Source organism: Hemicordylus capensis, chromosome 3 (genome assembly GCF_027244095.1).
Source record: "Hemicordylus capensis ecotype Gifberg chromosome 3, rHemCap1.1.pri, whole genome shotgun sequence".
NCBI classification, from domain to species: domain Eukaryota; kingdom Metazoa; phylum Chordata; class Lepidosauria; order Squamata; family Cordylidae; genus Hemicordylus; species Hemicordylus capensis.
Genome location: NC_069659.1, coordinates 312,165,404 through 312,309,582, shown reverse-complemented (window position 1 = coordinate 312,309,582; position 144,179 = coordinate 312,165,404). Strand labels below are relative to the sequence as shown.

Sequence of the window (144,179 nt, the reverse complement as noted above, 5' to 3'; positions counted from 1 at the left end):
AGGAAGATACTGGAAGGCATCATCTCACACTGTTCAGGAGATGGCAATGGTAAATGCATCTACCAAAGACAACCACAGGGCTCTGTGGTCGCTAGGAGTCGACACCAACTCAACTTGTGGTTCCAGGGTTTACTAACTTGTGTAAAGCTACTGTAAATTGCTCTCTAAATGCAAGGCAGAGCAAGGCAAGGTGCAACTATACCCACTAGGTTGCATCCACCTGCTTGGGAGCATGTAGATTAAGGTTGAGTGGTGAGCCTACATGGTGGAGGAGGATTGATGAGTGAGGTTCCTCCGCTCTGCTCTGGGGAGCTGTGGCTTGTACATGGCCATTTCCTCCTGTCTCCCTAGTCTTGCCCTTCACTTCAGAGTAGCCCAAGCATGAGTGTGGCTGAACTGCACCCCCTTGCACGGTGCCCTTCTTTTTTGTGAGGGGAGGGGGAGAGTGTGGGGGTGGCATGTTTCTGAACATATGCCCAGACCCCCTTAGCTACAAGGGTCCTGGTCAGGGGTGGTGTGCAGCAGGGGGAAAAAACCCATTGTTTTAGCGGGGGCCTTGCATGCTGACAGTTTCAGGGCTGAACCAGAGGGCCCTTCTGCTTGCTCGAAACCTGGTGTGTCTGGTGCAGAGGGGTTCGGGCAGGGGCCATGGGCACCATACACCCAGGGGTGCTGGCTTGCTGCCCAGACACATCCTCTGGGCTGACTCCTGATGGCACTGCATGTGGAATCACAGGGGGAGGTCCAAAGGGTGTATCAGGTGTGGGTGGCAAACGCCCATCCTGTGGGTCCCTGAAGGTCCCTTGTGGTGGGTCAGGGGGCTTTTGAGCCTGTGGGTGCTCCTGGAGGGGAGCAAAAGATTGCCACGGTGCTCCTTGAGAGTCCAGAGTGACTTGGGAATGGCCCGCAGGTGTGGGCAGGTAGGGCCCTGGCATCAACAACTGAGGTTGGTAGAGCAGCTGCTGAGGGGCAAAGGGTGGCATCAGGCTAGTGCTTCTAGAAATAGAATTGGCCATGCGTTTGAGGTAGTCAGTGTATCGCTCAAAGCTCCTCTCAGGTGCCATGTCAGACTGCTCCATGGCACCTACCACTTCCTTCACAGTTTGGTCTGAGACCTCTTTGTAGGCCCGCACTGTGCACTCAGAAACCTGTTCATAGGCCTGCACCGTCTGAGCTGTGGCTTCTTGGAAGACCCACCAGTCTCCCCTCTTGCACCTTCCCCTACCTTTTAGGTCCATTTCACTCAGTAGATCACAGGTGGCCTGTGAGCTCCCAGCATGTTGCATGACAAGGTCCTTTGGGAGCTGGAGGCAGTCCACACATCTCCTGTTGTGTATCTGGGCCACGTGCTCCACTTTGGTCATTGGCCTGCATGAATTTAGGGACAATAAAATTATTGCATTATGTTTCTGCCTATCCCCATCAGAGTTCAATTCATGCAGTGTTGCCCAGAATTATTTCTTGGGATCAAAACATGAGCTTACCTCTGAGGAGGTACAAAGTAGATTTCCTTCACCAAAGAGTAGCTCACATACTACATAACAAACCCCAGGTGGGATGTGGGCTCACGCTGGGGCGGGAACTATAATAGGGCAAGGGGAGACAGTTGTCTGGGGGCCCACTGCCTTGGGCCCCCCCCAAGGCAAGTCACATGACTGACTCCCCCAGCCGCACACATGCCCAGGCTTCCTTCAGTGGTATTCATCCTCCGAAATTCATGTGAGTGGCCCCATTTTAAAATCTTGTCTCTGGGCCCACTCCAACCTTGCTAAGCCCCTGGGCTCACTGCTTGCAGGGCACTTCCCAGTCTGTCACTGCTCCTACCACAAGTGGGGGAGGCTCTGTGCTAATGACCCTGTGACGCTGCACCCAACTCTCAGCATTCCCAATGGCAGTTAGACTCAGCTCTTCTGACACACAGTGCTGTTAATACACAGCCTCCCATGCCTGCATTAGAAGTGGGGACAGGCTGTTCAGTGCCTTGCAAGCCACAAACCCACATCCCACTTTGGTGCATGTCTCGCTGCACATTTTGTAAGCCAGTATTTGAAATATTCCAAATTAAGAAAGTACCTAAACTCTGAAAGAAAAGGTGCCTGGGCTTCTGCCATCTTAAATGTTCTTCAGAGAAGAAATTCTTAGAGAATTTTAGAAATTATATCCTATGGACAGCCAGGAAAACAAACAAATAGATCATGGAACAAATCTATCCAAAATTTTCACTTGAAGCACAAATGACTAGGCTCAAACTATCATGCTTCGGACACATTATGTGAAAACCCAAACTCCCTTGAAAAGTCCATAATTCTGGGAAAAGTTGAAGGAAAGAGAAGAAGAGGGTGGCCAGCAGCAAGATGGGTGGACTTGATTATGACAGCAATGAATGCACCTCTGAGAGACCTTAAAGGCCAAGTTGAAGACAGATCATCCTGGAGAGAATCTATCTATGTGGTCATTAAAAGTTGACACTGACTTGATGGCACTTATTTATTTTATTTATTATTTATTTAAAATATTTATATACCACCCAAAAGTGCGTCTCTGGGGGTTGACAATTAAAATAATTTTAAACATCAAATCACTTAATTAAAATCATTTAATACATTAAACATTTAAAAACATTTAAAACCCAGTATTAATTTTTTTTAGAACCATAGATCTACAGTAATTAAAAGCCAAAGTGAATAAATGTGTCTTCAGTGACTTTTTAAAAGTTGCCAGAGATGGGGAGGCTCTTATCTCAACAGGGAGCACATTCAGAAGTCCAGAGGCAGCGACGGAGAAGGCCCATTCCCGAGAAGCTGCCAGATGAGTTGGCAGCATCCACAGATGAACCTCTCCAGATGATCTTAACAGGCAGTGGGGCTCATTTCAAAGAAGACGTTCTCTAAAATACCCAGGACCTAAGCTGTTTAGAGCTTTATAGGTAATAACCAGCACCTTGTATTTTGCCTCGAAACGTTTTGGCAGCCAGTGTAGTTCTTTCAACACAGGAATAATATGGTCTCTCCTAGATGACCCAGATTCCAACCTGGCCATCGCGTTCTGAACCAATTGCAGTTTCCGGACTACATGCAAAGGCAGCCCCACATAGAGTGCATTACCGTAATCCAGCCTAGAGGTTACTAGCATATGTACTACTGTTTTGAGGCTGTTCATCTCATGGACGCAGTTGGTGTATCTGGCCACTGCCTCAACCTGGGATACTAGGGAGAGGTTCAGAACCAGAAGCACCCCCAGACTATGTACTTGTTCCTTCCAGGTGGGAGTGACCCCATCCAGAACCAGCAGATCAAAATTGTCTCCCAAGTTCTGACCTTGCACAATAAGTACCTCCGACTTATCTGGAATCAACCTCAGTTTGTTATCCCTCATCCAGCCCATTACTACCTCCAGGCAGGCATTTAGGGAGGTTATGCCTTCTCCCGATGATGTTGACATGGAGAAATAGATTTGGGTATCATCAGCATACTGATAACAGCCTGCATCAAATCTCCTGATGATCTCTCCCAGCAGTTTCATGTAGATGTTAAACAACATCAAAGACAATATGGAGCCTGAGAGACACCATAGGAAAGTTCAGATTTTGAAGAACAACAGTCTCCAAGAGACACCAGCTGGAATCTGCCTGTGAAGTAGGAGCAGAACCACTGCAAAGCAGTGCCTCCCACCCTCAGTCCTCTCAGACATTCCAGAAGGATTCTATAGTCACTTAATCAATCAATAATCAATAACAAGGTAAAGGTAAAGTGTGCTATCGAGTCAGTGCCGACTCCTGACAACCACAGAGCCCTGTGGTTGTCTTTGGTAGAATACAGGAGGGCTTTACCATTGTCATCTCCTGCGCAGTATGAGATGATGCCTTTCAGCATCTTCCTTTATCACTGCTGCCCAATATAGGTATTTCCCATAGTCTGGGAAACATACCAGTGGGGATTCAAACCAGCAACCTCTGGTTTGCTTGTCAAGTTATTTTCATAATACTTATTTAGGCTGAGTGTACCTGATTTTTTTATGTTCTTCTGTCACAGCGGTTTGCAAACATTTGTTATATTATTCTTTGGCAAGTCCTCCTCTCCATATATGAAAGAATGGAATCGCTTTTCTGGGTATGGATATTCTTCTTGATGTTTCTCTAAAATTCTACATGTCTTCCCTGATGTGTAGCTTTCATCAGGAAGAGAGAAGACAGTTTGCTTATTTATTTAAAGATGTCTGTGAATTGCCTTTCTACTAAAAGCATTCAAGGCAATATAATTGATTAAATTAAAATAAGTCATACAATAAAACAGCAATAGCAATTAAAACAGAAGGAAGCAATGCAGATTAAAATAATTTTGTGTGTGTTCCTTTGTGCCTGAACACTTGAGAGGACTCCCTCGGAAGCTGATTTCGAAGCTACGGCATGAAGAATGCTTTCCTAGACTCTACAGGATCCCCACTTGTTTATAATGTAGTGCTGGTGCCAATAAGGAAAACAAAATTAATTTGCAATATAATGTAAAATATTTCTTCTTATGCTTAAGTGCACATGAAGGTCTGGTGATGTTTATTTTGGAGCAACTGTTTAATTACTAAGTCCTAAGACATGGATCATAATTCATCTTTCAGATGAGTTATTTTCATTGTCTACTTCTAGGAGTTTCTGTTAGGTGTGTGAACATGTTTTCATGTCCTATTCTGTTTTGTCCCTCCAAAAGCAGCTCCTCTACAAACTCCTTTTAAGCTTTTCCTAAGGTTTTAAAAATAGCATGTGAGGTGGTAAAGAGAAGGTGGGATGGGGTTTGCTACTGTGTTTCTTCTCCTCTCTCGTGATTAAAAAGGGACATGCTGAGAGCACACTCACTGTGGTGTCCGTGATGTCCCAGTGCCCTCCATGCACTCTGACTTTATTGCCTGGGATGGGGTTGGCGATGGAACTGTCCATCATCCAAATGGCCTCTTTACACATGTTTCAGTATTTGGAATGCTTGTAGAGGGGCCATTCAGATAAACATTCACCCCTAAGTAATAAAGAGACATACATAAGCTGCTATAGACCTAGTCACTTGCTTGCCTCGATTTACTCACTAAAAGGTTTGTTTTCCTAGGTTTAGACAAGTTTCTAAAAACAAAGGAATAATTCACTTATTTTGAGAATCCTAATCAGTGCAGTACTCAGGGCAATGATAATAAAAGGATTAATAGCAGTGGTTACCAAATGGCTAATGAATGAGGCTGCCTATCGCAATCGTGGGAAAGAGAAAGAGAGGTTGAATGCTTAATCTCTGTCCTAATGCTCCCCTTGTAATTTTCATTACAGTTTTCATTACAAAAGCACATTCTGTAAGGACATAAATGACTGAGTCTCGCATTCAAAATGAACACACCTCAGCCATCTGAAGTGACTGTTGACACGTCAAGCTGGGTTTAGTGATATTGCACCATTCCTGCCCCCCACCAGCCTACACTTCAGTTATGCAGGGTAATGACCAGCTGTAGTACTATCTCACCCTTTTGCACAAGCTCCCTTAGGGTAACAGAATACATTTTTGCAAATGTGGCACAATTCTTATATCTATATCCGAAAAAGCTGGAAATGTTACTTACGAGGCTTATGGGCAGAGAACCGGGGTGCCTGCAGGCAAGTGGGAGGTACCAGCAGACTCAGAGTGGCCTGCAGGTATGTTGGTTTCACAAAAATCTGAAGGCAAATCCTAATGGGGTCAACCCTCCCAACTGCCCCCATGTTAGTCCCAGAATTCAGACAGGTGGGTGGAGCTAATGGAACTCAGTGGCTAGGAGCAGAGGAAGGAGGGCTTAAGTAAAAAGATTGGGGAATTTTCAGCTCGACCAATACTCCCTCAAGATAATCATCACTTCTGCTTCTGAGGGGGAAATCTGTTTCTGAAGGGGAAAGAGTGAAATGGCTAATCTCTTGGTATTATGAAGGAGTATCCTCCCAGGTGCTGATAGGCAATTTGAGGGACTTTCTTCACAGCTCCCCAGCTTTATGGGAATGTTGTGGAGTTTCAGCTAACCACAATAAGACTTAATAGAATAAGTGTGCCTTAAGCCACTGTCATAGCTTTCGTTAGGGATGTGCAAACAGGTTTGACATCGAACGTGTTCGACATTGAACCGGTTCAGTTTGACTGTTCAAGGTCAAATCGAACCATTCCCTGTTTGGTCCAACCCCAGACTGAACACTGTTTGGGGGGTTTATGGACATGTTTTGGTTTTTGAATGGGCTGAAGAGCCAGCCGGATGGCCAGTATGGGCATCAAGGGAGGCCGGCGGTGGGAAGGGGAACCTCCACAGGCCCCCACATTGCCTCCAACAACTCCCCCAGAGGGGGTAAGTAAAAAAGAATTGTTTTTTTATTTTTTAAAAAATGTTTGCGAACCCCTCCGGACCAAACCAAACTGCAGGGGGGGAGGTTTGAGGTGGTGCCGGACTGAACTGGCCAAGTCCTGTTTGGGTCCGGTCCAGACTTGAACCCAACCAGACCAGCCGATTCCGTGCACACCCCTAGGTCTCACCAGAGCTGAAGGGTGGGGGAGTTCACTGGGGATTCAAAGCAGGCTGCCACCATCCACTTTATTTTAATGTGGGACAAATCACTCTTTCCACATAAGATTCCGGGGGTAGCAGCAGCAAAATGCTCCCTAGAGGGGCTGAGCAGTCCTAGGCCTCCAAAGGCGTGTGACTAAAGCAGACCCAAAATGAAGAGTAGCGCACTTCAGCAACAAGGATTAATTATTAGATTAAAAGAAAAAGGTATACAATAAGAACAATTGTCTTTTCATAAAACAGATTGTGTGTGTGAGAGAGTTTTCATTAACCTGGCAACTCAGATTCAAGCAATACAGTAAAGGAAAATAATTTCCCTCACGAGTCTAACTGAACTGGTCCCCATCCCATTATCACAGGCAACGATCTTGGCTTCCCATTTCCTCAGCGGCTTCTCAGTTGGCTGCTTCTCAGCTCAGGGCACTCCTGGGACAGAACAAACTAAGAAGAAACCTTTCTCTTATCTTGCTTGTGGCTGTGAGTGTAGTTCCCACCCAGTCCTCTGGACTGGTCCTTCTGTTTTGATTTTCCCAGGCTTTCCCCCTTATTAGGAAAGGCCCACCCTCCCAGCAGTTACTCTGAGGCCTAGTACTCCCTCAAAGCCTTCCCTCACTACACCCACTCTATGGCATTTACACAAAACTGAAGTGCCCTGCTTCTTAACATTAACTATTGAAGCTTTAGGGCTGGATGAAAAGGATATATATAAATAAATAAAATTTGCACATGAAGTTAGCATATGATTTGCACATGAAAATGTGCACCCAAGTTAGAGGAGGGACTCCTATCTTTCTTGCTAATTTATTTTGTCACCATGGTCAGCCTCAGCCTCATGCACAGCAAGGATATAGTGCATAGTTGCTGGTCCATATCTGTAAAGACCTAAAAGAAAGAAGCTAGGGGAAAGCTATTTCAGTGGTAGAACACATGCTTTGCATGCAGTAGGTCCCAGGCTCAATCCCTGCTATCTCACAGAAGGAGGTCTGAAATTCTGGAGAGTTGTTGCCAGTCAATCTACCTAGTAGATGGACTACTAGTCCATCTACTGTAGATGGACTACTACTACTACTACCTAGTAGATGGACTGATGCAATATAAGGCAGCTTCATTCATTTAACCAGCTAAAACAGAGTCCTAATTCTGGCATAGCCTGCTTTGCCAGAATTAGGACTCGGTTTCAGTTACAACAGCACAGACAAAAGCAAATCTATAGCACACTGGGTTGCCTACAGTACACGCTTGAAGATGTATTGTTGAACTAGAATACAACTGTAATATCAGCCTTGCTGACATCAGCTGCAGCTCAGCATATGGAGTAGAGGTTACAAGAAGGGTCTTCTAGAACATGATACAGATATTTTCTCTTTGACCCTAGTTTAATTGATAGCCTTCTTTTAACATTACATTTCTGGTCATACTGTTTAGTTTGGGGTTATTGGTTGTTGTTTTTAAACTTTAACTTTAATAGGTTATCTGTTTCACATTTTATATTTTCAATAGTTGTGTGGAAGGTTTTACACATACATGGTATTGATGACAAGAGAATGATGTCACTCATCTGATATGATGATTTCACTTACTTGCTGTCCAATACAGGCCCAGAGTCTTTAACATGTGTCTGTTGTCTTGTGAGTTCAGATAGCAGTGCTGGTCACTATTCTCATCACATTATACTTTAAAACCACTTTTGCCCTGTTCACTTTATGAGAAATTTCTCTCTGCTTTTCTGTTGCCTTCACAGTCCCAGAAACACTTAATGAATATTTTATTTTATTTAAAGAGGAAGCCCATACACCTGTATAGCTTGAAATAAAAATAAATGAGACATGACATTAATTTTATAAGATTTTTCTCTTGCGCGTTCTTGTAAGGTGAGCAGTAAAGAGATTTATCATCTCCCAGGCTAGCACCACTATTTTATAGCAACAAGGGATTAATTTTTATCCTATACCAGTCTATCCCCAAATGAGAAGTTCAATTTATATTCTATTGGCTCATAATTTGAATCCATGGACTTTGGGCATTTCACGATTCCCCATCATTTTAAAGGGGCATACACTTTGCATTCATTCGATTCTATTCGATTCATTCATTCGATTGTGATGCCAATTCATGTTGTATATTATTAATTATTATTTTATCCAATTCTTTCACCAACAGATTCAAGCTGTCATGCATGTTTCTTTCCCTACATTTATCCTCACAACAACTCTGTGAAGTAGATTAAGTTGAGAGAAAGTCAATGCCCAAATTTGCCCAGTGAATTTCATGGCGGAGGGCCAGTCTAAATGTGGTGGCATTGTTTGCCCCTGTCTGTTTGGTTTTTAACAATATAAATAGCACCTGCAGAGTTACTGATCCAGACTGACACATTTTGGAGCAAGCAAAGCCTGTACAAAAGGGACGGGCTGCACTTGAACCAAGATGGAACCAGACTGCTGGCGCTTAATATCAAAAAGGTTGCAGAGCAGCTTTTAAAATGATGCCTGGGGAATAGGAGCTTGGCCATATTTGGTTTGACAGATGCCATCCCTTAAGGTGTGAGGGTGCAAAAGATTGAGATAAAACAGAAGGGGGTAGAGTAGAACCACATAAAGAGCAGACAGAAGGCTGTGCTAGCTGGTCAAAGAGATCAAAGGGCCAAAAGAAAGATAGCATACATCAAGTCAGAGATTCAGCATATGGGTGCTTATATGCCAATGCCAAAAGCCTCTGAGCCAAGATGGGGGAGTTGGAGTCATTGGCTAATGAAGAAATAGATATCGTGAGCATAACAAAAGCATGGTGGAACAGTGAGAACCAGTGGGGCGCTGTTATCCCTGGATTTAAACTCTATAGAAAGGACAGGGAGGGGTGCCTTGGAGGTGGAGTAGCACTGTATGTTAAAGAAGGGATAGAATCTAACAAGCTAGAAAACCTAGGTGGACCGGAGTCCTTCACAGAAACTCTGTGGGTGACAATACAAGGCCTGAAAGGAAATGTGCTACTGGGGATGTGCTATTGCCCTCCGGTTCAAAACGCATACAGTGACAGGGAGTTGTAGAAGGAAATCAGGGAGGCATCAAGGAGAGGCAGGGCAATAATAATGGGTGACTTTGATTACCCACACATAGATTGGGTAAATTCACAGACAGGTAATGACAAAGAGGTCAAAGAGGTCAGATACGCTGAATGACTGTGCCCTAAAACAGTTTGGTTATGGAACTACCCAGAGAGAAGGCAACCTTGGACTGAATCCTGAGTGGGCTAGATGGGCCTTGGGCCTGGTCCAGCTGGGCTGTTCTTATGTTCTTAGTGCTTTATCCCTTTTTCTGTATCAGGATACCAATCCAAATGAGACCCTTCTTTAACTGCTATATGCTCCAGGAAGGAAGCTCCCCTTGTGCTAATAGCAGCTTTTCCTCCCAACACAGATGGCAGCTGTGGGACCCAAAGTTCCCCAATATTAGGAACATAGCAGGGAAAAACATTAAAGTTCCCTCTACATCCTTATTTGCATTAGGCTCTTTGAGATTGCTATTTATATTTTAAAATGTATGTCGAAATTAGTAGTACTACTACTACTACTATTTATATCATATTTGTACAATAGGATTAATGTTTTACTAATCCCCAGTTTGGTTTTCAATGGACATTTGACTATGGATCTTAATAGTCGATATCTGACATTCTAGCACTGGAACATTTTGTTCACTCAGAACACTTTGCTGTCATGAACAGCTTCTTTTCTTCTGTCTCTTTGCCTACCTACTGACCACCCATCCAATGGAGAAGCCAGAGTAGAGGTTCTCCTTCAGTGGCAGGTTAAAGAGCCATGTGATGCAGGAACATGGATAGGTCAGTGAGAAGTTAGCAGTCAGCTAACTAACCTTACTCAGTTAGCAGCTACCACTGCTGACTGAGTAAAAAGGTACCTTTTAAAGTGGTGAATCTCTTCTATTTATCATGGGAAGAGCAACTAGCCCTATCCAACCCCTAGCACACTATCTCTTCCGTGGCTGATGCTGGTGTTACTCTGAATTTCTTTTTAGATTGTGAGTCCTTTGGGGACAGCGGGGCATCTTATTATTATTTATTATTTGGAAACCACTGTGAAGCCTTCTGTTGAAACATGGTGTCTATAAATGTTTGTAATTGTAGAGAAGAACAGCAAACGAATGGGAAACCATGCATGTACTACTGTGCCAGCATGCAAAGTGGTTGGCTTGGCAGCTAGTTGGCTGCCCTGACTCAAGCCAAGAGGTGAAGTTGCTGGCCTGGCTGCACAGAGCAGGTTGGGTGACCCATGGGGGAGGAAGACAGTGTGTGTGGTAAACCTAACCAGGAGATGAATTCACAATTAAAAAGCAGAGGCCTTGAGAACTCTGCATCTAGACAGTAGACTGAGCAGGTATCAGCTCACCAGGTCATCAGCTTTACAGTGGTGACCTGTACTCTCAAATTATCCAGTTTTTATCAAACTACAGTATGCATATATAATACCAACATATGCAAATTTTATGCAAAGTGCAGATTTTTTGTGTGTGCCACCAAGCAACAAATGTTACTCATGGGTAACAGTCACTGATAGTTTTAAGCCACTCAGAGCTTGCAGCAGAATTGTTGGGACTCCAGAAACCCCCTCCAGCACAGAAATAATGTCAGAGGGTTTAAAATAGTTGCAAATCTGGGGTAAATGTCCACATCTGGGAACCCTAACAGTGATTAAAGCAGCATTCAAGAGCTGGCCTGGATCAAGGAATGAATTAGCCCGAAACACCACACTGTATAACGTGGAAGAGCAGAAGCTAGACCGGTACCTTGGCTGAAGGAGTTCTCTCTTTACATTTTGTGTTCTCTCACCTTCAATGGAGGTGTTACATGTTTGTTACATTTCCGCAATTGTTCCTGTCCTAAAATAGTCTTAGGGTGGTTTGGATGATATTTGCTTACCTGAAGAACCAGCCTGAAGAGCCTGAAGAACCATTAAGGAGGGGGATATGCGAAGTGTGCACCCATCTGGACGTCTCTACTGGACGTGTTGATGTTCTGCTGTGTTCCTTTATTGTGTGGAGATGTAGCTTGTCCACACTTAGCATATGTAAGCACATCCAGGGAAGAACCAGGATGGATGCACTCTTGGTGCACCCCACACTTCTTAATAAGTTCCAGGGGCGGCCGGGAGTATCCAGATCAGGCCTAAGAGATGAAGAGAGAATGTAACTGAGCCAGTCTTCTAATTTTTATTTCTTTTTCTCAGAGATTGCTATATGGCAGCAGCCTGGGAGAAAACTCTAGTCTTTTTTTTTTTTTTTAAAGACTTATTTATGACTTATGAGAGAGCTTATGAGAAAGCCCCTCCCCTTTTGTTTGTTTGTTACAAAGATAGTTTTTATTTTATTTTATTGGCAGGCCAAAATCGCATTTCTTGGAAAGTGACATTTCCAGTAAAGCACCTTAAAATTCCACAAAAACCACGATCTATTATTGTTCTCTGAGTGCTAGCTGCACTTTTAAGTTTTAGAATGGTTCCCCAGGACATCCATTTGTGTTCTTTTTAGTCTTTCCTAAAAGCAAGTGAAGACACTTTTATTCCTGCCGGGCGTCATTTTGAAGTTAGTTGGAGATCTTTTACTGCTTGTTGTATAATGTCATAATTGAATGAGTGTGTGTGTGTTGGAAAATGTTGAAATTTTTTGGGAAATGTTTTAAGAACCAAGCACTTGGAAAGAAATCGATAACTTACCTGTAACTGAAGCACAAAACTGGAAGGAAGCTGCAAAAGAAGTGGAATCATTGCACAAAAATAACACATGGACACTCACCGAGCTAGCTGAGGGAAGAAAGACTGTGGGATGCAAGTGGATTTTTTAAAATTGAGCAAAATGCAGAAGGAGATGTCCAGCATTATAAAGTGAAACTGGTGGCAAAGGGATTCTTGCAAATATATGGAGAGGATTATGATAAGACATTTTATCTAACAATTTTATTTGATTGTTAGATAAAATAAACCAAGTTGGGCAAGGATCAAGAGAGCAGGTGGTAGTTCAAAACACACCTTGTTCAAAATAACAGTTTGAAACAGTTTGTCCATATCCTCAGGAGTAACAAACGGAAAGTGATCCAGTCTGACTACATAAGAGGAGTTGCTGGGTACCTCGATAACAGACTCTGCCCAAATTGTAGAATTGATTTTGGCCTGAATATGAGAGATTTTGTCTGCAAAAAAAAAAAAATCATTAAAAGCATCACAGTGGGTAACCAATGTTTCCAAATTTGTTTTTAAGGGAGAGGGTGCTCATACTAGCCCTCTCACAACCCTGCTCCACTGGATGTGAACTTGTGGATGCAATGCAAGAATTGCATCTTTGCCATGCATATTGCCAGAGCATAGATCTTCAGATGTGCTCTATGTGGTAACCTGTCAGATTCGAGTTGAGTCTTTCTCCATTTGCACTCTAGTCATCTACCTCACTGCTTCAGCTTCCATATTTTTTTCAAATATCATGGGGCTAATTTTGAAGCGGGTCAGAGAGGACGCTTAGGAACGATTGTGTCCACTGCTCTAGTGAATTCGTTATTCCAATTTTGCACCAGAGCACCAACAGAATCATTGGCAGAGCCAACTGAAAACCCTCCCAAGACTTCATGGGATTCTATTGGATCCAATAATCATCTCGAGTGGACAAACCTTATGGGTCTTAACCCCTGCAGAGGTGGGTTGTGGTTGCAAGTCCTACCTTAACCAGATGGTGGTTCATCAATGACAATGGGGAAATAACAGAAGTCCGTGTGACCATGGAACATCCATGTGACCATGGAACATCACCCTGATCAGAGTAAAAGACCAGATCAAGTGTGTGACCAGCAACATGGTCAGTCCAGAGACCAATTGGGATAGGCCCATAGTCATCGTGGTCACTATGAACTCCTAAGCTGCTCCTGACAACCCATCCCAAAATGAACATTGAAGTCTCCCACCACCAGTAGTCTGGGTGACTCCAGTACCAACCCTGCAACCAGGTCCATCAGCTCAGTTAGAGACTCCATTGAAAAATTGGGTGATCTGTACACCAACAGTAGTCCCAATCTATCCTTGGTTCCTAGGCTTAGATATAGACACTTGATATGGGCTAATTCCATGACAGGGATCCTGGTAAGGGAAACAGTGCTCTTTTAGGCCACAACCACACCACCCACATTCTCTCACCTTCTCCACCACAGAGTATCCTGCCAGGAGAAGCTGGAACCAGACTGGACCACTAGCCTTCCCTAACCAGGTCTCTGCAGTGCATAGCAGGTGAGCTCCTTCATTCAAAATCAGATCATGGGTGATCTCCGGTTTGTTTTGGACTGACCTGGCATTACAAAGTAGCAAGGTGAGGCTCTGTGGAAGATTGTCACTGCTCTCCATGGTCAAAGACCTGCTAGGCCAGCAGGACATTCCTGATTTCCATTCTCCTGTAATGGCCTGCTAACCTACCAATGCAATGTCTTTGTTGATCCCCCGCCACCACTGGAAAGGCCAACCCAGAGCCACCACCCCCATCTCCGGACTATCCAAGACACATACTTGTACCAGACATAAGGCAACAATACACTGCTATCAGGAGGTTCTGCCCCAGCCCTCAGTACCACCACCAAAGGCCTCCACCAAAGGTTGGCCATCTTTGGCAGTTGCCTGGAGGCGGCCCACCTACCAGCAAGCTGCACCAGAGGCTGTGCTGGAGGCTGCACCCACAGTGCTGCTCTCCTTTATAAGGGCCAAAGGTTGTGGGGGGCGGGCAGACCCCACCGAGTTACTCTCACTCACCCTATAAGGCAGACTTGGCCCATGTGCTCAATGTTAGAGCAATTAGAAAGAGCAGAGCAACTGATAAGCAGCCAGGAGGGAGGCTGGGAGAGACCACAGCCGCAGCTCAGACTGTTCTCCCAACCCAGAAGAGAGGAGGGGCAGGGAAGCTTGATAGAGTAAACTCCTACCTCTCAGCTTCAAGTTGCCTTCAATTAGTCTTGAGAAAGCTCTACATGCTTAACTCTTCGTAAAAAGTTTGAAAACTGATACATAGATAAGATTAGTTTAATATTTGTAAATGATAGTTCAAGTTCTATCTGTAGGTTACAAAAACATTAATTATAGTCTGTGTCTGCAAATCTATTGACCTTTCTTAAAAGAGTGGTTTGAAGAACTGTGTACAGAGACAAAATGGTCATTCAAAAGCTTGTCTTTCTAAGGTAGTTCTTGCCTGTAAACAAAAAGCAAGATTTCCTTCTGGAACGTCAGTTTAGCCAGTATGTTCAAAGCTGCAGTGAATGAACCTATTGGATTATGTCGTAATTCTCCACTGCATGTATGAAAGATGTGTTTACAGTATGTAAATGAACAAAACATTCCATTCTTCTAGAGGCCCCTTCAAACACATACTTGAGTTCAACTATCTGGCATATAAAAAGAAGCTTTTTTCAGCAGAATCAAAAAGACAAAAGATATTGTTTTCAACTGGTTATTTTTCAGCAGGCACTTCCAACGTTTTGTTATTGATACTGTTTGGATGGCAGCTAGTGAGGAAATCTCATATATTTAATCATATGCAATTAAACAGAAATTGAAGCAATTTCTTCTTCTTCCACATTGTCACAATGTGGATTCCAAAAGCACTTATCACTTCATAGAGCTCTAAACTTTCACTAGATTTTTACACTGATTTATGGTATGTTAACACCATTATTATGGAGTTATGTCATTATGTCAACTCCATTATTTGAGCTGATCCCTATTATTTTAATTTGTGAGTCATTCTTTTGAATCAACCTGATCTGATGGAAGTATCTTGAAGGCCCAGTGAAAACTAGAGTTCTATTCACATTGAATTATTACCATGCAAAAAGAAATGTGACTTTGTGATGACATTATTCTGTAAAAACATCTGATATGATTAGTTTATTACCACATCCTGATGAAATGAGCTGTATTCCATGAAAGGTTATGTTACAATAAATTTGTTAGTCTTTTAAGGGCCACTAGCTTCAGTGGCTGACATCCAGAGCAGTCTTCTGGTAGTGTGAAAGGAAGATGTGCTGATCCAAGGGAGAACTTCCCCCCACTACCACTCTGACCGTGCAGCCTCAGGCATGCAGCAGGGGAGAACAAATGTTGTTGAGTTGCTCTGGCTCCAGGAATGCCCAGTGTCACCCAAAAATATGTAACTGAGGGCTGCGTGGCTCTCAGGGACACATTTGCAGGTGGCACAGGACACTCCAGGAACCAGAGTGGATTGCTAAAATTCTTTCCTCTTCTGCTGTGCTGCTCCCAAGGCTGTGTAACCCCAGCTAGCTAGAATATCTGTACTTTGTGCTGCCACATCTTCTTTTCCCACTGCCAGAAGGTTGCTCTGGGTGACAGCCACTGGTTTTTTTGCTGTAGACAAAAGCAGCTATTCCTCTGGAAGTGTTTAGTCCTTAAAATGTTAATATCAACAGTGGACCTATATGCGGTTGTTTTATTATCTCCATTGATAGTGTTCAGAGTGCTATGTTTCAAAGACAAGCAGAATTGCAAACTTTTAAATGACACTTGTCCATGTTAATACAAGTTATTCTAGTAAGAACTAATCAGTCTACTTTCCTTTCACTGTCTCTACAAATGGACTAAATTTGGTTCAAATCAAGGTCTACAAGTTAGATCTCTTGCACCTCAAATGTTCATGTGTCCGCCATCTTGGATCAGGGTGGATAACATCATTACAAACTACACGATTGAGGTGTCCCTGTGTGTCACTCGCTACAACTGTACCCAATTTGGTTCAAATCGGTTAGAGGGTCCTCAGGTTAGTTCACACATCCACCATCATGGATTGGGGTGGATGACATCATCACAAACTACACTGTTGAGGTGTCCCTATATGTCCCTACAGCTGTAGCAAATTTGCTTCAAATTGGTTAAGCGGTATTTCTTTCTCTCGCCTACACAGCAATCATTCTTATTAAATCTCAACTATATTTCTAAGTATATATGCTTTGCCTATGCAATTAATATTCTGATGTACTCGCCTATCTACTGAGTACCTAATTCTTTGTTTAGTTTGTTTTGATTTCATTTGGAGAAGCCTGAAAACACCTCAAGCTACCAGAAGGGTAAACATGATTGCTGTTAGGGGTATAGGTCAAGGGGTTTAGATCCACTTAGTATAGAAAAGGGTGAGGGGACATTGGGGTGGATTTTATTATTCACAACATCACTCTTAATAGTAGCTTCAAATGCCAAACATTTTATGCTTTTTAGTATTTTATAGTTTGCTTATGCTTATATTTTTATGTACCTCTTGCCACACATTTACCATTTTATGTACAGTATCGTTTGCTATACATTTACCTTTCCATATGCCTCAAGTCTGCATCAGATTTTTATGCTTTAAAAGGTGTGGTCAGTGGGTTTGGGGTTTGATCATACAAAAATCCTACTGAGGCAAATAAAGAACCAATTTTTAACTGATCATTCATATGGCTGTGCATGCACTTGAAGGAGGGGTCACCTGAAGAAGGTGGGATTGGGTGGCACTGTTCTACTGTGGTTCTGTTCCTACCTCTCTGGCAGATTCCCGATGATGTCACTTGGAGATGGTTATTCTGCAAAGCGTGAGCTAAAGTGTGGAATTCCACAAGTCTTCATACTGTCTCAACTGCAATGCTTTTTAAGATCCAAATGAAACCGTTGGGAGAGATCATCAGGAGGTTTGGTCTAGGGTGTTATCAATATGCTGATGACACCCAGATCTATTTCTCCATACCAACTTCATCAGGAAATGGTATAACCCCCCTAAATGTCTGCCTGGAGACGGTAATGGGCTGGATGAGGGATAACAAGCTGAAGATGAATCCAAATAATATGGAGGTACAGTCTGTAGGGGGTCGGGACCCAAGATATGGTTTAGATCTGCCTGTTCTTGATGGGGCTACACTCCCCCCTGAAAGATCGGGTATGTAGCTTGGGAGTGCTCCTGGATTCCAAACTCTCCCTGGTTTCTCAAGTTGATGCAATGGCCAGGAGTGCTTTTTATCAGCTTCAGCTGATAGGCCAGATACATCCATTTCTGGAGGTATATGACCTTAAAACAGTGGTACATATGCTGGTAACCTCTAGGCCTGACAACTGTAATGTGCTCTCTGTGTGGCTGCCTTTGTACATAGCCTGGAAACTACAATTGGTACAGAATGTGGCAGCCAGATTGGTCTCTGGGTCAACCCGAAGGGAGCATATAATAATTCTTTTTAAAGAATTGCACTGGCTGCCGATAGGTTGCTGAACAAAATACAAAGTGCTGCTTATTACCTACTGTATAAAGCCCTCAATGGCTTGGGTCCAGGGTATTTAAGAGAGTGCCCTCTCTGTCATGAACCCTGTCACTTGTTAAGATCTTCTGGAGAGGTCCAGTTATGGTTGCCGCCGGCTTGTTTGGTGGCAACTCAGGACTGGGCCTTCTCTGCTACTGCCCCGGGCTCTGGAATTTGCTCCCTACTGAAATAAAAGCACCTGCTTCTCTCTTTGCTTTAAGGAAGACCCTCAAGACGTTCCTATTTTCCCAGTCTTTTAACTGAAATTTTAATTTTAATGTTTTTTACTCACGGAGATTGTTTAAAGTCCCCCCTGGACCTTAGAGGCCACAGACCAGGGCCCCAAGGTCCAGAGGTAAGAGTGCCTCTGCCTGCTCTCTAGGGATAGACCTGAGAAAGCAGTTTAGTCTTCAGGGCTATGCACCTAAAAATATGCCTGAGAAAGTCTGGGAAGCGAACAGTCATTTCACCCAATCCTATACATGTTGTGACTATTGCAAAGGTTGAGGTATAAATTGAAAACATAAATATTTTTCTTCTTTAGAAGTAAGCCAAACAAATTTCAATGAGTTTTAGTCCCCAGTAAGTGTGCACAGGATGCAGTCTAAGACTTAATATAGCATCGGAAGTCTTTTCATGTAAGTCCAAGTCACTTGACCATCTTACCATAAGTTCTCTTTCCAAACCTACAAAAGCCAAAACTATTTGTCCTTGTGGATATTAACTATAAGACACACACAGAGGCTATGATCAATACCTTTCCTATGGAATGCAATAAACAGCTGGCTAATACACACAGCCATATTAAGGCAGATGGACCAAAACCACATAGCCCACAGCAGGAATATGAACTAAGTACTCACCCACCAACTTGGGCAAAAATCCAGAAGGTTCTGAAGGCTGGGAAACATCTTATCTTGTTTGCTTTTCCAGCAACAGCAGCAGCAGCAGTGCTTGAAATACTACTACTCTTCACAGTGGCCAAATCTCACCAGCAACCATTTTCCCTTCGGTATGCATTGGGGATTATGCAATGTCATCACATTGCATAACTCTTTCTTTAAAATATTTATTTATTTATTTATTCATTTATTTATATATCATTTTTCAAACAAGGTCCCCAAAGCGGTTTACAGATATAAATAATTTTTTTAAAACGGCTCCCTGTCCCTCAAAGGGTTCACAATCTTAAAAAAATAAATAAACATAAGATAGACACCATCAACAGCCACTGGAGGGATGCTGTGCTGGGGATGGATAGGGCCAGTTGCTCTTCTCCTGCTAAATAAAGAGAATCACCACTTTTAAAAGGTACCTCTTTGCTCTTTTAGCAGGAATGTAACACCTGGTGCATTCCAGGAAAAAAAATGTGGTCCCCTTCACAGTTAACATGCATATGTTTGTGCAGTTAGGTGAATTGTGATTCCCAGTTGCTATACTGAGTAAGACCCAAACTACATGTTCTGAAGAACAACCTATATCTTCAAACCATGGCTTCAAAGAAAAATAAGGTGCATGATCTGATATCATCATGCTCCAAGTTTCCTTGCTCTACTTCACTGATGGCCACTTACTGGAAGGAGGGAAATCTGTAATGATATGATGTCATACCAGCTCTAAATTTTATGAGGCAGATATGGGAGAATTAGGGGTGTACACCAGAGGCGTAACTAGGGAAAATGGCGCCCGGGGCAAGCATTGAAATGGCGCCCCCCGCGCCCCCAACATACTACATTATACTTAGGTTTTTCCTCACAAGCGCCCGCCGCCGCCAAGCCAGGCCACTGACTGGCCACCAGGCGCCAGCAAAGCAATGGGGGGGCCACGGGCAGCATGGAAGGGACTGCTCATGGGGGAGGGGGCGCCAACACGCTCCCTTGACTGCTGCAGCGCTGCTGCACTGAGCAGGAAATATTTGTATTAACAAAAAAATTAAAAAAAATTAAAAAAATTTTTTTTGTCATGGCGGCGCCCCCCATGTGACCAAAAAAGATGGCGCCCGGGGCACGTGCCCCCCCTGCCCCCCCTATAGTTACGCCTCTGGTGTACACAAAACCAGGTTGCCCAGTTCGGTTTGAGTGCAGATTGGACTCGAACTGGATCGGGCATTTTCGTGTTGGCACCCCTCAACCCCCTGGTTCGATTCAGGGGGTTGTGATTTTTTAAAAATGCTCGCCCTGGCCACCCCAGGGATCCAGCCATGCAGAGGCCCATTGGGCATGTGTGGTGGCCTCCAAAATGGCCACCGCAATGGAGGGCAAGCCCCAAATGGGCCAAAGACAACCCAAACTGGGCAATTTGGGCATAAACGGAAGCCAGTGGGGGGAGGGGGTACCTCCAGAGATCCACACACACCCTGAGACTGTGGCTGTGCCCCCCCCAGAGGGGGTGAGTAAATTCTTTTACATTTTTCTTACTTAGAAACCCCCCCCCACACACACACACAAAACAGGCCGGGTAGTTCGGTCTGATATCAAAATAAACCGGAGTGGGGTGGGGTTCGGTCCAATATTGAAACATCAAACGGTTCAATTTCAAACAGGTTCACACATCCCTAAGGAGAATCCTTGGACTGGTTGCTGTTGTGGGTGCCTTCCAGTGTATCATTAGGGTCTATTGCAATTTTTATATTGCTGAAAGCTTTTGGGCCAAACCGAATACTAAACAAGATGCATGTAACAGTTTCTCAATATGTTTTTTTTAAAATGAAAAATAGCTGTGGGAGGCTAAGTGGAGGAATAGCAGGCAGAGAAGCTACTTAACAATTTCCCCTGCAACTATTTTTCAGGTCAAAGTTGCCCCCTTCAGCGGCTTTGCGGGGTTAATATTTCAGTCGAAAAATACCTGGAGTGATTTTATGCTGCCAGAGAGCGAGAGAGAGAGTGAGACAGTGAGAGAGCACTGGAGGGAGAAAGGTTAATAGCTTTTCTCCCTGCCATTCCTCTGCTCAAATTCGCAGCCTCCCCTAGCTGTTTTGCATTAAAGAAAAAAACGATGAAGAGTCTGTTACTCATGTCATGCAATATCTAGTTTGGCTCTTTCTTTTGGTAAGAAGTGTGCATATATTCCTAACACCTCTGAGCATGTTATTACAAACAAGTAGAGTTATGTTTGCAAATAACCTCCAGTTGGCAGGCTACAGTTAAGATGATGAATAGAATGTATATTGGCTATAAGATGACACAATCACAAGCATATGTATTCAGTAGTGAGCCCTGTTGAGATCGGTGACACTTACATTGGAGTAAACACATGCTGTATTGTGACTGCAGCATTTTTTTTCTTTTTGCTTCTACTGGCAAAGAGAGTATCAGGGTTAGTCTCCTTGAAGATAAGGAAATATAGCACCCCAGGAATAAAACAAGTTGCTTTTGTGATTTTTCTCTCTCTTTAGAAAATGTGTTGTTTCATCTGTTATAATGAGTTGCTGTGATCTTTCTGTGAAAAATCGTCTGTCTGACTTCCTAAAGGGCTGGCATGAAAATGGAGGTTTATCCATACAATACACAGGTAATTAAATGCATAATAAGTAGCATTATGGAATCTTAGCACATTTATAAAGCTCTCACTCAGCTATTTTGCATTTATATTACAAGAGAGCAGGAGAATACACAATAGGAACTAGCCTGCTTAAATCTTAGAATGGTTATTTAGTTTGGACCCTCCATCTTAAATAAAAAAACTCTTTCTGCCAATAAGGCGCAGAGAATTTTATACCCTAAACTCCTCTTGCTATGTCTGAGAACAATACATGATTGGAAAACACAAGTCTAGAACCACGTATTCAATCTGTATTTTCAACCTGAATATTTGAATGCCCTTACGTCTTATAAACAAAGGTTTGTGCAAGGTTCTGCCCTCTCCAGCTGGCTTCCAAGCCTTGCTCTGTGTTTATCATTCTACCTCTACACTATCTATATTTTCTTCTATTAGTCCTAGAATATGGAATTTATTACTCTTGGCTCTGCTAGTGAATACTTCTGAATCCCACATGTTCTATTTGAGAATCTTGTGTGTAATTTAAACTGCATCTGGGCCTTTAACTTTCATGGACTACATATAGATGAGTTATCCTGGAATAACACTGAATACTGTGATGCTATCTGAAGTTGATTTGGAGCATTTGCCTAAAATATTTTCATCTACAATTTTTAAAAATTGAGAAGTTTTTCTCTTTTCTGACCCACTCAAATGCACTTAATCTCTTAGTAATGAATGAGTATGTAAGAGCATACATTTCTTTACCATACAACATGAACAGCTACATGTGGAGCCCCAGAAGGTAACATGCTGCCTCCCTGGTACATTATGAATGATAAATCCCCCCAACTGCAGCATTCATGTGAACATATAAAGCTGCCTTATAATGAACTAGTTTAGAGGAACTAGTCCATTGTGTGGAGTGGAACACAGGATTCCTTCCCTCTTTGCCCACCAGCATATTAACCAAGGCTCTATTTTCTACACAGGCACAATTCCTGGAAGAGATCATCAGGAGATCTGGTGTAGGGTGTTATCAATATGCTGATGACACCCAAATCTTTTTCTCCATGTCAACATCATCAGGAGAAGGCATAACCAAGATGGAGGTACTTATTGTGCAGGGTCAGAACTCGAGAGATGATTTGGATCTGCCAGTTCTGGATGGGGTCACACTTCCCCAGAAGGAACAGGTATGCAGTCTGGGGGTGCTTCTGGACATAAAACTCTCCCTGGTCCCCCAGGTTGAGACAGTGGCCGGTGGTGCCTTTTATCAGCTTCGACTGGTATGCCAGCTGCATCCGTTTCTTGAGACAAATGATCTCAGAACAGTAGTACATCTGCAGGTCACCTCCAGACTTGACTACTGCAATGCACTCTATGTGGGGCTGCCTTTGTATGTAGTCCGGAAACTGCAGTTGGTCTCTCGGTCATCTCAGAAAGACCATATCACTCCTATCTTAAAAGATCTACACTGGCTGCTGATAAGTTTCTGGGCAGTGTACAAGGTGTTGGTTATAACCTATAAAGCCCTAAACAGCTTGGGCCCTGGGTATTTAAGAGAACATCTTCTTTGCTATGAACCACACCGCTCATTGAGATCATCTGGATAAGTCTGTCTGCAGTTGCCACCAGCTTGTCTGCTGGCTACTCGGGGATGGGCCTTCTCCATTGCTGCCCCGAGGCTTTGGAACACACTTCCTGCTGAAATAAGAGCCTCCCCATCTCTTACAACTTTTTAAAAGGCAGTCAAGATGCATTTGTTCACCCCGTCTTTTAATTAGATATTGTTTTAATTGTGTTTTAATAGTTTTAACGTTTTAAATTTTAATAGTTGAAATGTTTTAATCTTTTTATTGGTTGTTTTTATTGTTTTCTTGTAAACCGCCCAGAGAATTTGCATTTTGGGTGGTATAAAATGTGTTAAATAAATAAAATAGAATAAATAAAATTGGTTATCAAGTGAGAGCACTGGCCAACATAAATATATGCATAGCCAGATTCATGCGGTTGATTACCAGATTTTTCTTGGGTGGGGAGGTACTCAATAATTTAATTCTGGCCTATGCCAACTCCGGATGATGAAGGTGGGGCTGGCGTACCAGATGAGTGGGAGGTGAGCAGGCTGGTTCAGAGGATGGGTATCATCTGAATTGACGCATGGAGTCAGTCTAGTCAGTCTTGAGCTCTCCAAGGATTCAGGCAGAGTTCTTTCCTAGCCCTGTTGTTCTTTTTTATACCAGGGGCTGAACCAGGGACCTTTATGAGCTATAGCCCCTATCATACTTTCTCAACGGAAATTAAAACTCTGAATGAATGTGGCTTTACAGACCCTTTTGATTATGTCCATCATGCTTGTTAGAATAAACTATAAAAATCTAGTCATTGTGGCATTGTAAACCTTTTGATAACACTCAGCCTTACAGGGGGTTTTTGCCTGGTAAAGCTGAATTTCATTAAAGATAAAGTAGTGGATGTTGGAGAAATCTAATCCTACTTTCTCCTAGTTTCTTATGTTAGAAAGAGATCCGGTGCTGGCTGAAGTGTCTCTTTCCCTCTGTAGTTTTCCTAGTTTTCTGTTACTGTTACTAGTTTAATATTTTGTTTTATATATTTTAACATGTTAGAACTTCAGATGTGGGAAGCACATGGGGAGAAAAAGCACCACACCAACAGAAACAAGTACGGTGCATTGGCAGTTTATTAAAAGGTAGGTCCTGGCGTGTTTTGAGTGGAACTCTTCTTCAGGGGACAAGATTCATAAAGCACGATGCACAACCTCTCCGCAGCTACTAGCTAGTAGTTCCTGTTTTCTTCCTTTGGAAATTCAGATGGGTCAGCATACTTGTTGAGTGAATTCAAGTTTTTAAAATGTATATTGCCACCAAATCATAGTAGTGGAGGTAACCATCCACTGAAATGTTTTCAGATGTAAGACATTATTAGTGATCGGGCTTAGTTAGCAACACAGCAGAGCCAAAAGAAATGTGTAACTCTCCAATAATATGTATGACTGAAAAATCCACACCCAGCCAGCAACATGCTTGGAGATTTCCTGTTGTAAAGCCCCACTTAGTCTTTGCTGCTTGACGTGCAAAGCAAATGAAGATGTGGGTTTCAAATAAATAAATCCTATGAATGTGACTACTATAGAATGATGACAGTTCACTTTGAAATGTTGGGTGGGGGTGGAATTATTCCTCCCCGCTTGGGGAAATGCAGGTCTATAATAAACCAGGAAATATATTTAAAAGATTGTGTAAAGGGAAGGTTAATGAAATATCAGTGTGCGCAGCCCACAAAAGATACAAAACCATCATTCATGCATTTCATCTGATAGCTGCTGGGACGTGCTTCAAAAATCCAGTGGAACGAATAGCAGACTGTTACAATGATCTTACAAAATAAATAGCAATGCCCTGAAGACACACTGAAAACATATAAGGAAATGGAACTCATTTCTTTGCCTTGAACAACATTTTGCTCAACGGAAAAAAGGCCAAGGAACACATTTTTCTAGATGATTTAAGATGCAGTATGCTGATATATTTCTTCCAATAGCAACAATTAAAACATCTTCTCTTGAAATCAGACTGCAGGAATGATTTTTCTATTAACTCACACTGTTTTGGAGACTAGTGTCTGCTAGAAAACCATCATATTTCATTCTGAAGAATCATCTTGATAGTTTGGTTTTAAAGTCCAGTCTGTACAGCAGTTAGAGACTGGCATGTGTCATAAGCTGCATCAAAAGATGAAGGGCTTTTTCATCTGAGGGTGTGTGTGTGTGTGTGTGTTGCTTTGGTTGGACTTTGAGCAGTGGAAGTGAATTGGACCACTGTCCACCTTTGCTCCATCCTTAGTGTCCTTATTTCAGCTTCTTATTCAGCCAATGGAAAAATCAAAGTTATCTGACCCAGTGATGCAGCTTTTGGGGAAGAGTATTGTCCCCAGTCCTATGTCTGTGCCACTACCAGCCTACATTAGTCTTCATAAACAAAGATGTCTTCAGGTGAATAGCTCGGCATAGGGAAGCATTCAGTAATTACCCCATATAGCCACCATAAAAGCAGTATGGTTAAAATCATTGAATGCAAGAGCTGGCCAGCAGGGTGCTTTCCAGACTAGCTGCTTATTAGCAGCAAAATGCCTCCATTCGGGCAAGTTGCATTCGGGCTGTAAACAGCAGGGGGAGCAGTCGCACAGCAACTAACAACCCAAAAAACCAGCAAATTTTTCATGCCGGATATGCGATGTCCTTGCTCTATATCGCAGTGATTAAATGTGCAACAAGGCATTGGAAATGTGAACAGCACCCTGCTGTCCGCGTAGGGACTTGGGTGTCACGACACAGGGAGTGTGGAAGCACACGTCTGAGATTCGTCCTGACCCCGTTGTAGGGTCTAGTCTGGAAAGCACCCAGGTGGCACTGCCAAAATCACATGAGCTCTCTGCTGGATGAGTGGCCAGAGAATAAGAACACAGAAGAAGAATAAAAGCCTGTGGGTCTGTGTGTATATAACACTTTCTTTATACGGCATGTATGGGTAATTATACAATTGGCAGTGTAACCCCACCTTGTGAGATTTCTTCAACTTTCCATATAAATGAAACACAATCATAGCAACAATTAAGTAACTTTGCACTTTAAAGTTTCTTTCTTAACACAAACAACAGAATTTGCAAAATAAAATAAAAAAGGTTACAGAGACTTGGTCACACTCATGTGTCCAAACTGAAGTTTTTCCTTTTGGTATTGTTGGCTTGTTTAGAGTTCTTTGTTTGCTGTGGCGTTAAGATACAGTCTGTTCTGTCACCCCTTCTTGAAAGCCTGGAAGTAATAAATATAGGCTTAAGAAATAACCAGCCCACAAGAGCTCTCTATGCAGGGACCTTCTTCAGCAGGCCTCTGGATCCTCTGAGGAGGATTGCACGATTTTAAACATATATGGTAGTCCCTGAGGCTCTTCTCATGATCAGTGAGAAGAGCCTGGAGTGGGTTAGGCAGTCTGGACACGAACAGCCAGTCTGCTCCAGGAGGCCGAAGTGGCTGCCCACACGACTGCCGGCTCCATTACGGAGCTGGAGGGGGCTGGGAGGATTGGGAGCAGCGCGGCCCCCGGAAGCTCCAGCATGCCCTGCGCAAGTGCGCAGGGCATGCTGGAGAGACCCCTGAGCTGGGAGGCTGTTTTTAAGCCTCCTGGTTGGGGGTCTACTTGTAAGTGGCCATGGCGTGGAGCTGTGCCACAGCAACAAATGATTTTTTTAAAATGGATTTGCGGAGCGCTTGCTCCGCAATCCTGGTTTTAGGGCAGGGTTACTTTCACGGGTTAACCGCTTGGCCCGATGGTTCTCACGGTCAGGCAAAATCGGGCTAGGCTCCCCTAGCCCGATTTCGCCTGATCGTGGGAATAGCCTCCCTATTCAACTTGCAACCCCCTACTGGACAAGCCTATATCAACTGATGTTTTAACCCTTAAAGAGCAGGGTTTACATGTACAGCCAGTCAGGTCACGCTGGCAACTTGCGGGAAAACCCATGATTTCTTGCTGTCTGGGGAGACCTCAGGTCAAGCAATTTAATGGGACTCCCACATGGCACTTGTCTGTGCTTAGGCAGAGTTCTGGTGTGCCCTATTGTGCTCTGCCACCGACAGAGAGACTCTTCAGTCTGATCCCATGCATCATGTTGGTGGTGATTAACTGGGAAGGAAAGTCCTTCTTCTACATCCTAATTGCCGTGTCCATCTCAGCCTTATTTGGATTAATAGCCATGTGCCCTTTTTCTGCCTGTGAGACCGTGCTACTTGCCTTACTATTAACTCCTTCCTTGGGCTCTGCAGTTCCTGTACCTTTTCATTATAGTTTTTAAGGTTGGAACTTTAGTTGATTAATGGATGGAATTAAACCACTAAAGCTTTAATCACAGACTTCTAAAGCATAGTAGTGAACTGGACAAGTTGCTGACCCTGTAGAACAGACACTTTGTGCTCCTCTCAAATTATAACTTTAAAAAAAAAGCAAGCTTGGTTTTGCCACCTAATAAGAGTGGCATGTTTCTCCTTAAAACATGAGAGCAGTTTTATGGCATTCTTGCTTAGATCCCTTGCTGTCCATACCTAATGTTGTTTGTGTCTGTTTCCTCAGTTTTCCAGACAATAGGTACATGCCAGTTTTTCTTTTTGCTTTACTGTTCTGAACCCACTAGAAAGAGAATGGTTTGCTAGCCTAAAGACTAGGAAATATTGTTAAAGATAGCACATCAGAAATTACAAGATCTATTTTTAAAGGAATATGGAACTCATATAAAGAAATGCTGTGTAACTAGCCACAGCAGGAGCTTGTGGAGTGATGTTTAGTACTGCTGAGCTGATATTGGGAATGGGCCCCCTATTTTCTTTTGAGTCTCCTAATATTAACAAATTGGTGTATCCTATATAATAAAAGGCTTGAGTGTGATCCCGTGCGCCCGTGTCTTTTTCGGCAGTTCTGAGCATGTGCGGAGTCCTTGGCACCCAAAGCGCCAGTTCGGGAAGAGACTTTAAAGAGAGAGGAGTTCTACATGCGAGCTCCTCTCTCCTTCTGTAAATAGATATTCCGATCAAGCGAAGGACGTGGTCCGGGGGTAAGGAGGTATTGGCAGCTGGGAAGGTGGGCGGTCAGTTGGCGGCGGAAGCCGCGGGGGCAAGTGCCTGGGCCGAATTGGCCCTTAATCGGGTGTGTGTGTGTGTGTGTTGGATCACAAAGCAGCTGGGAGGGCGGGCAGCCGGTCGGCAGAGGGAGGGGGAATGGCGGCGGGGGCCAGGAGCGCCGTTACTAGCGCCCGTTATTCAACGGGCCGAAATTCACTTGTTTCCAATAAAGGCTGAAGAATGCCAGTTGACTGGGAGAACAGAATAAAAATAAAAATGAAACCTGCTTCACTTGCCTCACAAACCATCTTTTATGAATGTAAGAAGGTAGGATAAAAAAATAAATAAATGCTTCTAGCTTTTCTTTCTGTATGATTTTATTTTCAGTTTTTTAAATGTGACATGTATATCCTGCTCTTCATCCAGAGCCCAGAGCAGTGTTCATGGTTATCTTTATTCTCACAACAACCCTGTGAAGCTGATAAATATGTGACTGACCCAGTGAGTTTCAGGGCTAACTGGGGATTCGAACTCGGTTCTCCCTAGTCCTAGTCCATCACTCGAACCACTACACTAAACTGGCATTAACCAAATGATCATTAAACAAATAATGAGCATTTAAGTTAGCAATAAAGGCAAATTGTCATCTGTCATCCAGAATTTTCAAAAACTGAGGTGTCACAATGACTACAGTATGCAAATTAAATTGCTTCATCAGTTCACTGGTTAAAAGCCAGACTTTCATTGGGCAGCTCACCCACTAACTATCATTGCTTATCTTCTGCAATACTTATCTTGTGAGTGATCAGTTTAGGTGTGTGTGTGTGGGGGGGGACTTTGCCAAAGCCTCTCTTGCTTTTCACACCGTAGGAAAGGGGGGTGGGGAGAGCCCTTTGGCTGTGTATCAATTTGAGACGCATTATTCACACATTATCTTCAACACTCAAATGAGTGTCCAGTACATAGGTACAGATCTGTAAACAGGTATAGTTATTCACATGTTATGATGAACACAAGTACAGCAGAACACTTCCTATCTGTAGTATGCATTTTATTGAATTGTACCCAAGTTCCCTTTTTGAACGAACATAGGTACAGTCATTCACACAAAAACTGGTATGCGTGTACAGACATCTGTACACTCATACAATACAATGTTTGAACAGGGCTAAAGTGGCTGAGGTTCACAATAGTGTGTGGATCCTTGGGACCAGGAGCTGTGATTGTGAATCATTGTGAAGCTATGATTTCCGATTGTGAGCCCTTTGGGGACAGGGAATTAAATTATTTTAATTTAATTTATTTATATCTATATAAACTGCTTTGGGACTTTTGTTGAAAAGCGGTATATAAATATTTGTTGCATTCGTTGCATGCTGACACCAGATGAAAATGCTTTGGATATGGAAAATTGGGATTGTGAGCCTCAGTATTCCAACCCCTGCTGTAGAGGTAGCCTATATTTGATCAGCTGAAGAACCAGGCCCTGGAAATCTTTTCCATATTTTCTGCACAGCTGAAGGCTCTGATAATTGTAGAAGATAACATCAGAAAGAAGTTTAACCTAGCCAAACACAAGAATGATAATTTGGAAACTGATATTTAACAGGAATGAATATAAAAAGCATGAATGAAAGTTACTAATGAGCAGTCTTGGGAGGTTGTGGAGATGTCTTTTTGACCTTTTCTTTTCAAAATGGTTAGACATTCAGCAATGTATTATTTTGTTATGTTCCTGCATGGAGAAAAAATAATGAGCAAAGGCTCTGAAATGTTTTGCTGGTGGGTTCATGTTTTTTGCGAACATGAAGCATATTTCTCGGTCGCTTCTCAGTTTTCCTAACATAATATGATCAAAACATAGAAGTGAATATGAACTGAAAAATATTGAAAACCTCATTGCTTCTAGCTTAAGACACCATTTTGGCACCACATCTTCTGCACAATTTAAACCTGTCAACTTGCAGCAAAATTCCTTGCTTATCCTTTATCTCTGTTCTTTTCTTAAGCAAGAAAGCAAAAATTGACCTCTGGTAACATCTTGTTTGACAGTCCTGGAACACAAGAATCCTTTGCAGAATAGTTTCATACACCAAGGCTCTTAAACACATCCTGTTGTAATCTGCTGGGAAAATGAATGAACAGTGTTGTGCCTTCTAAGCTATTTCTTCTGAGAAGAATTGTCTTTTTTTTGTGTAGCAGCAGAGGTTACTACGAGAAATCTTCCTTGTCCCATCTTCAGCTGTAGATCCTAATCCCAGGTCTCTTGCTGCAATCTGCATCTCCTTTGCAATAACGTGTTGGTGTTGATTTTTTGGGGGGAGGGGGGAGCCAATCTTCCTTGCCTTAGTCCATTTATCTGCAGCTCAGAAGCCAGAGCCCCCAATCTTGCTGCAAGCAACCTCTATAACGATGCCATGGAGTCATGCTTCTGTTTCTTTTTCCCTTATGCCTCTCCATATGCCTTATGCCTCCCCCACATGCCTCTGCACTCCTTCAGGCAGAGCTGGTTTTTTTCTAATTCCAGGAGCCTTGCCATTCTCACAGTCACTCAGGCTGGTGTGCTAAGAAGCCCACCAGCTCCCCACCCTGCTCTGTCTGTGCTTGAATTGCAAGCACAGTGAGGGAACAAGTCCAGCTCCCTTTTCTTTTGAGGTGGTGCCATTAGCTGCTGCTCTTAGAAGGCTATGGGCTGGCTAAAATTGGGGGGATTTGGTTGGGGCTGATGGATTTCATCAAGGCCCTCTGCTTCCCCATTACCTTAATTTGAGCACTGATCTGAGAAGAGATTTTATAGGGATGGTTGATGGTGTTGGGATGCTTGCTCATTGTTGTATAATGTCTTGCCGGGTCAATCATGATACAAGCTGCCATCTTCTGTAAGATGGCTCCAGACAATTTAGTGAAGCAAAACAAAGTAAAGCCAATCATGTACTGGACATTTGGAGATCATATTTTTTTAGACTTGCTCTTTTCTGCTTAGAATTTCTGTATTCTGAATAGAAAAGAGCAAGACCTAAAAGGTATGAAGAGGCCAAGTGTGGTACAGTGGCTGTAATGTTGGGCTTGTGTCCAACAAGCCCAATATTCAAAATCTCTCTCAGCTATTAGCTCGCTAGTGGCCATGGGTAAGTCACAACCTCTCAGCCTAGCCTATATTTATCATAGGAACAGATGAAGTTGCCTGCTTCCGAATCAGACTATTGGTCCATCTAGCCTGGTATTGTTTACACAGTCTGGCAGTGGTTTTCCAAATTTTCAGCAGGAGTCTTTCTCAGACCTACCTGGAGATGCCAGGGATTGAACATGGGACCTTCTGCAACCACTGAACTACAGCCAAGTGCTAGTTTGGTATTATGGAGGGTGAGTAAGATACAGCCATCACTAACAAAGGAATGAATATGAAAGAGAAATTCACACATATGCCTATTTTATTGGATCCACAACAACCTTTAGTTGTGAGCCAATAGTATCTGGTCCTATGCAGACTGTCCTGTATAGATTGTCTCCATGTAAATAGCTGTCAGTTAAAGTTACCATGCTGACAATTGGACCATTTTGAACTGCACTTTGCCAATTAAATGGGACTGGCCCTTATAATCTGATTCAGCATTTTGTGTGATTTATTGCAGGATTCTGTATTAGTTTAGTTTAGTTAGTTTAGTTTAGTTAGAATTATATGTCGCCCTACTCCCATAGGACTCAGGGCAGCTTACAAGCAATAACATACAAAGGAACACAGTTCTATAAAATACAACATACATAACATCATAACCACAACCCCATATACAGTACTCATTACAAGACATAATAACCATGGATTACCAGATCACTCTATGACCAGCTATTACTTTAGGAATGAGCATCATGTTGAATAAAAAATTGCCACTTGTTTTATGGAGCAGTGTTCTTTCTGGAAAATGCAATTTGATTTTTGTTTTTAAACTGAATTGATGAACAGTGAGGATATACATAGCAGGTACATCTACTAGTTGTAAACTCCCTGTTTGTCTCACTCTTTTAAAAAAGAAAGGTTGGTGACATGGTATGAACCTCTGGCACACTCTTTCCTGATGTACCCGTTTTTGGTGTTACCTTCCTCCAAGTATGTTTTGTGATTAACGGGATTACTTAACTATTTTCATCATAGACCTCACAATCTTCCTTCCTAGGTAAGCTCCTTCACTTTCTTGCTAAATCAATGTTGATATTATCTTCCTTCAGTATACTTTCTGATAAACAAGATATCTTAACAATGTTCATTACAGAAGACATCTTCACCTCTCTCCTGTTGAATAGCTTCTTCTGTACCCTGTTCATGTCTGCCTGCTCTATACTTGTCTAACTTTGACTGTAATTGCTACTTGCCATCAGAGCTCTCCTTCCAGCTTTCCTCACTTGATGTAAAGCTTATTATCAATGGCTTTCTTAGTTTGTTTTTCAGGAAATTTTTATAGAATCACTGTCTCTCAGTGTGATCTTATACTTGAGGGATCTTTTTTTTGCTGATGGTCTCTCTCCACATCTCTGTATGACATTTCTAGGTGTTCATTGCTTTTATTTGACTCTTCACTTCCCAATTAGGTTTTCTTACCTGCTTCTTCCATTGCTGCTGCTGCTTTTATATACAACTGAGTTACAAATTTAATGCTGTTTTCAGTTGGGGGCAGTCTTATTGCCTTTTCTCAGTATCATAGTCCTTAGGCTGGTTTTGAATTGGAATACTCCATCTGGGATTTTTATGCACAGCAGGTTTTACCACAAGTTTAGGGGGGGGGGTTTACTGTGTTGCAACTTGACTGAAGTTGTCCCAAAAAACCGCCGCATATAGTGGATTATTTTTACCCCGTATATAAATCAGGGTACACTCTAATGTGCAGTAAAAACCCCGAATTGTGTGGGAACTGCTCCCCAATAACTTGCAGGGACTTTGTAGTAAATCTAGCCAATATGTGAATGCACCCCCTCCATTCCTATGTGAAAAGCTTCCTTGTGATCATTATCAGCCCCTGTGGCTGAACTGCTGGATTTGATGAGGTTGTCTGCAAAACGGACAGACCAAAAGGAACAAATAATATTTAAATAATGTTTCTTTCATGTTACGTGCTTGCTTTCCTTTCATGTTACGTGCTTGCTTTTCCATATTTGAGGATGTTGAGCCATTTTTCTATTGTTATGGGAGGAAACCAGCCAGCCCCCAATTCAAGACAGGACTTTGAAGGCAGATCCCGCTTTGCTTGCTTCAGCTGAGTTAGGAGCTGATGCTTCAACTCTGGCTTCAACTCAGCTATGGCCCTTCCCCCTCCCTACTTCTCCATCCTTCCCTGACCCCTGTAAGTACTTACTGAGCATGGACAGAAGATAGGTTGGTTCTATTTTTAATTTTATCCAAGTGAAGCAAGGAAGCAACATCTGCCATGGCATCATTTTAAAATGAATCCCAGACTTAAAAAAAAAAACACACACAAAAAAAAACCCCAACAACTTCTTCCCCTGCAGTCCTGGGAAAGGCAAAAGTTTACCTGGGAAATAATTGTATTCTTTTCTGGGACTTTGGCCATTGCTCTTCCTGCTCTGTGAAGCAACACACTGTCTGAACTAAGCTGTTGAATGAGTTTAATGCTGTATGTGATGGAGAAGACTGGGTATATTTGCTGAAAAATACACACATGCTAGCTCTACTGATATTGGGCCAGCATGCAGTCCTAATAGAAGCACATATATCAGTATGCACATGTACATGCAGCGTTCTTGAACAGAGTACTAGATTTCAGTGCTGAACAAGTAGTATTTACTGTTGTTTGGAACCAAAGGACCTCCTTGAAAAGTAAACGCCTCTAAAAGAAAGATTGTGTCAGGATCTATCAGTAAATGAGGCTGTTCACATGAGCAGCCCTACCCAGGCTTGGGTAGGGTAGGGCTGCTCATGTGATACACCAGAAATGAGGCCAATCCCAGTGCTGCCTCCTTCGGTAGCCCAGGATTTTTACCCAGGCTTTTACCTTGGTGAATGGGTGCGAGTGCACCCTTTTGCCCAGGTCCAGGGTCATGTGTGTGCTCAGGCTGCAAGCAGCCTGGGCAGACACAGAGCCAGGTGCCTAGAGTGCCCAACTTGAGGGGAAATCCCTCCATGCTCTGCACTCATTGTGCGGTGCATTTAGGGATATCTGGAGGCTGGGCTGCATTTTCCTCCTCACCGCCCAGAGCAGTGTGGATTGTGTGGGCACACAAACCGTGCATTCCACACATGGATCGGAATTGTCTGGGGGGAAGGTAAGCTTGATTTTGCCTTCCTCCTGCGCCTTCCCTGCCTGCTGGCAATGGTTGTGAGAATGACCTTAATGTGTGGTTCACAACACTGGACACCAATGGATGCTTTTCCAGGTGTGTGAATGTACCACCTTTCTTCACCAATCACTTCATATTCCTTTCAAAATGAAGAGGTTAACATAATTTGCATTATCGCTGATATTCTCCACAAATACAGCAGTCCCCAAGATATGCCTCATGCATGATGATCTCATCAGTTCAAAAGACATATATTTCTGAAGTCAAACCTGATCCAAAAAATCTTGGTCAAAGACTTGGCAGACTTTGTACGAAAATAGGAAACACTCATGGGGGGAATTAAACCTTAGCATATCTGTGATCTCACCTGGTAGACAAAAGGCAACTAAACCTGAGAATTGTTATGTGAACTGCACCCCTAGCTCTTATTCACACACTACATATGGAATGGTTATCTTATTTCATGTTTGTTTGACTTTCATGTATTACTGGATTAATTATTGTTTTGGAAATTTTGCATTAATATTTGAGAATTTAGGTCATCCCAACTATAATCAGAATTGGAGGCTGGAGACCGTGATGGGTTGGATGTGGGCTAATAAACTGAGACTGAATCCAGACAAGACGGAGGTAATGTTGGTTAGTAGGAGAGCCAATTGGGATGAGGAGATTCTACCAGTTCTGGATGGGGTTGCACTCCCCTTGAAGGAGCAACTACGCAGCTTGGGGATATTGCTGGACCCAGCTCTGCTTTGGGAAGCTCAGGTAGAGGTGGTGGCCAGGGGTGCCTTCGCACGGCTTCAGCTAGTGCGCCAGCTGTGTCCCTTTCTCAAGAAGGCATATCTGGCCATAGTTATCCGTGCCTTAGTCACGTCATGGCTGGATTACTGTAACACACTCTATGTGGGGCTGCCGTTGAAGAATATTCGGAAACTGCAGCCAGTGCAAAATGCGGCAGCTAGGGTTTTATCTGGAGCTGCCTGCTGGGATCACATCACACCCATTTTGAAAGAGCTGCACTGGTTACCAGTGTGTATCCGGGTCCAATTCAAGGTGCTGATTTGACCTTTAAAGCCCTTAACAGTTTGGGCCCAGGATACCTGAGGGACCGCCTGCTCCCAAGGGTTGCTGCCCACTTGACGAGGTCATCTGAGGGTGCTCTGCTCCGGATGCCAACAATGAGGGTGGCTCGACTGTTGTGCATGTGGGACAGGGCCTTCTCTGTTGCTGCTCCCAGACTCTGTAATGCTCTCCCAGTGGCTATTCGCGCCTCAGGTTCCATCACCATTTTTATAAAGTATTTGAAATCTTGGCTTTTTACCCAGACTTTTATATGATTGCATCTACTGCTGCTTCTTGGTATTTTGTATGGTTACGTTATGCTTGTATTTTAAATCTTTTTCGTCAGAGCTATGTTTTTATATTTTAGCTTATATTTTAATTGTGTATTTTTTATAGTCTTGTTTCAATTTTTGTGTAAACTGCCTTGGGATTGTTTTAATGAAAGATGGTATATAAATTTAACAATAAAACAAACAAACACATACACACACACAAAAAATAGATAGCACAGAATTTGGCCATATTTTTTAAAAAATATTGCCAATAAAGATAGCAGTCCCTGGCATATTAGACCCGATTGTTTGATTACAAACAAATATATTTATTCTAGAACAAATACTGTAAAAACAACCACTCAACAACTTCCGCTATTTAAAACACACAGTCTGTTCATGGGCAAAGGACCTTCATTTTACTCAAAGGTTGGACAGAATGATCTGACATATGATCATTCTCCCTTCCTCCTATTTTAATGTTTGCAAACACACAACTTAAAATCAAGAGCACACCCTGCTCTTCTACCCAGGCTGGAGGCTTCTACTATCCTGCTGGGGATCATGTGAACAAGCCTTATGCTTTTTTTAATATCTCAAAACTGTAGCAGTATTATCAACATAGTGACTCTTTCTGAAGGAAAGGAAATTGTGCTGGACCTATCATATATACCAGTGTTAGGCAACCTTGGCTCTTTAGATCTTGTTGAACTACAACTCCCATCATTCCCAGCCACACTAAATTGCTACTTTTGCTGCTATGAAAACATAAGCATAGTATTCCTCCTGATACCTTGCTGGTATCATCTTTCTTTTTAGATTGTGAGACTCTTTGGCACAGAAAATTATTTTCTCAATCTTTATATTGCATAGGAACATAGGAAGCTGCCATATACTGAGTCAGACCATTGGTCTATCTAGCTCAGCATTGTCTACACAGACTGGCAGCAGCTTCTCCGAGGTTTCAGGCAGGGACCTCTCTCAGCCCTATCTTGGAGCAGCCAGGGAGGGAACCTGAAACCTTCTGCTCTTCCCAGAGTGGCTCCATCCCCTGAGGGGAATATCTTACAGTGCTCTGTATGTATTAAATGGTTTGCCATTCAAATGCAACCAGGGCAGACCCTGCTTAGCTAAGGGACAAGTCATGCTTGCTACCACAAAACCACTTTGTGATTTTTTTGTTGAAATGTGATATATAAATATTCTTAATAATAATTTGTCCATAGCCAATTGCTGAACTCAGGACTGGCAAACTGGAGCCCATTATCACTGAAAACCTCATTTGGAATGTCATTCTTTCAGAAAATTGACTCCAACCAATATACTACCTTCTGTACCATGCAGTGTATTGATATGGGGAAAGTAATTGTATTAAATATGCTTGCAGTCAGAATAAAATAAGTCAGTTTTTACCTTTACTTATGGCCTTCTTGGCACTAGGTGAAGCTGTGATGTCTTGGGTAGAATTTCAAGCAGGTATGCTTACTATGGAAAGAAGAGCTGGAGAGGAGCTGTGGAGAAGAGAGCTGGTCTTGTAGTAGCAAACATGACTTGTCCCCTTAGCTAAGCAGGGTCCACCCTGGTTGCATATGAATGGGAGACTTGATGTGCGAGCACTGTAAGATATTCCCCTCAAGGGATGGAGCCACTCTGGGAAGAGCAGAAGGTTTCAAGTTCCCTCCCTGGCATCTCCAAAATCGGGCTGAGAGAGAGTCCTACCTGCAACCTTGGAGAAGCTGCTGCTAGTCTGTGAAGACTATACTGAGCTAGATAGACCAACGGTCTGACTCAGTACATGGCAGCTTCCTATGTTCCTATGTATTAGTAATGTCCTAGTTGCTCTTGGTGGCCTTTGTTGATATGTTGTAGCATTTTCTATTGGAGGCTCTTTGGTATAGCACTTTTATTGCCTTTGAAATATGATCTCATTGCTTACTGTCTACATTGCTTACTACATGTCTGTAGTTCTAGTAGTCTCTTATCTGGTGAGATGCAAATTACATTGCCAATGTATTCGGTATCAGTTCTGGGAGGGTTCTGAATGGATTAGATAGGCATCAATATTCCTGTGTATTTGATGATAAGCTAGTTCTCGCTGTGTGTACATCAGACAAGTGAGACAGGTGAAAACAACTCTCAACAAAATAGGCTGCAGAAAAATACCTATGTATCATGAAGGTTGGATTCCTTCAGTACTTATGAATGAGAATGTATCAAGAAAAAGGAAGAATAGATCCCACCGTTGTTTTTGGCTCATGTACTTTCAGTTTCCTAAGTGAGTGCTTATCTAGCACAAGGCTCTGTTGCCCCTTCATCCATCTATCTATCTATCTATCTATCTATCTATCTATCTATCTATCTATCTATCTATCTACAATTTATATACTGCCCTTCATAAAGTGGCTCAGGGTGGTTTACACTGAAATCAAAAGCATATAATAAAACAGTTAAAATCAGAAACTGTTTAAACCAGGTTAAAATTAAAACTAGATATTAAAAAGCCAAGCTACAAAGATGGGTCTTTAAGGTGCCTCTGAAGGCCTCCAAGGAAGATAATTCTCTTATAGCTATGGGGAGCATGTTCCACATCCCAGGGGTGACAAATGAGAAGGCTCAATCCCAGGTCGCCACCATATGAACTAGTGGCACCTGAAGATGCACCCCTCCTTAGTGAGCAGTGTGGGGATCTTGTAGATAAAAGCACACTCTTGGGTACCCCAGACATAAGCCATTCAGGGCTTTAGAGGAAATTTAAACCAGCATTTTTTTACCTTGCCTGGAAACATATTGGCAGCCAGTGCAACTGTTTAAGAACATGCAGAATGTGGTATCTCCGGGATACCCCAGAGTCCAATCTGGCTGCCACATTTTGAACTAAATGAAGTTTCTGAATTATGTACAAAGTCAGCCCTACATAGAGCGCATTGCAGTAGACCCACCTGGAGGTTACCAGCTGGTGCACCACTGTTTTCAGGTCATTCTCCTCAAGGAACAGGCAGAGTTGTCGAATCAATTGCAGATGATAAAATGCACTCCTGGCCACAGCCTTAACCTGAGGCACCAGGGTGAGACCTGGGTCCAAGAACACTCCCAAGCTGTGAACCTATTCTTTCTGGGGAGTGTAACCTTGTCCAAAACAGGAAGTTCTATCCAGAACTGCAGTTTTAATTGTAAACCGCCCTGAGCCATTTTGGAAGGGCGGTATATAAATCAAATAAATAAATAATGAAACAAATAATTATGACCCCCAACAATGCGCACCTCCCACTTGCTTGGATTCTGTTTCAGTTTATTCTCCCTCATCCAGCCCATTACTGCCCTTAGGCAGGCATTTAAGGGGCTAATGCCATTTCCTGATATTGATGACTAGGAGAAATAGATTTGGGTGTCATCAGCATATTGATAACACCCAGCGTCAAATCCCCGGATGACTTCACCCAGCTGGTTCATGTAGATGTTAAAAAGCATTGGTGACAGAATGGAGCCCTGAGAGACTCCATATAATAGCTCCTGTTTTGAAGAGCAACTGTTACCAAGCACCACCATCTGACATCTACCCAAGACATAGGAGCGGAACTAGTGTAAATCAGTGCCTCCTATCCCTAAATCCCTCAGGCGATCCAGAAGGATACCATGGTTCAGGGGCCTAGCAAGGTTGGAGTGGGCCCAGAGACTAGATTTTAAAATGCTCCCCCCCAATGAAGCTCAGCTCATGAAGTAAAGACATCTTAAATGAGGCCGAATAGTGGTAACAATAAGCATAGTTATATCTATAGCTCTATCTATATATCTCTATCTATATCTCTATATCTATCTATCTCCAATGTGCCACAATAGAACATCATCCTAAATTATTTTTTAAAAGGTTTTGTACATTGTGGACGATGCAAGTCTTTTAATGGTACTAGAGAAAGACCTGCTGTTCTGGTAGCTCCAGGTCTTAACACCCACATCAGTTTTGGAAGATGAATACAACTGAAGGAAGCCCGGGCGGGTGCATGGCTGGGGGAGTCAGTCATGTGTCTTGCCTCTGAGGGCCCCCCAAGGCAGTGGGCCCCCAGACAACTGTCTCCCCTTGCCCTATTATAGTTACGCCCCTGCCATGGTCGATGGCATTGAAAGTCCATAATAATCAATAATTTGTTTTAATAATGGTTTTATGCTATTATTTTATTGTGTTATGTGGATTAGGTGCTTAGGAGCAATTGTGTCTACTGCCCTGGTAAGTTCCCTGTTCCGAGTATCCACCAGGGCATCGACAGAATCCCTGGCAGAACCAACTTTTCTTTTCAACATGTATAAAATAGATAGGCCTTTTTTACTCTCATTTTATAGGTGAAAAACTGAAACATGGTATGGTGTTCTGATCCTACACTCCAGGCATATCCAGAACAATGAACCAGGCATAGCTCCTATTCACTTTCCAGTTATTTGAATGGGTCTTGTGAGAGAACAATAATTTAATCAATCATGGTTTGTCCCAAATTGGCCGGAAGCCAAATCACACTGATATTTTAAATTCCAAGCTAGTTAGTGTGTTCAAACATAGTCCCCTCCCATTCTTTCCCTCATTGCTTTAGCCTTGAATGGATTTATTATTTCTGTGCAACGTAAACACAGAAAATATTGATGTCACGAGATTTAGGGAGCTTGACTCTTTGGTTGGAGACATCTGTAAACTATGAACAGATGCAATGTTGAGAATGCTTCAGCTTCCAGGCATTTTTCAGATCTCAAGGAGAAGATAAAAGGGTGAATCTCCAGTTGGTGGAATTTCCTTTACTCTGGCCATTTGCATGACCTGATTTTTAAGGGCTTAATTGTATGTATTTGTCCATTTTTAAGGGCTTAATTGTACGTATTTCCTTTTTAATTTTTAATCATTGAAACTGAATTAGTATTAGGCACATGGATGGGTGCAATTTTTTTGCCTTTGAAAAATTTAAGAGCTTATTATATATATCCTGGAGCCAGACAGGAGGTATGGAGAGATGGAGACCTGATCATGTTTTTATCACACATTCTGATCTGTTCTCCTTCCCATCTCTGTATTCCTTCCAGACAGTGTTTAACTGAGAAGCACCAGAAGTTAAGTCTACCTGAAAACTATAGCCTCTGACATGGAAGCCCTTCCTCCAGTGAATTGGTGGTGGTGCCAAAAAGAGAGCCTGCACACAACCACATGAGTGGGGACAACTTGGGGAGCAGGCCCTCTTGCCATCGCCCACCACAACTGGCATCATCCCTCCCTCTGCCTGCCAATCTGCTCTTGGCTCTGCCTCACACCCTCCTGGACATCTTGGGCTTTTAAAAATTCAAGCCCTAACCGTGATTGGGCGGTGGTGTGTGTGTGTGTGTGTGTGTGTGTGTGTGTGTGTGTGTGTGTGTGTGAAATGAAGTGCCTTTAAGGCACATATTTTAAAGAGCTGTGGGGTCGGGGTGGTATATTTATTCTGTGCGTGCCACACACAATGCTTTCTATAGCACTGTAGTGCACACACAGAAGCTAGAAAAGTTAAATCCCCCCAAATGAAGAAGCACCCTTTATTGGGGGGGCTTTTTTGGAGGGGAGCAAGCAACAATGGGGTGAAGGGGAGGGGAGGGAAACTGGATTACTGGGGCCTGTCTCCTAACCCACCCTTTTTGTTCTACAGTCCTATATACCTGGCTAGTACCTAATCCCTTTCCCAAACCGTGTCCTGTTTAATGAAATCTTACCTGACCATGGTCGGGGTGCTTACCTTCCAGTGACCAATGTTTTCTTCTCGAGTCTAGCCAGGTGCCACTCTCAGAGGCACTTGTGCCAAGTGCCTCTGAAATTCAAAAGCTGGGGGGAGGGCAGGTGGGTGCCAGGCATCCACCACCCAAAAAAGAAAAAAGAAAGAAAGAAAAGGCACGCAGCAGCAAAGATGGTACAGCTTGGGGCTGGGGAAAAAAGGGTCTCAGCACATCACCCCAGTTATTAAAGCCACTGGGGGCTGGCTACTATAAAAAGGAGAAATCTACACAAGAAACAAACAAACAAACAAACAAACGAAATTCCATAGCAGCAGCCAGTTAGAGCCATTGGGGCTGCTGCTACAATTATAAGTAAGTAAGTAAATAAATAAATCAGTTGACACTGCAAAGGAAAAAGAGAGAGATACAGGTAAGCCACAGCCTGCTTGCCTCTCTCTCTCTCTCCACACAGGCAGGCCCCAGTCCACCAGTCTCAGTCTGTGTTGCTGATTACTCCTGCTCTGAGAGGCACACTATAAGAGAGTGCTGTCTGGCCTCCGAGTCCTTTAAAATACATTTGGAAAATCCCTCCTTTGGCTCCCCCCTCCCTCCCTCCCCCCAGCCAATGGGGTCACAGTTGCCCATGATAACACTTTGTTTGGATGATAACAAGCCAACCAAGAAGCAAGGAGATCGCAAGCCAATTGGAAGCCAATGCCAGAAAACCAATCAGTAAGGGTCCAACAGGCCTCCCAAATGGTGCTTGAAACACTCGAAACATTTCAAGTCAGAGCAGGGTTTTGTTTCGAGCTCGAAACAGGCTCTTTATTCTAAGGGCATTTTGTTTTGCACATCCCTAACGTTTTGCACATCCCTAAATATTTGTTTTAGGTTTAACTAACAACCGGTTTCCCCAATATAAATTATTCCACAGGAATTTTAAATGCTCAAATTTCAGATTTTCTTTCTTTTTTTGGAGGCGGAGGCTACCTAGCATTTCAGCATGCTTATGATGATTATTGAAGAACCATAAGGGCATAGATTTGAAGGGGAATCATTTTTCTAGCTGTCTCACCTTCTGGTAATGATGATGTCCAAACACCTTTGTGAAAAAGATCAAACTGAATACAGCAGTAAAATCCCCTTTGTCTTCTTTTTAGGCACCATGCAGTAGATACTCAATGCTGGGTGCTTTAGTCAAAGAGCATTTCATTTAGTAATTAATTAGAGCCTTTCCTTTGAATGGCTAATGTATGTGACATATCCTTATGAATACCCTTCATGTTCTGACACAGTTTAATTCACAAAGGTAGTTCCAACATCCAGTATGTCACCCCATCCTTCTAAAGTTCACTGTGCTCTGAAAATCCCTTACTTTGTAGTCTGTCACAATTTTTATATTAGTCATTTATACTAATTTCCTCCTGCCTATTAGGGCATTAGAAACTCTTATTGATTAAATAATTCAGGTAATAATGAGGTGTGACCTATCCTGCATTTTTGAAAGCAATTAGTAATTCCCATTACTTGCCAGAAGGGAACTTTAATTGTATTCATCGGAGTAATGAAGATGTACGTATAGAGATCACCAAGGTGGTGTTGCTATAATCTACTACATTCCACTGACACCTAGTGGCAGGATTTTCACAGTGCAAAGCTTTTGTTTAAGAGTGGGGGCAGCCATTTACATGGGGAATGGGATGAAAGAGAGAAGAATATTTTCAAAAGAATAATTTTTTAAAGTAATATTTTTGTTGCAACCGACTAATACAGCTACCCCTCTGGAACCTGTTGCCTGCTTTAAGAAACAAAACCATCTTCGCTTCAGACCATGAACTTGGAACTTTATTAATGCCCTAGTATTTGTTAAGTGCTTCAGCAAGCCAGGGAGCTAAGAGCTTCTAAAATGTTATATAATGTGTATGGCACTGGTATAGTTTAAGCCAGGAGCACTATTTTTCTTTACAGTCTTCATTTGTCCAAAACCTTCCTGGTCCTGGTCTTCATTTGTCCAAAACCTTCCTGGTCTTCATTTGTCCAAAACCTTCTCCTTGCTTGTGAAATTTGTGATAACTGTAATATATGTAGAGAAGCAAAGGGGGGTGGGGAATGCTTTGTCACATTTTCACTTCCTGCCTCTGCACTTCCTGCCTTTAAACATTGCCTTGCCTGGCAGTCTGCCTTGCATGGCAGTTTGGAAAGCCAAAAGTCTAAAGGCTGAGGATACCGATGAAGAATCTTCGATCTCTTTCAGAATTGGACACCTTGATGTAACTCTTTTTAAAGTAACCAGCACCAGCTTCTATATTAAAGTACCCAGCACCAGCTTCTATATTGTGGGGATGGGCAGAAAGAGCTGCATTTTCTACGGATGTGCATGAATGTTTCGATGGAGTGGGGAGTGGTATCACTAAGCATGAGTAAAGCAGGTCCTCACCTGCTCCTCCTCCACCCCACCACTTTTCTCAGAAGTCCAAGTGCAGCCATGGGACACACATGGCCACTGCGCATGCATCCTGCCACCATGCGCAGGCTGCTAGGTGAAGCCCCACGGCCACGCACAGATTTGCGTGGCACAGCACTACACCCGGAAAAGCGGCAGAGGGGCGGAGGAGCAGGTAAGGACCTGCATTACCCATGCTTAAAGGTACCGCTCCCCGTCCCGCTGAAAAGAATTGGTGGGCTGAGCTGAATTGATCCGTGGACATCCCCTAACTTGTTTCAGTAGATCCTGGTCTTTTGCTGAGTTTCCTGGGGGACCCCAGTGTTTAAAAATGCAAAAACAACAGAAATCAAGAAAATTTTGTTTCTGCATTTGCTGAAATGAAGAAAGCTGGGGGAGGGGGGAGGAGTGGCTTGTTGTATGAAAGGCCTTTGAGCTCAATTCTGATACTGAAAACAAATGCTTGGAAAGCACACTGTTCCTTAGTTCTAAACTTATGTTTGCCCCCAAAGCACTATTTTGCACCTGGCTCTGGTTGGCAGACCTCTGGATTCGAATAAAAAAACACAAGTGGATTCCATAAACCTTAAGTCGGCCCATCCCAGTTTTATATGAATGCATCTGCCTGTTAGACTGTTCCTTAGAGTATATTATGAGTGAGCCCCTCTTGCTTATTGAAACAACCATATATGTTTGACATAAATGACTAGAGAGCCAAGAGAGCATATGTCTCTTTCACATGGATCTTACTATTACTGTGGTCAGAAAAGCACCAGCGTAAAGTGGCCTTTAGGGAAACATCTGACTCACATCTCAGTTACTTGGCAGAGTCCTTTCTCTTCTTTTTTGCCCAAGTTCTTTCCTTTCTACTGTTCTAGACAAGGCAGCAGTGACAGCCATGCTGTGCTGCGGCCAGGCATTCCAGCAGAAGTAACAAAGATGATCCAAAAAAAAGCTTACAGCCTTTATCATGCACAGACACAGACCTTTTCAAGTAGCCTTTCTGGAGTATAACATGGTAGGAGAGCAATTACAGTGGAAACATATACTTGTTATATGATATATATTAGCCCTATTGAAGTTAGATTCAATGTACACACAGTCTTCATGCAGCATGTAAGATCTTTATGCACATACAATTAGTCGAGCATTATGTTCAGTGCACCTACAATAGTGCACTTTCTGTCTGTACCCTACATTTAAACGGACATGTATCCATAAAATGAATACATGTACTGTAGTTCACACACAAAAGTACAAGTGTACAGACACCTGTAGAACATAATGTCTGAATAGGGCTGCTATCTCCTAAAAATAATATGGATGATCAGCAAAATATCAGCAGCCTATTGAGATTGACCTCCAAGACAGTTCCTCTCTTCCAGCTGTAACCCCTCCTTTGCTTTTGCGTAAACACATATGCTAAATGTTGTGTTGAATTAGGTACCATCTATATAAAATTATATATTCATGCTATTTTAAGCTTGATCTGAGGACGTTCTCTTGGTCCTTTAGTACAAATAATTCTCTGCAGATCCTCTTATCTTAATCCTCAAGGCTTTGTTCTCTCTGTTTTGTCCTTTTGTGCAGTTCCAGGTAGTCCACCGAATGCTCTCTTTTCCCATTTTGATAATGGTTCATTGTTTTTGCTATTTATTTGGAGGCATCAAGTAGTAGTAATGCAAAAGTTTCATTATATTAATGTTATTAAAAATTTCATTGTAAAAGATAACTTTTGTTGCTTCTGCTTATTTTCCATACTCCTGGCAACCAACAACTATATTCATGACATTTGAATCTCCCACCTTTCCTTTAGGGAGCTCAGAATGGGTCCTCTCCAGCATTTCATTCTCACAATAATATTGTGAGGTGGTTGGGCTGAGAGAGAAGCCCCCTTCAGATGTTATAAAAACTGGGGCACTTTACTTGCATACGGCAGCCTTGAGAGCCCTGCCCCCAATGCTGATGTGCTCAGAAATCCACCCACCAGGGGCGGAGCTATAATTAGATGGACACATCCAAAGAACACACACCATCTTGTTTCTGGGGCCACCTGGCTTGCCTCTCCCCTACTGGCCAGCTGGCCAGCATTGCTGCTGCCCACCCATTTGCTCACCACGCCACCCTTGCCAGACTCCTCCCAGACGGTGGGAAACAGGAAAGCCCCGAACACGCTCTTACTGCTTCCCACTGGCTGGCAAGGGGGCAGTGAGAGCAGCACATAGTGCTGGTGTGATTAAGTGGGGGGGGCATGCCACCAGAGTGGGGCTGGACCATGGAGGGCAGAGGGGCCACCCATGCTCATGCATTGAACCTGGGTTCCCTCTGCACCAACTTAAACTGTCACCCTACACCCCAGCACCCAGTGGCTTCATGTAGATGTTAAAGAGCATGGGGAATAAGATGGTCCCTGCAACACTGCAAAAGTCAAAGGCAATGAAGTATGGCATGAGTCCCCTAGCACAACCTTCTGGACCTGGACCTTGAGGAAAGATGGGAGCCACTGAAAAATGGTGCCTCCATCTCCAAGTGAGGGATGTTCAAGAAGAAATTGATCATTAATGGTGATGAAGACTGCTGAGGAATCCATTAAATGTCAGTGAGCAGAGTAGCACTTACCTGTCCATCTACTAGTACAGGTCATCCAGGAGGGTGACCAAAGCAGTTTCAGTCATGTGCAGGCCCATATACAGGTTTTTTTTAAAAAAAAATGAAGGGAAGTGTGTAAACTATTTCTTTGAGGCAGGAGTTGGGTTTGAGGAAGCAGGGTGATGGTGATGGTAGAATTCTAAGCACCAAAACTGAAATAAAACACCTGTTTCACACATTAAAGGAATTGCCAAATACTGCCCCAAACTCCAATATTTGGTTTAAATATTTAAATATTTATATCATATAATATCCTAATTCTAAGACACTCAAATCAATTTCTCCATGTCAACGTCCTCAGGAGAAGGCATAACCGCCCTAAATGCCTACCTGTAGGCAGTGATGGGCAGGATGAGGGATAACAAATGGAGAACAAATCCAGATAAGATGCAGGTGTGGGGTCGGAACTCAGGAGACAATTTTGATCTGGCTGTTCTGGTTGGGGAAACACTTTCCCAGAAGGAACAGGTATGCAGTCTGGAAGTGCTTAGGGGATGTGCAAAATGTTTCAACGTCAAAACCTTTCAATTTGAAACAGGCTGTTTCAAGAGCTTCAAGTTTGAAGAAAATGCCCTTTAAATAAAGGACCTGTTTCGAGCTCAAAACAAAACATTTTGATGTTTCAAGTGCCATTTTGGAGGTGTGTTTCCCCTTGCTGATTGGTTTTCTGGCAATGGCTTCCAATTGCCTTGCAATCTCCTTGCATGCATGTGGGCCCCCAAAATGGCTGCCTGTGCATGCAGAGGGCCAGAATAGCTCCAAAATGGGCCAAACCAGTACAGGGAGATTTGGAGGGGGGCTGGTAGGGGGAGAGAAGGAGCCACCAGAGACCACCCCCCATGGCTGCAGTCCTTGGTGGCGGTAAGTCAATCCTTTTAAAACTAAATGTTAATGCCCCCCCTCCACCCTCGAACTGGGCCAAAACCAGCCTGAGAGGTTTGGTTTGGTCCAAGGTTGAGCCCTCAAACTGAACCGGTTCGAGTGTAAACTGGCTCGAGCCTGTTCACACATCCTTAATGAGGATGCTCTTCTATCTACACTGCATTGGTATCAATGCAGTGCTGCTGGAATGTCATGTTAAATGTTCTGTGCAGTTAAATGTTACATGCAGGTCTCTCCTATTCTGAGGCTTGCAAAACACTCTGCAAGTAGTAATTCTGGCTCACAAAAATGGTGACATAATTGACATAGAAAAATTACAAGTTCATCTTGATTGCCAAAGTAATGTATTTAATTACTGGCAGACAGTTGGAATTACACTGCTGACTGCTAGAAAATGAAAGGTGTGATATTCTGTCTTGAGATCTGTGAAATCCTTAACAGCAGGAAGTTTTAGAAATACATTTTAAAAGACGAAAATCCTTCCATTTCTAATTGAATTTAACCTGTCTTGGATTCTCTAATATGGGTTCTCTAATTTAAACAGGTTTTATTAGTTATCATTAATAATTTGCCAGACTCTGGCTATATCTCAAAAAGATAAGTCATTCACAAAGAAATCCTATTCCTGTATATCTGCTTCTAAAAGTGGAATCTTGTTATCGTTATGCAAGAGTTAGATGTGACCAAACCATATGGCAACTTTTGCAGGACCAATTTTTGCTAGTGAAAGGAATTGTAAGCTTTAGATTTCACAGAGGTCTTCTACTACTGGAAGAATAAGAAGGGTGAAGATGCACACTTTCCTGGCAAGGATAAATGCTTACCTGCAATGTGGTCCCAAGAATGCATGGCAACCACTCTGAAAGTGGGGTAGCCTTGTGCACATATCATTGGGAAGCTGACACTCAAGTGAGTTCCCTATAATAGGGGTACTTACTTTCCCCCACTCACAGTCGTATTTGGGTTTAGGGAAGATGTAATGTGAGACGCAGCAATACCAAACTATATTCAGGGCAATATTGAAAACTGCCAGGCTAATATAACCTCTTAGCAGAACAAACCAGAGGCCTGTATCCAAAAGAGTCCTGTGACACCTTAAAGACTAACAAATTTATTGTGGCATACACTTTCATTGGCTACAATACAATTTGTCAGTTGCAGACATCTCATGACCTTGGGAAACAATAAATGAAAGGTACCTGCTTGGAGCCCTGACAGAATGTAAGATGACTCTGAAGCCATCGGTATGATGCAGCTGCGCAGATGGACTAATGCAATGTTGGGTTTGTGAGAGTAGGTGTTTTCGTAGGCAAAGGGAAACACTTCTATTCTTGCAGAAAGCAGTGACATAGCTGAAATGCTGCATCCAGCTTTTGCAGTCACAAAATCTTGTTAATCAGTGGCTTCTCAGATACTGGCTTACCTTCTGTGCAGTGCACCACTAGTCCAAGAGTGGGGTGCAAGTGCTGGTTCTGTGCACCCCAAAACCTGTCCACACAGTGAACATGGAAGGGCTCTGTGGCTACTAAGAACTGCATTGTCACGGTAGCAATGAAGCATCATTGCAGCGAGGACACAATTTTTACTAGTAGCCGAAGAGTCTCCCTGTGTTTGCTAGCAGCATACGTGGGCTTTGCAGTTGCATGAAACCAACCACGAGTGCTCTGCTCTTCAATTGGTGGGGTGCTGCACAGAATGTAGGTCACTGCCTGGTGTAAACCACAGAGATATTTCTGCAGTATGGCAACAGCATTGTAGTGTATTTGCTGGTGATCTCACAAATTATACCAAAGATTAGACTTGCAAACAAGGCTGGGTTCATAACTGACACTTCATAATACAACTAAGTAAAACTGGCAGGTAGCTTTACAATAGCAGTTTCAACAAAACCAGCTATTAACCAGAGCATAACTAACTGAAGGTTCCCTTAGACACTTTCAAATATATAAATCACTTTGGCTGACATCTCGACTAAATTTACTTGAGGAACTCCCATTGAAACTGAAAGGACAAGTTAGTCATATTAAAATATTTAAATTGTCCTTTTAACTTCAATGGGATTCCCTTGAGTAAATTTAATCAGGATGTCAGCCAGTGGCAACCAATTAGTTCCCAAGCACAATGTAGGTCCTAAGATGTTGGCTTTAAAATTATTTATTTATTTATTACATTTCTCTCCTGCTCTTCCTTCAAGGAGCCCACAGTGGTATACAGCACTGTGATGTAGGCTGGGCTAAGAGAGAAGTGACTGGCCCAGAGACACCCAATGGGTTTCATGGCTGAGTGGGGATTTGAACTCAGGCCACTCCAGTCCTAGTCCAGCACTCTAACCACAACACCATGCTGGCTGTCTTTTTAAGCTCAAACCCAATTAAGTCTTAAGATCCTGTGTTTGGGGTGCCTTGAGGAATACTATTCGTCTATGAAGCCCCTCATTTACTCAGCTTCACATATGAAGCCCGGGTTCAAAATCTCTTGCAATCTGTGCTTCTTGCCTGGTTTGATAAGTTTTAATATTTTACTGTTTGTTGTAAGCTGCCTTGGGAGCCCAATTTGTTGTTGAAAGGCGTACTAGAAAATTAATACATAATAAATACAAGCTGATGAAGACATTAATGTAGCCAATTAACCGATTAATGTAGCCAGTTAGCTGTTCACACAAGAGATCAGTTGGTTGATTAGTGTACATAATATCTCGAGTGGAAACATATGCAAGATAGGTAGGAGGAAAGATGTGTGCAAGATGTGTGCCCTCATAGTATACACATTTCCTTATTCCATGAAGCTGGGCCAGCAGAAACATATCTTCCCAGTCACTCTTTTGTAAACTCACAAGCAAGACACCAATTTAAATTAAGGGTTGGGCCTAGTCTGAAATAAAGGCTATTGGCCTTCCCCTGAAGCATCTGATACTCAGGTATATTGCGTCTGTACATGGAGGTCCCATTGAGCTATTCAATGTGATTGCTTTTTTGAAGCCATCTCAGCTGTCACCCATCATATCTTGTGGTAATGAATTCTGTAAGTGAATGACTCATTAAGGCTGTTCACATGAGCAGCCAAACTCAGCAGCCAAACCCTTGGGCAGCCCTGCCTGAGTTTGGCTGCCTGTGTGAAGCGCCAGGATTGGGGCCCATCCTGGCACTGCCTCCCCCATAAGCTCTGGAATTTACCCCAGGCTTTAACCTGGGTTAAATGCGCAAGTGTGGCCTATACCCCAGGTTTGGGGTTGTGTGTTTGCTCAGGCTGCACACAGCCCGAGCAGACACAGAGATAAGCACCCAACTCACAGGGGAATCCCTAAAGGTTCCACACTGGTTGTGCAGTGCATTTAGGGATTGCTGGAGGCTAGGACTCATTTCCCCGGCCAGAGATCACATTTCCAGAGATCACATGGGTGCACAAGCAGCGTGTCCCACACATCGATCAAGATCATCTGAGGGGAAGGTAAGTTCGATCTTGCCTTTCCCCCACATCCTCCCAACCAACAGAAGATGGTTGTGTGCACGACCTTATTGTGTGAAGAAATGATGACATGTTGAATAAAATAGATCCAATGACTCATTAGTTATTTTTCTCCAACTTGAAAGTTAGCTATTTAGCAAAAACCTTTGCCTTCTTCCCTTTACTCTTTCTTTTTTGTTTCACCTAACATATTTGTATTATATGCAAATTTGAACTATTGCATCATATTTTAATAAAACTCTACTGCTTGTTTAGAGAAAGGTGGCATCCTTTCGAACAAAGTTATCAGATTAATCTGGTTTTCAATACAGTTTGCAAACCAAAGCTGAACTATATTCCATTTGCTATTTTCTCTCACATATTGAACTCTTCTTTCCTTTCGTCTTGAACCTCACCTGCCAGTCTCATTCAAATTCAACTAAAATGCTCCTTCCTTGTTTGTGTGGCTTTTATTCTTTCTTGTCCATACTAATTATTTTTGCTTCATCAGCCCCTTGCTCGGAGTTAATTGATTTATTTCAAATCAATGTTTTTTCTCAATTTCAGATGAATCAGCAAACACAGTACAAAGCCAGACAGGTCCTCTGTGACATAAAAAGGGCATGGTATTGATTATACAAGAGAGAAATATATCTTAACATCATCAACTATCAAATAAATCAATGCAGCTTATGTGCAAGTCATGAAACAGTCTTGTTATAGTTTGAGCATTATTCCTCCATAACCTGGAGACAAAGGTAAACAGTAGATATGATGACAGATGTTCCTGCTAATTATATTACAAATCTCATCCTCCCAAGGAGTTCAGGGAAGCACATTCAGGAGCCAGCATGGTGTAGTGGTTAGAGTGCTGGACTAGGACCGGGGAGACCCGAGTTCAAATCCCCATTCAGCCATAAAACTAGCTGGGTGACTCTGGGCCAGTCACTTCTCTCTCAGCCTAACCTACTTCACAGGGTTGTTGTGAAAGAGAAACTCAAGTATGTAGTATACCGCTCTGGGCTCCTTGGAGGAAGAGCGGGATATAAATGTAAAATAATAAATAATAATAATAATAATATCATTCTCCACACCCCTCAATGTTATCCTCACAAGCACCTTGTGAGATAGGCTAGATTAGAAATTAAGCCTGACTGCCTGGTAGACTTCATCGCTGACTGGAAATTTGAACCTGGTCTCTACAATCATAGTCTGAAACCCTAGACTTGTTCACATAATTGCTGACGTGTAGGAGAAGCAGCCGACCTGGGCAGGAGAGCTGGGCACACTCCTAATTTTTGGTCATGTGCCTGCAGACATGACGGTAGAAAGCAGAAAAAAAGATTGTGTGCAAGGTGACATTTGGGTAGGATGGCTTTTCCTCCTACCTAATTTAAAAGGTGATTACGGAATCTGAGTAGGGCTACCCAGCTGCTGCCTCACAAACAATCATTCTCTCTGCCTCCTACTTTCATGTTTGCAAGTGCATCGCTGAAAACCAGGAGCATGCTCAGCATTTCTACCCAGACTGGGAGCTTCGACCATGCCAGCTGTCATGTGAGCAAGCCTATTATCTATTATACCACATGGTTCTCTGTGTCATACCTAATGTCAGCTGAGCATTGCCACTATTGCTATTTCGACCAAACAAAAAGCAACAATAGTAATATTATGTTGCACATTTTCATTGTCTGACAAAAACGGCAACACTTCACTAATGATTTCCCAGTTCTATGGATTGCTTCTGATTCTTATTTGTACCTATGCTTCGCAGCTAGAGAACAGCAAGAAAAATCATTTTACTTAGTTATTCACTTCTCCCTCTGTCCACACAGGGGCAGAGTAAATTAAGAAATCAGTCTCCAGTCGAACAGTAAAGTTCACTTTCATGTCTGATTATAATCTAACCAAAAAGCATGAGATGGAGAGGCTGTTCACACGAGCAGGTTTGGGCAGCCCTACCAGCCCTACCCAGGTTTGGGCAGCCATACTAGGGTACAACTGCTCATGTTTAGCACTGGGATCAAGGCCGATCCTGGCACTGCCCTCCCAGATAGCCCAGGAATTTTACCCAAACATTTACTTGGGTAGAAGGATGTGAACACACCCCTTTACCCACGTACAGGGTTGTGCCTAGAGTGCCTGAGTCACAGCGGGGTCCTTTAATGCATCGCACTCATTGTGTCATGGGATATCTGGAGACCAGGACACATTTTTATGGCCTCCAGAATGACATGCTGCTTGCAATAGCACCAGTCATGTGGGCTCAGGAGCCACATGGGCCTGGGACCACTCTGGATCATCTGCAGGGAAGGTAGGTGATATCCTGCCTCCCCCCGCCCTCCCTAGTGCTCTCAAAGGTCAGGTGAAAATTAAGAATATTGTTTGGATATACCCTCAGAGAATATTGTTTGGATTTCATTGCCCGCAGTCACAGGTAATCACTTGAACCTTCATCAGCATGGACCACAACTCCATATTAATGGAGTTTATAAAACATGTCTGATGTGGAAACTGTTGGGAATTCTCTCTGGTAAGAGAAACCCTTTTATCATTATAGCAGAGTGCACAGAGGCACAACACAGCGGAATTTAGTTAGGCATGCATGTATGCTGAGAGTAAAGTAACTTGGAGCCAGTTCATAGTTTCAAATCAATATAAATGGTATTTATTAGAGAACTTTATTCTAGCTAGGAGAGTGAGGAGTTAGGATCTCTAATCTATCTATCTAGCTGGATGCAGATGGATTCTGCATCTCTGCACACATGGTGCAGGGAGAGGAGCTTGCATGTTGCAAGGTAGAAGGAACAGGAAGAGAAGGAGGGCGAGAGGAAGTGCAAAGCAGGAAAGAAGGAAGTTAGTTCCTAAGAGTAGCAATCTACATTCCAAAGGGATAGTGTCAGAGCAGTAGAGAAGGGATGACCAATATCTTGACCCTCTAGCCATCTGACTCACTAGTCTGTCCTCCACTGTCTTTGAGACAAGAGACAGCGCAAAGTCCTTCACTTCCAACAGAAACAGCTCTCTCAGTAGTCAATATTGATTGTACAATCAATATTGGCTAACATGCAGACAAATGTGAGGTTCAAGACTCAGGTGTAGTGATGCTAAACATGTGCTATGGTGAAGGAATAATTGTTGTCAATCCCCTTTCGCTGTGACTTCAAAAATATGTTCCTGAGGGACATGCAGCCCTCAGGGACATATTTTCAGCAAGCACAGTGAGCTTCAGAGCAAAGGGAGATTGACAAAATTGCCTGTCTCCCCGGTAGGACCAGCACAGCCGAACCATTTGTGAACCAACATTTCCATGTTACTCATCTATGTCGAAAAAACATATCTTTTCTTTTATGATACCTGCGAATCTGCTTTGCAGCAGATTTGCTTTGCAGCAGCCGGACATACTTTGGACTAAGCCATAGTGTGCAGTCCCTGATAGCCTGCAGGGACTTCAGGGTAAATCCTGCTAATATGTGGACTGGCACACTCCAATCCGAAGTGGATTCGAAATAAAAGCCCTGTCAGCAGATTCACAAGATGTTTAATTCAGGGGATTAAACTGACAGTTCACACAGCCATCAGCTCCTCCCCGCACTCCCTGGAAGATCTTTTTCCTGTTCGTGTTACCACCCAATTGCTCCCGGTTTTTCCTCCAACCAATCACAAACCACACCAGAGGCAAGAGGGTGTTTGTTTATTCTTAGTTTGACAGCTAAGAGCAGAAGGACAGCATGACGAGTTGCCAAGCAGCAGCTGGATCAAACAGCAAGATGCTTAACCCTTGCTTTTGTGAGTGACCACCTTTATCACCTCATGTTTCCCACCCCTCCACACACACACCTAATGAAATCAGCTCAGACAAAAAAAGGTTCAGGTTCCAACATTCTAAAGCCTATGTAAAACATAGGAAGACACACACTTTGCAGTTTGTGCTTGTGTTTAATGCAGGCATTTCTCCCTCCCCCTCCCCTTCTGGACTCCCTCAACAGGTTATCACCAGTCTGCAACAACACCTCCTCTCCACCCAGTGCTTGCAACTGCACATCACTTAGAGCAGACCATACCCAAAACAGCTGTCAAACTCCCCTTCACTGCATTTTGAAAAACACTTATTTACTGGCATGACCACCCCACACATAACAGAGAAACTGCAGGGCAAAACAGAATCCCTTCTTCCTTCCTTCCTTCCTTCGCTTCTGAAATTAGAGGATTTTTAAAAGCCAGACATACTTCAGGCTAAGCCAGAAAGCGCAGTCCCTGATAGCCTGCAGGGATTTCAGGGTAAATCCAGCTAATGGACTGGCACACTCCGATCCAGAGTGGATTCGAAATAAAAGCCCTGTCTGTAAAGGTTCCTGTATTTCTAGTTTTGATTTTTGAAATACTTTCCCAAATAATAGTAGTAAAAGGTTAATCCTTGAGGTGGTGCTGTATCCCTATCATTATATCAGTATTTCATGAGTTGCTTAAGTGATATGTGATGTGCACAGCAACTGGTGAAAACTAGGACATGTTATATTATGGTAACTTCCCCATGCTGACAGTTTTTGTTAGCACTAAACAGATCAGGAAGCACTCCCTGGCAAATCAGGTACCATATTGCATGTAGGGAGTGTGTGAGTTCTACCAGGCTTGCAGAGGGGCTCCAGGAATGGCAAATAGAAGACATAAGTCCCTCCTACACACAGAACCTTGAGGTGCGGGAGAGAATTCATGGTTTGGGTAGCTGGTCCTCAAGGGAGCTCTGGCAGTTATCTCTGAGGAGGAAATGCCTTAAGAAAAGTACCAGCTTTGTCTGAGAGAAGCCCATTTCATCTAGTCCTTGTATGTACTCTCCAAGGAGAGATCTGAGTTTTAGTAAGAGTGTAGTCTTTTGGATTTTGTCTGTTCTGTTTATGTCTATCCATTTACCTTTAGTTTAACCCAAGAGTGTAGCAAGGCTGGGCCCTGGGACAAACAGTGAGGATGGGCCTTCCCACATTTTGTGCCTTCCTCTTATATCTTTGCTGCTGAAGAACTGGAAAACAAAATGGTGAAAAACAAAACATTCTCGGTATACCCTTTCTCTCACTTCTGTACATATAATATCACACTTGCGTGCTTGTATTCCCTTGCCTAAGAAACATTAACATGTTTACCTCCTAAAATCATGTTGTATATTAATACATCAACAACACATATATTTTTCTTATTCATTTGTTCTCTCTCTCTCTCTCTCTCTCTCTCTCTCTCTCTCTCTCTCTCTCACACACACACACACACACACACACACACTCTCACACACAGAGAGAATTCTCCACAGGAAACTACATCCCAGATTTCCCCCCAGGATTTAGGGGTAAATGGAACTTAGTTGCTAAGAAACGTTTGTTGGAGGGAAGCAGAGAAAAGGAGTATGATAGTTTTATCCTGTTACTTTTAATGAGGGCAGGATTCAAAATGGGTCCCTAAACTCCTTTAATGGACAATCTTTTCAGGTCTATCTCAGCTTTAGGCGGAGAGAGGAGTGTCAGGCAGCATCCCTCCCTCTTCCTCTCCATATGACTGGCTGGCTGATGCTCACTGACATTTCTCTCACTGTTGAGCCTCTCAGTCAGGCTGAGGAAGGTGCGAGCTTGAACACTAGCCAGCCAATGAGGAGGAAAGGAGGAGTGAGGGATGCTGCCTGACTCTCTTCCCATTCTCTTTCCAGAGAGAACTCTTTGAGATATTTGGGTGTTCAAGAGGAATTGGTTTGGGTGGTAAGCCAGAAGGAACTTGCACATCACTAGACAAATGTGTTGTGACATTCTTCCATATAAACTATGCCACCTGTAATCCTCCAGTCCTCCACCTTAACTAGCATGCACATATTGGAAAGTGGCTAATCTCATGGTCTAAGGTTCTCAGGCTGAGAGGCTGTCAGCCTCCCCCTTCCTCCCTGCCCCCACCTGCCTCCTTTTGAAAGGAGTTGCATTCAGACAAGCATATAGAAACTCCTGGTGGTTTGGATAAAGCTTGGTTTGTTTAATTAAAGCAATTCATTGTGGAGGCAAAGCGAATGAATATTTGTTCACGTTTTGGGCATCAGTGTATATGATGGTTTAAAATACATGAGCCAGCTTCAAGGTTACAGATTAAAATTACATATGTGAGCTTTCAGGAAACAAACATCTCAAACAATAGTAATGAGCAAATAACAATAGACATGCTTGCTTCTTGAGCAGAAGCCTGAACAATGCTTTCTGCTGACCAGCAATATATTTGCATATTAACTCAAAGATTCTTGCACAGCATCTTCCACTGCTTAACTAGCTGAAAAGTCCCTACTGATCTGTGTTGTATTTTACACTGCTGCTGTTTTTATTATTGGGATTGTTTTATCCCATTTTTATGATACTGTTAAATTGTTTTTAGAACGTGTGTATCTGCTACACAGCAAGTATCAAATAAAGTAAAATAAAGAATAATTTTACAGGAATAATACTATTTCATGTTTTTCTACAAAGACACCTTTAGTTAATACATGAAATAAGGAAAGCTCTTTTGTGTCTTCACAAAGACAGCTTCTGCAAGAACAAAGAATCTATGGATACATTTGTCCTAGCTTTTTTCTTTAGTATTGTGTCAATTCGCTCACTCATCAGTTTCTGATAATACAGGTAATAGCTGACATACTGCACAACATAGAATGCTCTTTTGCAAACGGAAATTGTGCAAACCAAGTTGCGTGATGGAAATCCATTGGAAATAATAGCCATCCATTGCACATTGCATTTGTCCAACTTTTTGTGTTTGCTCTTGTGCAACTGTGTATATGTTTTGTTAAAATACAGATGGAACCTTGTGCACTATCTCAGCCACTACTTCTTCCAAATAATTGCAGTCCCATTTCCCTCCTCAAGTGTCATATTGGAGTTTGGGTTATTTTAAGGGCTAGTTTGTAGGAAAATTCTAAAGCATCCATTGCAGTTGTAGTGCAATCCTTTCACATGTGGATTGATAAAGTAACATTGTCTAATCTGGTTAGGCAGTGTGTCTTGTGATGTACTTGATGATTGTAACTCCACCCCTCATCTATTGCCTGCTCTAAGATGCTGACCCTGTGGTACGGAGTTTCTGGAGCTAAAACCATAGCTAGTTTGGCACAGCAGGAAATGACTTGACTAGCAAGCCAGAGGTTGCCAGTTCGAATCCCCACTGGTATGTTTCCCAGACTATGGGAAACACCTATATCGGACAGGAGCGATATAGAAAGATGCTGAAAGGCATCATCTCGCAGAGGAGGCAATGGGAAACACCTCCTGTATTCTACCAAAGACAACCACAGAGCTCTGTGGTCGCCAGGAGTTGACACCGACTCGACGGCACACTTTACCTTTACTGTTAGTTCCGTTTACAATTTCAAGACAAAATGGGCAGCTATCAACAAACTGCTTTTCAATTTCACTTCATTTTTGCCTTGGAACTGTAAGCAGATTGTAGAAGTAAAGGGGAAAGCAACTATTTTATGACGCTTAAAATGATGGGTACCATTTGCTGACCACGCAAATGGTCCCCATGCATGCGTGGATGCCATGTGTTTGCTACTCCAGCAGGAAGCTGCATGGGGCAGTGGAGATCAGGTAAGGACCTGCTCTCCTTTTTCTTAAAGCTCCCTCTCCCCACTCCCCTCCCCATGGCGCCAAACCAGTGCTTGATCTGCCGTTCTTCACACCCTTAGTCTATTTCCTTAAATAAAATTAAAATATGTGGGATGTTGTGGGTCTCATTGATTTGTTGTGGTGTGCATGGAACCGACGCCTGCGTATTTGAAGGTGGGGGGAATCTCTTTAAGGATGGGGAAAGGTGCTCTTATGCCCCTCTGCTGCATTTCCCCCACTCCACATTTACCCTTTTAAAATGGTCTGACAGGGCGGCAGTGTACCTCCTTCCTGCCTTGGTGCCTCTTTGGACAGGAAGAGATCAGAAGCCGCTGCTGCGCATGTGCATGTAATGATGTGTGCAGGAGTGAGTAGGATTGTGCGGTCTTTTTTTCTGTTTTGTTTTTGGCCTGAATCCAAAACAACCCCATTTTGCTCTTTGTTCAAAATCAGCCAATCCAAAACAACCCAATTTTGTTCTTCGTTCGAAATTACAAAATCTGAACCTGATATGTTTTGGATTTTAAAAAATGGCCCCAGGGCAAAACTAGTGGGTGGGGGTGGTAGTGCCCAATGGCTGGAAGCACCACCCAAATTTCAGAGGAATTGGGCAAAGGGCTGATTTTTGGAGTTTAAGATTTTTTGGAGTGAATTTTTGGAGTTTAAGATTTTTCCCATAGGGAAGAATGGAGTTTTCAGCAAGAGTATAGCTTCATGTCGGGTGGAAAGGGGTGGCCCAGAGCAGAGTAGGGTGGGTGGTAGTGCGCAGTGGGGTCAAAGAAGCTGCCAGAATTATTTCAAAGGAATTGGGCAGAAGGCTGATTTTTAAAGATTGAATGGAGTTTACACTTCTTTAAAGTTCTTCCCCATAAGGAATAATGGAGGTTTCAGCGGCCTCATAACTGCACTTGGGGGGCACTGGAGTGGCCCAGAGCGAGTGGTGGTGTAGAACACATAGGGTGCCAACCACCGCCATGGGTTGCTCCATATGCTACCAGAGAATTTACACTCAGAACACTTCAGAAACAACAGAACCCAGCACCCCATGGGTTAACAACCCATGGGGGTGGTTGGCACTCTATGTGCACTACACCACCACTTGCTCCTGGCCACCCCAGTGACCCCCAGGTGGAGTTATGGGTCAGCGGAAACTTCCATTATTCCCTAGGGAGGGGAAAACCTTAAAGACGCGTAAACTTCAACAATTCCTAAGAAATCAGCCCTTTGCCCTATTCCTTTGGAATCTGTACTGTGGCAGGCACCCCTTGAGGCACTGCCACCAAAACCACTGTTTTGCCCCGAACTGGCCAAACCACCGGTCCATGCACATCCCTACTTTGTGGGAGACACTTTATGCTTTGTTCTTTATTCCTTGTTATCCTCAAGTTACTTATGCCATTATAAGCTGCATAGTTTTCAGTGACACTGCCTGGACTGAAAATTTCTTTAGTAATTCATGCTTGCTCTGCTGAATCTTATAGGCTTAGTCATTTCATGGAAATGTAAGTCTTGGCTTGCAGATATTAATGTGTGCCCTTCTATCTTGAGAGTGAATACTGTATCACAAGCAGGGAACTGGGAATTGGTGGTGGTATGGGTGTTTTCCCCAGATGTACCCATCAATTTAGGCAAGTTTATAAGAGTTCTGTATTTTTCTGATTAGGGAACAGCTGAACCAACAACCAGTCATATCAAGAGGCCCACAGGGACTTATTCATGTTTAGAAAAATGTGTTTCTGAGCCTTAGAGTGCATCTCTGCACTCATGTAATATATATCTCAAAACAGTGCAAACAGACTTTGTGAGCAACACACAGTTAAGAAAGGCTCTCTTTTCACAATGTTTGTAGAAGAGCATTCCACTGGGTCTTTTCTTATGTGATTGTATTAAACATTTTCTCGGCAGGTTTTTTTTTTTAATCCATATTTATGGCATATAGATATCTGCTGTTAGGCTGAGCACCTTCCATTTGTATGTTTGTTTGTGTGTGTGTGTGTGTGTGTGTGTTTGACTTACTATGTTCATGGATCACCTTTCTGCAACAATGGTCTCCAAGGAGGTTACCATAAAAACAACAAAAAATAAAATAATTCAAATTTTAAAATAAATCTAAAAAACAATAGGCAGGAAATCTAATCCAATGGCAGCAACAAAGCAAACAAAACAGACCACCAAAATAAGCCAAACAAGATGTGCTTAGGTATGGATGGAAGGAAAACACTGAGGCTGTTCACACAAGCAGCCCTACCCAGGCTGGAGCAGTCCTACTTGGTTAGGGCTACTTTTGTGAAGTGCTAGGATCGAGGCTGATCCTGGTGCTGCCTTCCTGTGTAGCCTGGGATTTTTACCTGACCATTCACCTGGGATGTGTGTATGTTCGGGCTGCATGCAGCCCAAGGAGACACAGAGCTGGGTGCCTAGAGCACCTGACTCACCGTGGAATCCCTCAGTGCACCATGTTCATTGCGCAGTGCATTGTGGGATATCCGGAGGCTGGGCTGCATTTTCCTGGCCTCCAGAACGCCCTGCATCTTGCAAAAGTGTCAGTTGTGTAGCCACACCAGATCATCTGAGGGAAGGTATATGCTCTCCTGCCTGCCTTTCTTCCTCCCGCCCTCCCCAGGGCTCTCAAAGGTTGTGTGAACGACCTCACTGGGTCAGAGTCTCTATCAAAGAAAAACAAAATCTTTGCTATGAATTAGAGAATGCTGGCTGACATGATCCACAGCCTACTGTCACTGTAATTCTCCATCCTGAGGCTGCTGTAGACTTCTAAGTAGAGATGTGCATGAATGGCTCATGCAGGGGCTAGCAGGGCAGGGAGCGGTTCCCTTAAGGAGCTCCTTACCTGCTCCTGCCTGCCCCACCACATTTCTGGACATGGCACCCAGTCCCCAACTGGCCACACAAGGCTATGACACTTTCCCTTGCAGCCTCTGAGCAGAGTTGGCACGCAAATGGCTGACATGTGTGCACTAGGGATGTGCACAAAACTGGTTTGCCCGGTTCGGTTCGAATTTGAACCAGGTTCAAACCAGGAGGGGGTGGTTCAATTTCGGTTTTGCTCGAACCTCCCCCTGGTTTGGTTTGAATTTGAACTGGTTTGAACCAGTTTTGACTGGTTTGGACCTCCAAAAATTGGTAGGGTGGTAGCTGGCACCCAAGGGTACCTGCCACCCAAACCCCAAAGCAATTGGACACTCATACGATTTTTTATGAATTTTTGAAATTTATTTATATTATTTTCACATAGGGTTAAATGGAACTAGAACCAGAACATTATTCCCTATTGTGGAGCACCTATGGGTGCCAACAACAACACAAACCCCAAAGCAATCGGACACCCCTATGATTTTTTATGAATATTTGAAATATTTTCAATTATTTTTCTCATAGGGTATAATGGGACCCAAACCAGCCCATATCCCCTATTATGGAGCACCTAGGGGCACAAAAGTGGGGTGGGTGGTAGACACCCAGGGGTGCCTACCACCCACAAAGCTCCAAGGCAATCAGACACTCCTCTGATAATTGGTGAATTTTAAAATTATTTTGGAATTCCTCATGGGTTAGCAACCCATGTGGGTAGTTGGCACCCTTGCTCTGGCCACCCCAGCACCCCCCAAGTGCAGTTATGGGGCTGATGAAACCTCCATTATTCCCTATGGAGAAAAACCTTAAAGCCATTTGTGGGGTGCTGGGGTGGCCCAGAGTGAGTGGTGGTGTAGTGAACAGAGGGTGCTAACCACCCCCATAGGTTGCTAACCCATGGGGTACTGGGTTTTGTTGTTTCTGAAGTGTTCTGAGTGTAGATTCTTTGGTAGCATATAAGATTTTCAATGACAAACCATGAATCCACTTATTGCTATCTTTAAAGACACATAAACTTCAAAAATCACTTAAAAATCAGCCCTTTGCCCAATTCCTTTCAAAGAATTCTGATAGCTTCCTTGCCCTCCCTGGGCACTACCACCCACCACACTCTGCTCTAGTCCACCCCTTTGCCCCCAGTGTGAAGCTATACATTTGCTGACACCTCCATGCTTCTTTATGGAGAAAAACCTTAAAAACACGTAAACTTCAAAAATCACTTAAAAATCAGCCTTTTGCCAAATTCCTTTCAAATAATTCTGATAGATTCCTGGCCCCACTTGGGCACTACCACCCACCACAATCCACTCTAAAACACCCCTTTCCCCCTGGCGTGAAGCTATACATTTGCTGCAATCCTCATTATACCCTATGAGGAATTCCAAAATAATGTTAAAATCCACCAATAATCAGAGGAGTGTCCGATTGCCTTGGGGCTTTGTGGGTGGTAGGCACCCCTGGGTGTCTATCACCAACTCCACTTTTGTGCCCCTAGGTTCTCCACAATAGGGGATAATGGGCTGGTTCAGTCCCATTATACCCTATGAGAAAAATAATTAAAAATATATCAAATATTCATAAAAAATCGTACGAGTGTCCGATTGCTTTGGGGTTAGGAAGGTAGGTACCCATGGGTGCCAGCTACCACTCCACCCATCTTTGGAGGTCAAAACTGGTTCAAACCTGTTTGAACTGGTTCAAATCGAACCACCCCCAGTTTGGTTCAAATTTGAACCTGCCGCTCGAACCTGATGGCTGGTTTGGTTCGAATTTGAACCATCGAACCACCCTGGTTCTAATTCAAATCGGTTTGAGTTCGAACCGGTCCGCATATCCCTAGCGTGCACACCAACGCCACATGGAGGCTGCAGGGAACAACACCACAGCACCACATGGCAGGTTGGGGACTGGGCGCTGTGCCTGGAAAAGCAGTGGGGCAGGAAAGAGCAGGTATGGAACTCTTTACCGGCTCCTTAAGGGAAACACCCCTTCCCTGTCGATCCAGCTCAAATGCTGGTGCCCGAGTTGGTTTGGCGCTTCCCAGATGAACATGCACATCCCTACTTGTAAGGAGCCCTGATGATTTTCAGAAGTAGCAGTTTCACAAACAGCACTGCTGCCACTTTTTTCCATTCAGTGAAGAGAATAGTGTGGAAATGCTGCTTATGGTAGTGCTGCTTGTGCAACTGCTACTTCTGAACAGAATCATGGCTGCTCATGAGCCAGCAGCAGCCCTGGAATGGAGTGTCATAGCGACAGAGGGCTGCATATCATGTCAGCCCTTGTCTTTTAGTGCAGCATTTCTCAACCAGTGTGCTGTAGGACACTGCCTAGTGTGCCACTCTGACTCGCTCTGAGTCAGCTCCAAAAGCAGGGAGTTTAAACTCACTCCCATATGCACTGAGTGGGATGTAGATCATCTGTCAGTTGAAACCAAGGTCAAAGGCACCCTCTGTGCTTGTGTGCTAAGCAGCAGCTGTTTCAGAGGGCTCCCTCCTACCCAGCAGCTGAATTCTCCTACCCCTATTATGATCATGTGAACTGCTCTGGGGTGTGTGTGTGTGTGTGTGTGTGTGAATCTACTTGAGCTTTCCAGTTTATTATTAGGTACGTGGTAATATTCAATGCCTGACCAGGAACCATTTCCCCAAATCACATGTTTGTGTGTTTATTTTATGATATTTAACACATTTATATACTGCCCTATATAAAATCTCAGGGCGGTTTACAATCTAAACAAGCAGCAGCTCAAACCGCAAAATCATATAAAACAGATGAAAATTACTGTAAATAAAACTTTAAAACATCATAAACTAAAAGCCTGATGAAACCGGTGTGCTTTCAAAAGTGGTTTTAAAACAACCAGAGATGGGAAGTAAAGTATGTTCAAGAATGATTCTTTAAATTGTAATGTGTTTCACAGCTTGGTATCTTCGTTGCAAAAAAAAGGCAGCAAAGAAACTTTGGGTTTCTGGAGAAAGGCAAATCCATGCTTTGTTGTGAAGTGCTAATTAAAATGTTTTAGTATATTGTTGTTGTTGTTGTTGTTGTTGTTGTTGAAAGTCCATTGCATGTCTTTACTAAACATGGTAGGTGCAGAGTTCAAGCATACAAACATTTGTGATGGTGGCTGTGCTGGCAGGAATCCCTCAGATTGTCATTGATCCTTTGGCAAGAAAGTATTGCTTGTGTCCCCTTGTGTCCTGCTCTCAGAGCTGGGCTGGGACAGCTTTCTGCCTCCTGGTGCCACTGTTCCCACTCAGGGGCAGCCCTTTAGTGAGGTGAGATGAGGCAGTCACTTCAGGCAGCAGATTATTGGGAATCCAGCAGGGTGGCAAGATGCCCCCTACTGCTGTCCTCTGAGCAGCTCTTCAGGACCAATCTGACCCTTGCAAGCTTTGCAAGGAATGCCTCGCCTCACACTCCTTGCAAAGTTTTCAACAAACATGAGGAGAGGAGACTGCTGGCAGCTTTCCCTCCTCTCTGCCACTTTCAAAGCTTGCAAAGCTGTTTTTTTACCAGCTGCGACTGATTCGACAACTCTGCTCTTTTCTTGAGCAGAATAACCTGAGAACAGTGGTGCACACCAGCTGGTAACCTTCAGGTTGGACTACTACAATATGCTCTATGTAGGGCTGCCTTTGTATGTAATTTGGAAACTTCAGTTAGTTCAAAATGTGGCAGCCAGATTGGTCCCTGGGGTATCCTGGAGAGACCACATTATGCTTGTTCTCACACAGTTGCACTGGCTGACGATATGTTTCTGGGAAAAGTACAAAGTGCTGGTTATTACCTTTAAAGTCCTGAATGGCTTAGGTCTGGGGTACCTGAGTGAGCGCCTTACTCTACAAGATCCCCACCGCTCATTGAGATCATCAGGAGGGGCCCGTCTTCACACGCCACCAGTCCATCTGGTGGCAGCCTGGGACAGGGCCTTCTCTATTGTCACCCCGAGGTTGTGGAATGCTTCCTGCGGATATAAGAGGATTGTCTTTATTGGAGGCCTTCCGGGGAGCCTTAAAGCCCCATCTTTTTTAGCCTGGCTTTGAATGATATTTAGTTTTAACTTTATCTAGTTTTAATTGTAATTTTAACCTGCTTTTAATTGGTTTTTGATTTTAATTGTTTTTATTTTATTTTATTGTAAACCACCCTGAGCCACCTTTGGCAGGGTGGTATACATATCAAATAAATAATAATAAAAATAAATTCAGTTTTGAAAGGGAGATGGCCCCCACCAGGGTCAAGTCAGACAGAAGGTCTTGACTGAAGAGATTAAGGCTAACACTAGAAGGGCTAAAAGATACCTGAAGGAGGCCCTTAAAGGAAAGCGGCCTGTCATAATCCATCTTCAAGGAAAGCATTTGCCTGAACCAATATGTGCATGCCCCCAAAGCAGTGAACACGAAGAAGAAACTGGACACTGGGAGAGAGCCTACCAGAGCTCCGAGAGAAGCCGCACAGGCCCATCATTAGCTCAAGTGTCCTTGGTGGGTCCCAGGAAGGGGGCTTTCTTGGTGGCAGCACAGTGACTGTGGAGCTCTTTCCCTGAAGATTGTATGTCAAGCCTCCTCTTTGTCTATCTTTAAGCAGTAGCTTTTTATTATACTGGTAATTTTTAAATTAATGTTTATTTTAGCATGTTGTGATTTTAAAATTCTGAAAGTCACCTTGCAAAGACTTTAGAGCAGCTCACACAATCGTGAAGCCTCCTACCCTAATTTGGAAGCTAGGTACTTTCAACCATATGTTAGATAAAAACACATTTTGGAGTTGGGGAGCTTGATCGTCAGTCAACTAGTGTGCCGTACACAGATTCCGTCCTCAGCTCTTGAATGAGGTAGGTGTGAAACTCATTCTGCCCAGCTGGTGCTTGACTAATGATCAAGTTCCCTGCTTCCAACTTGGTTTTTATCTAAAACATAGTCAAAAATCAGGAGCATGCCCAGCTTACAAATCAGAGTTGGAGACTTCTCCTACCCTAATGATGATCAGGTGACCCCACCCTTTTTTCTTAAAAGGTGGGGAAGAAATGTATAAAATAAAATTAATAGTGGTCTATTCAAATGTCCCTTCCCATTCCATACTCATTTTTCTTCCCTCATCACCTTTCCCCCTTACTTTGAAGAGAGTTCCTTTCTCTCTTTTTTGCCTTCCTTCCTTCCTGCCTTCCTTCCTTCCCCCATCTCCATTTGCAATTCTGAGACTTCTGTGTGGTTCATACTTGAATTTTCTGGGACTAGTTATTATTCTGTCATCTTGGGACTACACAGCATTGCTTCAGATAGAAATTAGTTTTAAATTTTTCACATTTAGTCACAGAAATACATTACTAGTCTCTATTAGTTTGAAGGCATGTGTTGAAATGGACTGAGAATATCAATAACTTAAAGTGGGTGGCTGATTAGAGGAAAGAGACAAAATGTTCCTCTAATTTGCAGTCTACCATAAACTGGAAAAGAAAGAAAAGTTATACCAAAGTTCTACATTCAATAAAGGTCTTTTTAGGAGCATAATTTATTATTTCACTTTCATGATTTATTACATAACTCTCTCTTGGACTCATAATTTACCACTACCTATTAATTATGTTGTATACCTCCAATGGCAAAAAACAATGGGGAAAAAATGCCAGCTTTCAAAGAACATCACCTTGATTTAGGGGGACTCATAATATTAAGCCTAGAACATATGTTTCCTGTCATAATGCCTGAATTATATATTACATAATTTCTTCTCATCTCCTAGGTACATTTTAGATGGGGGAAAATTGATTTTATACTTGCAAGTTGAAATGATCTCTTTTAAAGTTTCACAGGTATTAGATTCATTATATAATTCATGAACAACTAAGTAAAAATCATGTTTTAAACCTCAGTGAATCTTAGGACTGTATTGTACATTGACTGAATAGAAATTACATCTTTAGAATATATCTTTCTTCCCTCATAAGCCTTAGAAATTCTGTTTCTGTATAACTGAAATGTGTTTTCCCTGGTACTTGCTCTGGAAAAGTCAAGAAGATCATACACACGACCATGAGAGGGATGGGGTGTGGTGTGGTGGGGTGTGGTGTGGTGGGGTGGAGAGGCAAGAATGAACCTACCTTCTTTCCAGACAATCAACAAGCTCCTCCTTGGTGCACTGGCATGCACCCACACAATCCACACTGCTCCCATCAGCGCGGATCATTGGAGGCTGAGAAAATAAGTCCCAGTCTCCAGGAAACCTACACATTGTAGATCCACAAGGCTGAGAAAACCAACCCAGAGACTAATAGAAAGATCAATCTAAGCAGTGTAGTGCATTGGGGGATTCCCACATGAGTCGGGTGCTCTAGGCACCCGAGACTATGGGGCGCTTCTCACGATCAACAAAAATAGGGCTAGCAGAGGATGGCCCGATTTTTGTTGACCGTAAGAACCACCGTGCTCACAGCCGAGCCCGGTGGTTCTTGAGCGGGTAACCTGCTCGAGAACCCCTGGTAAAAAGCAGGTTTGTGGAGCGAGAGCTCCAGCAAACCTATTTTTATGATCGTGAGTAGCCGCGGCGCACCTTCGCACCATGCCTACTTATGAGTAGACCCCCGGCCAGGAGGCGAAAAGCCGCCTCCCGGCTCAGGGGTCTCCCCAGTATGCCCTGCGCGCTCGTGCAGGGCATACTGGGGCTTGCGGGGGCTGCGTGGCCCCCGCTCCCCCCACCCCCGCCGGCTCCATCACAGAGCCGGCCATCGTGTGGGCGGCCAATTCGGCCGCCCAGGGCTCCCTGCCCACTCGTGAGTGGGGAGAGCGGGCTTAGCCTGCTCTTCCCGCTCACCCGTAGAAACCAGGTCTCACTGATCATGAGACCCGGTCCATTGTCTGCTCAGCTTTGATTCTTGTGGTGCCTTGCCCATGGGCTGCTCAGTTTTCTGTGCTGCCTTTGAGGCATTTCCATGTTGGAGTGGGCGCTCCGAGCCAGGGCAGGGCTGTTAACAACAGCTCACCAACTAGATGACTTTCTTTTTGTTGGAAGGGCGGGGACTGATCCATGTAGGCATTTATTGGAGTCCTTTCAGGGTTTGTGTTTAGAGCTAGGGGTCCCACTAGCAGGCGACAAGACTGAAGGTCCGGCCCCAGTGCTTACGTTCCTGGGTATAGAGTTGGACATGCATTCAGGCAGCTCAAGGCTGCCTGAGGCTAAACTAGCTGCCCTGCGATCTTTGCTACAAGACAGCTCCTGGACATGCAAGGTCACACTGCACCAGCTGCACCAGCTCATAGGTCATCTTAATTTTGCATGTAGGGTAGTTGCACCCAGACACCCCTTTTTAAGAACGCTGTGTGATGCCACCATTGGGGTGCAAGTGGCGCACCGTCACATTAGGATCACTGCCCCCATGTGGGAAGACCTGGATCTCTGGGTATCCTACATGGATGCCTACAATGGGGTGTCCTTTTGGAGGGACCCACTCCTGCTGGAGGCTGAGCTTCAAGTCCTGTCCAACTCTGCCGGTCGGCTGGGCTTTGGAGTGTACTTTAGGGGGCATTGGTGTGCCAAGAAGTGGCCTCAAGCTTGGGTGTTGACCGGTACCACCAAGGATTTAATCTTCCTGGAGTTTTCCCCCGTAGTGGTGGCTGTACACATCTGGGCCGCTTCTTTTAGGGACAAAACAGTGTGCTTTTGATGCGATAACCAGGCCATGGTGCAGGTTATCAACTGGGAAACTTCCAGATCACTTAGAGTTATGGCCCTTGTTAGGGCATTTGTGCTAGCATGTCTTACCAATAACACCTTTTTGTTGCATGCCACATGCTGGGCATACAGAATAGCTTGGCAGATGCGCTGTCTCATTTTCAGGTACAGTGCTTTTGTCAGCTGGCACCGGAGGCTGAAGCTTTGCCTGACAAGATGTCCGCTTGGCTGTCGAGCCTTGGTGCTTAGAGGCGCATAAAGCTATCCTGGTCTCGCTGGCCCAGAACACACAGGCTGCTTACTCTAGGCAGTGCAGGGATTTCCAGAGATTTAGGGAGCAGGTAGGAGTGGGTCAGGAGTGGCCCCCACCAGTGGAGTATCTCATGCGGTACTTGGTGCACCTGAAGAACAAGGGTTTGTCCCTTAGGGCCATGGCGGGTTACCTTTCTGCCATTGCCTTTTTCATCAAGGAGCAGGGTCTCAGTGATGCAACGGCCGACTTTAGGGTTAGGAGGATGCTAGAAGGTTGGTCCAGGGAATGCCTGGCCTGGGCGAATGTCCGCAGGCCCCTTCCTCCCCTTGTAATTCAGGGTGCAATAGAGCATTATGACACCATTTGCCATCCTCCCTACAATGTGTTGCTCTTCCACACAGCTACGCTTGTAATTTTCTTTGGGGCCTTTAGAGCTGGCGAGCTGTTCCCCAGGGGATGAGGAGGTTCCTCTGCAAGAGAAGTTCAGTTTTGGGAAATGAACTTAGGACAGGCTTCAGTGAGGCTGCAGCTCAGGTTTTCCAAAACAAACCAGCGAGGCAAAGGGCAGCCTGTGGTGCTGCATCAGTCTAATAATCCAACTTTATGCCCAGTGCAGGCATTGCGGAATTATGCAGCTTTCCGGGGATAGGGTGCTGGGTGCCTCTTTGTACACGAAGATGGCAGGCCCCTCTCCCAATACCAGTTTTGGGCAGTGGAGCGTAGATCCCTGGCAGTGGCAGGGACCCCCAATAACCGTTTGTCACTGCACTCATTCCGTATCGGTGCCGCCACTGCGGCTTCCCAGCTGGGGTTGCCTGGTGAGATCATTCAGCTCATTGGCCATTGGCGGTCCAGTATGTACAAGCAGTATGTATGTTTGGCTCCTTGATGGTACTTACATGGTTCTCTCCTTGCAGGCCTGGTGTGACTGGCTGAGTGGGCGAGAGTCCTTATCCTGGGCCATTCAATTGTGTTCTGGGCCCACAAAGCGATGTGTGGAGCGTTGCCTGGAACACAGCTAGGACAGGGGAGATTTGCATCAATCTCCTGGATCAGTTGGTGTGGAATGGTAATTGCTCAGTTTTTGCCCATGCTGCAAGACTTCCTGTCAGCTGACCCTCCACCGGGCATCCTGGTGATGCACATGGACAAGACTGATTTAGTTGCTTGGTCAGGGCTGGTCATTACTTATAGCATCTATGCTGACCTCCTGCAGGTTTTGGATTGGCTTCCTGGGCTTATGATGGTTTGGTCCGATCTGCTGCAGCACAGAGTTTGGTGGGGTGCCAGGAGCCCTGGAAAGATTGAGAGGGCTCAGTGGAATGTTAATGCCCACATGGCACATTTTGCATCTGATTTAGGGGGCTGTTATATAGTTCATTCTGACATTGTTTTTGCAGTCCCTGGGTTGTTCGGGATCGATGGAGTCCACCTGTCGCCCAAGGGAACTGTGTTATTCTTGAGGGACTTGAAGCAGGGATTAGCGGCTGTGCTGAGTGGTTGGTGGGCAGCGCGGGCTGTTAAGTTAGGCTAACCCCCACTGCGGCAGGTATAATGTGGTTTGGGAATAACATCTGAAGTCAGTGAGAGTTTAGTCAGAGGCGTATCTAGGGAAAATAGCGCCTAGGGCAAACACTGAAATTGTGCCCCCCTGTCCAAGCATCTGACACCCATCTTTCAGATAACTTTACCATAATATCAGCTGAAAAATACAAGTCAGGCTCGTTAATCTTTTAATATTTCAAAAACTATTTAGCAGTGGAAGTAGCCAGACCAAAAAATGCTGGAAAACTACAAATTTCAGAATGCTGGGGCTCATGAAATACCCAAATACTATGTGGAAAACTAAACAAATACTTGGAAATACTTGGAAAACTAAACAGAAGTGCCTGTCTAATTCCCTACTATGCATTGTAGCATCACTATTTCATAAATTTTAAAATTTGACTTTTCCCAGATACTCTGAAAATACTTAAAGGATATGCAGAGTAAACTGTGTCACTGCTTGGAATATATTCTAGTCTTTCAGGAAGACAGTTAAAATGAGAGAAAGAGAGCAAGAAACTCCCAGTGGGCCTTAATATTAAGGATTTCACACTGATTCAAAGACAAACTCACCATTAATAGCCATATTATTAAGACATCACATTTAACTCACTTATCACAAGAAGCAAATTAAGAGCAAATGAATACAATCCTAGCTCATAAGCATCAGCTCAGTATTCACAAGCCCTGATTCTCTGTACATAGTGCCAATCTGAATATGTGTACAGTGTCTTATATTATTATTATTTATTTTATTTTTACCTCTAGCCCCTTTGGGGGGCTTCCTAAAGGCTAGGGTTTTTGTTTTTGTTTTGCAAAGGTTCCCCCTGACCCAGATGACCTCTAGGGCCTCGCAGGTACCATTTGAGCATGTGCAGTGGGCATTTTTAAAAATAATCTTCTTTTTTTTAATTGCCACTGAAAACAAAATGGCCACCACGCATGCTCAAATGGCCTCTGCAAGGCCTGTCATGACCTAGGGCCTCACAGAGGCCATTTGAGCATGCACGGTGGCCATTTTGTTTTTGGCAGCCATTTTTTTAATTTTACAAAATGGCACCCCCTTCAAGTGGCGCCCGGGGCATGTGCCCTGCCTTCCCTACCCTAGATACGCCCCTGTGTTTAGTTATAGCTTGGACAGGTCAACTCCCTAGAGGTTGGGCGGCTCAGGGAGGTCTGGCCTGGACCGGTCCTCTCTCCTCCCCGCCACGGGTCACCCAGCCTGCTCTCCCCCAGCCAGACCAGCAACTTCACCTTTCAGCTTGAGGCAGGGCAGCTAGCTAGCTACCGAGCCAGCTTCTCTGCATGCTGGCACAGTGGTTCATGCATGGTTTCCCCCTCGCTCGCTGTTCTCTATGACTACAAACATTTATAGAGCACTTTTGAAGGTTTCTCAGTGGTTTTCAAAGAAAAAATAAAGAATAAGATGCTCCCCTATCCCCAAAGGGATCACAATCTAAAAAGACATGCAAAGTAACTCCAGTATCAGCCACTGAAGGGATGTTGTGCCAGGGCTGGCTGTTTCTCTCCCCATAATAAGTAGAAGCGATTCATCACTTTAAAAGGTGCCTTTTTACTCAGTTAGGAGTAAAAAAGTGGTGGCACTCTTGTTCTTGCAGAGACCAGCTGGTACTATTTTCACATATGCTGGAAATTTTCCTTAAGAACTGCTTTGCCTGCGCAATTAACTCTTCATTGCCACCGTTGGTTTGCTGGGGGTGGGGGAATGTAGTTCACATTGTATTGTTTGTTTATAACACACAATTCATTGCTGACACCTGTATACACAAAATATAGTGGCTGTCATGATGAGGGAAATTACTCAAAATCAGGCAATGCCTAATTTCATTTACTAATTTCAGACTACTTTGTGTAATTTTCCTCATGTCAATCATTGTCTAATACTGTTTACTGAATAATGAATACTGTTTACTCAAGAGGCAGATGTACTGGCTAAAGAGGCATTAGGGTGGGAGGTAGTGGACTACATGTTGGCTGTTACTCAGTATGAAATAAAGTGCTGAGTTAGATGGGAATTAGAGGAAGGGTGGCAAAACCAGCCTGACCATGATTAACCTTTCACCCAGTGTTATTCCCTATGCCCCAAACTCACCAATGTATGGCTTTTTTCAATGGCTGGTAGAATGCATCTAGTTTCTACCCCACTAATTATATCAGGACACCATGCCCTCTGTGTTAAAATTTATTTGCTCAGTGAGGTAGATAATAGTTTATGTGCTATTTGTGGAGTCCCAGAGATAGCAGATCATGCCCTTTGGGACTGTGTGGTACATAGTTATGAGTAGGAGGTGCCCTTGATCCCATTACACCAGCGTGGTGTAGTGGCTAGAGTGCCAGACTAGGACCGGGGAGACCCGAGTTCAAGTCCCCATTCAGCCATGAAACTAGCTGGGTGACTCTGGGCCAGTCACTCTCTCTCAGCCTAACCTACTTAACAGGGTTGTTGTTGTGAGGAGAAACTTAAGTATGTAGTACACCGCTCTGGGCTCCTTGGAGGAAGAGCGGGATATAAAATAAATAAATAAATAAATAAGTAAGTAAGTAAGTAAGGTATTTGGACACCATTGCTGCTGCAAGCAATTTGTCATTGCCCCCAGGCTCTGCAATGTGAATGCCCATTCACATTCTCCCAGTGAATGCCCATTCTTTGACATCTGTGGCTGCTTTTAAAAAACTACTAAAGACGTTTTTATTTGTTGTTATTACTTTGATGTGACACTGCTTTGAAAGATTATATTCTATGCATTTCGAAAGCTTGATGTTTGTATAGTAAAGTAGAAATTATATAAATGTGGTTCAGCTGAAATCAGGAAATTTATATATGTTGTTTTGAACCAAATAGAAACTAAGTATGCAAGCGAAAGTTAGGGAACCAGGAAGAGTGGGCAGGCCAGGTGTGAAAAGAACATGCAGAGACCATGAAGATGTGATCAGCTGCTTAATGGACATAGGACTGGGGCGGGGCGAGCACTGAATGAAACAAAATAACCAATCCTGATAAGCCACTTCAGCGGGGAGGATGCTAGGACAGATTAGGCTATTAAAGATGGATTTGGGGGGACATCAGACGACTTCTCTTCCCCATTTTCCAATAGTCCATGCTGCACATGTGGAGACTCTTCTCCTTGAGTTCAAAGCCCCTCACCCCCCAACTCTATTCAATATCTGGATAGAAGCAGCATTGTCAGAGGGGTAGTGGCTAGGGCTAGTGTATAAGATAGTTTAATATGCTGTCGTTGATAATTAAGCGGGCATATTTGAGAGCGTGAGTAGGCAACATGTGGCTCTCCAGATTTTGCTGAACTACACTCCCATCATCCCCAGCTGTAAAATTGTGGATGGGTGATCATGGGTAGTTCAACAACAGCTGGAGAGCCACATGATGCCTGCTTCTGTTTTAGACTGTCTGTCTGTGTGTGTGTGTGCTTGATAAGGAAAGGGAGTGTTAGAGGTTGTTAATTTTTACCCTCAGTGGGTAAAACAGCAGAGCACTAGGGAATGAGCACACACTCCAGTTACAGAGTAGGTAGCAGAGGATAGTTTAGTTGTTGCAGCTATTTAGAGAAAAACACATGGAGATCCTTGTAGAACTGAATACTAAGTATTTATTGGTTGAGTACACTTGGATAGGAAAGACCTAAACCTAATCTAAAGGACTACATAATGGACCGGGTCTCACGATCAGTGAGACCCGTTTTTACCTGGTGAGCGGGCAGGGTGCCCTGGGTGGCTGGATCGGGCGCCCACACGATGGCCAGCTCCGAGACAGAGCCGGCGGGGGCTGGGGAGCTCGGGGGCCATGTGGCCCCCGGAAGCCCCAGTATGCCCTGCGCGAGTGCGCAGGGCATACTGGGGAGACCGCTGAGCCGGAAGGCTGCTTTTAAGCCTCCCGGCCGGGGGTCAACTCACAAATAGCTGCGGCGTGGAGCCGCGGTGCGGCTACTCACGAGCAGATAGCCCAGGTGCTGGTGCACTTGTTCCGCAAACCCGGGAAAAGGGGCGGGCTACAGGAGCGGGTCAGCCGCTCCAGAACCACTCACTCCAGTGCACTCGCTCCGCAAACCCGGGATAAGGGGCGGGCTACAGGAGTGGGTTAGCCGCTCCAGAACCACCGGGCTCGGCTGCGAGCCTGGTGGTTCTTACGATCACAAAAATCGGGCTATGATTTTCCTAGCCCGATTTTTGTGATCATAAGAATAGCCCCAATGAATAGGTAAGGAGGGAGAGAGATGTTTCCATCTTCTCTCTAGGAGGAAAGGAAGGATTGTGTCTCAGTCAGCACAGGAAGTGCGGAAGAGTCAGATCAGGGGTCATAGAGTAGAGACAGGTAGAACAGTCAGGAAGACCCTTACTTACTATCTCTACTTCCAATGCCCCTAGTGGTCATTAGGATAGATCATGCAAAAGGTTGATGCACTGGAACTCCATCTCCAACAGGGAGCAGCTGGGGCACTGAAATACTCTCCATATATTGTAATGAGCAAATAGGCACCTTTTAAAGTGATGATTCTCTTATATTTAGCAAGGGGAGAGTCGACCCCAGAACTTTATCCCTCCAGTGGCTGTTGCTGGTGCCTACCTTCTGTTTCTTTTTAGATTGTGAGCCCTTCTTGGACAGGGAACCATCTTATTAATTAATTTTTTTATGTAAACTGCTTTGAGAACTGTTGAAAAGTAGTATATATTCGTAGAAGTATTGATGGGGCTTTCACGTGCTGTCTGATGATGGATTCCTGTTAAGCAAATAAAGGTTATCACAAATGAAAAACTGTGTGAAAAGAAGAAAAATAGAAAGAAGAAAAAGGTGCCTGTATTCAAAAGTCCAGGTATGATCTCACATTTCTCTCTCTTAGATAAAAGATCCCTGGTTACAATCAAATCTCCCATAAGGGCTGGGCAGCAATAATTAATTCCCATAACCCACTGAATTTAATAGCTGACTGCAACAAGATAGTAACACACTTAAAGGACAAGGAGGACTATGTACAGTTTTTGACCTATGGAGGAAATATGCCAGTTCAATTACTGAACATCCATTTTTATTGCTGTTGACATGAGTGCAAGTGTTTTTATCCTCACTGTCAGATTCTTGGTGCCATGAAGTCAGCAGAACTGAAATGATCGGGATAAAGCAGAAATCTGCTGTCCAGAAGCATAAAGAAGTATAATTATCAGTACTACTACATGGACAGAATGTTTCATGTGATCAGTGCATACCATTCTGCCAATTTTTGTGTAAAGTTTGCAAATTCAGTCCAAAGATGTGCTATATTTCCAACTTCTATTCCTGAGTTATGGATGAAGAATAGAATGGCACTGCCACACTGGGTGCAAATTTATAAGCTTTTATTTGCAAATAAATCCTATTCATCATTTACTGATGGTTGGTTGAGTGCCTTGGAGCTAGAAGAGCAGGAATGAAGTTGCACTTTACTTGCTTTAGTACCTGCACCCCCAGGATAAAGGAAATTGCCTAAGAGGCCACCTACATTGCCACAGAGGCCACTAGAACAACCTTTCCTTTTCCAGTGGGAGGCGCACTGTGCAGCAGCGAGGGAACAGCTGAAGAAGAGAGTTTTGCCTTGTTTTCTCCACTATCATCACTATCCTTACAAACGTAGGATCATACCTGTTGACCCCACTCAAACTCCTATATGTACAGGATGTTTGTAAACAGGATCTGTATCCTTCATATTTCCAGGGTGTGTATTATATACTTGGAGCCTATCCAAGCTTGGGTGTAAATGTGTAAGTTCCTGTGCGGACAGGACCTCAAATATTTGAAAGTTGGGTATGGCCAATGGCAATTGATCCCCTAACCCTCAGTTATATGGCTTGGGCCCAGGATATTTTAAGGAATGCTTGTTTCTGCATAAATCTACCAGTTGAGATCTTCAGGAGAAGCTCTGCTTCACATGTTGACAACTATAGAGGTTTGGTTGGTGAGCATGCAAAAGTGGGGCTGACATATAGAGCAAGGATGCATTGGTGCACTGAAAGAGTAGCCTAACAGAACTCCAAACTAACTGCACCCGTGCAGCAGGGAAGCGGCAATTTTTGATGCTCTCCTCTTCCCTAGAAAGCCCTTTGTGCCACCTGAAAAAGTGTGTCCGAGGGTTGTGCATGTGTTGCCCTTCCTTAAGTAACTCTGCTGCCACAACTCAGATTCTTAGACCTATCTGAGACCGATATTGCAGTCATAACTTATGACAGAGCTTATTCTTTCTTACATTCATTCAAATCTGGTAAGTTGCTCTTAGCATGGCGAAACACTTCTGGTGAATGTGAAAGAGAAAAGAAAACATTCTAGCACCTTGGTAACATTGAATTAACAGGTTTTATTTTAGCTAAGCTTACTCAGTTGATGTTGGACAACTTCTTATAAGTGTAATGGTTGCAGGTTTTAAAATGTATAATCTTATAAGTGTAATGGTTTCAGGATTTTAAAATAAACTTATAGAAGTGTTGATGTTTCTTTTAGGGTTAGAGTGCCTTGTTTAGTTACTTTTTTTTTTGTTTCAGACTTGCCTCCCAGTTGAGGACTCCCCGGGTCATTCCCTGAAGAGAAAATGGACTTTTCTCTGCCTCTACCTCAAACCCACTCTTCTCCTTTCCTCAGAGAAGTCCCTTTCTTGTTCAGTCTTATTTACTTTTCCCCAAGTCTCATCTCTCACTCTTTGATGAAACTTTGGTGATGCAAGCGCTATGGACCATGCTGGGTGATGCAGCCTCAGCGAACCAGGAAGAGGGAGAGGCTCCTTTCTCCTAAAACCAGAGGTTGCCGGACTGCAGTTGGACAAAGGTCTACCATGTGATTTACAGTTTACAATTGAAATCGTGGGTTCATCAGCCTCCAGTTTCAAATTAAGTGCAAATGCAACCTTAGCTTGATCTGTTTCAGTGTGTGTAATATTAACTGGCTGATTTTATCTGTTTTGTTTTGTTTTACGATCTGTGCTGGTTTGGGACTTTGATGAAAAGTGGCCTACAAGTAGAAGAAAAAAAAACATAGAATGCATGTAGAATGTCTGGATGTGGCTATAGAGTTACAATAATAATAAAAGTGATTACGTATATACAGGAGTACTTTTCCATCACCTAAGTTGTGACCAGAATTGCAACTTAGAAGGGAAACAGAACTTGAATCAAAGGCTATGACAGTAATGGAACAGACGAGGGGAAATAGTATTGGGATACCCTAAAAATGATTTTCTGTGAGTCGCTAGTTGCTAATATTGTCAGTTTTCAGGGTTCAGCAACCTTACCAGGATCTCAAGAAGTTGCGTCTCCGAGTGAGTGGGTGAGATGTATTTTATCTTTAGTGTGCATGGTGTAGATAAATGTACACACAAGGACACCAAGGTACCATCTAGTGCCCACCTGCTGCTGAGTGCACACTACTGAAGCTGCTGAACTATATTTTAAATGTATGATAAGATACCGTAGAACAAGTATTTTTTCCTGGTACAACTTGTAACCTATCCTCCTCCTTTGGAATTTTTAATCCAAGCAGTGAAGAACTTTCAATAATGTGGAATAGTGGAGGAAAGTTACAAGTGATCCTTAGTATGAAAATACTAGGGGGTGTTGCATTCATGAGGCATTGACTGATTTGTTCTTTTAATTTCAATGGAGCTACTTTGTGTAATTTTCCTCATCATGTCAGACCCTATTTTTATCTGTGATATATATGTTGGAAGGAATGCAAGGAAGCTTCTAAATTTTGAAGCATAAAATCAAAGTGTACCCCAACTATGATATTCTTGGAAAATCCCTCTAAGGACACAAATTTAAAATGTCTTTTTCCTCCTCCAAAAGCTGTGGAGGTGAGGATTTCGATCAGGGCAGTGGTGCAGGAGAAGGGAACTTTAACAGAAGGGTACACCAACAGAAGTCCCAAACTATCCTTGGTCCCCAAACGTAGGAACACACATTCGATATGGTCCGACACCTCAACAGGGAGATGTTATTCTTATAGACCACAGCCACTCCATATCCCCGCCCATGGTCCCTCACCCGCTCCTCAACAGAGTACCCTGGAGGAAGAAGCTGGGATCAAACTGGGCCACCAGCCTCTCCCAACCAGGTCTCTGTAATACAAACCAGGTCGGCTCCTGAATTCAGAATCAAATCATAAATGGTTTTCTGATTTGTTCTGGACAGACCTGGCATTACAAAGGAGCAAAGTGAAGTTCCGAGAGTGGTTGGCACTGCTCTCCAAGGTCAAAGAGCTGACAGGGCAGCCAGAAGAGGAAACAGCTATTATATTTCTAATCCCCCTTCCCCTGTAATGATCTGCTGACCTGCCAACCAGGGAAGGCTCTTCACTTAGGGCAAAGTGGGTGGCGCCCTCCCAAAATTTCAATGCCACCATAATTTTCGATAACTCACTGCCTCCCTGTGTGTGGCTGCCTTGTACACTTCCCTGCCTGCAGCTTGCCTGCCCAGCAATCTTTACATAGAGTGGGCACCAGTAGCAGGCTCCTATTGAAAAGACTGAACAGTGTTCCCCCTTCATTTAAATATTAATGAGGCAGCAGCCAATGAAAAGGCCTGCCTTTATTTTCATAAAGTGGGCAGAAATTGAAACGACCTGATAGGAGGCATCATGTGGACTGACTACCCTATCAGCCAATCAGAGTGGCCAGAGGGGATGGCTGTCTATTTTGAGAGAGGCAAGACTAAAAGAGCAAGAATCACCATTTTGTTTAGCACTGCAGTGCTTGTAGGAACAGTTCCTCCTGCATTATGTGAGGAATGGACTTGAAAATAAGATGTTCAGTTCAGCAAAGATACAAACTCCATTGTTAATATAGGACTGGACAACATATGAGTGGTAGTGGTGAGAATATTTCTTGTACCCTTGAAATTTGTCTCCCTGTCTGCTCTGAATGAATGTGCTTCAACTTGTTTGTATTTGAGAGTTTTTCTTAAGTTCAGAAACCAAGCTACCCCTCAAGGCAGTTGCTGTGTTTGATATAGATATAGATATAGATATAGATATTCGATTTCTATGTTCCTAAAGTAAGTATCAATTGCATGAACCCTTTTCAAAAGCTCCTCCTATCCCTATGAATAAATATGCCAGCTTTGCTCCCTCCCCCCACTCAAAATGAATCATTTCCATCGACTTAAAATGGTGGATGGCTAGCTTTGCTTTGTAGTTTATATAACTGCAAATACAGTATTTGACATTTAGCAACTGTTGATCTTGAGGATTCCTACTTTTCCTAATTAATTTGTAGTAAATCTTTCAACCTGTTACCCTAAATTTGATAGTTCCCTTCTGAAGACTAGAGGAATGTTTTCCCCCTTTGAGTTACATATTGTTCTCTCCTGCCTTCTTAACAGTTCTGTTCTGTTTATTCAGACATCATTAAGGTTTTCTGTATTTGCGTTAAAAAAGGGATCACTCACCTATTTTGTCTACCTTCCACAGTCGATCTTGAATTGATGGGGGCTTGTTAAAGAGAGATGGAGAGTAATTTGGCTAGTGAATGAGAAGGGTTATGTGGTGGGTTGTGCTATGGTGATCATATTCCAAAAGCGAGTGGGCCACACATTTAAACCAGTTTGAAACAGCTTTCGTCATTTGGGTCCTCTCGACCCTCCAAAAAAACAATGGGAACTGCAATTTTGTGCAAATGCTGAGAAACCTTTATTAGAACCTTTTCATCAAAGACCTGCAGCTCCCAGTGCCTGGGTGGTGAGGGACCATGATGATTAAGCAGGTTTTAATCTGGCTTAAAATGTGTAGTGTAGACATGCCCTTAAGAGTTAGCGAAACTGCACTTGTGGAACATTGGTTTTTATCAAAGACCTTAAAGGAACTGGCATTCCTCTTCTTTTTGGAACAGCGCTCCTCCTCCAATTTGTGCAAATAATTTATTTGTGTGTTTTGTCCTTAGACTTTTATTTTCTTGCAGGAGCTGGTTGTTATTGTGAAGGGCATGTTGCTAATATACAATATGTTGGAAATAAAGGTACCTAATAAGGTCATTTGTGAAATATTCCTGCATTGGTTTTGAGGAGTGTCCCCTTCATCTTCCCGTGTCCCATCCCAACTTGTTCCCAAGGTTCCTACAACCCCCAAAAGCTGCCTGCAATCTTGGAGAAGCTGCTGCCTGTCTGGGTAGACAATACTGAGCTAGATAGACCAATGGTCTGACTCAGTATATGGTACCTTCCTATGTTCCTGAGCAGGCAGCTCTAGGCAGATGGAATCCAGGAAACTGCCAAGTCACCCCCTGGGCTCCAGTCCTGCAAAGCCTCACCTCAGCACAGCAGCCAGATAAGAAAAGGTAGATAAAACTTATTTTCAAGCTACTTTTAACTGCAGAAGTAAAACACACAGGCACAGTTTTTGTTCAGAGCCTTTCTGAGGGTGATTAGGAATGGCCATAGGGTGGGAGAAGGGTGAACACTATTCCCCTGTGCAATGGCTCCTATTCTGTTTTGGCCCTCACCGTTTTCAGGTAACATGCTTTTTCTTTAATTGCTTCATAATCTCCACATCCTGAGATTCTTGAGAACTTCCATTTCACATATTTTTATTTGAATAAATCCTCTTGTATACTACGTTATCAAAAACACACAAGAAAAAGAACAGAGAAAGAAAAGCAGCCTTTTTGCTTGCTGTGAACTGTAAAGTGCCTGAAAATAAGGCTAATAATGACACTTTTCCTCAGATACGTTGGGTCTTTCCTGGTGCAACTCTTTTTCTTCTATTGATTTACAAGGGGGAGGAATTTAGCCCATTATTTTCAATTACATTTTTAGTGGGCCTTGGCTGCCGAAAAGCATTTCTTACCTTTTGAATTTACAGATTGCTAAGTTCAGCAAAGTGAGTGCAAATTTCCTTTACAAAGTGATACTTGAGAAAATGAAAAATGCTATTTATACCTCATTGCAATTCACTCATTGGGTTATGGGCCTAATACCATTTTTCATGAATTCAGATTTTGCTGGAGGACAACATTTTTCACTTTCAGGACTGAGTGTTGATAATATGCCAAATCCTACAGCTGTATGTCTAACAATAAATACAGAAATTGAGAGGACGGCTAGTTACATCTAATATTTGGGGCAAATAATGCACACACACAGCAAACATAGGCCGCATTTGCACGTAACATGAAACTGGAGGTTGCCAAACCCATGGTTAATTTTTGTAACTGTGAATTGCATCACAGATGTTTGTCCGACCGCAGCCCTGCAACCTCCTGTTTGAGGGTAGGGCAGCCACTCCCTCTTTGCTGTTCATTGGGGCCACATCCCAGCAAGCTCCATAGTACTCACGCAAGGCATCATAATGTCTGAAGGGTGGCAGACATCAACCATGATCTTCAAGGGGGTGTGCCCAGCACTATCGTGCCTTTTCATCATGGACCACCTGCATGAAAAGAGCCTTTAAATCCCTTTAAATAGCACTTACATTTATATACCGCTCTATAGCTGGAAGCTCTCTAAGCGGTTTACAATGATTTAGCATATTGCCCCCCAACATTCTGGGTACTCATTTTACCGACCTTGGAAGGATGGAAGGCTGAGTCAACATTGAGTCCCTGGTCAGGATCGAACTTGTAACCTTCTGGTTACAGGGCGGCAGTTTTACCACTGCGCCACCAGGCGCTCATGTTTTACCAGTGCGCCACCAGGGGCACATTTAAGCCCTTCTCCTGACAGCAATTGCAACGCTGCCCTTGTAAGAGCCCTGCACCAAAACAGTCTTGCATAAGCACAATTGCTGGCAATGGGGGGATGCAGAGGGCCACTATTTTTCTGTCTGCAGGAAGGGATTATGAGGACTTCCTAGGAGGGAATATGTATATAAGGGAGGGCAAAGTATCCTGTGATCTGGTCCACTGTGACCAAGGATACTCTTGCATCTCACCCCGGCAAAGTAGTCCAAGGACACCAAACCACACTCCTGCCCCCATGTCGGCTTGCTAGATGGGTATTAGCCCTCTCGTGAGATAGCCAGTCTACTGGGGAGGACCAGAGGCTGGAATACTTCCAGTCCTCCATCAGACTGCACTCTCATGAGTTAGGCCATCCAAATCAAGAGAGACCACTTATGTGGGGCCCCCATTATCTCTGGTTAATAAAATAAATTTTAATAATTCTGAATCTTGCATTCAAATGGATGTTCTTTTAAGAACCTACAGATGGAAACTGCATGCTTCTAATCCACCTCCCTGCTCTCTTGCAACAGGTTCTCTAAAGAAAGATTGAACAAAGTTAGTGGTCTATTTGTGTGCTGAATTATTACTGGTCAGAAACCAATCTTTAAGGAGGGAATTCCTCATCCGAAGTGAATTTGTATTCCTATTGCTGAGTGAGTGTGCATTATGTGGGGCCCCAATTCTCTCTAGTTAATAATATAAATGTTACACCACGGCCCCCTCCTCTCCAGGCAACCCTTTCATGCCCCCAAAAGGAGCAGTTGCAACTCCTTGTTTCTGGATGGTACCAGGTGGGCAAACCAGGGAAACACTGGGACCAGGGACCGATGTTTACTCTCATTCAAATTTCCCAAGTTTGTGAAATGTATCTGCGTACTCCGAGGAGTATGCAGATCAGCCACTATGGGGAACTGCGAAAGAGGGGAGCCCCTATTATCAGCTATCACAGGAGAGTAAAGTCATTGTGATGGTCAGAAACAAATATGGATATGTTCAAATGGAGGACAGACTGGCAGAGGGACTGCTTCTTCGCATCAATCACCAAGACAGGGAGAGGTGTTGCTGGAGTACCTGTCCCTGCAGTTTGCTTGTGTTGAGCAACCAAGCTGGGCAGCAGCTGCCATCCACCCTGTATATGTGTCTCCATGGCCTTTTACATGAAAGCGTGGTCCTTGGGGGAGGGGCTATCATCACACTTTATTAGTGATTCTGCCCGATCCAGGCCCCATGTACCCCAGACAGTTCTTATGAGTTGGGAATGGGTCTCTCCATAGTCTTCCACTCTCATGATAGAGCAGTCCCCTCCAGAGCAGCAGCCATGATGCTCACAAAGGAGGAATCTCTCTTGTGACTGGAGACAATCCTGCTGGACGGTTCTTCTCATGCCATAGAGTTTGTGCTTGCACCCAAGAGTAAGGGGCTGAGCCCCACTTCCCCAACTTCATTGTTAAAAAAAAAGAAGAGCAGAGCCATTAGAGAATTCCTAGTTAAGCCAGCCTTGTAAACCATCCACAGGAACCTTAAAAATACAGACACTGTCCAGGAATCCAGGGAAATCAATGCCATGCTGCACAACAAGACATCACACACAGCACCTTTGAAAGGATGCCTTGCTGGGCCACCACACTAGATCAGGTGTGTTATTAATGAAAGGCTTCCTTGTGTGTGTGCTGTCTCCCCTTCCCCTGCTATAGGCTGTCAAAATGTTTTGCATAGTAATTCTAAGTAAAGGTCCTGCTTGCCGGGCAATGCACCAAGGTGTGCGTTGCAGATTTCTCAAGAAATCCAATCAAATAGACAGAGACAGACACCAGAATTGTGGGGCTATGTGTTGTCTCTTTCTTTCTATGACTGGAAAACAGGAAGGTTCCCATGGTCAGGGTTTCTGTGGGTTTATGCATGGGGTTGGCACATTAGTATTTCTGCCAAGTGATGTGGTATCACACCCCCTGGTATGTGTGCTCTTTGTTGGGAAACATTTCTGGGCTGCTCTGAGCTGACAGTAGTCATCTTCTTGATGGTAGCAGTAGAAGCTTACACACAAAGCCCAGGTTACAGTGGCAGAGAATTCAGATTACACGATGCTGCCTTCCAATCTGAGATCCCAGCAGCAAAACCTACTACAAACCGAAGGTTCAAATTCAGGTTTGGGGTTGAAAACCATTGGGTGATGAAACCGTGGTTTCACGCATTCAGATGACCACAAATTCAAACCTCTGGCATGTTTGCCTCCAGTTTGGCTTTACATCTGAAGGTGGTCTATCTCTCAGTCTAAATTACCTCACAGAGTTATTGTGAAGATGGAGGGAACTATGCACAATGCCCTGAGCATCCTGAAGGAAACTCATGATAAAATGTTGTTTAAAAAAAATATGGGATGGAGTGGGAAAATATCAATTTTACATTTCCAAACTAATCAAAACAACCTTAACTATCTTAGCTATCTAAAGTGTTTCAATAAGAATGCATGTGCATGAAAATAAGAGCATGTGAACTTCTGCACAGACAGCAGGGTGTCTCTGTTCCAATTTTACCAACCACATCTCTTCATATTGCACTAAAAGCTGCTCCCAAAGTTCCCCAAGCTTTGGTAGTGGCTGCTGTTGGTATGGCGTGCAACAGACTCCTAGCACTGATTTTATGTCTCTCATGTAATTGGCAGTCCAATCATCAGCTCGTGCTGCAGTCTATAAGTCCCAACTTCTCTCTCAAGGTTTTGAAATGATCCCTGGGCAATGGATTAGTTAGCACATCTGCTATCATTTGTTCACTTGGACAATACATCAATTTTACAAGTTCCTTTTCTTGTGTATCCTGCACATAGCAATATCTCATTTCAAATGTGTTTTGTTCTGATTTTAATTTTTCTCCATTTGTGATATCTGGATGCAGCTTTGATTATCCTCGAACATCTCAGTGGATTTTTGTTTGTCTATGTTGAAATCCGACATTACAGGTGAAACTCGGAAAATTAGAACTATTGTGCAAAAGTCCATTAATTTCAGTAATGCAAATTAAAAGGTGAAACTGATATATGAGACAGACGCATTACATGCAAAGCGAGATAAGTCAAGCCTTAATTTGTTATAATTGTGATGATCATGGCGTACAGCTCATGAAAACCCCAAATCCACAATCTCAGAAAATTAGAATATTACATGGAACCAAGAAGACAAGGATTGAAGAATAGAACAATATCGGACCTCTGAAAAGTATAAGCATGCATATGTATTCAGTACTTGGTTTGGGCCCCTTTTGCAGCAATTACTGCCTCAATGCGGCGTGGCATGGATGCTATCAGCCTGTGGCACTGATGAGGTATTATGGAAGACCAGGATGCTTCATTAGCGGCCTTCAGCAATTCTGCATTGTTTGGTCTCATGTCTCTCATCCTTCTCTTGGCAATGCCCCATAGATTCTCTATGGGGTCAGGTTAGGCGAGTTTGCTGGCCAATCAAGCACAGTACACTGTATACTTTTCAGAGGTCCGATATTGTTCTATTCTTCAATCCTCGTCTTCTTGGTTCCATGTAATATTCTAATTTTCTGAGATTGTGGATTTGGGGTTTTCATGAGCTGTACGCCATGATCATCACAATTATAACAAATTAAGGCTTGACTTATCTCGCTTTGCATGTAATGCGTCTGTCTCATATATCAGTTTCACCTTTTAATTTGCATTACTGAAATTAATGGACTTTTGCACAATATTCTAATTTTCCGAGTTTCACCTGTAGCTTGTGCAGCCACACCATCTCTTGACATGCTTGAGTGGCAGATACATATTCTGCCTCAGTAGTTGAAAGAGTAACTATTGATTGCTTGCAGCTATGCCAACTGACTTCTCCACCACCATAAAATAATACATAACCTCTGGTTGACTTCCAGTCTGTTTGATCCTCAGCCCAGTCTGCATCCCGATAACCTACTAATTTGAGACCACTACTAGCAGGCAATTTTAATTTTAGATGGATTGTCCCTTTTAGGTACCTGCCTAGTCTCTTTACTGCAGTCCAGTCATCTTTGCTGGGTGTGCTTACTTTCCTATTCAAGATTCCCACAGTTGCAGCTATATCCGGTCTTATTGTCATAGCTGCATGTAAAAGATTTCCAATCACTGTCCTGTACTCACTGTTGTCTGGCAGAAGTTAACTCTCCTCCTTCTGTTTCCATAGGTGTACTTGTTCCTTTGGCCTCTGAAAGTCCCAAATACTCTAGTAAATAATTTATTTTCTGTTTTTTGGATAAGCAAATGGCTTCCATCCTCTTCTCTCTCTATGTGCATCCCAAGATAGTGTGAAACAGGCCCAAGTTCTTTTACTTCTATCTCAATATTTAGGTGCTTTATTATTTCAAGGCTGTGCTCTCTATTTTCGTAACAAATTATCAGATCATCAACAGAAATAAGTCTCGCTTTGTAATGCTGGACATCTCCTTCTGCATTTTGCTTAATTTAAAAAAATCCACTTGCATCCCACAGTCTGTCTTCCCTCAGGTAGCTCTGTGAATGTCCATGTGTTATTTTTGTGCAATGATTCAATTTCTTCTTTCGCAGCTTCCTTACCATTTTGTGCTTCAGTTGCAAGTAAGTTATCAATTTTTTTCAACGTGCTTGGTTCTTGAAACCTTTCTCCCTTTGCAATGTAGGAAAGTTTCTTAGGTGGAACTCCTTTGTTTTGTCGTATTGAACGCTGCACGCTTTGTTCATTATCAGCATTCTCTTCTGCTGAATCACTGGCAGGTGTAAAACTTACAGTGGATCCTTCCTTTTGGTAATATTGCCTTGATTCTTTCCCCAACTGAAAATTGGGCTCTAAGTTTGGCAGTTCACTAGTGGTTGGTTTTTCATTTTCACTGAAGTATGCTACATTGCATATTTTAAGTGTTTCTGTGGCAAGATCTAAAAGCCTATATCCTTTACATCCTATGGAATAGCCAACAAGTATTCCTTCCTCAGATCTACAGTCGAATTTAGTTCTTTTGCTTTTGATATATAGGTGTATGCTTTAGATTCAAACACTATTATATGTCTCAATGAGGGCTTGTTGCCATGCCATAACTCATGTGGCATTGTTCCTGAGGCCTTTGTTGGCAATCTGTTTTGCAGGTAAGTAGCAGTCATCACTGCCTCTCCCCAAAATTTAGTAGCCAAACCAGCATCTACAAGCATGCATCTCATCATTTCCATAAGAAAACAGATCTTTCTTTCCACCACTCCATTTTACTCCAAAGTATAAGGAACAGTCTTTTGGTGTTCAATGTCCTCTTCCTTTAGGAATCTTATGATACCATTCCCAGTGTATTCACCACCATTGTCAGTGTGGAGGATCTGTGGTTTTCTCCCAAACACATTGCTCACTCTTGCAACATATTCTTTTAGTCTTTCTATTACTTGTCCCTTTTTACTTAACAGGTATGTATATGTGTATCTAGAATCATCATCAATGAAAGTAAGAACATATATATTCCCTCCTGATATATTAACTTGCATAGGTCCACAAACATCACAATGACTCTGATCCAAAGGATCCTGTGTTTCTCTCTCTCTCTCTCTCTCTCTCTCTCTTTTTTTTTGCATGGAAGAAAAGCAGGCCGTGTTACCTTTGCTCTTATACAGCTTGCACACTTTGATTCAGTGCTGCAGGGGGCTATTTTTAAACCTTTTACCAAATCCAACTTTTCAGCCTGACATATCATTTTGGCATCTCTATGGCCTAACCATCTGTGCCAAATCCTTTGTGTGTGCATTCTTTAACAGTTTTGGCCTTTTCAGTCTCACATTCTACTTCAAAAAATCCATTCTCTTGTGAAACTGCTGTCATAAGTAATTCCTCTTTATGAGTAATGGAACAGTGCCTTCTTTTAAATTTTACTTTGTGGCCCCTTTCTGTAGCATATTTTACAGACATCAGATGTGTTTCTAGAGTAAGCACATACAAAGCTTCTTCAATTGCTAATCTAATTGTTTCTTCTTTTTCCAGTTTGCAGAGCAACTGTGCAGATCCTTTCCCTTCTGCATACATCAGTTTCCATCTGCCAAATATATAGGGATTTTACAACTTGTATCTAGGTTTATAAATCACTCCATTTCTCTAATCAGGTTGCTTGTAGCACCTCAGTCAATGCAAATACCACTGCTGCATTTCTCAGACTTAGCTTCCAAAACTCTCTGTCCTTGCAAGGTACTGTATATCCTTTGCTTATTAGCTTTAGTCCCTGATTGCTTGTAAGTTCTGTACTCTGTGTTCCCAGATAACTCACTCTCTTTGCAACTTTATTTTGTTTGCCTTTTGTCTGCAAACTCTTCATTCTCAGGACACTTATTCTGCAAGTGTTTGGGGCTTCTACAAATAAAGCATTTCTTATTTCTTTGCAAGGTTCTGGATGCATTTTCTTCACTTTCTCTTGGTTGCCTTTCATCCCTTCTGCACAAATCAAAGTCTTCTAGATCTCTAAGTCCTCTAATCAAAGTCCTCTAGGTCTGCATCCTCCTTGACTTTCAAGGCACTAGTCACACTATCAAAGTAATGTGGCAAAGTATTCAACAGCAATCCTATCAAAACTGCACCTGGCATGATTACATCTTGAGCTCACAGTTGCCTAGATATTTCTAACATTTCATGTATGTGCTTGGACAGACTTTCTCCTCTAAGTCCTTTATTGCTCAGTTTTCATACTAGCTGCACTTTGGAAACCACAGGATTCTATTTATATAATCCCTTCAGAGTTTCCCAAATATTATTTGCATTTTCTTTATCTCTTAGATGCATTGATTGGGTCACTCACTGCCAAGCAAATCATTCCTGATGCCTTTTCATCTGTTCTGCCCCATTCCTGCATCTGCAGGACACTGGGTGTGTAGAACACAGCCATTGACTCTTGAGGAGCATCTCCATCTTGGAAGACCAGAGCTCGTACTCGAGACCTTGTCTCCATTTTCAAAGCTTTTCTCTTTGTTTTGCTTTCTGTTTAATTCTCTAGGCTTTTCTCTTTTATTTACTGGTTTCTGGGCCCATAACACATTGTAGGGGAAGAATGGCAGTTCAGTCCCCAAATAGCAAAACAAAACTAGTTGGGTGGGAAAGCAGCACAGTAAGAGGTCTTAAGACAGTTCTTTAGTATTGAAGAACTACAAGGATTTACTGTATTCAAAGAAAAGGTTATAAATGTGAAAAAGCATGCAGCTTAATTTCAGCTGTAGCTCATAGCTGAAGGTGGGGGGACCCACCATCTCTGGAGAGACAAAATGGAGAATAACACTGGAAGAACAAAGAGTGGGCACTTTTATCCATGACCCTACCCCCCACATGGTCACTATGAGACATTGCAGCTGAGAGCTGATGCTGCCAAGGTCCTAGCTCCAACAAGAAACCTTTGGGAGTTGTTTTTTTTTGTTTTTGTTTTTAGAATGTCAGTAAGCATGTGGACATGGTGATCTAATAGATATTAAGACTATTCACACAAGCAGCCCCACCCAGACTAGGGCAACTGAGCCTGGGTTGGGCTGCTTGTGTGGAGTGCCAGGATTGCTCCCGATCCCAGTGCTTCTGCCCCCACTAGCCTGACTTTTCAACCCGGCATTTAAACTGTGGTTCATTTAACCTCAGCAGGCAATCATGAGAACCATTTCCGCTGTGTTAAAGAGCTCCCCTGCTCGAGCTTTTCACATTTCTCTCAGCGAGCTGGAGGGAAAGAGTGAGAGCAGCTGCTGTGCTCATGCTGTGGGGTACTCTGAGATCTGGGAGGGACATGTCCTCCTGCTCCCAACTCTGGCCTTAATAAAGTGAAAGAAAAGTGTTATGTAGCCTCACTTCAATGACTATGCTTCTCTTTTTATCCCTCAGTTCTCTCCCTGTAGCTTTCTGCCCTTGCTACATGATGGTAACCTTTTTGGTGATGTGGTGGCATTGCTTTAGACACAGGGGTTTTACAAAGCAGAACTCCACACCAGTTTAAAGAAACAGCCAGGCTTTACTATTTTGCTAACATAATTGGTTCATTTTCTAACAATTCCATACAAATGTATTTTACTTTACTACAATTTAATAAGGAACTGAGGACAAGGTTCTTATGAAATAAAACAGAGAAAAAGACATCCAGACCTATTTTTTTAAACTTTTTTTAAAAACTTATCCCCTCTGGGGAGCTTCTCCAAGGTGATGGGGGGCATACGGAGGTTCTCCTCCCAGCGCCGGCCTTCCTTTTTGTAAAAATTGCCCAGTTCAGGTGTCTTTGGCCCTTTCCAGGCCTATTCCCCAGTGTGGTGGCCATTTTGGAGGCCATCGCACCTGCACAGTGTGACCCTGCATGGCCGGGTCATGACCCAGGCCATGCAGGGTCCCTCTGTGCAGCTGCGGTGGCCTCCAAAATGGCCACAGTGCCGGGAAATATGCCCTGAAAGGGCCAAAGATGCCCAAACTGGGCAATTATAACAAAAGTGGTCCCCCACTTCTTGAATGCCCTCCCAGAGCAGTTTCATCAGCCTCTCTTTGTCCAGTTTTAAAAAGGATTTTAACATCATTCTGTCTAAAGAAGCTTAAAAAAATTCTGGCTGTAATCAGGTTTCTTGTTTTAATTAGTTTTTAGTCCTGACTGTTCCATCTTGTCTATTAGCTATTTGATCCACTGCTGTTTTTATTATGGTGTGCTGTGTTGTGTTTTTATTGATAATATTCTTTTTTATTGCTTGATTGTAAGATACCCTAAGAATTAGTGTGCTGGAGGGGTGGGATATAAATATTTAAAATAAATAAAATGGCTGGCATCCCTGAAGGACAGGGACTTTCCAAATGTGTGATTGCTGGAGGCGTGCCCGGTGCGCACATTAGCAGGCAGGGCCAATGGGCACAATCCCATTCTACCTCATCCCACCCATTAAAGATGGTGAGCATTACATGAGAAGAAGTCTATATTAAAATAAAGATGTGGAAATGTTGAAATAATTTCTAGGGTTTTGCCTGACGTGTCTTCTTTCTGAAAGTGATGCACATATATCTCTCCTACTTGGCTGCTTTTAGAACGTGCTGATGTATAAGAAGCACGGTATGAGCTGACGGTTACTATGGCGACTTTCTATTGTAAAGCAAAACAAAAACAACCCCAAATCAACCGCTGAATAAAGCCTGCATTTTTAAACACAAGCCTTAACTTGAGCAGTGTATTCTCCTTATTCCGCCTCCTTGTATATGAGTTCCAGTGACAGATGACAAAGTAGCCTCTCCTATGTGCTGGCTTGCTGTGTTTTTTCTGCACTTTAATAGCAAAAATAGGCAGATTTCATGAAATGCATAAAGACGATTGCATTTCATATTCTCTGAATGCATATATATTCCAGAGTACAATATTGATTGAACCAGATATGATAAAATGCATTTCAGCATTTCTCAAACACAAACTATGCATTGTGCTACTGTCAAATATGTGGAATGAGAATGAAAGGGTAGGACAGAAAAGGGTCATTATGTTTGAGACTGGAGAAAATGACAGACATTTGAGCAAACTGCCAGGCTGGAAACAGATGTTGCTGAAGACAATGCTGCATCAGGAACTTAAGCAGCAGTGATCTGAAAACTGCCCCACAATTAGAAAGCTAAGCTTTCTTACTGTTGAGAATCCAACAATGGATCCAGTTACCAGAAATAGGATGGCCTTTCCCTCACTGGAAGTCTTCAAGCTGAAGCTGGACAGCCTTCTGTTGTTACCAAGAGAGCCTGTTTGGGGGCTCCCCAGAGCACCCCTATACCTAGTTTGAGGCTACAGGCTTGTAGTTCCCACATTTGCTGCTCAGATTCTATGGGACCGTGAGATCTCCATTTTTTATCCACATGAGCTAACTCATGGGGCATGTCACTTGGCATGTAGCCTATGATGATAGCTCTCAGGACAAGTTTAACTCTGGGACTGCAGGAGAATCTCCCTGCATTCATCTCCCTGATTACTTTCAGGTGAGGAATGCCAGCGTAGACATGAGTTAGTCAGAGCTGTTCTTTTCAAGAATTAGCCAAGTATTCTCCCTGTGTTGGCACAATGGATCAGGTCGGACAAGATTTTTCCTATAAGTGCTCAAGATACAATCAATTGTCTCTACTCCAGATTCACCAGATGTTTCTTCCTCAGATCCACCAGCTGCTTTTCACTATGTCTTCGCATTGGCACCTCCATCTTGCTTTTCCTTGACTGACTTCCACTCCTGCTTTACTTTTCGCCTCCAGACTGGCCCCCTTTCCTAACCTGGGCTGTGCAGCACTCCTGGCTGCGAGATTCTGGTCATTTTTGGATTTTTTCCTGTGTCTCTCTGCTCCCACTTCCGTCTTTCTGCCTTCCTGCCTACTTCGGAGGAGAGAAGCACCTCAGTAAAAACTGAGCTACAACGGTTTGACCACATGCCATTGGAAGGATAGAGATAGTAGCTAACTCCTGCTCTCAAACGTCTCACTCCATTTTCTTTTGCTCCTTCTAAAATCCAAAGCCTGTTTCTCTCTTGCCAGCCTTGAGTGAACTTAATTTGGAACCTCAAGGGCCAGTCATTTCTCTCTCAGCCTAACCTACTTCTTCTTCATCATCATCATCATTATTAGATTTCTATACCGCCCTTCCAAAAATGGCTCAGGGCGGTTTACAAAGAGAAATAACAAATAAGATGGCTCCCTGTCCCCAAAGAGCTCACATTCTAAAAAGAAACATAAGACACACACCATTAACAGTCACTGGAAGTACTGTGCTGGGGGTGGATAGGGCCAGTTACTCTCCCCCTGCTAAATAAAGAGAATCACCATGGTAAAAGGCGCCTCTTTGCCCAGTTAGCAGGGGTAACACATAGGGTTGTTGTGATGAGAAACGTTAAGTATGCTCTGGGCTCCTTGGAGGAAGAGCGGGATATAAATGTGAATGAATGAATAAATAAATAATATAGTCTTTTAATCTCTTAGTTTTGCTAGTTAAATATTGTTGCTCATTAACCATTATTTTCTTTCCCCATACCCCTAAAATCCCTCAGATAAACCTCATTCTATTTTTGAACATTATCCTCTCTGTTCAATTATTTCTGCAACTGAAGCTTTGAACAAATTTATTCTGAAGGTGGGATTCTTAAATTGGACCAAACCAAAGACCCAAAAATTGTCAATGCAAAGCTTGGTCCGTGAAAGTCTAATTTTTCCACTTTAACTTTCCTTGCTGTTTCACCCACCTATTGGGGATACTAATACTTCAACATAATGTGTTGGAGGCTGAGGAGTTAGTGTATAGTATCCTTGGAAATATTGTGTGCAAAGAGTTTAGCTAGATGAGCCGACCATTAGCTCCTGTGTTATGCTTTAAGTTTGAATGTGTATTGGTGCTGCCCTCACCAATACACCCCCTCTAGCCTTGTTAGAGAAGCACTGCCCATCACACGCAGTGACAACCCTCCTTTTAGCTAGCAGGTTCCGTCAGAGGAGTGCTGCCCTGCCGCTGTGACAACAACCCCCCCCTTTTGGCTGTAGCCTTTGTTAGAAAAGCTACACCTAGCTCCCAAACCCATGCTGTGTTAAGCTTTTAGAAGCTGCAGCTAGCAGGTTTTGTAAAGAAATGCTGCGACTCACACATGCTGTGCCCCAGTAAGCCTGTGAAACTGAGCCCCACAATTTGAGAGAAAGGAAACTCTCATTTGGGAGCTGCATCTCCTCCACTGTGTAAGTTGCCACTGCAGAGAAATCCCCTTGATCATTTGCACAGTACCAGGAAGCCCCGCTCTACCACTGCACGGCGATGGACAAGTGTGCCCCAACTGGATCCCTGTCTACTGACCACCTCTTAAGGTTTTACACCTGTGACAGAACCAAGTAGGTTCCAGAGCTCACACCTAGCCTACTTGCAGATAAGTGGATTTACTGCATGGAGCAGTGGCTTAGACGAGATGGCCTGCAAGGCCTCAACTATGGTTGCATTCGCACACAATGGGAAACCTTAGGTGAAGGAAGCAGAGGTTGACAAACCTGTATGTGTAAATGCATGAAACCCTGGTCCCACTAGAAGAGGCAACCTGAGGTTTCCCTTGCCAAACTCCAATTTGAAACCTAAGGTTGTAGTGAATTTCACTGCTTATACCCAAGCTTTCCAGCTGCCTGCTGTACATCTGAATGCTGAACTGCAGGCTGTGCTGGCTGAAACCAGAGTTGAGTAAGGAAACACTTCCCTCTCTCTGTCTGTGATTGGTTGTCAAGGCTGTCCTTCATGCCAGAAGGAAACCCGCATAACCAGTTCCCCCTCTTCTCTGCAGTCTCTCTGACTGCAGTTCAGCTCCTGTCCATTTCATCCAAACGTGGACAGGAAAGCACGTGGAGCATTGGAAGCAGAACTGTGGGTCCACTGGACCTCGGTTCCATGTTACATGTGAATGAGGCCTATGATTCTGCATTCTGAAGTAGAACAGTCTGGTGGAGGGGCATAGGCAATTTCCTGGTGGAAAGGGCCTTTAGTTTTTAGGCCACTCAGTCTGAAAGCACTGAGGAGTAACAGTGCATTATACAATTAAAACAAGTTGTGCTAGTAAGAACTAAACAGCCTACTTTCCTTTCACTGTCTCTACAACTGGACTAAATTTGGTTCAAATTGAGGCTCACAAGTTAGAGCTCTTGCACCCCAAATGTTCATGCATCCACCATCTTGGATCGGGGTGGATGACATTATTATAAACTACACCACTGAGGTGTCATTGAATGCACTTGCACCTCAAAAGTTTACATATCCATCATCTTGAATTGAGTTGGATGACATTGTTATAATCTATGCTGCTGAGATCTCCCTATGTGTCCCTACAGCTGTAGCAAATATGGTTCAAATCAGTTAAGCATTTCACAAGTTAGTCTACTTGCACCTCCAGAGTTTATGTGTCTGCCATCTTGAATCCGGGTGGATGACATCATCACAAACTATGCCGTTGAGGTGTCCTTGTGTGTCACTCACTGCAAATTATACATAATGTGGTTTAAATATGTTAGACAGTCCACAAATCAGCCCACATGTGCCTCAGATGTTCATGCGGCTGCCCTCTTGAATTGGAGTGGATGACATCACCACACACCATGCCATTTGGGCATCCCTATGTGTCCCTGCAGCTGTAGCAAATTTGGTTCAAATCGGTTAAGCAGTTCACAAGTTAAGACCACTTGCACCTCAAAAGTTTATGAATCTGCCATCTTGGATCAGGGTGGATGACACCATCACAGATTACGCCATTGAGGTGCCCTTGTGTATCACTCACTGCCCCTGTACGTAACTTGGTTTAGGTCAGTTAGACAGTCCACAAATTAGCCCGCTTATGCCTCAGATGTTCACATGGCCGCCATATTGATTTGGATTGGATGACATCATGACTCCCTACACCATTTCGGCATCCCTATGTGTCCCTGCAGCTGTAGCAAATTTGGTTCAAATCAGTTAAGCAGTTCACAAGTTAGCCCACTTGAACCTCAAAGGTTTTCATGTCCACCATCTTGGATGGGGGCAGATGACATCATCATAAACTACGCCATTTTGGTGTCCCTATATGTCCCTACAACTGTACCCTATTTGGTTCATATTGGTCAGTCCTTGCAAAGTTGGTGGGGACGACGACACACAGACACACACACAGAATGCCAGGTGATCTCATAAGCCTACTGGAAAGTAAGCTAAAAATAGTTAAGATCAGGGGAACACAGCACTTTAAATAAAAACCCTTATCTGCTAACCTTTTGATAGGTACAGAAGTAGAGATAGCTGGATGTCAGTGTTAGGGGTGGCCCATTCATGTGGTGAAGTGAGACAGTTGCCTCAAGCAGCAGATCATTGGGATGATAGCAGAACAGCAAGATGCTTTCTACTGCCACCATTGAAGCAATTGGTAAGGACTGACCTGGCCCTTGCAAGGTTCCCAAGGAGCGTGGGGAGAAGAGAGAAGGTGGCTTTCTTCTCACACCCTTTGCAAAGCTTGCAAAAAGCACAAGAAGAGGCTGCTGACCACCTTCCCTGCTCCTTGCCACCCACACCACCACCACAACGCCGACGAATATTTACGATGAGAAATATTTATATACTGCTTTTCAACAAAAGTTCCCAAAGCAGTTTACATAGAGAAATAAAAATAAATAAAGATGTTCATGATTTCAAGGTTGCAAGGGTCAGTTTTGAAAGGTGGATGGCTCCCACCAGGCTTCTGGGGCAAAGCAGCATTCGGCTTCTCACTTCAGACACTGCAATACATTGAGCTGTCCCTGTTCAGTGCTAAAAGTCATGAAATTTGGTTCTGGCTGACTTTTTAAGCACATCTAGCAGAATAAATGATATAGTATGCTCAACCCCATGCACAGCCCATTTTCAAGCTTAAAGCATTTTAAAGCTTGTGATTTTCTGTAAAAAAAACAACAGTTGAAAAAAAATTAAAATCCAGCTCTTGTTGGTATCCACAAATGGAACCCCTCACTGGCCCATCTGTTTACATTTGGAAACCAATGTTCTTTCCATTGTCTATATTAGTATAGAAATGGAAGAGCTACGAACTCTCAAGGACGGTTGCCACATAGAAGGGAATGTACAGCAGCCAAGAGCTCTGAATAACCTTGATGTCATGTACATGTCACCCTCACCTTAATCCTAATGGGTAGAATCTGCAGGTTTCTGAAAACAAGCTTCTGATTGATCTTGCAACAGACATCTGGCTCATCCTGATGTAAAGGGTCCACTTTGAATAACTTTGTAATTGAAAGATGAATTCCACATATGCCCATGAATGTTCATATATTCAGTGTTCTGTAAGCATGGTGATGATTATATAGCACAAGTGGTTGTATCTTCAGTCCCTAAGGTCAGCCTTCCAGTTTATGGCTTCAGCTACTCTGGAACCAAACCCTCATAGAGGGGAGGAGGTTTCAGAAGGGAAATGGGGAAGCCACTTTTATTTCCTTCCCTACCCTTGAGGCCTTCTCTTGCTGGGCTACATAGTGCTGACTGCTAGCTGTGATCCTGAGCATATCTGTTTGTTTGTTTGTTTGTTTGTTTATTATTAAAACTTTTATACTGCCCTTCCAAAAGGCTCAGGGTGGTTTACATTAAAACAACATTAAAATCAATTAATTAAAACAAAAAGAATACAAAACAGCATAAAACAGTAATTAGCAATTTAAAATATCATAAAACAACAATTAAATAATCAGAACAATTTAAAAACAAGTTTTAAAAAGCTGAGAAAGCTTGGTTGAAGAGATGTGTTTTCAGAAGTTTTTAAAAAATTGCCAGAGATGGGGAGGATCGTATCCCAGCAGGGAGCGCATTCCACAATCTCGGGGCAGCAACCGAGAAGGTCCGTCTCTGTGTGGCGGCAACTGGAGACGGACCTCCGCAGATGACCTCAATGGGCGGTGGGGATCATAACGAAGACAACACTCTCTTAAATACCCAGGCCCTAAGCCGTTTAGGGCTTTATAAGTTATAACTAGCACTTTGTATTTTGCCCTGAAACCTATTGGCAGCCAGTGTAGCTCCATCAACTGAGGAGTAATGTGGTCTCTCCGAGATGACCCAGAGTCCAACCTGGCTGCCGCATTCTGAACCAACTGAAGTTTCTGGACTACATACAAAGGCAGCCGCACGTAAAGCGCATTATAGAAGTCCAGGCTGGAGGTTACCAACAAATGTACCACTGTTTTGAGGTCATTGATCTCGAGAAACGGGCGCAGCTGGCGTATGAGCCGAAGCTGATAGAAAGCACCCCTGGCCACCGCCTCAACCTGAGAAACCAAGGAGAGGTGTGGATCCAGAAGTACTCCCAGACTGTAAACCTATTCCTTTTGGGGAAGTGTGACCCCATCTAGATCAAAATTGTCTCTAGAGTTCTGACCCTTCACAATAAGTACCTCCATCTTATCTGGATTCAGCTTCAGTTTATTCTCCCTCATCCAGCCCATTACTGCTTCCAGGCAAGCATTTAGGGAAGTTATGCCATCTCCTGAAGAAGTTGACATGGAGAAGTAGATCTGGGTGTCATCAGCGTACTGGTAACACCCAGCTCCAAATCCCCTGATGATCTCTCCTAGCGGTTTCATGTAGATGTTAAAAAGCATTGAAGAGAGTATGGAGCCTTGAGGGACACCATACTAGCTCAGATTTTGAAGAGCAACAATCTCCAATCGACACCATCTGGAATCTATCAGAGAGGTAGGAGCAGAATCACCGTAAAACAATGCCTCCCACCCCCAACACCCTCAGATATTCCAGAAGGATACTATGGTCAATAGTATCGAAAGCAGCCAAGAGATCCAAGAGGATCAACAGAGTCACACTTGCTCTGTCAATTCCCAATTGGAGATCATCCATCAAGCCGACCAAGGCAGTCTCCACCCCATAGCCCGCCCGAAAACCAGTTTGAAATGGGTCTAGATAATCAGTTTCCTCCAAGACCGCCTGGAGCTGAGAGGCCACCACCCTCTCAATTACCTTGCCCAGCCATGGGAGACTGGGAACTGGCCTATAATTGCTCAACTCTGAGGGATCTAACGCAGGCTTCTTTAGAAGAGGTCTAATAATTGCCTCCTTGAGACAAGGAGGCATCCTGCCCTCCCTCAGAGAAGCATTTATGATTTCTACCCTACAACAGCCTCCCTGCTAGATAGAACAAGCCATGTTGGGCAAGGGTCAAGAGAACAAGTGGTAGGCCTCACTGCTCCAAGTAGCTTGTCCACATCCCCAGGATTCACAAACTGAAACTGATCCAGTTGAATCGTATAAGAGGAGTTGTTGGACACCTCCAATTCAGACAACAAATTAATTGTGGAGTCTCCATCTAAGTTGGCCCGAATCCGAGAGATTTTGTCTGCGAAAAATTCATTAAACACATCACAGCGGGTAACTGATGCTTCCAAATTCTGGTTCAAGGGAGAGGGGGCAGATACTAGTCCCCTCACAACCCTGAACGACTCTGCTGGACGTGAACTTGCAGAGGCAATACGGGCAGAAAAGAACTGCTTATTTGCTGCACGTATCGCCTGAGCATAGATCTTCAAATGTGCTCCATGTTGTAATCTGTCGGAATCGAGTCGGGTTTTTCTCCACTGGCACACCAGTCGCCTACCTTGCCGCTTCAGGCCCCGTAGATCTTCCGTATACCAAGGGGCCAATTTTGAAGCAGGTTGGAGGGGACGCTTAGGAGCAATCGTGTCTACTGCCATGGTGAGCAAGTTGTTCCAATTCTCAACCAGGGCATCAACAGGATCACCACCAGAGCCAACATTGAATCCTTCCAAGGCTTCTTGGAATCCTACCGGATCCAGTAACCTCTTCAGGTGGACCATTCTAATAGGCTCCTCACCCCTGCAGATGTGGAAAGCGGTTGTAAGTCCAACCTTAATCAGATGGTGGTCCGTCCATGACAAGGGGGATATCATAAGAGTCCCCACTCACGGAGCACCACCCTGATCAGAGTAAAAGACCAAATCAAGTGTGTGACCTGCAATATGCATCGATCCAGAGACCACTTGGGATAGGCCCATAGTTGTCATGGCTGCTCTGAACTCCTGAGCTGCCCCAGACAAATTGGTCCCGAAATGAACATTGAAGTCCCCCAGTACCAAAAGTCTGGGAGACTCCAACGCAAGTCCCGCGACCAAGTCCGTGCGCTCAGTAAGGGATTCCGTTGGGCAGCAGGGCGATTGGTACACCAACAGAAGTCCCAATCTATCCCTGGTCCCCAAACTCAAGTACACACATTCAATATGGTCCGATACCCTAACAGGGACCCTGGTAAGGGAGATGTTGTCCTTATAGACCACAGCCACGCCACCTCCCCGCCCACGTCCCCTCGCCTGCTCCTCTACAGAATATCCTGGAGGAAGAAGCTGGGACCAAACAGGGCCACTAGCCTCCCCCAACCAAGTCTCAGTGATGCACACCAGGTCGGCCCCTTCATCCATAATCAGATCATGGATGACTTCAGGCATGGATGACCTGGCATTGCAAAGGAGCAAGGTAAGGCTATGTGGGTTATTGGCAGTGCTCCCCGAGATCACAGAGCTGGGAGGACAGCCAGAAAGGGAGATAGCTATTAAATTTCTGACTACCCTTCCCCTGGAATAGCCTGCTGACCTGCCAACGTTACTTCTTTGATTCCCCACTACCACTGGAATAGCTGCCCCACATTCAGTGAAGGCGCCCCCAGTCTCTCCATCTCCAGACAAACCCAAACACATTAAAACTACTTCAACTCAATCTCAATAACAGAGCTGGCACAAATACTACTACAACTCCCCAAACAGCCAACTGAAAAGAGTAGCCCAATCCTCAGCCCTACACCGAAGACCAGCCCCCTTTGGTGGCTGGCTTCTGCGGCTGCCTGCAGGCTGGCTGCGCCACTGGCTGCTCCGCCTGTGGCAGCCCCCTTCTTTAAAAAGCCTCCAGAGTCCTTCCTCTCACAAAGGACTCTGGGCAAGGCTGATGTAATCAATCAGTGCCTGCAGGTCAGGCACTTGGAGGAAGGAAGGTTCCCAGTCAGGCAGCAGGACTGTGCTGGTCTGAGTTGTCCCGGCCAGCAAACCAAGGGTGGGGGAGGCAGCTGAGAGCCTCCCAGCCATCCAGCAAAAGAGGCTAGATGATAAACAGCCAAAGCTCACCTCCTCCGGTCTTCTGAAGAAGAAGCTATATATAGTATCTCTCTCTCTCTGTGTGTGTGTGTGTGTGTGTGTGTGTGTGTGTGTGTGTGTGTGTGAGAGAGAGAGAGAGAGAGAGAGAGAGAGGTGTTCTGGGGGGTTGATTCTGGAGAATGGGAAAGAGAAAAGCAGTTCTTTTTCTCCCCCTCCCCCTTCTGAAACACGGAGATGAGAACATGTGTTGTCCAATATAATATCTAGCTTGAGTTCCTCATTGTTCCCTATGGCTGGAACAAGCAAATCCACAATTTGCAAGTCTGCCTTGAAAAACACTGCAAGCACACTGTAAAAGGGAATCTTTGTCCTTCCTGACAAAGAGCACACATTTCAAAGACGGTCCAAGAACACCCAAAAAAGAATTGCTGACCCAGAATCCACTGCCAGCCAAAATGCAGTAACACAATGCTGCAGTAACATCACTGACACAAGTTGCTCTCTCACACACAATTATGACTCCTTACTTCATCATTGCCACAGCTGCCACAGCACATCAGCACCCTTAGCAGCAGCAAGCATAGTAAAGTCAAAGACAGCAACATCTTCTGCCACATTTTGACTGAGTAGCAATGCAGATAGCAGAGCAGACCAGAGCAGTGAGTGAAGCACAAGTAAGTCTCGAGGCCAGACATGGAGCTCTTCTCACAGCAATCGTCAAGAGATATGCAGCGAGAGAGCGAGCTGAGCAGCCACTGTTCATTTCTCTCTACAACACTATCTCACAAACAAAGCAAACCACCACAACCCAGGCAGGCACCCAAGATCTGCCTTTGTCAATCTGAGATCCAGCAAAACCAGATAGTTAAAAGGAGCAATAGCATAGCAAGCATATTATACTGTTTATGCTGTGTGTGCCACACACAATGCTATCTATAGCACTATAGTATACACACAGAAGCTAGAAAAATTAGATTCCCCCTAAATAAAGAAGCAGGCTTTACTGGGAGTGGGACCTGTTTTGCGGTGAGTGAGCAACAAAGGGGTAAACCTAAGGAATAGGAAGGGAAAGCAGATAACTGTGCTAACTCATCCCTCCTCTCATAGGAACATAGGAAGCTGCCATATACTGAGTCAGACCATAGGTTCATCTCGCTCAGTATTGTCTACACAGACTGGCAGCAGCTTCTCCAAGGTTGCAGGCAGGAATCTCTCTCAGCCCTATCTTGGAGATGCCAGGGAAGGAATTTGGAGCCTAGATGCTCCTCCCAGAGCGGCTCCATCCCCTAAGGGGAATATCTTACAGCGCTCACACTTCTAGTCTCCCTTTTGTATGCAACCAAGGCAGATCCTACTTAGCTTAAGGGGACAAGTCATGCTTGCTACCACAAGACCAGCTTTCTTCCCATAAAGAAGGGCTCTCCTACATGTACTCCTTGCGTAGCACCTAATCCCTTTCCCAAATTAGGCCCTATTTAAAGAAATCTAACCTGATCAAGGTTGGGGTGCTTACCTTCAAGCGACCACCATCTTCTGCTGAAGTCTGGCCAGGTTCTGCTCTTCAAGGCACTCAGGCTGAGCAGACATTCTGGGTCTCAACAGCTGGGGGAAGGGCAGGTGAGTGCCAGGCACCCACCCGCCCAACAATCAAAAAAGGAAAAGGGACACAGCAGCAGCAGCAGCAGCAAAGGTGGTGTTGCTTGAGGCTGCAAAAGAAAAGAAAAAAGTCTGGCACTCTCTCTTTCTCTCTACACACAGGCAGGCCCTAGTCCACCAGTCTCACTCTGTGCTGCTAGGCTGATCCTTCCTCTTCTGAGAGCAACACTGTAAGAGAGAGTTCTCTGGCCTCACAGCCCCTTAAATACATTTTGAAAATCTCTTTCAGTACATTCATTGCCCTCGCTGGATTAGAGGGAGTGGTTCACTCATTACAAACTCAAAGAACACACTTTCTGCCTCTGTGATTCTAATTGTCACCTTGGTTATTTTTCATTAAATGTATCACTCAGATCCTTGGAACTTTCACTGCTATTGCATTTCTTGTAAATAAGGTTGTAAAATGTGTTTTACCGGTTTGCCAGCAAAATTCCTCCACAGCAAAGACATTTAACAAAATTAGGAGCTTTACTAAAGAGTGACATTTAGTGCTCTGCAGTAATTGGTCAAATTAAGGATGCCCTTTCCATTTGGTAGTTCCCAATGCATATATGATAAGTCTTCATGGATCTTATTGGGGCATATACTTGCTACTTTAAATGGCATTTTAGAGTAATTATATAACCTTGTAATTCTGTAGAATTGCTTGGACACAATCTATTCCATACCCTTCTGCCTGCAGAAGCTGAGTATGCAGAAGAGGAGTACCATAGGGTGACTATAAAGCCCTCTCCCCAGTGGCCTTTTGCATGCACCAGCCACACCCCCTGCATGTGACAACACACAAAGGTGGCATGGCCAGCACCCAGAAGGGCCTCCACAGAAGGGTCCTCAATAGCTCATTTCACACCCAGCTTTTTTGTTGGCTAGGTGTTTTCTTCCATTCTCTCCCCCAGTGAGGGAGAGAACAAAGAAAACACCCAGCCAACAATAAAGCCAACTGGGAATGAGGTCAGCCAGAACTTGGGGTGTGTGTGTGTGTGTGTGTGTGTGTGTGTGTGTGTGTGTCAGGTAGCTACTAGGAGCTGGGTGGGTCGGGTTCTTTGAACCCATCCACAATTAGCACTCTGCCCCTGGGCTGACATCGAAGCTAATGCGGCACTAGTGCAAACATGTTGCACTAATAAAAGTATATTTTTGAGCTGGTGTTGAGAGCTAGTGCTCCAGACTGGTGTTGCACTTGCACAACAAGGCACACAACCTTGGGCATGCCTGCTGCTGTGAAACCCTTGTATTCTGTTCCACTATCCCTGTTGAGCAAATGCAACAAAGGCACAAGAGACTGCCACAATATCAAGCAATCCCCAGAACCTCACACCACTACACCAGCTTCTTGAGTGGGATATGCTTTGTTTGTTGCACTAGCACCGCTGGATGTCAGCCACTGTTCTACTATAGATATGTAGAGAAAAGTGTATGCCCGTCCCTGGCCATGGGTGACATAGTCCAGGTTCCAGGCTTTTCCCACCAGAGGGTGGGTGCAGAAGGAACTGCAGATGAACTCACGGTTTGGTTGATGGCAAAGATGCCAACATACAGAAGGAGCATCTCCACTGATCAGAGAGCAGAGCCTCTTTTGATCCCTGACAGCTGATGAGAGCATCAGATTCTTCTCTTCAGAGGGCGATGGCAGAAAGAACTGTAGATGGTTAACCAATAGGAAATATGCCAGTTCACAGAAGCAGCCGCTCATCTGCCACAATGCACCCAGAAATTTCCTTGAATGGAAAATCCCTCCGAGTCTCATATCCAGCTATACAGCAGCCTGCCTCAAGGTTACTCCCAGAAAGCAGGGATCCCCCTCTACATGTGCAGTTATGTATGCCAATGGCTGGGTGCATTGCACTGAACACAGGGATAGATTGTCCCAGGAGGAGATAGGTTGTGACCCTTCTTTTCTTTCCACTTCTCATGGGAGCTAGAATTCCATCAACAAAGACAAAATCAGCTGCTTATACAGTAAAGCTATACTCATGACCATCTTCGGGCAGAGAATGCAGGCAGTGGGGTTCACCCACCTTCCTCCAAGATGATCCATGGAGCTCCAAGTGGGCATGTCGCCATGTGACCACATGATCTGTGCTGCTCTGTGCAGCACAGATCACTGGAGGCCATGACTCATTCTCCTGGTCTCAGGGAATGCCAGGATTTGAATTGTTTCTGGGCTAGTCCAAGAATGAGCTCTTAAGAATTCACCAATCTCTTAGCTCCTGAAATAGTTACTGGGACTATCTTAGTACCTAAGGCCAAGAGAAGAAAAAGGTTTTGTATGTATTTGGATATGTGTGATGGTATTTCTTAGTAAAAATGTTCTAAATATCAAACCATATAACACACTGGCACTAGTACTGTACACTGAAAGCCACTGTTAGAGGAGGAAGTGTTTGGACAAGCCTACATTACACTGAAGGAAAAATGCAATTCCCAATATGGTTAGACATTTATTTAGAGCCAAATCAAACATAAAGAGGGAGCTCCATGATTAAGATGGCCCCTGGATTTTGTTTTGCTAATCAGCAGCCCCATAGACCTGCTAACTGAGCAAAGAGGCACCTTGTAAAGTGGTGATTCTCTTACAGTTAACCGGGAGAACAGCTGGCCCTATCCATCCCCAGCACAGCATCCCTCCAGTGGCTGGTGTCTACCTTATTATTATTATTATTATTATTATTATTAAGTTTGTGAGCTTTTAGGGACAGGGAACCATCTGTTTATTTACTTTTCTATGTAAACTGCTTTGAGAACATTTGTTGAAAAGTGGTACATAAATATTTGTAATAGTAGTAGATAGGTGGAAGATCAGAGATGTGGTATTCTGGTCCATTTCTTCCTATGTTCTTTCTACGGTGTAAATGCCAGCCCACACAAGTTGCTTTCAGCTTTACAGGAGGAAAAAAGACAGCACAGCACACCACTGATCCAAAAGTGGGACATACTTTTTCCATGCCTTTCCAAACCATGATAATAAGCTCACAGAGGCTGCATTGCCACTAACAATTGTGCCATCACCATAACCACAAGCTTCCCATGGAGAGGAATAGGAGGCTTATAGCTACAGTGATCATGCAATTGTTAGTAGTGAATTGAGCCTCTGCAAGCTTGTTAGCAGCATGGATGTGGTTTGGAGAAGTATGGAATGAATGAGTGCATATGCCCTGTTCTTGGATTGGCATGGAACTACACTGTATGTAAGCCACCAGCATAGTGTGTGTGTGTGTGTGTGTGTGTGTGTGTGTGTGTGTGTGTGTGTTTCTTGAATTATATTAAACACCCCAAACAACTAATTTGCAGAAGTTGTGGAACTGTGATGTGTATACACAATTTTTCATTTATGTAAATAGAGTGAACATATGAACATACCTCACTTACTTAAATGGTCCATATGAATGCAGGTGGACCAGATTATCACAGGTAAAGAAACCACAGATAATGAGAGACTAAGAGGCTATTCTCACGTGCAGCAGAAACTGGGCTAGCAAAGGTTCTCTGCTGTGTGTGAGAACTGACGGGAGCTGCGTGGCTCCTGGCGGCGGCACGGTGGTGAGCCCTCCAAAGTAGCCTGCCGCTTAAACCAGGTTTTGGGTGCGAGTGCTCCCAAACACCAGGTTAATTGATTGTGTGTCTGCCGTGGCTGCTTGCAGCCATGACGGGCACACTTGCGGGGTGAGAGGGGCCCCCAGATTTTTTTAAACTTACCCCCTCCAAGGTGGGGTGTTTTTTTCCAAGGCAGGAGAGGGGGTCCGTGTAGGTATTCCCCTTCGCCGGCCTCCTATCTGTACAAAACTGCCCCCTTCAGCCATTCTTTGGCTCGTTCTGGCCTTGCCCCCACCAGTACAGTGGCCATTTGGGAGGCTGCTGTGCCTGCACAATGGGCCTCTGCATGGCCTGACCATGCAAAGGCCCATTGCACAGGCACAGCAGCCTCCAAAATGGCTGCCATGCCAGAAGGAGAATGGCTGAATGGGCCAGTTTGGGACAGATGGGAGGCTGTCAGGGGGAGGTGAAACCTCTGCAGGCCCCCCACCATCACTTCGGAGAAACCCCCGGAGGGTTAAGGTTTTTTGTTTTTGTTTTAAAGAAAAAAGAAAAAAGCTTGCGACCCCCCCCCAGATCGGACTGAACCAGGGAGGGGTTTGAGGGGGTGCTGGACCGAACTGGCCTGGGCCGGTTCGGCTCCAATTCGGACTTGAACTGGACCAGCCAGTTCCGTGCACACCCCTAACACACAGCCCTCCTCTTCCTTCCTTCTAAATACACATTACTGACAGGCCTGGGCTGCAGATACTTTCTGTGCTGCCAGGCTAGATCCTTTAGGATCATACTCCATAAGGCATTGAAAGATCCACATATCAGCCATAGCTTTAGAGTTATTTAGATCATCTTAGTCTCTTGCAATATATCAGTAACCTCCTCAGCAGTGGCTTCTGGTGATGAACAGCAGAGATGCCTTCCCCTCAGGCATTGTTTCCAAGGCTGAGAGCCCCAAAGGAGAGAGCCCTTGTGCTCTTGCCCTTAGGCTTGCTCCAAGAGGCCAGTGCCCTTGGCAAGCTCCTGTGGGAAGAGGGGAAGCAGGAAACTCTCTCAGCAGCAGCTTAGCTGCATTCACTTCTTCTATCACCTTCCTTCCCTCCCTCACCCACCTAACCCAATACTGTGTGCTCTGACAGGCAATGTTCTCAAAGGCAAAGGTTATGTGGAGCTTCCTCATCTGTTAAAGTGAGCAGAACAAATTGTAAATATAGGAGCTCTGGATAGGGGTGTATAATTTCTTGCACAGTGTCAAAAGGGTGTAGCAGGGGCGTAGCAAGGTTGGAGTGGGCCCAGAGACAAGATTTTAAAATGGGGCCCCCCACTCAAAGTCCAGGGCCTCCGCACACCCCAGGCCCCCAAGGATTTAAGTCTGATATTCCAAAATAAGTATGCTGCCTGGAAATACATTTCACTGAATACACACACGCACACGTCACAATATATAGTGATATACATTGAGTACTATACATTTGTTTTACTTTTAATGCCTAGAACACACTAGAAAGATGAATGATTAAAATGGGCCCCTCGCTGCAGATTAGCCAAGGCGACTTTCAACCATGCAGGGTGAGCCTATGTTTGTTTTCCCAGAATTCTGAACAAATTCAGTCAAGTTTGATTCCAGGAGGTTTTTCACAGGAGGCTTTTAAAGCCCTTTAACACACATATCCTCTGGAATGGAGGTGCTGCATTCACATGTTGGCCAGATTTATCCTGAAGTCCCTGCAGGTTATTGGGGAGCAGTTCACACACAAGAAAAATAAAATAAAATAAAAGCACACACATGCTTCACAGTTCTCACTCAGACCTTCTGGGTTGCAAAACAACTTGAACATAAGTGCATTTATACATGAATGAATAAAATAAATATAATACTGTTTCTTCCAGAAGTTTTTGTAATTTTCTGCCATGAAACAAGCCACTTATAGGACTTTTTAGATAGTTTTTTTTTAGTCAGCAAATTTTCCAAGCTGTTTCAAAATAAATATTCAGAGACTTCTCGGTCCCTCCTCCCCCACCCCCATATCAAAGCCCTATGGCAAGCAGATCCCTATATATCCGGGTGGGGGTGGGGGGTGGGGAAGGTAACCACAAAAAGGAGTTCACACTCTACCTGGAAGCAGGGGGTCTTCTGCTGCAGAAAACAGTGGAGGCCTCTCTGGCTGCCTCCTCCTTCCTGGCTGGCTTGGGCCCTACTGGAGTTCAGGCTTCACAGAGGCCTACACCAGACCTCCGTGGAAGCCCCGCCCACCCGCCGATCAGCTGAGAGGCGGGAGAAAAGGAGCTCTTTGCAGCTTGTCTGCTGCCTGGATTGCCGCCGGCCAGGAGAACAAGCTGGAGAGACGGCGAACAGGGCAAGTGGCTGAGGGGCCTTGGGGCTGGGCAGGGGGCAATGGGAAGTCACGTGAGGTGCCTCTGGGGGGCCCCTCCAGGCAGTGGGGCCCCCAGACAACTGTCTCCCCTTGCCCGATCGTTGTTACGCACCTGGGGTGTAGGGAGGAAAAAGCAACTAGACCTTATTTTCTGATATTATCTTTTCATAATGTCTACTATGGCATGTGACAGATGTTCACAATGAGAACACTGTCATTTAAAAGAATGCATCAGTCAGATTCAGACAATCTTGCATATGTTATCACTAAAGCATTTTACATTTTATTCCTTCAGTAAAAAAGATATACACTGTGTTACAGCAAGGCATTTACAAGGTACTTTGTCATTTTCAAACCTTGTTGTCTACTTGCCTCAACTGAAGCCTTGATATCATGTCAGAACAGTAACAGAAAATGCTATATTTATGTCTCCCATGACACTTTCCCCATCACTGCCGTCTTTGCACCATAGCTAGACGGACATAAATATTTATCTGCAACATCAGGTCAAAATTAAAGAGATGTTGCTCGTTACTTGCAAGATGAATTCAGTAAACAAAACAATATGTGACAGGGCAATATGGCATTTCAGCTTTATTTCATCTATTTGCAAAGACAGTACCTTAGCCACTGTTATTTTCCACAGAGAAGACAGCACAGCACCTAGCAACCTGTCAAGCCCAAAGTGTTCTGCCCTTGCAAGCCAACTCTATTTTTCTCTTCCATCTTTACTGTACTGCTATTTCCTTTTGTCTGAATAACCCTTTGTCTTAAATGTTATATGGGAAAGACAGAGCTCCTATTTTCATCTCCCTCACAGTTTTGGCCTCCGATTTCTCTGACACCATTAGGCTAGGTTCAGATAATCACAATGATCCTGTTTAAAGAGTTAACCAGGATCGCTGAGCCCTGTGGAACTGATTGTGAGAACCTAGAATTTCCAGACAATCCTGATCAAACCACTGTGCCAGGATTGCCTGGAAATTCTGGGTTCCCACAGGGCTCAGCAATACTGGTTAACTCTGTAACCAGGATTAGAGTGATTGAGACGCTTCACATGACCCGTGTGAAGCGCCAGCCGGAGTTTGGCAGGGAGCGTAGGCTTATCCCACTCTCCCTGCACATGAGCAGTCACGTTGCTAGGTGGTCAGATCCGCCACCCAGATGAGCAGTTTCTCCAGTTGGGCACTCCTGCGCCCGGCTGTGACTCCGTCGGGAATAGCTTCAATATGTTTCTAGGGGGAGAAAAATCCTTTGGAAGGTTTACAGGATAAGATTAGCTAATTTTCCCTAAGACAAATTACATTTGTTTAAATGAAGACTTTCCATCAATTAAGATGCAAGGGAGGGGGGAAAGCTTGTCTGAGACAGATTTATTGGTCACGGGAGTGGCTCGGAGCGAGCACACAAACAGAGGCATTACACAGATAGTGATAGTCTCATTGCAGTCTTTCATCAATAATGATGACTGCAATGCATCTTTTTTAAAAAACTGACTCAATTGCCCTCAGTTTGAAAAAGACAACTCTTGCTATAGTAAGGTCTCATCTTAATCCCACTTTTAAAAATATTGGTTGAATGTTGTCATGACAGAAACAATTCTATGAAATCAAGGCTAATTTGCTAAGCTTAAGCAGCATTTTGTGTTTGCAAAAAAATGTGCGTGCTATCCAGGAGCACAGGTTGCTTTGCAGGGGCCTGGGGGGGGAGAGTATGACCGGTGGCTCCCCTGCCCCCTGGGTGTTCTTTTGTGTGCGTGAAGCATGTGCGTCCCCCCAAGCTACACACCCCTGCGTCTGCCATCAGATGCAGGGGGGGCGGGGACAGTGCAGAGAATGGGGCTGTCACAGCCCTGGCATAGTTTCATTTTCCATGTCAGCAGTTGGTGGGATCACTAAAAGGGAGCTCCTTGTAATTCCTTTTCAGCAACTCCACCATCCACTGACTATGAAATGAAACTATGCTAGGGCTGTGACAGCCCCATTCTCTGTACCGTCTCCAACTCCCCTTGTGTCTGATGGCAGATGGAGGGGAGGGGCCAATGCCTTTAGGGGAGAGAAGAGTCCCTCCCTCCCCAGCCAGCATGAAACACTGGCTGGAGAGGAGAGGGACATGCCTCACGCTCCCAGCCTGCGAGTGCTTTGCTCGCTGGCTGGGAATGGGAGGGGGCAAGGGGCACCCTGGCTGAGGGGGAGCTTTGGGAGGCCTCAGACCCTTGGGGCCCAGAGACAATTGTCCCCCCTTGCTCAATGGTTGCTACCCTGGTGCTATCAGAACAAAATGCCAATGCACACAAAAGAGATATGCTGAATTTCCCACAAGAGAGATGATGGGGGCTTAGGCTACTCTGGCATCTTATCTGTACTCCCACACTTGTGCTCATTTGATATCATTTACTTTAAAATCAGCGGGGGTGGGGACATTTTCAATTTGCCTACTTAAAACCAATAATCTTTTGAAATAAAATTGAAACAATTAACTGTAACTTTTGCCAAGCTGGCCAAAGTATTTGAAATGTGATGAAACGATTAAGGGCACAAGTACAATTCCAGGACATCCATACAGAACTCATCCAAGAATGCTTCTGGTCATCAGACAGCGGACAGGACCATTCCATGCTCCTTACTGACTCTGCAGTCTGAACTGCTGCCTTTTCACTTTCTGGAAGAAGGTGTCCCAGGGGGGAAAGACAGGCATTTTGCATTCACAGACTGGCAACACTGCACTGAACAGACAACATGGCGGTGGGGCATATGAGTATACCCTTGGATCATTAGACAGATGGGTTAAACTGAGGCAGGAACACACAGATTTGCTCTAGGATGAATAACTATTTCTAATGGTAATGCCACTAAGTTTGCAATCGCCTGATTTGACTACAAATGTGTCTAGTTCATAATGTTTGGATGTGTTTCAAGTCAAACATACTGCTCCTGAGAAAATTCTTATACAGCTCAAAATGTAAAATGAAATTCTTCACATGTGCAGAATACACTTTAGCTTAAATCTGTTTTTGTACAAATCTTGATCACTCATCACAGCTCACACAAATACCCCAAAGGGATTTTTTTTAACAATCCATGGAACTGTTGGTTGGCCCAAGAAAGCTCCATGGCGGGGCGGGGGAGGATACTGAGGCAGAGGATACTGAGTAAGAAGTGGGGTCCCCCAGGGATCTGTACTGAGACCGGTGCTTTTTAATTTATTCATAAATTATCTAGAAGCAGAGGTAAGCAGCAAGGTAGCCAAATCTGCAGATGATACCAAACTTTTTCGGGTAGTGAAATCCAAAAGGGATTGTGAGGAGCTCCAAAAGGATCTCTCCAAACTGGGTGAGTGGGCGACAAAATGGAAAATGTGGTTCAGTATTGGCAAATGTAAGGTGATGCACATTGGGACAAAAAAACCCAACTTCAAGTATATGTTGATGGGATCTGAGCTGTCAGTGATTGACCAGGAGAGGGATCTTGGGGTCATGGTGGACAGCTCGTTGAAAGTGTTGACTCTATGTGTGGCAGCTGTGAAAAAGGCCAATGCCATGCTAGGGATCATTAGGAAGGGGATTGAAAATAAAATGGCTAATATTATCATGCCCTTATACAAAACTATGGTATGTCCACACTTGGAGTACTGCATACAGTTCTCGTCACCACATCTAAAAAAGGACATTGTAGAACTGGAAAAGGTGCAGAAGAGGGCAACCAAGATGATCAGGGGCCTAGAGCACCTTTCTTATGAGGCAAGACTACAACACCTGGGACTATTTAGTTTAGAAAAAAGACGACTGCGGGGAGACATGATAGAGGTCTATAAAATCATGCATGGTATGGAGAAAGTGGATAGAGAGAAAAATTCTTCTCCCTCTCCCATAACACTAGAACCAGGGGTCATCCCATGAAATTGATTACCGGAAAATCTAGGATCAACAATCGGAAGTACTTTTTCACACAACACATAATCCACTTGAGGAATTCTCTGCCACAAGATGTGGTGACAGCCAACAACCTGGATGGCTTTAAGAAGGGTTTGGATAACTTCATGGAGGAGAGGTCTATCAACGGCTACTAGTTGGAGGGCTGTGGGCCACCTCCAGCCTCTAAGACAGGATGCCTCTAAGTACCAGTTGCAGGGGAGCAACAGCAGGAAAGAGGGCATGCCTTCAACTCCTGCCTGTGGCTTCCAGCGGTATGTGGTGGGCCTCTGTGTGAAACAGGATGCTGGACTAGATGGGCCTTGGGCCTGATCCAGCTGGGCTGTTCTTATGAGGAGTTACACAAGGGAAACTTCCCTATTTCAAATCATTTATCATTTATATAGAGGCCCTACATATGTACTCTCTGCTAGCCTTCTCTCTAGTCTCTACTTTATTGGTCTTTTTAGCTTGTGCTGAGGTTGAAAATGTTCCTCCCCAAAGGTTCAGCATTAAATACAAATTAGATGTTTTCACTCTAAGTAAAATAAATGTAGAGTAAGACAATAGTTAAAGCAACTAATTTTCATTTAACACTGGGTTGGTGGGGGGCGAGGTTAATAGCCCAGACAAAAGAATCAGCAACATCTTTTTTTTAAAAAAAGTGGTTTATATGCCAGTTTCTTTACATAGTAAACATCTCTCATTTGTATTTAACTCTGAACCTTTGGGGAGAAAAGGGGTTTTTTTTGTCCCCCACCTGAAGTACCACAGATAAAAGATATGAAATCCCTAACCTTATAGCACAACCCTGTGCATGTTTCCTCAGAAGACAGTCCCACAGAGTTCAATATAAGGATACATTGGATTCCATCATGTTAACAGTTTGCTTCACAGTGCAGAACTGTCATTTTGCTTCACAGTCTTTAGGATCTATGATCAGCCACCAACAGAGGATGAAATACTGGCTAGGAGTCATAGAGGTACAAAGGAGTTGCTCTTTTTAAATTCTTATTTTTTTAAAAATTGAACAGATTGTACTCTCATGCAGTTTCAGATACTACTTTTGAAATTCCTTCCCATTTTAAAAACACGGGGAGCTGAACAACAAAGAGCCCATTCTCACAGCATTAGCTCCTTGGGTAGGAGAGAGTTAACCCAAGCAGTTTGTGTCATCTGAGTGACCGGGAGCCCCCAACCCCAGGCCCAGCTGCTGCAGTCCTGGGTAGCTCAGATCCATTACCTGGGCAAAAAGTGAGGTAGGAGGGGGAAGGAGTCTGTGACGATCCTCACTGTTTTGTCATCTGCAACACCACAGCTCTTGGAATGGCTGATGGGAGAGGTGGCCATAGAGTTTGGTGTACAGCACGGACAGGGAGCAACTCTCCCTACTTTGATGTGTAAACAACCTTAACAAATGACAGTCCTGTTGAGTTTTGCAGTTCTTTGGTTCCTGACCAAAGACTTTCCTAGTTGCTGACTAAAATCTAGTTGAGCTTATTCAGTTGTGATATAACGGATGAGTTAAAAATCTCCTCTAATTTAATGAGCTCCAATGAATGTATTTGACAGATTGTTGGCTATCATTAACTCAGTATTCACAATGGGACATTTTCAAATGACATTATTTTATAATATTTAAGCAATACTTTAAATCCTCTTCAACATTCCTCTTCAAATAGAATATTAAGTGTCTGACAGCTTTACTGAATAGCTTTCATATTCATAGCTGTAAGACGATAAGAGCTCCCCTGCTTCCTTTGTGATACAGAATACGTATTGAGGTTTTTAATTGCTTCATGTAGTACACACACACACACACACACCCATAATAGTGTCCTACAGAAAGGTAGATGCTGGAATGTTAGTGGAGACTTTATTAAGATTAAATTCTGAGACACCCAAAGCAATTAGGATTATTTCAAACACATTTATTTTATCTCTGAATAAATGATCTTACATCATGGGAAGTGGGTTATAGCAACTCTCCAATATGTTCCTCTTGATAAAGCAAATACAGATGCTTTAGTTTTCATATAAATTACATGGATATTAATATTTTGTTGTCACTGGAGGCTACACCTTGTGTACATCAGTGAAATCTATTTGCATTTTGTAAGCTAGGTAAATTTGCATTGTGGGCCAGATATTATCAGACTTCATAGCTGTCATGAGTGGACTCCTTACCCAACAACCACTATTGTAGAGGGGTCCACTTGTCCCTTCTCAAGTCATTGTTTGCTGTCTGAACAGCAGGAACATGTGCCCATTGCACTGGGAAAGAAGCACCCCACCTACATGCTCCAATTGAAAAACCCTACACACTTTTCCCTATACACCATGCACAAAGCACAGATTCGGCAGCTGCACAGAACTGATAAGTGGCAATACCAACTCTGAAAAATGGGACTATCAAAGGGTATTTCTTTTTAAATTGCTGTTATTTCTATTGCAAAAAAATTGCTTGCTTACATTTTTAAACTACCAATTATGTATATTTTAAACCAATGAACAGAAATACAGAACTACAGAAACAGCATTGATTGCTCCCACTGTTTTATCTGTCTGCTCTGTCTCATCACAATACAGTAAAGTTTTGTAAGATATCTGTCAAAAGAACCAAATTATTATAACATGGACTCCAAATTTAGTTCGAGTATCCATGATCATTTGAATATGTATTTAAAACATTTGGCCATTTTAACTAAACATAAGCAGTTTCCAATTTAATGTAGCCTTGCATTTAATGTAGCAATTTAATGTAGCCTTGCATCTGTAGCCAAACCTCTTGACTCCTGATTAGAGATGTGCAAAATGATTCAAGCTTGAATCAATTCGAGCTTGAAATGGATATTTCAAGTGCTTTGAGTTCAAAATGAATTGCTCTTAAAATTGCCCTTATATCAAAATGAATTGCCCTTAAAACAGGGCCTGTTTCGAGCTCAAAACAAATCCCCTATTTCGAGCTTGAATTGTTTCAAGTGTTTCAAGTGCCTTTTGTAGGGCTGTTTTCCCCTTGCTGATTGGTTTTCTGGCACTGGCTTCAGATCTGCTTGCGATCTCCTTGCTTCTTGGTTGGCTTGTTATAATCTAAATCAAGTGTTGTCATGGGCAACTGTGCCCCCATTGGCTGGGGATAGAGGGGAGGGGAGCAAAAGGCAGGATTTTCAGAAGCCCAGATCTACTGTATTGTTAGAAGTAATCCTTTTTTTCACCCCAAAACTTTATGCTTATGCTACTACATAATGAGGTCATTCACACAGTCAAAAAACTGTTCTACCCAAGTTTAGGAGCTGTGTGTGCTCCCAATTTTTGGATGTGTAGAAGCAAGGTAGGAGGAAAAGCAACCCAGGTTTTTCTCCTATCTTGCATCCACACAATCACTACTATCCATGTTTTCATCCTACCTTGCTTCCACACAACTGAAAACTGGGAGCACACACAGCTCCCAAACCCAGGTAGAACAGTTTTTGATTGTGTGAATGACTTCACTATATGCTAGTGTCTCCCATGTAGTACCAGGACCTTTTCAGGTCCAAATTGGCATTACCAGATGCCAAGCAGAAAAAGACATTTTGCAATAGAATATGAGAGAATGTTTGGCATTAGTGCCCCTCTCACATGCAGGGTACACAAACAAAAGGGCTGAACAGGTCCTTGAGGAGATCAACAACTTGGGAAGACCAAAGTAACTAAGCTTGGTATCTTTGTGTCACTAATTTGGCTTTAACAGTATGCATACACTAAGCCTTCTCCAAGAAATTAAAGAATCATAAATAAATAAGTGCCTCAGCAGAGGAATCTCCCCCTCTCAAGCATTAAAACTATTTCCTACCATTGATTAAATTAGCCTTGAGGACTAGAACCTCATGATTAGATCAGTCTCAAAGGGTGAGCCTCACACCTATAATCCCCTGCTAACTGAGCAAAAAGGCACCTTTTAAAAGTGGCAATTCTCTTTATTTAGCTGGAGGAGAGCAAATGGCCTTATCCATCCCCAGCACAGCATCCCTCCAGTGGCTGTTGCTAGTATCTCTCTTATGTTTCTTTTTTAGAGTATGAATATGCAGCCAGCCCATTCACCCTATTGTTTTTAACTGAATATATAAATATTATTATTATAAACACTCTATCATGCTTAATATTCCTTAACCCAGGGAATATTCAACCTATTTCTATGAACCCGAGCATCATGCCCATGATTTCAATATGAACAACTAGCCCCTTCTCACAATTGCCCACTTCGTAGGAGGAGACACTAGGGTCTATCAGCCGCTGTCTCCATGGGATCAAAACCCTATCCAGGTTGTCTCCCTGTTTGACAAATGGAGCACAGTGGAGATTCATATTTGTGAATATGTTTCTCCAACTACACCCAAAGTTACTTTAAAACAATTTAATAACCATGGAAAACCAGGCCAAACAAGTAAGTTTTTAGGGCTCTCTTAAAGGCCAACAGCGAGCCTAAACTGCAGATTTCTGCCGGGAGTGCATTCCATAGACCAGGAGCAGCAACAGAGAAGACCCGGTTCTGGGTCACCATCAGATGTACTGGTGGTAACTGGAGATGGGCCTCTCCAGATGACCGCAATGTGCAATGGGGTTCATATAGAAGAAGGCGCTCTCTAAGGTAGCCCAGACCTAAGCCATTCAGGGCTTTAAAGTAATAACCAGCACTTTGTATTTTGCCTGGAAACATATCAGCAGCCAGTGCAACAGTTTTAAAACAGGCATAATATGGTCTCTCCGAGTTGCCCCATAGACCAATCTAGCTGTCGCATTTTGAACTAACTGAAGTTTCCCAACTATGTACTAAGGCAGCCTCACGTAGCGCACACTGCAATATTCAAGCCTGGAGGTTACCAGCTGATGCACTACTGTTTTGAGAACATTCTCTTCAAGGAATGGATGCAGGTGTTGAATCAGCCGAAGTTGATGGAAAACACTCCTGGCCATAGCCTCCACCTGAGATACCAGGGTGAGGCCTGGATCCAAAAGCACTCCCAAGCTGTGCACCTGCTCCTTCTGGGGGAGTGTAACCCCATCCAGCACAGGAAGACCTAATTCATCCCTCAGATTCTGAGCCCCCCGTCTTGCTTGGATTCAGCTTCAATTTGTTGTCCCTCATCCAGCCCATTACTGCCCGTAGGCAGATATTTAGGGAGTGAATGCCATCTGATGATGATGGTGGTGATGATGATGATGATGATGATGATGATTAGATGTGGGGGTCATCAGCATACTGATAGCACCCTGCACTAAATCTCCTGATAACCCCACCCAGCAGTTTCATGTAGATGTTAAAAAGCATTGGTGACAGAATGGAGCCCTGAGGGACTGGCTCCCTTTTTGAAGAGCAACCATCACCAAGCTCCCCCATCTGGAATCTGCCTGAGAGATAGGACAAGAACCACTGCAAAACAGTGCCCCTGTCTCCAACTCCCCCAGGTGATCCAGAAGGATACCATGGTTGATAGTATCGAATGCCACTGAGAGATCAAAAGAACCAGTAGAGTCTCACTCCCTCTGTCGATTATTTTCTCTGTTGATATTCATGAAAGTGAGTCTCTCAAATTCCCATGTTAATGATTTGGTTTACTAGTATTACAATTAGAGATCTATTTTATTGATTCCCCAAATGAGATTGTGTATTTTTATTGTTTTTCAATCAATGTTCAAAATTTTGCATTAGAAGTTTGTTGTCCCCATTTGTATCATTCCCTTGTCTCCATTCAATTTAGCCCTTGCTGCAAAGTTTCTGCAATGTACATATGTCTTGCCCTGGTCATAACAGGATTGTGAATTACATCTTCAAAAGAATTATCAAAGATTGCTAACCTGTCCAGTATAATATATATGTTCATATATGTGTTCTTCTTAATTGATATGGTACACTACTACACGTATATAATGCGTTCTACTTTAAGCATGTGAATTGCAACTGGGTGCTTGGACATTTTAATGAAAAAATTGGAACCTACACACACATACACACACACACACACACACACACACACACACACACACACACTCAAACCAGGGCTGCAGTAGGGTTTTAACCCCACTGCTGCTGCAGTCCCAATCTAGATTCCTCCATCCCTGCCATAGCTGCTATCTGCCATGGGGAAAACCTCTCATAGATGCCAATATGAGCACTTTCTTCTTGGCAAACAGCAAACATGGGCCACCAATCCAGAATGGGATGGCAGTGGGGATAGGGTTACATTCCACTTCCCCATCATGGTCCCAGTCCATATGACTGCTGTTTAACATTTTTTTTAAAAAGCTCACAAAGTGCACTTTCAAAGCATGTGCTTAATGTAACATAGTAGCTTGACCCAAGAAACTCCTTTCTTCTAAAACTCAGTGAAGCTAGGTAACTCTAATAGTGTGAGCCTATGCAAGTTTATTCACATGGAAGTCTCGCCGTGCTTAATAGGGCTTACTTAGATGAATGCAGTGGTGCTCCAACCCCTGGAATTCGGGGCCAAAGTCCAGGACCTCCACACCCTCTGGGCCCCCCAGTCTCCTTTAGACTGTCCTAGGTGGTGTGGTCACTGCTGGCCCACACTGCGCTGGGTGGCCGAGCGTGATTATGACCTGTACCGTGTGTTTATTGGCTTGTTTGTTTTTGTTTGTGGATGCATGCCCCTCCTGCTCTTCCTGACCAGCCACCACTGCCACACACACAATTAGAGCTCTGTCCCTGTGAAGAGAGCAGGTTCATCTATCACTGTTATGCACAATGTTTTCACATGCTAACACCACTGGGGGCTCTTTATTATTTCTTTTAAGAACAGATATGACAACCAGTTCCTCCAGAGGCTTCCTAGCAGAATTGCCCTTATTTATCATGATCATAGCACTGTCCATTCATTTTACCTTGATCTCAAAAATAATCTGAGGTTGATCATAGATTCTCTTTGATGTGATGTAGGCGGACACTCTAGGCACAACACATGTATAAATAATGCTACCCATTCACATAAAAGACAGTGGCTGACTTCCAAACATACACTGCACATGCAATACAGAGGTGGTGCCTATATGTCCCTGAGGGTCATGAAGCACAATGGGCTTCAGGGGGAAGTGTGATTGGTGAAAATTGCCTTTCCCCTGTAGCATGCAGATGCAGCGTTAATGATTAATTTATTAATCATTAATAAAATGAGATATTGTGATAAAGCAGCAGTAAAAAAGTTGAGAACCTCATGGCCAATGGGTTCGTATCTGATTTGTGGAAGGTTAAGGGAACAAAGAGAATTCTGCTTTCTCAAATTAGGCTTAGAATTAATTTGAACATGTTTAATCTCATTGGTAATATGGAAAACCAGCATTTTTTAAAATTGGCATATTGGTTGCAGGAACATAGTTATTTAGTAAGAACAAACGGAGACCTACGAAAATTCATGGCTGTATTTTCTGTAGCTCTCTATTCTATTTTTGTGTCAGTTCCCCCCTTCCTCTCTAACAAACTCTTTCATTCTAATACACATAGATTCACACAACACAAACAATACTCATACATGCAATTGAGAGACATGATTTTTGGTTCGTCATCCAAATGAGTTGAGTTTTATGATGGGTTATTTTGAATTACTGTTACTACATTTTAAAAACTGAATTATGCTTGAATGGTTGATTTAATCTTTTTCTTGAATTTGAATTGTTCTTGATATAGATTTGGATACAGTGATCATATTGACTGACATTATGCTTTGAGTCTTTGCTATGGTTGTGAGCTGCTTTGAACTCAACTTGGTCATGAAAGAGCAGCATACAAAAATATCAAATATATCTGTGATGGGAGGAGAGGTGATCTGTGATGGGAGGAAAGCTCATTCTCAGCTGGAAAACCACTGAGGTGGCAGTTTTACTGCATACGAATGTCTATAAAGGACAGTGGAGTTGGGCCCTCAGTGACTGGCATTGTGATATTTCCTGAGCTCAGCTTAGTATGTGGAGGGAAAACTTCCTACTGCATTTTGCTGCCATGGTTTCATCATTCCTTCTCCCTCTACCTCTACCCACCTAGAAGGAGCCATTAATAATTTTAAATGAAGGAGGTATAAGGCTGAAGGAGCACTGTGTGAAAACAACCTTGAGAGTTTCTCACTTGCTTATTTAACCTTTGATGCTTTCAGCTAATCAAGTGGAAGCAGGGATTGTGCAGAGGTTATTTGTTGTTCATAAAACCTTTTACAAACTGCAATCTTTTATGACTAAAATCTGTGATTAACCTGGTTTTCAATTCACTGCTTCTGAAACAGTAGATCAATTTCCATGCAAATGCTTTTTTGAATGTGCTTTTCATAAAGTGCTTATCAAGGTCAAGCCCCACAATTTAAAGACTGAACTCTTATATTTAGTTATAACAAACCTGATTCCCTGAAATTTTTTTTAAAAAAACATAAAGCAATTAGGGGTGTGCACAAAACCAGTTTGCCCAGTTTGGTTTGAGACCAAACAGGACTCAAAGCAAACAGGGAGTGTTCGGTTTTGTACCACCCCCAACCAGACCCTGGCTCAGCTTGAATTCGAGGCATTTCAGGGGTTCTATTTTTTTTTTAAGAACTCACTGCCATGTCTGGGGATACTGTCATGGTGGCAGGGGGGTCCCTGCCATCTCCCCCTCCCCCCCACCAGCCTCCCCCAACTCTTCAAAGGGCCATTTAGGCATGTTTTGGGGCCGTTCCGGCATGTTTTGGGGCCTTCCTCCATGGCAAAGACCATTTTGGAGGCCGCTACAAATGTGCCCTGGCCATTTAGGTGGCCTGGGAGCCTCCAAAATGCCTGCCACCACCAGAGGAAGGGCCGGAATGGCCAGGAACAGCTCTTTGAAGAGCAGAGGAAGGCTGGCAGTGGGGAGATGGCAGAGACCGCCCTGCAGTCATCGCAGCAGCCCTGGATCCGGCAGTGAATTCTATTTTTTTTTTTTTAAATTTAAACCTTAGACCCCTCGAACCAGCTCAGAGCTGGCCCGGTGGGTTTGGCTCAAGGTTGAGCTGAACTGGCACAGTCCACCTTGAGTGCAAGTTCTCAACCCGGCCTGGTTCAATGGCGAACCGGCTCAACCTCAAGCCAGTTCGCATAACCCTAAAAGCAATTGCCTGAGAGCTTTGCCTTGCTTGCATTGAATTTTCCATTGCTTAGTATGCATTTTCCAAGGGAACTGTAAGGATCTAGGTAATTCTCTACCTTTCTCACACCTTTCTTATGTCTAAAAAAAAACTCCACTGCATTATACAGAACTTCCAGAAATGACTAACAAGATGCATGTTAGGTAAAGTTGGCAATAACATTTTGCAAAACTGAAATTAAGTCTCAGGGTTGCTCCCAAGGAGAAAAAACTTCAGAATAGTTTCAAGGGAAGTCCAGTGAATTTCTAGAAGACAAGTTAAATTTCTCAGGGAGTTCTGCCCATTCCTAGCTATCAGCTCTGTTTTACAAAGTGAAGAACTGAAGGTTTTAAGAATTCTAAACAAAGACATTCGTCTTAATTATGTATCCATGGAAATGTCCCCATATCCCCACCAGATCAAGACCCTGAAGACTAGTGTTAGCATGAGCAATGCACAAGGCTGGCTCCTCCATAAAATTCCCATGTCCATTGGTACATCTTTCCTGTGGTACATTGACTATATCTTTCTTGTGCTTCATTGTCCTCAGCTTCCAATTCAGAATAGAGCACAACCACCTAAGAATGCTGCAATCGCACCAAACCCTATAAATGACTGTTCCCAGTAAATCAGAATTTTGCATGAGGTATGCCAAACCATACCTGAGCCAGGGTGGTGTAGTGCTTAGAGTGTTGCATTTAGAAACTCTAGTTCAAAGAATGCAAATCCCTGCTCAGCCTCAAAGCTTACTGGGTGGCCTTGTGGGATGGGGGCACTGGGCATGATCCTGCTCCCTCCCTACTTCATTCATTCATTCAGTGTATTGTGAAGGCACAGGGTTCTCAGCCTAACCTCCATCACAAGTTGTTGTGAAGAAAAAACAAGGGCAGGGAATTCTTCTATAGTAATTCTTCTATCATTCTTCTCTTACTCTTTGGATGAAAGGTGGGCTAAAAATATAATAAGCAGATAATAAATTTGTTTCACTGTTGCCACAAATCAAACATTGTGAGGACTGGCACAAAGGAAATGAGACATCGCTACCATCACTGAGTCTGAAGAATGTCTGAACAGGATGCATGAATATATCTAGACCATCTAAGCTAGTGGCCATTGCATCCAGTAGCAATATATTTAATATTTTAAGCATGTTAAGCAAGAAACAGAGCTTCCTTTTGTTTGTCATGAACCTACTGCTTCTCCATTTTACTGGATGACTGCATATTTTAGGGGTTGTTTATTTGCTGTGAAAGAAAATCATTTGTCTCTATCAATTCCACACCATTCATAATCTGATAAGCCTTTACCACTTCCCCCTTTGGCAGTCTTTTTCTAAATTAAAAAGCCCTAACTTCCTCAGCCGTTCTTAATAATGCCTCATTGCCCTGATGGTTTTAATATCCCTTTGCTCCACCAACTCCAGTTGATCATTTGTTGTAAACGACTGTTGAGATCAGGAGCAGAGGTCTGCTGAATATGCAAAACTGACACTCTTCAGCAGAATGATTATATATAAATTGTGTGAATGGCACAAATACATGTTTTCAAACATGTGTGTCACAGTTCTGTAATACTCAACGGTTCTGTAACTGATTACAACTCCCTGCTGAATGTGAACAGTGCAGGTTTATCTTTAACCTACTCTTTGAGAGGTAGCTTAGCTTGGATATATTGGACTGGGTCTCATGATCTGTGAGACCCGGTTTGGGGCTGTGAGCGGGAAGAGCGGGCTAAGCCCTCTCTCCCCACTCATGAGCGGGGAGGGAGCCCTGGGCGGCCGGATCGGCTACCCACACAATTGCCGGCTCCAAGACAGAGCCAGCGGCCGCTGGGGAGCTCAGGGGCCATGTGGCCCCCCAGAAGCCCCAGTATGCCCTGTGCAAGTGCACAGGGCATACTGGGGAGACCCCCCAGAGCCGGGAGGCAGCTTTTCGCCTCCCGGTTGGGGGTCTACTCACGAGTACCTGCGGCGTGGAGCCACGCTGCAGCTACACACAAGCAGATAGCCCGGGTTTGCAGAGTGCTCGCTCCACAAACCCGGGCTAAGGGGCGAGCTACAGGAGTGGGTTAGCCACTCTAGAACCACCGGGCTCAGCTGCGAGCCTGGTGGTTCTGACGATCAGCAAAAATCAGGCTAGTGGAGGCTAGCCCGATTGTTGCTGATCGACAGAATAGCCCCAATAACTTGTCTATGACCACCTAATAAGTTTGATGACTGATCAGGATTTGAACTGGATTTTCTACATGCAAGACCAACACTCACTGACCACTGTATAATGGGGCTTAATATTTTAAAACAATGATATTAGATAGATACAGATAAGAAATATATTTCAGTTAACAACATTCCTGGTAGCTAATTTAAAAAGAAACAAAAGACATAGTTTATAGCAGAAATCTTTGCTGATCTGTGACCATATCAATAAAGATTGATTGATAGCAGAAATTAGTGGTTGCTGCAAGCTTGAATTTAAGGAATTAGGGAATACTTGCAGATGCTATATTAAGAATGAAACAAATTAGAGATCCTCATTTGCTAAAGCTATAAATATTTTTATTTTGTGCGTAATTAATTTTAAAAATAAGCAGCCTTGAGTGGCAGTGCATATTAACTGAAGAGGAGGAAGATTCCAAAATGATCATGAAAGGGCTTGAAAAATGTATATATTACTTCAGCCTGAATCTACTCTACTTTTCGTGATCATTTCAAAATCTACTTTTCAGCAATATTTTGGCTCCTGGTGAACATTTTCATTTGTTCATTGACATTACTCTTGTTCTTGGTTTCTCTCACTTGACTTCAAGTACATAATCACGAAAGCAAAGCTGATTGGCTACAGAACAAGATAATGTCATTGCACGATCCATGATTAGGTGTGATCAGTCATGTGACTAATCTAGGAAGAATGAGCAGCAGCAGATTGAAAAGAGGCTGATATTTTCACAATCTAAATGCTTGTTTTAGCATCTAAAAATATCTATCGACTAAACCTGCTAGATTTCAACCACTATATTTCTATTTCTCTAGAATGCCTCCACAACCAGAAAGCTATTAGATATAACTACTTGTAATATAATTGGCAAAGTCTGCTGTGGTTTTTTCTTTCTTTATTGTTTTACACAGGATCATCAAGATAACCTCTGCTTGAAGGAAACATGCCGTTCAAAACCTGCATAGCACATTTTAATTAGGGGTGTGCAAAATGTTTCGACTCGAAACAGGCCGTTTCAGGTGTTTTGAACTTGGAAAAAACCACCCTCTAAATAATTTGTTTGTTTGTTTGTTTGTTTGTTTATTTATTCAATTTTTATACCGCCCTTCCGAAATGGCTCAGGGTGGTTTAAAATTAAAACAGAAATCATTAAAGACAATTAAAACAGAGATACAAATATAAATACCAGTTTAAAACATCTTAAAAAACAATTAAACTATCAAAACAATTAAAACCCTGAAAACCAGGTTAACGTTAAAACAATTAAAACTGATTAAAAACCCTGAAAGGCCAGGCCAAATAGGTGGGTTTTAAGGGCCCTCTTGAAGGTGAGTAAGGAATCAAGATTACGAATTTCTGCTGGGAGTGCATTCCACAGTCCAGGAGCAGCTACAGAGAAGGCCCGCCTCTGAGTCGCCACCAAACAAACCGGTGACAACTGGAGACGGACCTCCCCAGATGACCTTAACGTGCAGTGGGGATCATGTAAAAGAAGGCACTCTCTAAGATATCTTGGACCCAAGCCGTTCAGGGCTTTAAAGGTAATAACCAGCACTTTGTATTTTGCCCGGAAACATATTGGCAGCCAGTGTAACTGTTTCAAAACAGGCATCATATGGTCTCTCCGGGTTGCCCCAGAGACCAATCTGGCTGCCGCATTCTGAACTAACTGAAGTTTCCAGACTACGTACAAAGGCAGCCCCACGTAGAGCGTGTTGCAATAGTCAAGCCGGGAGGTTACCAGCTGATGCACCACTGTTTTGAGGTCATCCTCTTCGAGGAATGGGCACAGCTGTCGAATCAGCTGAAGCTGATAGAAAGCACTCTTGGCCATGGCCTCCACCTGAGAAACCAGGGTGAGGCCTGGGTCCAGGAGTACTCCCAAGCTGCGCACCTGCTCCTTCTGGGGGAGTGTAACCCCATCCAGCACAGGAAGATCTAACTCACCCCTCAGATTCTGAGCCCCCACAATGAGCATCTCCGTCTTGCTTGGATTCAGCTTCAATTTGTTCTCCCTCTTCCAGCCCATTACTGCCTGTAGGCAGGCATTTAGAGAATGAGTGCCATTCCCTGAGGATGAAAAGGAGAAGTAGATTTGGGTGTCATCAACATACTGATAACACCCAGCACCAAACCTCCTGATGATCTCACCCAGCGGTTTCATGTAGATGTTAAAAAGCATTGGTGACAGAATGGAGCCCTGAGGGACTCCATATAACAGCTCCCATTTTGAGGAGCAACTGTTACCAAGCTCCACCATCTGGAATCTACCTGAGAGATAGGAACAGAACCACTGCAAAGCAGTGCCCCCTATCCCCAACTCCCCCAGGCGATCCAGAAGGATACCATGGTCAATGGTATCGAACACCGCCGAGAGATCCAGAAGAACCAGCAGAGTCACACTCCCTCTGTCGATTCCCTGGTAAAGGTCATCCATCAGGCCGACCAAGGCTGTCTCAACCCCATAGCCCATTCTAAAGCCAGTTTGAAATGGGTCTAGGTAATCAGTTTCCTCCAAGACTGCCTGGAGCTGGTCAACCATCACCCTCTCAATCACCTTGCCCAACCAAGGGAGATTGGCCTGTAGCTATCCACCGCTAAGGGGTCCAGGGAAGGCTTCTTTAAGAGTGGTCTAACCATTGCCTCCTTCAGGCAGGGGGGCACCCTACCCTCCCTCAGCAATGCATTTACGATATTAATTAGGCCATCTCCAACAATCTCCCCTGCTAGATAGAAGCAGCCAAGTTGGGCAAGGATCCAAAGAACAGGTGATAGGCCGCACTGCCCCAAGCAGCTTGTCCACATCCTCAGGAGTCACAGATTGAAACTGATCCAATCTAATACTGCAAGAAGGATTGCTAGACACCTCCTCCATAGACCTTGCAGAAATAGTGGAGTCCAAGTCAGCCCGAATACAGGAGATCTTATTCGCAAAGAACCATAATGGGCCTGTTTCGAGCTCTGAGAAAAACAACCCCATTTTGACTGAAATGTTTTGACATTTCGGGCACCATATTGGAGGCCCATTTCCCCCTTGCTGATTGGTTTTCTGGCCCCGGCTTCTGACTGGCTTGTGATTGCCTTGTTTCTTGGTTTGCTTGATATCATACAAGTGTTGTCATGGCAACTGTGCTCCCATTGGCTGTGGGGAGGGAAAGGGTAACACAAAAGGAGGAAATTTCAAAATATATTCAAAGGGACTGGTAGGCAGTGAGAGCCCTTATAGTGTGCCTCTCTTGAAGAAGATACATCGTGATAGATTAAGGAATCAAGGAAGTTTTGATTCTGTGGTTTTGTTTTCTCAGCACTGAGTTTAGTATGGTGTGCTGTTGCTATAACTATCTCGTTTTGCTGGATTTCAGATTGACAAAGGCAGAACTTGGATGCCTTCCTTCCTTGAGCTGTGGTTTGTTTTGTTTGTGAGATAGTGCTGTGGTGAGAAATTGACAATGGCTGCGCTCGCTCTCTCTCTCTCTCTCTCTCTCTCTCTCTCTCTCTCTCTCTCTCTGTACTATTCCTTGGTGATTGCTGTGATGAGCTCCATATCTGGCCTTGAGACTAACTTGTGCTTCACTCAGTGCTCTGGTCAGCTCTGCAGTCTACATTGCAAGGCGTACCCCATCAAAATGTACCTGAATTTGCTCTAGTTGAACTTATGGCTATGCTTGCTGCTAAGGGTGCTGCTGTGGCAGCTGTTGCAATGCTAGGAAGTAATGTAAGGAGTAATAATTGTGTGCAAGAGAGCAACTTGTGCCAATGATGTTGCAGCGTAGGCACTGTGGCTGGCAGTGGATTCTGGGTCAGTTATTCTTTTCTGGCCATTTTTGGACTGTATTTGAAATATGTGTTCTATGTTGGGAGGGACAAATTCCCTTTTACTGTGTGCTTCGGCAGTGTTTTTCAAGGCAGGGTTGCAAAATGCATTGCAAATTGCAGTGCAAAACCTGTATGTACACTCTGTGAGTGCAGTTTGTTCCATCTATAGGAAACAATGGGGAAACGTAAAACATCCCATTGTTCCCCACGAGTAGCTCCTAGAGACACCAAAGTGGGTTGTGCTATAGGGCATGATGGGTGCTACCTAGTACCCAACCCACAAAAGAAATGAGCAAGTGGGCAATTTTTAACAAATTTTTAGCCTTTTCCCCAAACCCCTGATAGGATCCTACCACACAACCCAATTTGGTGTCCCTGGCAGCCACCCATGGGGAACAATGGGGTGTTTCAAGTTTCTCCATTGTTCCCTATGGCCGAAATACTCAAACTTTTGAGTCTGTTTCGTTGAAACAATCAGGGTTGACCGCTGTTTCAACAAAATGTTTCAACCATCTGCATTTTCTTTTGAGCTCAAAAACTGCAAAATCTGTTTCATGCACGGCAAGTTTCATACAATAGGACACATTATCTCAAGTATGCAGCTCACTGAAGATAGTTAATCACTGAAAGGTTTGTGGGATGGGATGGACTCAGACCTCTTTCATCTCCCAAGAAGGGATCGGTTGATAATACCTCAAAGAATACCTTCTGCCAAGTAAATGGGAGCATGAATACCCTACAGTGTGACCCAGAATCCTTTCACTTAAATCACAGGGCTCCTAGCAGCATTGTTGAGGAAAGCACTTCTATAGCAAAAAGAACCTCATAGAATATATTAGGCCATGCTTTCTCTCTCTCTCTCTCTCTCTCTCTCTCTCTATACACACACACCCCTTCAAGATATGACATAATACAAATGTAGCATTTCATAATACTTGCTATTGTTCTCTATTAACAAATTTGGGAAGCTGCAATCTTATGATGCATGATTTTAATCTCCAAAAAATCAATACTGTAAAGATTAATAAATCACTACACAAGAGCCTGAAGAATAGGACAACTGGTTCTAGGACACGAATAAAACAACTGATTGTAACAGAAAGTGGATGTCCCTGATAAAATCCTCTCATTCTGTATTCCCACTTTCCTTCTTTACTCTTTGCAGTATATAAGAACAACCCTGCTGGATTGGGCCCAAGGCCTATCTAGTCCAGCATCCTGTTTCACATAGTGGCCTGCCAGATGCCTCTGAGAAGATCTCAGGCAAGAGGTGACAACATGTCCTCTCTCCTGCTGTTGCTCTCCTGCAACTTGTATTTCAAGGCCTCTGAGGCTGGAGGTGGCCTATAGTCACCAGACTAGTAGCCACTGATAGAGCTATACTCCATGAATTTGTCTAATCCCCTTTTTAAAGCCATCCAAGCGTGTGGCCATCACCACGCCCCACGGCAGAGAATTCCATAGATCTATTATGTGCTATGTGAAAAAGTACTTCCTTTTTTTGATCCTAAATTTCCTGGCCTTCAGTTTTATGAGATGACCCCTGGTTCTAGTGTCGTAAGAAGGGGGGAGAAGAAAAACCTCTCTCTGACCACTCTCTTTGCTCCATGCATAACTTTATGCACCTCTATCATGTCTCCTCGTAGTTGCCTCTTTTTGCCCTCATCTGCACCTCTTCTGCAGAGGATGCTGTGGGAAGAAATGGTTCAGATGATAGTGAGTGCCAGATGAAACATCCAGATGAGAGTGAAATTTCCCATTATCTCTCTTTTTAAAGAAGGGATAAAGAGAATGGAGGTTTACCTCAAGTTTTTTGTGCTGATTGCTCAACTCCTGAGAAATCGAAAAGTTTATGAATGAATAGGCATCTCATTGGCAGTTCAGCCAATGACTCCTAGATTCTAGCTCTGACATCCAAACTTCTATGACTTCACAGCAGCTCAGCCAATGAGCTCTCAAAATTTCAGCATGCATTTAACATAGTTTTTAACCTTTCCCTGAGGGTGTTATTTTAAGCAAATCTCCCCCCCCCCGTAAATGTACTTGCTCTGTTCTTTAATCTGATACCTTAACTTATCCATATCTCTGCCACTGTGAAAATAATCAAGACTGCTTTCTGAGTAATTATAATTTAAGAAAGATGGGCTCAGAAACTGCATAAGATTCCATGCATGTTGTAATACAACCTGCACATAGTTGTGCAAGGATGCTGTTTCAGCAGTGCAAAAATTATGCTGCTCGCTGCTCAAATGAGCAGCGCAGCGCTCTTGCCTGGCCCCCTTTGAGAAGCACGAGGCTTCTCTTGACCTGATTGGTCAGGGGGCCCGTGCAGGGGGCGGGGCTTCAGCTCCGCGTCTTGCTCCGGGCCCGGGAGAGCTCAGTTCGCTCTCGACAGGCATCGGAGCAGGACGCTTTTTAAGGCTCCTGCTTAGTCGGCCCGGCGCGAGATCGGGAGCAGGTTTTCGCCACTCGGAGCGGTGGCAGCGGCAACGGGGGGGTGGCTTTTTAAGGCCTCCCCCGAGGTTTGGAGTGTTTCTGGGGGCGGGTTGCCCTCTTTGTGTACTGGGCCCTGGCGGTGCTCCTTCTGGGCAGCGGGCCCTGGGCGGCAGCAGAGGCCTGGGCTTCTCTCCCCCCCCACTACGTGAGCGGGCCTTTGGCGCCCCCCCCGCAACGCTTTGCGGCTTTGGGAGGGACACTTTCAGCTCCCCCCCCCCACTGCTGGAGCGAGATTGTGGCGGCGCTCCCCCCCCTCGGCGTTTCTCGGCCCGTGGAGGGCCGCTTTCACAGGGGTTGGGCTAGTCCTGGGCAACGTGGTGGGTTGTTGGGCGGCCTGCTAGGTGGCCTATGCCAGTTTCCGGTCAGTTTAGCAGCAGCCTGGGTTTGCATTGGCCGGTTTCCCCCTTTCTGGGTTCAGTGGGTTGGTTTGGGAGCATCTCTGGTTCCAGACTTTGTTTTGCTCACTTCAATTGCCTGTGCCATGGGTCCAAAGAAGGCCAAAGCTAAGTCTGGTGGGAAGCAGGTTCATCCTCCCCCACGCCCTGCGCTGGTTTCTGATTCTTCTGATGAGGATTGCGACATGGGTACCGTGCGGGCACTTATAGCACGCTTGGAAGCACTCGAAAAGGAAAAGCAGGGTGGGGCAGCAGCGGCAGAAAAGGGCGGTCCCTCTGGTATTCCAGCTAGTTCCCGAAGCATTACTAGGGGGGCAGAACGTGCTAAACTCATACAGTCCCTTTCATCCAGACTTGACGCTTTGGAATCGCGTGAACCACGCCCTACAGCGCCAGCAGTGGACCTGACCTCGGATGGGTATGGCGCCCAGGCCACCTCTGAAATGTGCAGCAGAGACACACGTCCTTCGGCTCCGCTTGGCCCTGGTGAGTCCTCGCACCACACCTGGCCCTGGGGGTTTTCCCCTTGGGCTCAGCCATTTCACATGTATGGGTGGCACCCAGCCGCCGTTGCCTCCCCACCTCCTTACGGGGCATGCACACAGGTTTGGCAGGGAGCAGCACCTGCTGTGGGTACCATGTCGCCCGCTGCCTCGGGTGCCGTGTTAGATGCTTCGGGGACACAGATTCCTTACCCGCCATGCGACACCTCTCTGCTGCTGGGTGATCACCTGTTGCCCGCGGTTAAAGAGCGCATTTGGCGAGGAGAATTTGTAGATATCTTTCACCTGCTCTTTCGAGAGCCTGAGCCTGCCCAAAAGGAGGGAGAGCACAAGAAGGAAGAAGGGAAGTCCAAACGCAAGCCTGTGGAACATAATTGGGCTAACTGGTTGTCGGGTTACACGGTCTATATGGGGGTCGTGCTTCAGGTGCACACATCCAGAGGACCTGCCATGGTTAAGTACATGGACATCATCCATAGGGGGTACATGGATTTTATGGGCAACGCCTGGGAGCGCTATGATCGCTCTTTTCGTTTGCGGGCCTCCCTTAACCCGGCTATTCCGTGGGACAGGCAGCACCAGGAACTCTGGCTCCTAACTATGACCCCCTCGAGGCCCATTCTGGGCGAACGGGCTGACAGTGGTCATCTGATTTCTAGAACTCCCGCAGCGCAGTCCTCAGGGCCTGCAGCTGCGCAGGGTGTTCAAAGTACCCTGCCGTGCTGGGCTTTCAATACTAGTGGCAGCTGCAACAGGTCCCCTTGTAGGTTTAAGCATGAGTGCGGTTTCTGCGGTGGAAAACACGCCAGCATTCATTGTCAGCGAGTCAGGGGCCCCCGGGCGGGTCTGAGGGAGCAGCAAAGCAGTAGCAGAAGGGGTGGAGGCACTGTACAAGGTGCCACCCCTGGAAAAGGGCCCTAGCCCGGTGAAGCTTCCGGTCTTAGAACGGCTCCTGCGGGACTACCCGCTTAGAGAGAAAGCACAGTTTTTGAGCCAGGGGTTTACTTTTGGTTTTCGCATTCCCTACATTGGTTTGAGAGTTCACAGTATGTCCCCTAACCTTAAGTCCGTGGAGGGGATGGAAGCGGTGGTGCTCCGCAAGATTAACAAGGAGGTAGCTTTGGGGCGGGTTCTAGGCCCTTTCCGGGACTTGCCCCTACCAGATCTGCGCATTTCGCCATTGGGGGTGGTGCCCAAGAAGGCACCAGGCGAATACCGCCTTATTCACCACCTCTCCTTCCCACATGGTTCCTCTGTTAATGATGGGATCCCAGACAGCCTGTGCTCTGTGAAGTACACGTCCTTTGACCAGGCTATCAGAGTAGTTCGTTCTTGTGGGAAGGGTGCCCTCCTTGCAAAATGCGACATTGAGTCTGCTTTCCGCCTCCTCCCGGTTCATCCTGGGGATTTTAATCTCTTAGGTTTCGCCTTTCAGGGGCAGTATTATATTGATCGGGCTTTGCCCATGGGCTGCTCGATTTCTTGTGCAGCCTTTGAGGCTTTTAGCTCCTTTCTTGAATGGGCCCTTCGGCGGGAGGCAGGTCTTGTTACCACGTCTCATTACTTAGACGATTTTCTCATGGTTGGCCGGCCTAGAACCAACCAATGCAGGCATCTGTTAGAGGTTTTTCAGCACCTAGGTGTCCCATTGGCTCAGGAGAAGACCGAGGGTCCTTCAGCTATTCTCACCTTTTTGGGCATTGAACTTGATACCATTGTGGGCTGTTCCAGACTCCCCCAGACTAAGTTGGACACTTTGCGGGTCTTGTTGGCATTTTGCATCCAGGCACACAAGGTTACCCTTAAGCAGCTTCAACAGATTATTGGGCATTTAAATTTTGCATGCCGGGTGGTGGTGCCCGGCCGGCCTTTCCTGCGCCGCCTATGCGCCGCCGTTAAAGGGGTCAGGTGCGGTCATCATAGGATACGGGTCACTGCCCCCATGCGGGCTGACCTCCGTCTGTGGGCATCCTTTTTGGAATCATACAATGGGGTTTCTTTCTGGCGCGATTCACTCCTCTTGGAAGCAGATCTACAAGTTCAGTCCAACGCTAATGGAGGTTCAGGCTTTGGCGTTTATTTCCGTGGCTGCTGGTGCGCCGAGCGGTGGCCGGCCGCTTGGGTAGCTAGTGGGGCCACCAGGGACTTGACATTCCTGGAATTTTTCCCCATAGTCGTGGCTATACACCTATGGGCAGATCTCTTTAGGAACCATACGGTGCGCTTTTGGTGTGACAACCAAGCCACTGTACAGGTGATCAATAGGCAGACTTCCAGGTCCCCCAGGGTGATGTCCCTAGACAGAGCATTTGTCTTGGCCTGCCTGTCTAATAACATCCTTTTTCTGGCTTGCCATGTGCCTGGCGTGCAGAACGGCCTGGCGGACGCGCTGTCTCGTTTTCAGGTTCAGCGCTTTCGCCAGCTGGCGCCAGAGGCGGAGAGCTTGCCCGATCAGATGCCGGTGTGGCTTTGGAGCCTTGGCGCCTAGAAGCCCAGAGGGCGGTCTGGTCCTCCTTGGCCCCCAGCACACGGGCAGCTTACTCTAGGCAGTGCAGGGCCTTTCAGGATTTTAGGTAGGATTGGGCCAGGACTGCCCCCCCCTGAGGAGCAGCTGATGCAGTTTTTGGTCCACCTTAAGGGTAAGGGTTTGTCTCCTGGGGCCATGGCGGGTTATTTAGCAGCTCTGGCTTTCCACGCTAAGGCGCAGGGAATGTCCGATACAACTGGGGATTTCAGGGTAAGGAGGATGCTGGAAGGTTGGACACGGGAACACCCGGTCCCACTTGACAGTCGGCTGCCCCTTCTTCCCGCTGCCATACAGGGCGCGGTCGGGCAGTTCTCAGCGATCTGCCGGTCTCCATATGAGGCCTCTCTTTTTCACGCAGTCACTCTTGTTCTGTTCTTTGGTGCCTTTAGAGCCGGTGAATTGCTCCCCAGGGGTCATCGCAGCCCCGTACTCAAGGTGGTACAGTTTGGGGATGTCAGCTTGGGGCCGGATATGGCACAGCTGCGTCTTAGGTTTTCCAAGACCGACCAACGGGGCAGGGGACAGTGGGTGTCATTACACAGAGCCGACAATGCGCTCCTCTTCCCAGTACGTCCTTTGGGTAGTTACATGACCCGGCGGGGATCCGCTCCCGGATGCCTATTCGTACACGAAGACAGGCACCCCCTTTCCCAGTACCAGTTCTGGACGGTGGCACGGCGCGCACTGAGTGCGGCCAGGGCAGATACTGCGCAGCTGTCTCTACACTCATTTCGCATTGGAGCTGCTTCGGCTGCCTCCCGGTTGGGTCTTTCGGGTGAGACCATTCAGCGCATTGGGCGTTGGCGGTCTGCCGCATACAAAAGATACGTGCAATAGAGCATTGGTGACGGCACTGACGGTTTTTTCTCTTTACAGCCCCTGAGCGACGGGCGGCGAGGGCTCGTGTACTCATTTTGGGCCACTCCATTGTTTTCTGGGCGCATAAGGCGGCTCGGGTGGCGCAGCCTGGAACGCAGCTGGGACTGGGTCAATGGGCAGACATCTCCTGGATTGGTCGCAGGGGCATGGTCATCGCCCAGTTTTTACCCATGCTGCAGGAATTTCTGGCGGTGAATCCGCCGCCTGACATTTTGGTTCTTCACCTGGGGGAGAACGATTTGGGGTCCAGGTCAGGGTTGTCCATTTTCCATAGCTTGCGCAAGGACATTTTACTAGTCCTGGAATGGTGCCCGGGGATTCTCATTCTATGGTCGGCCATGCTCCAACGCAGATTTTGGAGAGGCGCAAGGGACACTTACAGGGTGGAAAGGGCTAGGAGGAAGGTTAACGCACAGATGGCACGTTTCGTAGCGGCCATCGGAGGGGGACCTATAGACCATCCCAGTATTCTTTTTTCTGAGCCCAGTTTGTTTAGGGGGGATGGTGTCCACCTTTCGCCCAGTGGCACCAGTTCGTTTTTACGTGAGCTAGAGCAGGGATTGGCTGTTTATCTGCGCTCTTGGTGGGGTGGCTCGGGTTAAGCTAGGCTAACCCGTGCTGTGGCAGGTGCAGTGCAGTTGGAAAATGATTTTAGGCTGGTGAACACCTTCGGGTAAGCGTTTGGCTATGGGTTGAGAAGGGCATCTCCCTAGAGACTGCACGGCTCAGGGAGATCTGCCCTTGTTAACCTACCCTGGCAGGCTAAGCCCTTAGGAATCGCTGTACGGCTACCTTGGGGTGATGCTAGCCAAGGGCCCGGCACTAGGCTGGCTAGGATAGGCAGCCCTGGATTTGGGAACATTTAGGGTTGCCTGGAGCCAAGGTGTATCGCCCTATACCATAGGTTAGGCATGCCCTGGGGGCGCATGCCTACAGTTACGCACTGCCAAGAGGGAAGCCATCCCTGCTCTTCAAGTTCTTGTTAAAGTTAAATAAATTGTGGCCCAATTTTATACCAAAACCTTGTGTCTCGTGTCTTCTTGGGTGTCGGGCAATTGCATAAATGGTGCTGTGACACTGAGGCCTTTAGATATAATGGTCTCACCATTGCACAACTCAATTTGTGCAGTTTTTTTCCACTTGTACTTTTACAACAATTTTTGCAACAAGCACTTCTGAACAATTGCATGCATGTTGCACTGCAATGTACACAAAACTTTGTTCAGTATGTGAGCCCAAGTACTGGGCATTTATTTTATTGATTTAAGAAATGTATACACTACCGCAACTAAACTTTCTCCAATTTTCTCAGGTCTACCTGAGAAATTGCCAGAATGGGGCCAATTGGCTCCTATTTTCACTGAGTAAGAATATGGTGGAGACCATTGGAAGTGAATTTAGGATATGGGAGAATAATGGTGAGGAAATTAAGAGAGGCATTTCAAATCAGCACTAGTTTGTAGGAACAGCATACTATGCTGATTATACAGAGTATAATATATTGAGAGATAGAAGCTGGTGAGGCTCTAAGGAGTAATAAATGTAAGAGGCATAGAAGTTGATTTCCTTCCTACTGGCACTCTGAGTTGTTTCAGAAGCTTTGAACTTTCTTACAAATCAAGTCTACAGAGAGACATCCAAAGAACAAGAACCCAGATATATTTTAAATAAAACATAGTGCTGCTCCATGGAGCCAACACAGGATGTGCAGACTAATTATTCTATTGAATAAAGACACTTCAAAATCCCTTAACTGTAGGAAAGAAGAAGTTAGCAGCTGGATTATATATTCTCTTTTGCCAATTATACTTTCATCTGAATTGTTTCTCAGTCAGTTATGCTACGTGTTGGTGGTGCTTCCCCTGTGTGTCATTCCCTTGCTTGTTAACAATAACTGCTTCCCGAAGGTTCTGAGGTGGCAGAAGCTCCAGTGTAAATGTTGGCACTTCCATATATGCATCTATATGACTGCAACATACCTCTGTCAACCAGGCTTGGACTGGCCCACAGGGCAACAAGGCATATTCCCGGTGTGCCCCGCTACACTCAGTAGCAGGGAATACTCCCACCCTTAAGTACCCATTCTGCTCAAAACCCGTCACCCTCCCCACATACATTCCGCTGCCCTCTCAGTGCCCCCAGTCCATCCCTGCTGGGCAAACAGGCACTTTTAAAGCTGATATTTATCTTATATTTAACAAAGGGGACTCAACTGTACCCATTCAACCCAGCATAGCATCCTTTCTCTGAGGGATTTTGGAGGGGAGATCATTTATCTATCCCACCCACAGCAGAAGTGCACAAGGAGAACACTGCTAATTTTTATTGTCTGTAGATATGGAGTAGGTGTGCACGGAACCATCCTTGGCAGTTCGGTTCAAATTCAAACTGAATTCAAACTAGACCGTCGGTCCGCAAACTGGTTCGTTAGAACTGGCCGGTGGTTCAGTTTGTGCAGTCGAACCAGATTGAACTGGCTTGGCCTGGTTTGACCCGGTTCAAGGGGCTATGTTTATAAAGGGGAATCTGGTGAGCATTCCCCCTTACAAATCCAGTGAGGATTTACAAGCAAAGGGGATTCCCTCTTCTAAAGGGATTCAAAGGGCAGGCAGGGGGCAGGAGAGAGGGTACCTTACCAGCGGTGACATGGTGGCAGCTGTCAGCAACCAAGCCAGCTGGTGTGGGAGTCTGTCCAGAAAGGGACGAAGCAAAGAAGTTGTTGAGCAGAGCAGGTCACAGCAAGCAGAGCAGGGCATGGCAGGAGACAGTGTGTCAGTCAGAAACCAGTCTGGGTCGCAGAGGCTAACACTGTTGGAAGTGAAGGACTTTGCGCTGTCTCTTGTCTCAGTGATATTGGAGGACAGACTAGTGAGTCAGAGGGCTAGAGGGTCAAGACATTGGTCATCCCTTCTCTACTGCTCTGACACTTTGGAATGTAAATTGCTAATCTTAGGGAGTTCCTTCCTTCCAGCCACTTCCTTCCTCTCTCTCTTCTCTCCCTGTTCCTTCTGCCTTGCAACATGGCAAGCCTCTCTCCCTGCACCATGTGTGCAGAGATGCAGAATCCATCTGCATCCAGCTAACTAGCTAGATTAGAGATCCTAACTCCTCACTTTCCTGTCTAGAATGGAGTTCTTTAATAAATGCCATATATATTGATTTGAAACTATGAACTTGCTCCAAGTTACTTTACTCTCAGCATACACGCATGCATAACCAAATTTCACTGTGTTGTGCCTCTGTGCACTCTGCTATAATGAAAAAAGGGATTCTTTTACCAGAGAGAATTCCCAACAAACACATGGCTAGGAATCTCTCTGGCTCAGGTTAAGGGCTGGTAAATGCTCCGCAAACAATGTGTGTTGTCTTCCAGTGCCTGACTGCAGGCTGCAGATGTGATTTATAGTTTGAGCTGATAACTCTCAGCTGGCAGGGATTCAGGGCTCATCAGCTTTCTGAAAGAGCAGCCTACTTCTCCTGATGGTTTCCAGCTGTTGGTGCCATCTTGTGACTCTCCTCTGTTGTGGAGTCATAGTGGGGTGCCTGTTTAACTCATCACCCGATTCCTCAGTCCCTGACTCTCTGCCTCAGACTGCTGTGTTTGTTCTGGAACAACAGCCGGATTTGCTTCAGCTATTTCTTGGGAACTGACAGCCGGGCTCTGCCCCACAGGTACCCCTGCGTCGGCTGGAGGGCTGTCAGTATCCCCTTCCTCCTCACTATCTGAGACCGGGGCGTGACAGCGGCAGAGGAGGGGTGGCTCCTTGGTGGTGGTGGTGGTGTTGGTGGCCCATCTATGCCCCACTGGCACTACCCCCAGCAGGATCCCCCTTTACAAACATAGCCTCTCAGATTGGGTCAAACTGGGCTCAGTTTGGTTTGATCTCAGACTGGCCCTCTTTTCGTGGGGCTGGGCCAGTTTGAGCTCAAGCTGGTTGAACCAGGCCAATTGAACCTGGTTTGATTCGAACAGGTTCTGCACACCCCTAATATGGAGTTAGAGTTCTAAGTAAAGTAGTTTATTTAGGAAACAGATAGAAAAGGCCTACAGGTTTAGCTTCTTGCTACGTAAGGGGGTGGGGAGAGGAAATCTCTTTCTTAGGTGAAAGAATGAAACCTGAGACTATCAGTCTAAGAAAGAGGAACTAGAGTGGAGAAAACATAGTCAGAGAAGAGATTCCCTTGATCACTATCTCTGCCCCTGATGCCCATAGGATTGCTGGTGCTAAGAGTCGATGCCATCAGGAGCTGCATCTCCAGCACCTTCAGCGGCTGTCAGTGGTGTATCAGGGGGAAACGGCACCCAGGGCAAGCTCTGGCCCTGAAATGGCGCCCCCCGCCCCCAGCCCCCACATACCTGTGCCGGAGCGGCGGCGCCCCAAGTGGAAAATCGCCGCCACCGGCGGCAATTTGGTGGTGGCAGGCGGCGGCGGGCGGCGGCGGGTCGCCTGCCGAGTGCGGTGGCGGTGGTGATTCGGCGGTGGCAGGCGGCGGTGGGTCGCCCGCTGAGTGCAGTGGCGGTGGCGTGATTCTCGACGGGTGATCCGCCGCCACCGCTCAGGCCGCTACAGCCAATCGCCACCAGCCACTGCTGCACTCGGCGGGCAACCTGCCGCCGCTGCCCGCCACCGCCGAATTGCCGCCGCACGCACGCTGCCACACTCGGCGTGCGATCCAGGGGGCAGGGGGATGCCACTTTTTGGTGCTCCCCCCCACGTGACCCGCCGGGGTGGCACCCAGGGCACGTGCCCTGCCTGCCCCCCCATTGTTATGCCCCTGGCAGCTGTTGCTGATATGTTTATTTTTAGACTATGAGCCCTTTGCAGGTAGGAAACCATTTTCTTATTTTTTCCAATGTAAACTGCTTTCAGAAGGGTTTTTTTTGGGGGGGTGAGAAACAGTATATAAATATTCTAAATAATAAGAATATAAGAAAAGCCTTGCTGCATAAGGCCCAAGGTCTATCTCGTCCAGCATTCTGTTTCACACAGTGGTGCACCAGGTGCCTCTGGGAAGCCCATAGGCAAGAGCTGAGGGAATGCCCTCTCTCCTGCTGTTATTTCCCTGCGACTGGTTTTTAGAGGCATTTTGCCTCTGAGGCTGGAGGTGGCCTATAGCCCTTAGTCGAATAACCGCTGATAGAGTTCTCTTCTATGAATTCATATAGACCCCTCTTAAAGCCATTCAGGCTGTTGGCTGTCACAACATCTTGTGGCAGAGAATTCCATAGGTTTATTATGTGTTGTGTGAAAAAGTACTTCCTTCTGCCAGTCCTGAAAAATAATGAAAAATAACATGTACAGAACAATAGGAAAGAGGATAAGTGTATTCTGTCAGTCAGTTATCTTAAGTGGCAAATGGGGTGACTAAAGATCTGTAATATACTAGTTCTTTTTGTATTCTTTGCTTGCTTTCTCTTGGATTTATTCCGGCAAGGTTTGTCAGATTCTGCCTTATTTCATGTTTGTGCGTCATAACCTTTTATACTGCACCTAGGCTAATTTTTATTGCTTAAAAGAAACAACAGAAATTAGGCTTCTTCTTGTTGTTGTTGGGTTTTTGTTTTTGGCTTTTCTTTTAATATTTAAAAAAAACACCATATGTGAATGTAGGCTTTTGATACCAAACTTTCTTTACCAAGTATTGTATGAGCTGGTTATCTATTATTCTTTATTTCCCACAACCAATTGTCAGAAATTTCAAAATCCATTAAACACAACAAATAGCTGACTCAAAAACTTAAAATTAAAGACTGCAACATTTGTTTGCTGTGCAGCTCCATTAGTTCAAGGAACATTTTAAAACTGAATGATTTTTAAATGTTCTGTTCCTCCAAAAAGATGCCTTTATTGAATTCTACATGGGGAGGTAAATGTAGATGGTGACAGTTTCAATATGATAGGTCTGTGGGACTCAGACTTAGTCACAAAAACCAGACAGGTGCGATTATTTGACTTCTGTGATCAAGTTTCTATCATCCACGATTTAATTGTGCAAGAAGGGGCAGACCTGATTTGTATTATGGAGTGCTGGGTGGGAGAGCCGAGGGAGATTAGTCTTTCCCAGCTATGTATTTAATGCAGCTTCAGCAGGGGCTTGAGAACCAGGAAGTGGGGGGTCACAGTAATTTATAAAAGCTCTATTTTCCTCTTTAGGCCCCCTGTCCAAGTGAGTGCCGGTTCAGAGTGTTTGTACCTGTTGTTGGGCTCTTGGGACAGAGTGGGGATTCTGGTGGTGTACCACCCACCCCACTACCCAGCTGTCTCCCTGCCTGAGTTCATGAGGTGGTGTCGGATTTGGTGTTGAGGACTCCCAGAATGATTGTTCTGGGTGACTTCAACATCCATGCTGAGGCTGCCATGTCTGAAGTGGCTAAAGACTTCATGGCCACCATGACAACTACGGGGCTGTCCCAAAACATTGTTGGCCCAACACATGAACTGGGGCACACTCTGGATCTCATTTTTTCGACTGGTCAAGAGGATGGTGATTTGGAAATGGGGGGTGTGTCATCTGTTCCCTTGTCATGGTCAAATCACTTCCTTCTGAGGTTTAGAGTTTTAGCAGCTATACCATTCTGCAAAGAGTGGGACCTATTAAAATGGTCTGCCCTGGAGACTGATAGACTGCAATGGATTCCTGCATTCTCTGAGAGATTTTCCAGCTGCTATGGCAGGTGCTCCTGCCGAAGCTTTAGTTGTTCTCTGTAATGGAGAGATAGCTCAAGTGGTTGACATGATCACTCCCTAGTGCCCTCTCCCATAAAGCAGAGCTCATGCAGCACCTTGGTATACACCTGAGCTGAGGGTGATAAAGCAAGCTGTGAGACACCTGAAACACACGGGGAGGAAAACTTGGGGTGATTCTGAGCGAACACAGGTTAGAGCTCATTATCAAGCCTAGTCTGTGGCAGTGATGGAACAGAAGAAACATGTGTGTGGGTATATGTGTATTTATCCACCATTGTATCCTCTCAATGTCATCCAGTAAGGCTTTTCAGGGTGGTGTGGGCCTCTTGAAATCTGGCCCCAGGCAAGATGTGTTAGAAGTAGGGATGTGCATGGAAAATCTTCGGCGTGGCGGGGGTAGAGCTTTAAGGGCGGGGGAGAGTGTACTCACCCCCCCGCTGCATTTCCCCCGCCGGCGCTCTCCAAATTTAAAGCCCCTTGGGGTGGCAGCGTTCCTCCCTGCTGCCCCGTTCCCCCCGTCGGCCGGAAGTCACAAGCGCACGTGCGCCCGTCGTGCATGCGCCCGCCTGCCCACCGTGCATGTGCACGCATGATGGGCGCTCGCGACTTCCAGCCACTTCCGGCTGACGGGGGAAACGGGGCAGCAGGGAGGAACGCTGCTGCCCCGAGGGGCTTTAAATTTGGAGAGCGCCGGTGGGGGAAACGCGGCGGGGGGGTGTGAGTACACTCTCCCCCGCCCTTAAAGCTCTACCCCCACCGGCGCCGAAACAGCCCCTACACCCGAAACGTTTCGGAGGCCTTTACAATGGCCTCCAAAACGTTTCGGGCACAAGCCTAGTTAGAAGCCTTGGTAGCATGCTTTGCTCTCACTTTGCACAGCACTTTGAAGGCAAAGTTGCTCACATTTGCCATGAGTTGGATTCTACAGCTGATGCTATGTCATGGGGAGAGCTGTCCAGAGTAGCACCTGGTCCAGTTTTGCTGGAAGAGTTTCAATTACCGGTGCCCAAGAAAGTGGGCACAGTGTTTAATTGAGTTCAGCCAATCACATGCATGCTTCACCCTTGCTCTTCATGGCTTATTAAATTTAGTAGGGAGGGAATTTTTAGCCAGGTCCAGCAGGTTCTAAACATCTTTTTGAGAGAGGGAGTGCTCTCAGCAGTGTTGAAGAGAGCTGCTATTCAACCACTCCTAAAGGAACCCAGTCTGGACCCAGAAGATGTAAACAACTATAGGCCTGTGTCCAATATTCCCTTCTTGGGCAAGATGCTTGAGTGTTTAGTGGCTGACCAGCTCGAGACACTCTTGGAGGAAATGGATTATCTAGATACATTTCAGTCAGGCTTCAGGTCTGGCTTTGGAACAGAAACTGCTTTGGTCATCCTGTGGGATGACCTGTGCAGAGAGAGAGAGAGAGGGGAGGGTGGTGGGGGGAATGCAACCCTGTTAATTCTCTTGGATCTCTCAGTGGCTTTCAATACCATTGACCCTGGTATCCTTTTGGATAAGCTGGCCAAGTTGGGTATGGGAGGCACTGCTTGGAGGTGGTTCCACTCCTACCTTGAGGCCCGTTCCCCAAAAGTGGTGCTGGGGGATTACTGCTCAACCCCTTGGCAGTTGTGCTTTGAGGTTCCACAGGGTTCCATTCTTTCCCCTATGTTGTTTAACATCTACATTAAACTGCTAGGAGAGGTCATCTGGAGATTTGGCCTGAGGTGTCATCAGTATGCGGATGCCACTCAGTTGGTATCTCTCCTTTTCATCAGATGCAGGTGAGGTGGTGACAATCCTGAATCAGTGCCTGGATACAGTAATGGACTGGATAAGGGTAAACAAGCTGAGACTTAATCCAGACAAGACAGAAGTACTGTTGGTTGGTGGTTTCTCTGTCTGGGTAAATGATGTTCACCCTGTTCTAGATGGTGTAGCACTCCCCCCTGAAGGACCTGGTTCTCAGTCTGGGGTTGCTCATTGATCAGCATTGTCAATAGAGGCTCAAATGGCATCTGTGGCTTGGAGCACCTTTTATCAGCCTCAGCTGATATGTCAACTGCGGCCTTACCTGGATAGAGGTAGCTTGGCCCACAGTTACTCATGCTCTGGTAACCTTTCACTTAGATTAGTGCAATGTTTTGTATGTGGAGCTGCCTTTGGAAATGGTCCAGAAAATGCAGTTGGTACAAAATAGGGATGCAAGTTTATTAACTGGGACTGGGCACTTCGCTCATATTACTACACTGGCTCCCAGTCCATTTCTGGACCCAATTCACAGTTCTGGTTTTAACCTTTAAAGCCCTAAATGGCTTGGGGCTGTGTTACCTGAAAGAGTGCCTTGCCCCATATGTCCTGACTTGAACCTTACGATCTTTTTTGGAGGCCTTGCTCTGACTGTCCCTGCCAAACAAGGTAAGGCGTGTGGCTACATTTTGGTGGTTGCACCCCATTTATGGAACAGCCTCCCCAGTGAGGTTCACCTGCCACCACCACCTTGTTCTTTTAGATGCCAGGTGAAGACCTTTCTGTTCACTCAGGCTTTTTTAAATTGATTTTTTAAAAACAAGTTTTTAAATTGTTTTGTATTGGTTTGGGGGGGGTTGTGTATGATTTGATGTGTTTTGTGTGTTTTTATTGGATGTATTCAAGTTGTATTATGAGTCACTCAGAGAATCACTTGTTATAGGGGCAGCTAAAAAATAAAGTGTATTATTATAAATATATTGATACCAGGAGCCCCAGATACTTGGCAGTAGTACCAGCTAGAGAATATGTGAAGTGGGAAGAACTAAGGAAGGAAGAACCTTCCTTCCTTAACAGCTGACCATCACTGTCACCAAATATCTTTATAGGCTTAGGTATGCATAACTCTGGCAGGTGGATCAGACTAAGAAATCATGCACACCATGCCCATTTGTGAACTCAGTTCCTCAGCCCCCAAGAAATATGCCCATTCCACACATCCATGCCCTAGCTCAGGGGTGGGCTAACCTGTTGTTGAGTTACAGCTCTCATCACCCCCAGCCACAGTTTATTGTGGCTAGGGATGATGGGAGTTGTAGTTCAACAACAGCTGAAGGGCCAGGTT

General features: G+C 44.4%; 1 long non-coding RNA gene across 2 annotated transcripts; it reads right to left on the bottom strand.

The window, feature by feature from the left end:
• Positions 1-26,085: 26,085 nt before the first annotated feature.
• On the bottom strand, positions 26,086-108,374 carry LOC128349221 (uncharacterized). Of its 2 annotated transcripts, none has more exons than XR_008318630.1 (4): positions 108,292-108,374; positions 102,505-102,697; positions 55,643-55,748; positions 26,086-26,173 (listed from the first exon to the last, which is right to left on the bottom strand). It is a non-coding gene; the product is annotated as an uncharacterized LOC128349221 (long non-coding RNA). The 2 variants fall into 2 exon arrangements; XR_008318629.1 differs by lacking the exon at positions 26,086-26,173 and adding an exon at positions 48,411-51,336.
• Between the last annotated feature and the right edge of the window lie 35,805 nt (positions 108,375-144,179).